General features: G+C 40.9%; 8 protein-coding genes across 9 annotated transcripts in view; 3 read left to right on the forward strand and 5 right to left on the reverse strand.

Annotated features, from left to right (window-relative positions):
• Positions 1-10,577: 10,577 nt before the first annotated feature.
• LOC306842239 (uncharacterized protein) lies at positions 10,578-43,757 on the forward strand (the record flags this gene model as incomplete). The annotated part of the gene is made up of 84 exons (XM_079372365.1): positions 10,578-10,765; positions 10,864-11,132; positions 11,228-11,373; positions 11,467-11,776; positions 12,180-12,342; positions 12,441-12,709; positions 12,805-12,950; positions 13,043-13,356; positions 13,708-13,914; positions 14,013-14,281; positions 14,377-14,522; positions 14,615-14,928; positions 15,280-15,486; positions 15,585-15,853; positions 15,949-16,094; positions 16,187-16,500; positions 16,853-17,059; positions 17,158-17,426; positions 17,522-17,667; positions 17,760-18,073; positions 18,426-18,632; positions 18,731-18,999; positions 19,095-19,240; positions 19,333-19,646; positions 19,999-20,205; positions 20,304-20,572; positions 20,668-20,813; positions 20,906-21,219; positions 21,572-21,778; positions 21,877-22,145; positions 22,241-22,386; positions 22,479-22,792; positions 23,144-23,350; positions 23,449-23,717; positions 23,813-23,958; positions 24,051-24,364; positions 24,717-24,923; positions 25,022-25,290; positions 25,386-25,531; positions 25,624-25,937; positions 26,291-26,497; positions 26,596-26,864; positions 26,960-27,105; positions 27,198-27,511; positions 27,865-28,071; positions 28,170-28,438; positions 28,534-28,679; positions 28,773-29,086; positions 29,438-29,644; positions 29,743-30,011; positions 30,107-30,252; positions 30,346-30,659; positions 31,012-31,218; positions 31,317-31,585; positions 31,681-31,826; positions 31,920-32,233; positions 32,586-32,792; positions 32,891-33,159; positions 33,255-33,400; positions 33,493-33,806; positions 34,159-34,365; positions 34,464-34,732; positions 34,828-34,973; positions 35,066-35,379; positions 35,732-35,938; positions 36,037-36,305; positions 36,401-36,546; positions 36,639-36,948; positions 37,348-37,510; positions 37,609-37,877; positions 37,973-38,118; positions 38,211-38,520; positions 38,921-39,083; positions 39,182-39,450; positions 39,546-39,691; positions 39,784-40,093; positions 40,493-40,655; positions 40,823-41,091; positions 41,187-41,332; positions 41,423-41,684; positions 41,830-41,995; positions 42,079-42,344; positions 42,514-42,611; positions 43,274-43,757. The coding sequence occupies 84 exons, from the start codon at positions 10,578-10,580 to the stop codon at positions 43,526-43,528; spliced, it is 19,242 nt and encodes a 6,413-aa protein (XP_079228491.1). The 3' UTR covers positions 43,529-43,757.
• A 1-nt stretch (position 43,758) lies between these two features.
• Positions 43,759-57,624, reverse strand: LOC306842069 (integrin alpha-M-like). Its single transcript, XM_079372103.1, has 30 exons — positions 57,482-57,624; positions 56,290-56,392; positions 55,966-56,063; positions 55,545-55,615; positions 55,278-55,392; positions 54,947-55,071; positions 54,655-54,797; positions 53,900-54,050; positions 53,574-53,724; positions 53,231-53,304; positions 53,006-53,114; positions 51,730-51,866; positions 51,463-51,609; positions 51,160-51,375; positions 50,347-50,480; positions 48,145-48,287; positions 47,892-48,046; positions 47,626-47,751; positions 47,210-47,283; positions 46,401-46,542; positions 46,201-46,299; positions 46,039-46,118; positions 45,871-45,957; positions 45,681-45,750; positions 45,481-45,579; positions 45,255-45,335; positions 44,897-45,007; positions 44,670-44,783; positions 44,480-44,590; positions 43,759-44,087 (listed from the first exon to the last, which is right to left on the reverse strand). The coding sequence occupies exons 1-30, from the start codon at positions 57,522-57,524 to the stop codon at positions 43,989-43,991; spliced, it is 3,408 nt and encodes a 1,135-aa protein (XP_079228229.1). The 5' UTR covers positions 57,525-57,624; the 3' UTR covers positions 43,759-43,988.
• Positions 57,625-64,133: 6,509 nt separating this feature from the next.
• Positions 64,134-85,789, forward strand: LOC306842240 (testisin-like; the record flags this gene model as incomplete). The annotated part of the gene is made up of 5 exons (XM_079372366.1): positions 64,134-64,210; positions 83,773-83,935; positions 84,034-84,239; positions 84,335-84,385; positions 85,746-85,789. Exons 2-5 carry the CDS (start codon positions 83,781-83,783, stop codon positions 85,787-85,789), a joined length of 456 nt encoding a protein of 151 aa, XP_079228492.1. The 5' UTR covers positions 64,134-64,210; positions 83,773-83,780.
• LOC306842070 (integrin alpha-M-like) lies at positions 65,559-82,109 on the reverse strand. The gene is made up of 30 exons (XM_079372104.1): positions 81,972-82,109; positions 80,771-80,873; positions 80,450-80,547; positions 80,256-80,326; positions 79,998-80,112; positions 79,608-79,732; positions 79,320-79,462; positions 78,516-78,666; positions 78,230-78,380; positions 77,905-77,978; positions 77,696-77,804; positions 76,991-77,127; positions 76,722-76,868; positions 76,420-76,635; positions 70,246-70,379; positions 69,863-70,005; positions 69,610-69,764; positions 69,350-69,475; positions 68,932-69,005; positions 68,128-68,269; positions 67,928-68,026; positions 67,766-67,845; positions 67,598-67,684; positions 67,411-67,480; positions 67,235-67,333; positions 67,010-67,090; positions 66,677-66,787; positions 66,450-66,563; positions 66,260-66,370; positions 65,559-65,836 (listed from the first exon to the last, which is right to left on the reverse strand). The coding sequence occupies exons 1-30, from the start codon at positions 82,012-82,014 to the stop codon at positions 65,738-65,740; spliced, it is 3,408 nt and encodes a 1,135-aa protein (XP_079228230.1). The 5' UTR covers positions 82,015-82,109; the 3' UTR covers positions 65,559-65,737.
• Positions 85,790-88,397: 2,608 nt separating the features above from the next.
• Positions 88,398-124,969, reverse strand: LOC306842071 (integrin alpha-M-like). Of its 2 annotated transcripts, none has more exons than XM_079372105.1 (30): positions 124,861-124,964; positions 123,982-124,084; positions 123,660-123,757; positions 123,478-123,548; positions 123,220-123,334; positions 122,822-122,946; positions 122,530-122,672; positions 121,653-121,803; positions 121,325-121,475; positions 120,991-121,064; positions 120,766-120,874; positions 119,380-119,516; positions 119,113-119,259; positions 118,811-119,026; positions 118,414-118,547; positions 117,030-117,172; positions 116,777-116,931; positions 116,511-116,636; positions 116,103-116,176; positions 114,996-115,137; positions 114,796-114,894; positions 114,634-114,713; positions 114,466-114,552; positions 114,276-114,345; positions 114,089-114,187; positions 89,883-89,963; positions 89,522-89,632; positions 89,286-89,399; positions 89,096-89,206; positions 88,398-88,972 (listed from the first exon to the last, which is right to left on the reverse strand). In XM_079372105.1, exons 1-30 carry the CDS (start codon positions 124,895-124,897, stop codon positions 88,874-88,876), a joined length of 3,402 nt encoding a protein of 1,133 aa, XP_079228231.1. In that variant the 5' UTR covers positions 124,898-124,964; the 3' UTR covers positions 88,398-88,873. The 2 variants fall into 2 exon arrangements, with proteins under 2 accessions (XP_079228231.1, XP_079228232.1); XM_079372106.1 differs by lacking the exons at positions 88,398-88,972; positions 89,096-89,206; positions 89,286-89,399; positions 89,522-89,632; positions 89,883-89,963 and adding exons at positions 111,789-112,083; positions 113,051-113,161; positions 113,241-113,354; positions 113,497-113,607; positions 113,858-113,938 and having other exon boundaries at positions 124,861-124,969.
• LOC306817289 (integrin alpha-X-like) lies at positions 92,583-101,593 on the reverse strand (the record flags this gene model as incomplete). The annotated part of the gene is made up of 11 exons (XM_079334041.1): positions 92,583-92,669; positions 92,801-92,955; positions 94,470-94,603; positions 94,868-95,083; positions 95,170-95,316; positions 95,437-95,573; positions 96,823-96,931; positions 97,048-97,121; positions 97,382-97,532; positions 97,718-97,868; positions 101,562-101,593. The coding sequence occupies 10 exons, from the start codon at positions 101,591-101,593 to the stop codon at positions 92,877-92,879; spliced, it is 1,230 nt and encodes a 409-aa protein (XP_079190167.1). The 3' UTR covers positions 92,583-92,669; positions 92,801-92,876.
• Positions 124,970-126,967: 1,998 nt separating the features above from the next.
• aldoab (aldolase a, fructose-bisphosphate, b) lies at positions 126,968-131,213 on the forward strand. The gene is made up of 7 exons (XM_079334532.1): positions 126,968-127,122; positions 128,629-128,745; positions 129,348-129,614; positions 129,724-129,884; positions 130,112-130,370; positions 130,484-130,683; positions 130,808-131,213. Exons 2-7 carry the CDS (start codon positions 128,634-128,636, stop codon positions 130,898-130,900), a joined length of 1,092 nt encoding a protein of 363 aa, XP_079190658.1. The 5' UTR covers positions 126,968-127,122; positions 128,629-128,633; the 3' UTR covers positions 130,901-131,213.
• Positions 131,214-131,858: 645 nt separating this feature from the next.
• Positions 131,859-142,011, reverse strand: part of LOC306842241 (transmembrane protease serine 9-like) — a gene marked incomplete at its 3' end in the record, with an annotated part of 19,462 nt that continues 9,309 nt past the window's right edge. The window contains exons 8-14 of the mRNA XM_079372367.1: positions 136,840-136,906; positions 135,468-135,482; positions 135,135-135,309; positions 133,175-133,443; positions 132,446-132,594; positions 132,068-132,280; positions 131,859-131,909 (exon numbers count right to left, since the gene is read on the reverse strand). Of these exons, the coding sequence (XP_079228493.1) occupies positions 131,859-131,909; positions 132,068-132,280; positions 132,446-132,594; positions 133,175-133,443; positions 135,135-135,309; positions 135,468-135,482; positions 136,840-136,906 (939 nt within the window). The remainder of the gene's footprint in view (positions 131,910-132,067; positions 132,281-132,445; positions 132,595-133,174; positions 133,444-135,134; positions 135,310-135,467; positions 135,483-136,839; positions 136,907-142,011) is intronic.

A 142,011-nucleotide genomic window follows, 5' to 3' on the forward strand; every position in this document is an offset into this window, starting at 1 on the left:
AACAAGACACACATTTTGAAAATGTTCCAACTTGTTACAAATAAAAAACTAACAACAAAGCTTAGACATAAGTCAACAACAACATTAAAAAACAAGTCACCCCGGTTTTTTTTTTAACCTTAATTATTGGAGTTTCAACATGCTTGTTGCGATAGCTCATCAACAAACATGTTTCTAGAAAATGACAGCAGCTAAAATTAGGCTTCCTAAGAACTCTCGTACAAAGTTTTCAGCAGTTATTGTCAGTTTGTGCAACTGATTGTCTTGCAGTGCGGACAGATGGGTCTCTGAAAGATGATCCACAAAGACAGAAGCACACTGACATTCTTGTCAAAGTTTGCTTCTGTTTTTTTTCCCCTCATGATCTCATACCCAATCCAATCCAAAGGCAACCGTTGGCAATAAAAAATGAAGACAATGGGGGAGCACCAAAAAAAATGCAGTTCCTTGAGTATCCACTTAACGCTGGCCCCAGATGAAGAGGTCACATACACTCGTTCTTAAATGACGACTTTTATATCAGAAAAAACTAAAACGATGGCCTGCTAAGGGAAAAAATTTACATTGTGCAAAGAGTTCATGTCCTTCTTGGCACACACACAGTCGCGATTCTAGAGTCTGTTGGGGCCCCAGGCAAAAAATTATTGGGGGCCCTACATCCTGCATTTATCACCGTAATGCCTGCCACTGTATCGACGATCAATAATTCCTCCTTTTTTCTTGATTGACTTTTATTGAAACATTTTGGTTTTCACGTTTGGGCTGCTGCTGTGGTTTTACCAGACCTGAGGGGCCTCCCTACTGGTCTGGGCCCCAAGCAGTTGCCTTCCTTGCCTGTTGACAAGCAGTGCCTCTGGGCACGCACTGTCCATTTTGTTCATAATATTGTTCATTTTGATGTCATGAAAGATAAGATGTATGTGTGTGACTGATAGTTATGCATACTTGTGAGACTGATATTACTGAAAGCAGGTGCATACAGCAGTTTGCTAGAAAGCTTTAGGGCAGTGGTTCTAAACTGTTGGGCCAGGACACAAACGTTTTCAGTGAATCACAAATGTGTGCCTTTCTATAAAGCACTTTTGAAATATTGTTCACTTTGATCTCTCACGTTTTGTGCTGTCTAAAGGTTCAAAGTGCACCCTTTTTCCAGAGCTAGACCAGCTGAGAACCAATGCCTTAGTTCCCGACTTGCCTGTTTCTTGGTTAGTGAAAGTTAGGTTGAGACAACTTTTCAATATAGCACATTTGGGTTTTAAAATTCCCGTTCAGTAACCAGTTGGTGAAGAGTCACGTCTTATACAGTCTATGGGTTAATCTTGTGAAACATGAATCACTCATCGTTTTGTTCTTTTTTTATCCTGCTGACTAGATCCTTACATCAGTTACCAAACCGTGACTTCACAGCCCACTGTGACAGTCAACAGAACATCTGATTATTAATCATACTGTCTGCTTGTCCATTGTCCAAAACACTTCTATCTGAGTTTACTAAGAGCTCAGTACATAGTCTAACAAGACACACATTTTGAAAATGTTCCAACTTGTTACAAATAAAAAACTAACAACAAAGCTTAGACATAAGTCAACAACAACATTAAAAAACAAGTCACCCCGGTTATTTTTTTAACCTTAATTATTGGAGTTTCAACATGCTTGTTGCGATAGCTCATCAACAAACATGTTTCTAGAAAATGACAGCAGCTAAAATTAGGCTTCCTAAGAACTCTCGTACAAAGTTTTCAGCAGTTATTGTCAGTTTGTGCAACTGATTGTCTTGCAGTGCGGACAGATGGGTCTCTGAAAGATGATCCACAAAGACAGAAGCACACTGACATTCTTGTCAAAGTTTGCTTCTGTTTTTTTTCCCCTCATGATCTCATACCCAATCCAATCCAAAGGCAACCGTTGGCAATAAAAAATGAAGACAATGGGGGAGCACCAAAAAAAATGCAGTTCCTTGAGTATCCACTTAACGCTGGCCCCAGATGAAGAGGTCACATACACTCGTTCTTAAATGACGACTTTTATATCAGAAAAAACTAAAACGATGGCCTGCTAAGGGAAAAAATTTACATTGTGCAAAGAGTTCATGTCCTTCTTGGCACACACACAGTCGCGATTCTAGAGTCTGTTGGGGCCCCAGGCAAAAAATTATTGGGGGCCCTACATCCTGCATTTATCACCGTAATGCCTGCCACTGTATCGACGATCAATAATTCCTCCTTTTTTCTTGATTGACTTTTATTGAAACATTTTGGTTTTCACGTTTGGGCTGCTGCTGTGGTTTTACCAGACCTGAGGGGCCTCCCTACTGGTCTGGGCCCCAAGCAGTTGCCTTCCTTGCCTGTTGACAAGCAGTGCCTCTGGGCACGCACTGTCCATTTTGTTCATAATATTGTTCATTTTGATGTCATGAAAGATAAGATGTATGTGTGTGACTGATAGTTATGCATACTTGTGAGACTGATATTACTGAAAGCAGGTGCATACAGCAGTTTGCTAGAAAGCTTTAGGGCAGTGGTTCTAAACTGTTGGGCCAGGACACAAACGTTTTCAGTGAATCACAAATGTGTGCCTTTCTATAAAGCACTTTTGAAATATTGTTCACTTTGATCTCTCACGTTTTGTGCTGTCTAAAGGTTCAAAGTGCACCCTTTTTCCAGAGCTAGACCAGCTGAGAACCAATGCCTTAGTTCCCGACTTGCCTGTTTCTTGGTTAGTGAAAGTTAGGTTGAGACAACTTTTCAATATAGCACATTTGGGTTTTAAAACCAGTTGGTGAAGAGTCACGTCTTATACAGTCTATGGGTTAATCTTGTGAAACACTCATCACTCATCGTTTTTTGTTCTTTTTTTATCCTGCTGACTAGATCCTTACATCAGTTACCAAACTGTGACATCACAGCCCACTGTGACAGTCAACAGAACATCTGATTATTAATCATACTGTCTGCTTGTCCATTGTCCAAAACACTTTTATCTGAGTTTACTAAGAGCTCAGTACAGAGTCTAACAAGACACACATTTTGAAAATGTCCCAACTTGTTACAAATAAAGAACTAACAACAAAGCTTAGACATAAGTCAACAACAACAATAAAAAACAAGTCACCCCTTTTAAATAGCAATGTTTTTTTATTTTTTATTACCTTAATTATTGGAGTTTCAACATGCTTGTTGTGATAGCTCATCTACTAAATAGCTCATCTACTAAACAAACATGTAAGTCATGGCTTCTACCAGACGTGTTTCCAGAAAATGACAGCAGCTAAAATTAGGCTTCCTAAGAACTCTCGTACAAAGTTTTCAGCAGTTATTGTCAGTTTGTGCAACTGATTGTCTTGCAGTGTGGACAGATGGGTCTCTGAAAGATGATCCACAAAGACAGAAGCACACTGACATTCTTGTCAAAGTTTGCCTCTTTTTTTCTCATGATCTCAAAGCCTTTCATAACATTTTTGTTGTCCCTGTCTTTTATCACTTTACATAACCCCTATACTGCATCGTAGGAGTAAAAATATGATATTTTATTTTGTAGTTGCAGTATCTGTCAAGTGTATTTAAAAGGGTCATCTAAAACAACTTGACAAAAGTGCAGCACCACAGAGAGAAACAATAACATCCCCACAAAGCCTCCAAAAAAAATCATACAGAAAATCTGTGCCCGTAGAATTTTTTTCCAGGTGGATTAAAAATTGTCTTTAAAGTGTCTTTAATGGCCATATAATGCTAAAAGGCATCATTCAGGGATTATGTGATCCACCGTATCATGTGGTCAGTTCAAACCTCACTTAAACAGCAGAATCAACAGAAAGGAGAAGGCCATCGTAAACTTACAGCAGAGCTGTTTTAGATCTTCCTGATTTTTTTTTAAAAATCAGTACATTCTTAGAAACAATTCATACATCAGCATGATACAAAGTTAAAAAGATATTTGTCAATGAACATGTTTAGCTCTCAGAACAACGCATCTCTGTATCATTATTTACCAAGGAAAGACACCATATCATGTTCTTTTTTTAAATGGTCAAAGTTTTCATGACAACTATGATACAAAATATACAAATCAACCTGTTTATATGGTTTATATTTAACCCTCTATGGCATGGTGTTGTCCTCAGGCAACAAACTACTATTTTGGCACACACACACTGCCCCCTTGGATTTAAAAAAAAATAAAAGATCACATTACAACTCTGATGACAAGTCTGTGACCAATGAAATTTGAGGTGGGCGTGGATTTGACCTTCCGTCTGGGGTCTGGATCGTCCTTTTTTTGGGACCATAGCCGGCTTGGACACACTGCTAGCAGAAGGTAAGATAAAGTTAACTTTTTAACATGTTTACATTTAAATAACTTTGTCTAAAACATATGTGATGTGCATTTGATTGAGTAGAGACACTTTTGTTCTTTATTTATATACAAAAATTGTTATTTTTTAAGTCAGTAGAGTAACATACTGTATGTAATGAACGTATGAGTGCATGTGCATCAGTGGGTGAAGAGAGATATGACATTGTTTAATTCTTCCTGGTTTCTTTTGAAAACAGCTGACCTGCCTGGTGAGAATGAGTCTGTGGATGAAGAGCAAAATGAAGATGATGAATCAGATGATGATGTTCCATGCTTACCACGGTGGAGAACACCACACAGTGCCAACACCACTGATTATCCAGTATGGCAGGACAACTTTCCAAAATCAGACTTGATCACACATTTCATAATTTATATATTATAAGGGACCCCCAAGCTCTGAAAAACTAGGGTGAAATATTGTTTTCCTCCTAAAATAAAAAGTAATGCCATAGTTAGATGGTTAAGATTCAACATTTGAGAATGTTGCCACAGGTAGGACAAGGTTCACACTGACACCTTTACGGTTTGTGCTTTTATTTATTGACAAACTCTGCCATAGCAATAGAGTCTTTACAATACTGCACAACAAAAACTTTGTAGATGTATGGGGATTCACAGTTTAATCTGTCCACATATCCTGATGTCCCTGTTCGGACACTAATTGTCATCCACATCACAATGGATGTTGTCACAGACAAAAATTCCCCCTCATTGATAAAAGTCAAGATTCACCTCAAAATAAATAAATAATGCAGGACATTAAAAAATATCTCACAGAAATGTAAAAAAAAAACAAAAAAACATTCTTGACAGATTGTGAAAACTGGTTAATTTAGCTGGTAATGTTATTTGGTTAATGCTTAGAGGTTTTATCTTGGATGAGGTGGGTTAAGACATTTCAACAGAGTTCCAGTATAATATATTTTTAATCAGTATTATAAAGAGTATATAAAATGTAGATGTATCATTTTGATTTCAGCCCACTCTGATTAAAACGCAGGACACCTGAAAGCTCGTCGTTTGTTTTTTAAAACAGTTTCCCTTTTCTTTTTACATTTGTATTTTTGATGGATAACTATGTTGGATCCAGAGTTACATATTACACGTCATGTTTATCATAAAAATATCGATAGTGTTTAAAATAAACTGGACCAGAAACCAAGTTTAAAGCGGTGGTAAAGAAATGTACTAGTAAACATAAGAATTTCCTTTTGTTTTTGTTTAATTGGAATAAAGCAATAAAAAGAAAACACACTTAGTGCCACTAAAGCCAGCAGCACAGCAAGGTGTGGTTGTCATAAAGAAAACGTATATTAAAATTAAGCCTTTTGTTCTATTTTCTGACAAGTTAATCTGTAGTGTTTGCTTTCATCACCTTATCCTTACATAATTACTCCAAGTTTCACTGAACAAGGTAGGCGTACAAAACATAACCAAACAAACAGCGTGCTACTTTGTTTTGTAACCTTATGTAACTGAATTTGAAAAGATTTTTGTCCTTTCTGACAAAATGCATATTTGCTGTTTATAAATACACAGAAATTGACAGACGTAGCAAAGGTTGCAGCCACAACACGGACATATACCTGTATGGTATTGTTACTTGTTAGGTGAGCCATTCCATCGACACGTCGACACAGCTATTCATCATTCTTGTGGGTTCCTCACCTTTGTGGAGATTTTTGTTTCGTAATAGCACTGAAAGACAAGTACAAGAGATAACTTAAATAATCATGAATGATGCCAATGGCTTATGTTGTAACTTCAGAATAATCTTTTTATTGCTCAGCAACCATGATGAAAACAAGCATGACTAATTCTGAAACTGACACAACACTTCAAATTTATCCCATTTAATCTGAGGCATGGCAAATATTCATATTTTTAAATATAAGTCATAAAGAAGTGCCACCTGTCACATCAAATGTAAGACAACTGGTTTGTGACGCTACAATGATGCGTTTTGGATCTAAAATAACATTGTATCTTTTTACATAGTTTCCAATGTGCTGAAATACACAATTGTTCAAGAAACAGTTACCAAAGATGCGTTTGTCACATTCATCATACAAAAATGTTCCATTGTTGGCTGTTTCTCAACCATGGTTGAGTGCGAGAGTTGTTTGCACTGTCTCACATGGGTTTTTCAAAGTCTGAAAAAGTGACTGGTTTGTCCTTGCTTAAAGATGGACACAGAACAAATGAATAAAAGCAAAAATAATTGAGACTGTTTAATATATGTAAAGTTGAACCTTTCAATGTAGATATTTCTTTTACATTTTTTCTTTTTTTTCTTTTAGTTTAACAAACTATCAACATCCCAACTTGTGTTTAGAAAATAATATGACTTACGATTATGATGAACGCTCTTTAGCTTTGTAGGTGTGACATGACATAACTAGGGAGCTTTAGTCTTTTTCAACAAGGAAATTACCATTAAGTTTTGTTGATCTTATGTGGGGTGCATAATGGGAAGGACACACCTCATGGCAGGTGACAGGTCAAAGCAGGCATATAAAGAGTCAGAAAAAAGAACTGTGAAGTAACACAATGGCTCTGAGGAAGTGGGTCTGCATCTTGACTCTTGCAAGTCTTTTACCTGCAGGTAAGTCACACTTTGACTTGATCAACATGTTTGTTAATATGCAAAGAAAAATAAAAAATACTACTGTAGCTCAACTTAGGAGTGAGCAAAAACAGTACATTGTTTTGTATTTTAAATGTACAACCACTTTTTTTTTTTTACATCAATGAATACTTTTATTCTTTACTGTATATTTATATTAAATACTTACACTTAAAATTTATTGAAAGACATTTCTTTTAATAATTCTTTGGGTTTGGACTGAATGACTAATCAAGAAATCTAAAGACATCAACTCTGCTCTATCAATTTATTTCGCCATACTTTCATTATTTTAACTTCACGTTTAATTTATTGTAACATAGCTATTTATACTCGTTAGAGATACAATGATTATTGAAGCATTAAGTCCAGATATATATCAGAATAATTTTTAAGACAGCACAACACAAGTGCAAGTATGTTATGAAAAAATTACTAATTTATTGTACTTCTGACTACAGCTAAGTGACCAGACATGGTGTTTGCATGACCATCGTACAATGACCATTTCCAACTTCTCATACAAAAGCTGAATTAATGTTGTGATTTAACTGACGCACATCATCTTCCTATTGTCTGTAAACAGTGACAGTAGCACCCTGGGCATAATTTACCTTTTAAACAAATAGAGATATTACACAACAATGTTGAATAAATCTGTTGGTTACTATATTAAGACTGTGATTAAACACATTTTTTTTAGTGTTAAGACTATTTAAATACTGATTAAGGTAGATTATAATTTAAAATATTTTATCATTTTGTTCATCGTATACAAATTTAAGGGTAAAATGAATCAAATTCATGTATACTTCTATCCTTTTTAATTGTGTATCTTTTTTTATCTGAAATATTTAGTTACAGTTTTTTTCTTATCACAGCTCATTTTCCATCTTTTTAAAGTTTTAAATAAAAAACTAGGCTTAAATTGTACTCAACTTTCACGAGGCAGGATTCAAGATCACCATGGCACTGCTAAATTCAAATCAAATTTAATTTAAATCAATAGAATGTAAGAAAAACAATACAATCAGGTAATAATTTAAAACATACTGTTGCTGTCGATAATCTTTGGAACCAAATTGTATTTTTTGAATTTTTAAATCAAACACCTCAGATGAAAGCAAAAAGATATACAAAGCAGATAATAAACCATAAAGGATATTAGAGTTTTGATTAGATTTGACTAACCATAATGTGTTTTCTAATTCCAGAGTCACATGCTCAGCTTGATGGTGAGTAGATCCTTGCACGACCATTGATGGCTTGTTAAAAGTTGGATCTAATCTGCATAACAAATGGAAGCTCGCTCACACACAAACACACACACACACACACACACACACACACGCATACACATAGATTGACTTGACTTGACTTGACGGCCAAACTAAAACATCTATCGGAGCTGATGAGGAAAAAACTAACCAAAACATCAATGAGAAGAACTAAAATCTATGATTTCAGTCAAGTTAAGAATGTATGGGTGAGCGTTCTTGAATTGTGTGTTCCAAATATCAAAACTCAGACGTGCCACAATGACTCATCAATGATACCTTAAAGGGATACTTCACCCATTTGCATGAAACTTTGTATCATTAGAAACATGGTAGCAGTGTTGAATGGTCGTGAATCCAACCCTCATTTTGCCCTGAGACGAAAAAATTTGTTTTTCTTTGCCTGGAAGTTTTCTTTATGTGATGCAATATGACGCTTTTTGCATTACATGAAGAAAACTTTCAAGCAAAGAAAAAGGGGACGTGTGCAGAGGGAAGGAGGAGAGATGGCTGCGGTGAGGGTGGGGGTGGGGGGGGCAGGGACTGGTCGAACCGGTTAAAGAAGTCATTCAGTTCGTTTGCCCTCTCCATTGTTCCCCCTGCGGCCCTGGTCTTTGTGTTGTGAACTGTGATGGTCCTCACACCTTCCCAGACCTCCCTTATGTTGCTTTCCATCAGGTTTTGTTCCCCGTTCCTCCTGTAGGTGTCCTTTGCTTCCCTCACACAGCGCTTGACCTCCTGCTGTGCTGCCTTCATGGCCTCCCTGTCTCTGCTCCTGAAGGCAGCCTTCTTCTTGTAAAGGACAGCCTTAACTTCCCGTGTTACCCATGGCATGTTATTAGGGAAACACCGGACAGTCTTGACAGGGGCGACCACGTTTACGCAGAAATTCAAGTAATCCTTCAGACAGTGTTTCATCCCCTCTATGTCCTCACCATGCGGATCCATCAGCACATCCCAGGCCGTGGTGTTATAACAGTCTCTGAGAGCACTTTCCATCTCTGGGGACCACCTCCTGATGGATCGAGTTGTAACCGGCAGCTTTTGGACCAGGGGGGTGTAAGATGGCTGTAGGTGAACCAAATTGTGATCAGACTTCCCGAATGGGGGGAGGGGAGTCGCTCTGTATGCATCCTTGACATTAACATACAGAAGATCTATTGTCCTGTTGTTTCGTGTAGGACAGTCCACAACTTGATTAAAAACAGCCAAACTTGAGTCCAGAGTTGCATGGTTAAAATCCCCAGAAATGATCATAAGTGCCTCAGGGTGCTGTGTCTGCAGCCTAGCAGTGACAGAGGGGATTTTCTCACATGCAGTGGCTACGTCTGCACTCGGAGGAATGTAAACACAAATGGCGATCACGTGACTGAACTCCCTCGGCAGATAGTGAGGCCGCAGGTTAACAGCTAGCAGCTCGAGGTCCCGGCAACATAAGACTGTCTTTATGGAGACATGTCCTGCCTTACACCAGTGGTTGTTAACATACATGATGAGTCCCCCACCTTTACTTTTCCCGCTCGCTTTCGCATCTCTGTTGGTTCTCACAGCAGTGAATCCCAACATATTCACGTTAGCATCCGGTACGAGGTGGTTTAGCCATGTCTCCATGAAGATAAACAAGCTGCTCTCACGGTAGGTCAGCTGGTTGTTCAGTGCGGACAGCTCGTCGATCTTGTTTGGCAGAGAGTTCACATTCCCCATAATGACGGAGGGAATCGATGGCTTGTAGCGCCTCCGTTTCTCCGCTGTCTCGGCTTTTAGCTTAGCTCCGGCCTTGCAGCCCCTGGGTCTCCTCCTCAACTCCTCTGGGATGGGGTGTCGTATCCTGGCTTGTCCCATTGTTCTTAGAGCCAGCATTTTCTCCCAAGAATATGTGAGAAAACTGGCCCCTGGTTGAGTGTTAAACTTAAGTGTATCCATTGGAAATATAAAGCACACGATCTCTTCGCAGGGAAGAGTAAACAAAAAGAGCTAAAAGGTTTAAAAAAGGTTAAGAAAGGCTAAAATTAGGGCTAAAGAGAGAGAGAGCTACTGGAGAGGCAGCCGTCTCTCACAGCGCCAGGACTAGACTAGTCATTGGAATATTTTCTTAAATGAGGAATAATAAGGCAAGTACACAACATATCTAGGTAGTTAAAAACCATCACAGGAAGGGCACGAATTGTCGTGAGAATGTACAATACATCTTCATCCTTAAGAAAGTAAAATACTTATACAATGTGATCAATATTGATTTAAAGTGAAATACTGTACATAGAGCCGATAAGTGAATGGTTGTTCCTTGACATTGACTTTGACTTCTGTTACCGCAAATGTTTACTTTAATATATTTTGCAGTATGCGGCATGACTCCCCTGAACACCAGGATAGTTGGAGGTGAAGACGCGCCACCTGGAAGTTGGCCCTGGCAGGTCAGTCTGCAGATATTTGGCGGCCATGTTTGTGGTGGTTCCCTCATCAACAGAGAGTGGGTAATGACTGCTGCTCACTGCTTCTTCAGGTGGGTAGTCGAAACAAATGTCTTTCAGTCAGTACTTTTGCCATGCTTTTGGCGCACTGTCTTCCTGAAACCAATGCCTTTCTGTCATCTTTAATCAGTGCAAGTCCCACCGATTGGCAGGTCTCTCTTGGCCGTCAGAACCTTCAAGGCGAGAACCCAAATGAAGTGACCAAGAGTGTGGACACAATCATTTTGCATCCAAATTATGACAGTGTCACCAGCGACAATGACATTGCTCTTATCAGGCTTTCCACACCAGTCCAATTCACAGACTACATCAGACCTGTGTGTCTGGCAGCGGGTGACAGTACATTCAACAACGGTACTGACAGCTGGGTCACTGGCTGGGGCGCAGTTCAGGAGGGAGGTGAGTCTGCTTGTTGCTGGCTAACAGTTTGGACAATGTGTCTTATACACAGCAGGTGGATGTGTAAATTGTCTGTCTTCTTGTTTCTGCCTCAGTGTCATTACCGTTCCCTGAAACTCTGCAAGAAGTGCAGGTGCCAGTTCTGGGAAATCGACAGTGTAACTGCCTCAATGGAGTGACTACAGTCACAGACAACATGATTTGTGCTGGAGTTCTGGAAGGAGGCAAAGACTCGTGTCAGGTAGGAATCTTTTTTTTCTTTTTTTGCTTCCTGACAGACAATCTGTCCCATTCCAAAAGCAGTGACCTTCATTTCTTTGCTTCCAACTCCCAGGGTGACTCAGGAGGTCCAATGGTGAATCAGCAGGGCTCCATCTGGGTCCAGTCTGGAGTTGTGAGTTTTGGTTTTGGCTGTGCTCGGCCCAATCTCCCGGGAGTCTACTCCAGGGTTTCCCGTTACCAGTCCTGGATCGAGTCCCTCATCAGCTCAGATAAGCCTGGCTTCGTCCAGTTCACCTCCAATGGGCTGGATGCTGACAGCGGCTACACCTGTCCTGGCCTGCCACCCCCTGTTATTACCCCTACTACTGTTGCACCAGATGAAACCACCCCAGATTCAGGATCAACAGCCTCAAGTGCTGAGTGTAAGTATCCCAGATGCCCAAGTGCTTCTTGTATGAATGTCACCTTCTTTTCAATTTGTAGAAAAAGAAATGACATAGTGGGGAATGCTTGTTTCCGGATGTACTGTACGTTGCTCACAGCCTAAGCGTGTTCTTGCACAGATGGGGACATGAGGACTGCTGTCAAACCCGTTGTCTGTTCTGTTGAATCCACAAGGCGTTGTCAGTTTAAGAGGTTTACAACCAAAACATTTAGAGGCTAACATCTAATTGCCAACTTGTTTAATTTTTTTTCCTGGAGATCTATTACCAAAGTTTTTGTCATGATTGTTTTCTCTTAAAGAATGTGTTAAAAAAAAAAGCCCTCTGTGAACCGACAGACATAATTTAGATCCACCTTCACTACATTGTGTGTTGTTTGCAGTGTGTGGCATGACTCCCCTGAACACCAGGATAGTTGGAGGTGAAGACGCGCCACCTGGAAGTTGGCCCTGGCAGGTCAGTCTGCAGATATTTGGCGGCCATGTTTGTGGTGGTTCCCTCATCAACAGAGAGTGGGTAATGACTGCTGCTCACTGCTTCTTCAGGTGGGTAGTCGAAACAAATGTCTTTCAGTCAGTACTTTTGCCATGCTTTTGGCGCACTGTCTTCCTGAAACCAATGCCTTTCTGTCATCTTTAATCAGTGCAAGTCCCACCGATTGGCAGGTCTCTCTTGGCCGTCAGAACCTTCAAGGCGAGAACCCAAATGAAGTGACCAAGAGTGTGGACACAATCATTTTGCATCCAAATTATGACAGTGTCACCAGCGACAATGACATTGCTCTTATCAGGCTTTCCACACCAGTCCAATTCACAGACTACATCAGACCTGTGTGTCTGGCAGCGGGTGACAGTGCATTCAACAACGGTACTGACAGCTGGGTCACTGGCTGGGGCGCAGTTCAGGAGGGAGGTGAGTCTGCTTGTTGCTGGCTAGCAGTTTGGACAATGTGTCTTATACACAGCAGGTGGATGTGTAAATTGTCTGTCTTCTTGTTTCCGCCTCAGTGTCATTACCGTTCCCTGAAACTCTGCAAGAAGTGCAGGTGCCAGTTCTGGGAAATCGACAGTGTAACTGCCTCAATGGAGTGGGTACAGTCACAGACAACATGATTTGTGCTGGAGTTCTGGAAGGAGGCAAAGACTCGTGTCAGGTAGGAATCTTTTTTTCTTTTTTTGCTTCCTGACAGACAATCTGTCCCATTCCAAAAGCAGTGACCTTCATTTCTTTGCTTCCAACTCCCAGGGTGACTCAGGAGGTCCAATGGTGAATCAGCAGGGCTCCATCTGGGTCCAGTCTGGAGTTGTGAGTTTTGGTTTTGGCTGTGCTCGGCCCAATCTCCCGGGAGTCTACTCCAGGGTTTCCCGTTACCAGTCCTGGATCGAGTCCCTCATCAGCTCAGATAAGCCTGGCTTCGTCCAGTTCACCTCCAATGGGCTGGATGCTGACAGCGGCTACACCTGTCCTGGCCTGCCACCCCCTGTTATTACCCCTACTACTGTTGCACCAGATGAAACCACCCCAGATTCAGGATCAACAGCCTCAAGTGCTGAGTGTAAGTATCCCAGATGCCCAAGTGCTTCTTATATGAATGTCACCTTCTTTTCAATTTGTAGAAAAAGAAATGACATTGTGGGGAATGCTTGTTTCCGGATGTACTGTACGTTGCTCACAGCCTAAGCGTGTTCTTGCACAGATGGGGACATGAGGACTGCTGTCAGTCCCGTTGTCTGTTCTGTTGAATCCACAAGGCGTTGTCAGTTTAAGAAGTTTACAACCAAAACATATAGAGGCTAACATCTAATTGCCAACTTGTTTAGTTTTTTTTCTGGAGATCTATTCCCAAAGTTTTTGTCATGATTGTTTTCTCTTAAAGAATGTGTTTAAAAAAGCCCTTTGTGAACCGACAGAGATACTTTAGATCCATCTTCAATACCTTGTGTGTTGTTTGCAGTATGCGGCATGACTCCCCTGAACACCAGGATAGTTGGAGGTGAAGACGCGCCACCTGGAAGTTGGCCCTGGCAGGTCAGTCTGCAGATATTTGGCGGCCATGTTTGTGGTGGTTCCCTCATCAACAGAGAGTGGGTAATGACTGCTGCTCACTGCTTCTTCAGGTGGGTAGTCGAAACAAATGTCTTTCAGTCAGTACTTTTGCCATGCTTTTGGCGCACTGTCTTCCTGAAACCAATGCCTTTCTGTCATCTTTAATCAGTGCAAGTCCCACCGATTGGCAGGTCTCTCTTGGCCGTCAGAACCTTCAAGGCGAGAACCCAAATGAAGTGACCAAGAGTGTGGACACAATCATTTTGCATCCAAATTATGACAGTGTCACCAGCGACAATGACATTGCTCTTATCAGGCTTTCCACACCAGTCCAATTCACAGACTACATCAGACCTGTGTGTCTGGCAGCGGGTGACAGTACATTCAACAACGGTACTGACAGCTGGGTCACTGGCTGGGGCGCAGTTCAGGAGGGAGGTGAGTCTGCTTGTTGCTGGCTAGCAGTTTGGACAATGTGTCTTATACACAGCAGGTGGATGTGTAAATTGTCTGTCTTCTTGTTTCCGCCTCAGTGTCATTACCGTTCCCTGAAACTCTGCAAGAAGTGCAGGTGCCAGTTCTGGGAAATCGACAGTGTAACTGCCTCAATGGAGTGGGTACAGTCACAGACAACATGATTTGTGCTGGAGTTCTGGAAGGAGGCAAAGACTCGTGTCAGGTAGGAATCTTTTTTTCTTTTTTTGCTTCCTGACAGACAATCTGTCCCATTCCAAAAGCAGTGACCTTCATTTCTTTGCTTCCAACTCCCAGGGTGACTCAGGAGGTCCAATGGTGAATCAGCAGGGCTCCATCTGGGTCCAGTCTGGAGTTGTGAGTTTTGGTTTTGGCTGTGCTCGGCCCAATCTCCCGGGAGTCTACTCCAGGGTTTCCCGTTACCAGTCCTGGATCGAGTCCCTCATCAGCTCAGATAAGCCTGGCTTCGTCCAGTTCACCTCCAATGGGCTGGATGCTGACAGCGGCTACACCTGTCCTGGCCTGCCACCCCCTGTTATTACCCCTACTACTGTTGCACCAGATGAAACCACCCCAGATTCAGGATCAACAGCCTCAAGTGCTGAGTGTAAGTATCCCAGATGCCCAAGTGCTTCTTATATGAATGTCACCTTCTTTTCAATTTGTAGAAAAAGAAATGACATTGTGGGGAATGCTTGTTTCCGGATGTACTGTACGTTGCTCACAGCCTAAGCGTGTTCTTGCACAGATGGGGACATGAGGACTGCTGTCAGTCCCGTTGTCTGTTCTGTTGAATCCACAAGGCGTTGTCAGTTTAAGAAGTTTACAACCAAAACATATAGAGGCTAACATCTAATTGCCAACTTGTTTAGTTTTTTTTCTGGAGATCTATTCCCAAAGTTTTTGTCATGATTGTTTTCTCTTAAAGAATGTGTTTAAAAAAGCCCTTTGTGAACCGACAGAGATACTTTAGATCCATCTTCAATACCTTGTGTGTTGTTTGCAGTATGCGGCATGACTCCCCTGAACACCAGGATAGTTGGAGGTGAAGACGCGCCACCTGGAAGTTGGCCCTGGCAGGTCAGTCTGCAGATATTTGGCGGCCATGTTTGTGGTGGTTCCCTCATCAACAGAGAGTGGGTAATGACTGCTGCTCACTGCTTCTTCAGGTGGGTAGTCGAAACAAATGTCTTTCAGTCAGTACTTTTGCCATGCTTTTGGCGCACTGTCTTCCTGAAACCAATGCCTTTCTGTCATCTTTAATCAGTGCAAGTCCCACCGATTGGCAGGTCTCTCTTGGCCGTCAGAACCTTCAAGGCGAGAACCCAAATGAAGTGACCAAGAGTGTGGACACAATCATTTTGCATCCAAATTATGACAGTGTCACCAGCGACAATGACATTGCTCTTATCAGGCTTTCCACACCAGTCCAATTCACAGACTACATCAGACCTGTGTGTCTGGCAGCGGGTGACAGTACATTCAACAACGGTACTGACAGCTGGGTCACTGGCTGGGGCGCAGTTCAGGAGGGAGGTGAGTCTGCTTGTTGCTGGCTAGCAGTTTGGACAATGTGTCTTATACACAGCAGGTGGATGTGTAAATTGTCTGTCTTCTTGTTTCCGCCTCAGTGTCATTACCGTTCCCTGAAACTCTGCAAGAAGTGCAGGTGCCAGTTCTGGGAAATCGACAGTGTAACTGCCTCAATGGAGTGGGTACAGTCACAGACAACATGATTTGTGCTGGAGTTCTGGAAGGAGGCAAAGACTCGTGTCAGGTAGGAATCTTTTTTTCTTTTTTTGCTTCCTGACAGACAATCTGTCCCATTCCAAAAGCAGTGACCTTCATTTCTTTGCTTCCAACTCCCAGGGTGACTCAGGAGGTCCAATGGTGAATCAGCAGGGCTCCATCTGGGTCCAGTCTGGAGTTGTGAGTTTTGGTTTTGGCTGTGCTCGGCCCAATCTCCCGGGAGTCTACTCCAGGGTTTCCCGTTACCAGTCCTGGATCGAGTCCCTCATCAGCTCAGATAAGCCTGGCTTCGTCCAGTTCACCTCCAATGGGCTGGATGCTGACAGCGGCTACACCTGTCCTGGCCTGCCACCCCCTGTTATTACCCCTACTACTGTTGCACCAGATGAAACCACCCCAGATTCAGGATCAACAGCCTCAAGTGCTGAGTGTAAGTATCCCAGATGCCCAAGTGCTTCTTATATGAATGTCACCTTCTTTTCAATTTGTAGAAAAAGAAATGACATTGTGGGGAATGCTTGTTTCCGGATGTACTGTACGTTGCTCACAGCCTAAGCGTGTTCTTGCACAGATGGGGACATGAGGACTGCTGTCAGTCCCGTTGTCTGTTCTGTTGAATCCACAAGGCGTTGTCAGTTTAAGAAGTTTACAACCAAAACATTTAGAGGCTAACATCTAATTGCCAACTTGTTTAGTTTTTTTTCTGGAGATCTATTCCCAAAGTTTTTGTCATGATTGTTTTCTCTTAAAGAATGTGTTTAAAAAAAGCCCTTTGTGAACCGACAGAGATACTTTAGATCCATCTTCAATACCTTGTGTGTTGTTTGCAGTATGCGGCATGACTCCCCTGAACACCAGGATAGTTGGAGGTGAAGACGCGCCACCTGGAAGTTGGCCCTGGCAGGTCAGTCTGCAGATATTTGGCGGCCATGTTTGTGGTGGTTCCCTCATCAACAGAGAGTGGGTAATGACTGCTGCTCACTGCTTCTTCAGGTGGGTAGTCGAAACAAATGTCTTTCAGTCAGTACTTTTGCCATGCTTTTGGCGCACTGTCTTCCTGAAACCAATGCCTTTCTGTCATCTTTAATCAGTGCAAGTCCCACCGATTGGCAGGTCTCTCTTGGCCGTCAGAACCTTCAAGGCGAGAACCCAAATGAAGTGACCAAGAGTGTGGACACAATCATTTTGCATCCAAATTATGACAGTGTCACCAGCGACAATGACATTGCTCTTATCAGGCTTTCCACACCAGTCCAATTCACAGACTACATCAGACCTGTGTGTCTGGCAGCGGGTGACAGTACATTCAACAACGGTACTGACAGCTGGGTCACTGGCTGGGGCGCAGTTCAGGAGGGAGGTGAGTCTGCTTGTTGCTGGCTAGCAGTTTGGACAATGTGTCTTATACACAGCAGGTGGATGTGTAAATTGTCTGTCTTCTTGTTTCCGCCTCAGTGTCATTACCGTTCCCTGAAACTCTGCAAGAAGTGCAGGTGCCAGTTCTGGGAAATCGACAGTGTAACTGCCTCAATGGAGTGGGTACAGTCACAGACAACATGATTTGTGCTGGAGTTCTGGAAGGAGGCAAAGACTCGTGTCAGGTAGGAATCTTTTTTTCTTTTTTTGCTTCATGACAGACAATCTGTCCCATTCCAAAAGCAGTGACCTTCATTTCTTTGCTTCCAACTCCCAGGGTGACTCAGGAGGTCCAATGGTGAATCAGCAGGGCTCCATCTGGGTCCAGTCTGGAGTTGTGAGTTTTGGTTTTGGCTGTGCTCGGCCCAATCTCCCGGGAGTCTACTCCAGGGTTTCCCGTTACCAGTCCTGGATCGAGTCCCTCATCAGCTCAGATAAGCCTGGCTTCGTCCAGTTCACCTCCAATGGGCTGGATGCTGACAGCGGCTACACCTGTCCTGGCCTGCCACCCCCTGTTATTACCCCTACTACTGTTGCACCAGATGAAACCACCCCAGATTCAGGATCAACAGCCTCAAGTGCTGAGTGTAAGTATCCCAGATGCCCAAGTGCTTCTTATATGAATGTCACCTTCTTTTCAATTTGTAGAAAAAGAAATGACATTGTGGGGAATGCTTGTTTCCGGATGTACTGTACGTTGCTCACAGCCTAAGCGTGTTCTTGCACAGATGGGGACATGAGGACTGCTGTCAGTCCCGTTGTCTGTTCTGTTGAATCCACAAGGCGTTGTCAGTTTAAGAAGTTTACAACCAAAACATTTAGAGGCTAACATCTAATTGCCAACTTGTTTAGTTTTTTTTCTGGAGATCTATTCCCAAAGTTTTTGTCATGATTGTTTTCTCTTAAAGAATGTGTTTAAAAAAAGCCCTTTGTGAACCGACAGAGATACTTTAGATCCATCTTCAATACCTTGTGTGTTGTTTGCAGTGTGTGGCATGACTCCCCTGAACACCAGGATAGTTGGAGGTGAAGACGCGCCACCTGGAAGTTGGCCCTGGCAGGTCAGTCTGCAGATATTTGGCGGCCATGTTTGTGGTGGTTCCCTCATCAACAGAGAGTGGGTAATGACTGCTGCTCACTGCTTCTTCAGGTGGGTAGTCGAAACAAATGTCTTTCAGTCAGTACTTTTGCCATGCTTTTGGCGCACTGTCTTCCTGAAACCAATGCCTTTCTGTCATCTTTAATCAGTGCAAGTCCCACCGATTGGCAGGTCTCTCTTGGCCGTCAGAACCTTCAAGGCGAGAACCCAAATGAAGTGACCAAGAGTGTGGACACAATCATTTTGCATCCAAATTATGACAGTGTCACCAGCGACAATGACATTGCTCTTATCAGGCTTTCCACACCAGTCCAATTCACAGACTACATCAGACCTGTGTGTCTGGCAGCGGGTGACAGTACATTCAACAACGGTACTGACAGCTGGGTCACTGGCTGGGGCGCAGTTCAGGAGGGAGGTGAGTCTGCTTGTTGCTGGCTAGCAGTTTGGACTATGTGTCTTATACACAGCAGGTGGATGTGTAAATTGTCTGTCTTCTTGTTTCCGCCTCAGTGTCATTACCGTTCCCTGAAACTCTGCAAGAAGTGCAGGTGCCAGTTCTGGGAAATCGACAGTGTAACTGCCTCAATGGAGTGGGTACAGTCACAGACAACATGATTTGTGCTGGAGTTCTGGAAGGAGGCAAAGACTCGTGTCAGGTAGGAATCTTTTTTTCTTTTTTTGCTTCCTGACAGACAATCTGTCCCATTCCAAAAGCAGTGACCTTCATTTCTTTGCTTCCAACTCCCAGGGTGACTCAGGAGGTCCAATGGTGAATCAGCAGGGCTCCATCTGGGTCCAGTCTGGAGTTGTGAGTTTTGGTTTTGGCTGTGCTCGGCCCAATCTCCCGGGAGTCTACTCCAGGGTTTCCCGTTACCAGTCCTGGATCGAGTCCCTCATCAGCTCAGATAAGCCTGGCTTCGTCCAGTTCACCTCCAATGGGCTGGATGCTGACAGCGGCTACACCTGTCCTGGCCTGCCACCCCCTGTTATTACCCCTACTACTGTTGCACCAGATGAAACCACCCCAGATTCAGGATCAACAGCCTCAAGTGCTGAGTGTAAGTATCCCAGATGCCCAAGTGCTTCTTATATGAATGTCACCTTCTTTTCAATTTGTAGAAAAAGAAATGACATTGTGGGGAATGCTTGTTTCCGGATGTACTGTACGTTGCTCACAGCCTAAGCGTGTTCTTGCACAGATGGGGACATGAGGACTGCTGTCAGTCCCGTTGTCTGTTCTGTTGAATCCACAAGGCGTTGTCAGTTTAAGAAGTTTACAACCAAAACATTTAGAGGCTAACATCTAATTGCCAACTTGTTTAGTTTTTTTTCTGGAGATCTATTCCCAAAGTTTTTGTCATGATTGTTTTCTCTTAAAGAATGTGTTTAAAAAAAGCCCTTTGTGAACCGACAGAGATACTTTAGATCCATCTTCAATACCTTGTGTGTTGTTTGCAGTGTGTGGCATGACTCCCCTGAACACCAGGATAGTTGGAGGTGAAGACGCGCCACCTGGAAGTTGGCCCTGGCAGGTCAGTCTGCAGATATTTGGCGGCCATGTTTGTGGTGGTTCCCTCATCAACAGAGAGTGGGTAATGACTGCTGCTCACTGCTTCTTCAGGTGGGTAGTCGAAACAAATGTCTTTCAGTCAGTACTTTTGCCATGCTTTTGGCGCACTGTCTTCCTGAAACCAATGCCTTTCTGTCATCTTTAATCAGTGCAAGTCCCACCGATTGGCAGGTCTCTCTTGGCCGTCAGAACCTTCAAGGCGAGAACCCAAATGAAGTGACCAAGAGTGTGGACACAATCATTTTGCATCCAAATTATGACAGTGTCACCAGCGACAATGACATTGCTCTTATCAGGCTTTCCACACCAGTCCAATTCACAGACTACATCAGACCTGTGTGTCTGGCAGCGGGTGACAGTACATTCAACAACGGTACTGACAGCTGGGTCACTGGCTGGGGCGCAGTTCAGGAGGGAGGTGAGTCTGCTTGTTGCTGGCTAGCAGTTTGGACTATGTGTCTTATACACAGCAGGTGGATGTGTAAATTGTCTGTCTTCTTGTTTCCGCCTCAGTGTCATTACCGTTCCCTGAAACTCTGCAAGAAGTGCAGGTGCCAGTTCTGGGAAATCGACAGTGTAACTGCCTCAATGGAGTGGGTACAGTCACAGACAACATGATTTGTGCTGGAGTTCTGGAAGGAGGCAAAGACTCGTGTCAGGTAGGAATCTTTTTTTCTTTTTTTGCTTCCTGACAGACAATCTGTCCCATTCCAAAAGCAGTGACCTTCATTTCTTTGCTTCCAACTCCCAGGGTGACTCAGGAGGTCCAATGGTGAATCAGCAGGGCTCCATCTGGGTCCAGTCTGGAGTTGTGAGTTTTGGTTTTGGCTGTGCTCGGCCCAATCTCCCGGGAGTCTACTCCAGGGTTTCCCGTTACCAGTCCTGGATCGAGTCCCTCATCAGCTCAGATAAGCCTGGCTTCGTCCAGTTCACCTCCAATGGGCTGGATGCTGACAGCGGCTACACCTGTCCTGGCCTGCCACCCCCTGTTATTACCCCTACTACTGTTGCACCAGATGAAACCACCCCAGATTCAGGATCAACAGCCTCAAGTGCTGAGTGTAAGTATCCCAGATGCCCAAGTGCTTCTTATATGAATGTCACCTTCTTTTCAATTTGTAGAAAAAGAAATGACATTGTGGGGAATGCTTGTTTCCGGATGTACTGTACGTTGCTCACAGCCTAAGCGTGTTCTTGCACAGATGGGGACATGAGGACTGCTGTCAGTCCCGTTGTCTGTTCTGTTGAATCCACAAGGCGTTGTCAGTTTAAGAAGTTTACAACCAAAACATTTAGAGGCTAACATCTAATTGCCAACTTGTTTAGTTTTTTTTCTGGAGATCTATTCCCAAAGTTTTTGTCATGATTGTTTTCTCTTAAAGAATGTGTTTAAAAAAAGCCCTTTGTGAACCGACAGAGATACTTTAGATCCATCTTCAATACCTTGTGTGTTGTTTGCAGTATGCGGCATGACTCCCCTGAACACCAGGATAGTTGGAGGTGAAGACGCGCCACCTGGAAGTTGGCCCTGGCAGGTCAGTCTGCAGATATTTGGCGGCCATGTTTGTGGTGGTTCCCTCATCAACAGAGAGTGGGTAATGACTGCTGCTCACTGCTTCTTCAGGTGGGTAGTCGAAACAAATGTCTTTCAGTCAGTACTTTTGCCATGCTTTTGGCGCACTGTCTTCCTGAAACCAATGCCTTTCTGTCATCTTTAATCAGTGCAAGTCCCACCGATTGGCAGGTCTCTCTTGGCCGTCAGAACCTTCAAGGCGAGAACCCAAATGAAGTGACCAAGAGTGTGGACACAATCATTTTGCATCCAAATTATGACAGTGTCACCAGCGACAATGACATTGCTCTTATCAGGCTTTCCACACCAGTCCAATTCACAGACTACATCAGACCTGTGTGTCTGGCAGCGGGTGACAGTACATTCAACAACGGTACTGACAGCTGGGTCACTGGCTGGGGCGCAGTTCAGGAGGGAGGTGAGTCTGCTTGTTGCTGGCTAGCAGTTTGGACTATGTGTCTTATACACAGCAGGTGGATGTGTAAATTGTCTGTCTTCTTGTTTCCGCCTCAGTGTCATTACCGTTCCCTGAAACTCTGCAAGAAGTGCAGGTGCCAGTTCTGGGAAATCGACAGTGTAACTGCCTCAATGGAGTGGGTACAGTCACAGACAACATGATTTGTGCTGGAGTTCTGGAAGGAGGCAAAGACTCGTGTCAGGTAGGAATCTTTTTTTCTTTTTTTGCTTCCTGACAGACAATCTGTCCCATTCCAAAAGCAGTGACCTTCATTTCTTTGCTTCCAACTCCCAGGGTGACTCAGGAGGTCCAATGGTGAATCAGCAGGGCTCCATCTGGGTCCAGTCTGGAGTTGTGAGTTTTGGTTTTGGCTGTGCTCGGCCCAATCTCCCGGGAGTCTACTCCAGGGTTTCCCGTTACCAGTCCTGGATCGAGTCCCTCATCAGCTCAGATAAGCCTGGCTTCGTCCAGTTCACCTCCAATGGGCTGGATGCTGACAGCGGCTACACCTGTCCTGGCCTGCCACCCCCTGTTATTACCCCTACTACTGTTGCACCAGATGAAACCACCCCAGATTCAGGATCAACAGCCTCAAGTGCTGAGTGTAAGTATCCCAGATGCCCAAGTGCTTCTTATATGAATGTCACCTTCTTTTCAATTTGTAGAAAAAGAAATGACATTGTGGGGAATGCTTGTTTCCGGATGTACTGTACGTTGCTCACAGCCTAAGCGTGTTCTTGCACAGATGGGGACATGAGGACTGCTGTCAGTCCCGTTGTCTGTTCTGTTGAATCCACAAGGCGTTGTCAGTTTAAGAAGTTTACAACCAAAACATATAGAGGCTAACATCTAATTGCCAACTTGTTTAGTTTTTTTTCTGGAGATCTATTCCCAAAGTTTTTGTCATGATTGTTTTCTCTTAAAGAATGTGTTTAAAAAAGCCCTTTGTGAACCGACAGAGATACTTTAGATCCATCTTCAATACCTTGTGTGTTGTTTGCAGTATGCGGCATGACTCCCCTGAACACCAGGATAGTTGGAGGTGAAGACGCGCCACCTGGAAGTTGGCCCTGGCAGGTCAGTCTGCAGATATTTGGCGGCCATGTTTGTGGTGGTTCCCTCATCAACAGAGAGTGGGTAATGACTGCTGCTCACTGCTTCTTCAGGTGGGTAGTCGAAACAAATGTCTTTCAGTCAGTACTTTTGCCATGCTTTTGGCGCACTGTCTTCCTGAAACCAATGCCTTTCTGTCATCTTTAATCAGTGCAAGTCCCACCGATTGGCAGGTCTCTCTTGGCCGTCAGAACCTTCAAGGCGAGAACCCAAATGAAGTGACCAAGAGTGTGGACACAATCATTTTGCATCCAAATTATGACAGTGTCACCAGCGACAATGACATTGCTCTTATCAGGCTTTCCACACCAGTCCAATTCACAGACTACATCAGACCTGTGTGTCTGGCAGCGGGTGACAGTGCATTCAACAACGGTACTGACAGCTGGGTCACTGGCTGGGGCGCAGTTCAGGAGGGAGGTGAGTCTGCTTGTTGCTGGCTAACTGTTTGGACAATGTGTCTTATGCACAGCAGGTGGATGTGTAAATTGTCTGTCTTCTTGTTTCCGCCTCAGTGTCATTACCGTTCCCTGAAACTCTGCAAGAAGTGCAGGTGCCAGTTCTGGGAAATCGACAGTGTAACTGCCTCAATGGAGTGGGTACAGTCACAGACAACATGATTTGTGCTGGAGTTCTGGAGGGAGGCAAAGACTCGTGTCAGGTAGGAATCTTTTTTTCTTTTTTTGCTTCCTGACAGACAATCTGTCCCATTCCAAAAGCAGTGACCTTCATTTCTTTGCTTCCAACTCCCAGGGTGACTCAGGAGGTCCAATGGTGAATCAGCAGGGCTCCATCTGGGTCCAGTCTGGAGTTGTGAGTTTTGGTTTTGGCTGTGCTCGGCCCAATCTCCCGGGAGTCTACTCCAGGGTTTCCCGTTACCAGTCCTGGATCGAGTCCCTCATCAGCTCAGATAAGCCTGGCTTCGTCCAGTTCACCTCCAATGGGCTGGATGCTGACAGCGGCTACACCTGTCCTGGCCTGCCACCCCCTGTTATTACCCCTACTACTGTTGCACCAGATGAAACCACCCCAGATTCAGGATCAACAGCCTCAAGTGCTGAGTGTAAGTATCCCAGATGCCCAAGTGCTTCTTATATGAATGTCACCTTCTTTTCAATTTGTAGAAAAAGAAATGACATCGTGGGGAATGCTTGTTTCCGGATGTACTGTACGTTGCTCACAGCCTAAGCGTGTTCTTGCACAGATGGGGACATGAGGACTGCTGTCAGTCCCGTTGTCTGTTCTGTTGAATCCACAAGGCGTTGTCAGTTTAAGAAGTTTACAACCAAAACATATAGAGGCTAACATCTAATTGCCAACTTGTTTAGTTTTTTTTCTGGAGATCTATTCCCAAAGTTTTTGTCATGATTGTTTTCTCTTAAAGAATGTGTTTAAAAAAAGCCCTTTGTGAACCGACAGAGATACTTTAGATCCATCTTCAATACCTTGTGTGTTGTTTGCAGTGTGTGGCATGACTCCCCTGAACACCAGGATAGTTGGAGGTGAAGACGCGCCACCTGGAAGTTGGCCCTGGCAGGTCAGTCTGCAGATATTTGGCGGCCATGTTTGTGGTGGTTCCCTCATCAACAGAGAGTGGGTAATGACTGCTGCTCACTGCTTCTTCAGGTGGGTAGTCGAAACAAATGTCTTTCAGTCAGTACTTTTGCCATGCTTTTGGCGCACTGTCTTCCTGAAACCAATGCCTTTCTGTCATCTTTAATCAGTGCAAGTCCCACCGATTGGCAGGTCTCTCTTGGCCGTCAGAACCTTCAAGGCGAGAACCCAAATGAAGTGACCAAGAGTGTGGACACAATCATTTTGCATCCAAATTATGACAGTGTCACCAGCGACAATGACATTGCTCTTATCAGGCTTTCCACACCAGTCCAATTCACAGACTACATCAGACCTGTGTGTCTGGCAGCGGGTGACAGTGCATTCAACAACGGTACTGACAGCTGGGTCACTGGCTGGGGCGCAGTTCAGGAGGGAGGTGAGTCTGCTTGTTGCTGGCTAACTGTTTGGACAATGTGTCTTATGCACAGCAGGTGGATGTGTAAATTGTCTGTCTTCTTGTTTCCGCCTCAGTGTCATTACCGTTCCCTGAAACTCTGCAAGAAGTGCAGGTGCCAGTTCTGGGAAATCGACAGTGTAACTGCCTCAATGGAGTGGGTACAGTCACAGACAACATGATTTGTGCTGGAGTTCTGGAGGGAGGCAAAGACTCGTGTCAGGTAGGAATCTTTTTTTCTTTTTTTGCTTTATGACAGACAATCTGTCCCATTCCAAAAGCAGTGACCTTCATTTCTTTGCTTCCAACTCCCAGGGTGACTCAGGAGGTCCAATGGTGAAACAGCAGGGCTCCATCTGGGTCCAGTCTGGAGTTGTGAGTTTTGGTTTTGGCTGTGCTCGGCCCAATCTCCCGGGAGTCTACTCCAGGGTTTCCCGTTACCAGTCCTGGATCGAGTCCCTCATCAGCTCAGATAAGCCTGGCTTCGTCCAGTTCACCTCCAATGGGCTGGATGCTGACAGCGGCTACACCTGTCCTGGCCTGCCACCCCCTGTTATTACCCCTACTACTGTTGCACCAGATGAAACCACCCCAGATTCAGGATCAACAGCCTCAAGTGCTGAGTGTAAGTATCCCAGATGCCCAAGTGCTTCTTATATGAATGTCACCTTCTTTTCAATTTGTAGAAAAAGAAATGACATCGTGGGGAATCTCTTGTTTCCGGATGTACTGTACGTTGCTCACAGCCTAAGCGTGTTCTTGCACAGATGGGGACATGAGGACTGCTGTCAGTCCCGTTGTCTGTTCTGTTGAATCCACAAGGCGTTGTCAGTTTAAGAAGTTTACAACCAAAACATATAGAGGGTAACATCTAATTGCCAACTTGTTTAGTTTTTTTTCTGGAGATCTATTCCCAAAGTTTTTGTCATGATTGTTTTCTCTTAAAGAATGTGTTTAAAAAAAGCCCTTTGTGAACCGACAGAGATACTTTAGATCCATCTTCAATACCTTGTGTGTTGTTTGCAGTGTGTGGCATGACTCCCCTGAACACCAGGATAGTTGGAGGTGAAGACGCGCCACCTGGAAGTTGGCCCTGGCAGGTCAGTCTGCAGATATTTGGCGGCCATGTTTGTGGTGGTTCCCTCATCAACAGAGAGTGGGTAATGACTGCTGCTCACTGCTTCTTCAGGTGGGTAGCCGAAACAAATGTCTTTCAGTCAGTACTTTTGCCATGCTTTTGGCGCACTGTCTTCCTGAAACCAATGCCTTTCTGTCATCTTTAATCAGTGCAAGTCCCACCGATTGGCAGGTCTCTCTTGGCCGTCAGAACCTTCAAGGCGAGAACCCAAATGAAGTGACCAAGAGTGTGGACACAATCATTTTGCATCCAAATTATGACAGTGTCACCAGCGACAATGACATTGCTCTTATCAGGCTTTCCACACCAGTCCAATTCACAGACTACATCAGACCTGTGTGTCTGGCAGCGGGTGACAGTGCATTCAACAACGGTACTGACAGCTGGGTCACTGGCTGGGGCGCAGTTCAGGAGGGAGGTGAGTCTGCTTGTTGCTGGCTAACTGTTTGGACAATGTGTCTTATGCACAGCAGGTGGATGTGTAAATTGTCTGTCTTCTTGTTTCCGCCTCAGTGTCATTACCGTTCCCTGAAACTCTGCAAGAAGTGCAGGTGCCAGTTCTGGGAAATCGACAGTGTAACTGCCTCAATGGAGTGGGTACAGTCACAGACAACATGATTTGTGCTGGAGTTCTGGAGGGAGGCAAAGACTCGTGTCAGGTAGGAATCTTTTTTTCTTTTTTTGCTTTATGACAGACAATCTGTCCCATTCCAAAAGCAGTGACCTTCATTTCTTTGCTTCCAACTCCCAGGGTGACTCAGGAGGTCCAATGGTGAAACAGCAGGGCTCCATCTGGGTCCAGTCTGGAGTTGTGAGTTTTGGTTTTGGCTGTGCTCGGCCCAATCTCCCGGGAGTCTACTCCAGGGTTTCCCGTTACCAGTCCTGGATCGAGTCCCTCATCAGCTCAGATAAGCCTGGCTTCGTCCAGTTCACCTCCAATGGGCTGGATGCTGACAGCGGCTACACCTGTCCTGGCCTGCCACCCCCTGTTATTACCCCTACTACTGTTGCACCAGATGAAACCACCCCAGATTCAGGATCAACAGCCTCAAGTGCTGAGTGTAAGTATCCCAGATGCCCAAGTGCTTCTTATATGAATGTCACCTTCTTTTCAATTTGTAGAAAAAGAAATGACATCGTGGGGAATCTCTTGTTTCCGGATGTACTGTACGTTGCTCACAGCCTAAGCGTGTTCTTGCACAGATGGGGACATGAGGACTGCTGTCAGTCCCGTTGTCTGTTCTGTTGAATCCACAAGGCGTTGTCAGTTTAAGAAGTTTACAACCAAAACATATAGAGGGTAACATCTAATTGCCAACTTGTTTAGTTTTTTTTCTGGAGATCTATTCCCAAAGTTTTTGTCATGATTGTTTTCTCTTAAAGAATGTGTTTAAAAAAAGCCCTTTGTGAACCGACAGAGATACTTTAGATCCATCTTCAATACCTTGTGTGTTGTTTGCAGTGTGTGGCATGACTCCCCTGAACACCAGGATAGTTGGAGGTGAAGACGCGCCACCTGGAAGTTGGCCCTGGCAGGTCAGTCTGCAGATATTTGGCGGCCATGTTTGTGGTGGTTCCCTCATCAACAGAGAGTGGGTAATGACTGCTGCTCACTGCTTCTTCAGGTGGGTAGTCGAAACAAATGTCTTTCAGTCAGTACTTTTGCCATGCTTTTGGCGCACTGTCTTCCTGAAACCAATGCCTTTCTGTCATCTTTAATCAGTGCAAGTCCCACCGATTGGCAGGTCTCTCTTGGCCGTCAGAACCTTCAAGGCGAGAACCCAAATGAAGTGACCAAGAGTGTGGACACAATCATTTTGCATCCAAATTATGACAGTGTCACCAGCGACAATGACATTGCTCTTATCAGGCTTTCCACACCAGTCCAATTCACAGACTACATCAGACCTGTGTGTCTGGCAGCGGGTGACAGTACATTCAACAACGGTACTGACAGCTGGGTCACTGGCTGGGGCGCAGTTCAGGAGGGAGGTGAGTCTGCTTGTTGCTGGCTAGCAGTTTGGACAATGTGTCTTATACACAGCAGGTGGATGTGTAAATTGTCTGTCTTCTTGTTTCCGCCTCAGTGTCATTACCGTTCCCTGAAACTCTGCAAGAAGTGCAGGTGCCAGTTCTGGGAAATCGACAGTGTAACTGCCTCAATGGAGTGGGTACAGTCACAGACAACATGATTTGTGCTGGAGTTCTGGAAGGAGGCAAAGACTCGTGTCAGGTAGGAATCTTTTTTTTCTTTTTTTGCTTCCTGACAGACAATCTGTCCCATTCCAAAAGCAGTGACCTTCATTTCTTTGCTTCCAACTCCCAGGGTGACTCAGGAGGTCCAATGGTGAATCAGCAGGGCTCCATCTGGGTCCAGTCTGGAGTTGTGAGTTTTGGTTTTGGCTGTGCTCGGCCCAATCTCCCGGGAGTCTACTCCAGGGTTTCCCGTTACCAGTCCTGGATCGAGTCCCTCATCAGCTCAGATAAGCCTGGCTTCGTCCAGTTCACCTCCAATGGGCTGGATGCTGACAGCGGCTACACCTGTCCTGGCCTGCCACCCCCTGTTATTACCCCTACTACTGTTGCACCAGATGAAACCACCCCAGATTCAGGATCAACAGCCTCAAGTGCTGAGTGTAAGTATCCCAGATGCCCAAGTGCTTCTTATATGAATGTCACCTTCTTTTCAATTTGTAGAAAAAGAAATGACATTGTGGGGAATGCTTGTTTCCGGATGTACTGTACGTTGCTCACAGCCTAAGCGTGTTCTTGCACAGATGGGGACATGAGGACTGCTGTCAGTCCCGTTGTCTGTTCTGTTGAATCCACAAGGCGTTGTCAGTTTAAGAAGTTTACAACCAAAACATATAGAGGCTAACATCTAATTGCCAACTTGTTTAGTTTTTTTTCTGGAGATCTATTCCCAAAGTTTTTGTCATGATTGTTTTCTCTTAAAGAATGTGTTTAAAAAAGCCCTTTGTGAACCGACAGAGATACTTTAGATCCATCTTCAATACCTTGTGTGTTGTTTGCAGTATGCGGCATGACTCCCCTGAACACCAGGATAGTTGGAGGTGAAGACGCGCCACCTGGAAGTTGGCCCTGGCAGGTCAGTCTGCAGATATTTGGCGGCCATGTTTGTGGTGGTTCCCTCATCAACAGAGAGTGGGTAATGACTGCTGCTCACTGCTTCTTCAGGTGGGTAGTCGAAACAAATGTCTTTCAGTCAGTACTTTTGCCATGCTTTTGGCGCACTGTCTTCCTGAAACCAATGCCTTTCTGTCATCTTTAATCAGTGCAAGTCCCACCGATTGGCAGGTCTCTCTTGGCCGTCAGAACCTTCAAGGCGAGAACCCAAATGAAGTGACCAAGAGTGTGGACACAATCATTTTGCATCCAAATTATGACAGTGTCACCAGCGACAATGACATTGCTCTTATCAGGCTTTCCACACCAGTCCAATTCACAGACTACATCAGACCTGTGTGTCTGGCAGCGGGTGACAGTACATTCAACAACGGTACTGACAGCTGGGTCACTGGCTGGGGCGCAGTTCAGGAGGGAGGTGAGTCTGCTTGTTGCTGGCTAGCAGTTTGGACAATGTGTCTTATACACAGCAGGTGGATGTGTAAATTGTCTGTCTTCTTGTTTCCGCCTCAGTGTCATTACCGTTCCCTGAAACTCTGCAAGAAGTGCAGGTGCCAGTTCTGGGAAATCGACAGTGTAACTGCCTCAATGGAGTGGGTACAGTCACAGACAACATGATTTGTGCTGGAGTTCTGGAAGGAGGCAAAGACTCGTGTCAGGTAGGAATCTTTTTTTTCTTTTTTTGCTTCATGACAGACAATCTGTCCCATTCCAAAAGCAGTGACCTTCATTTCTTTGCTTCCAACTCCCAGGGTGACTCAGGAGGTCCAATGGTGAATCAGCAGGGCTCCATCTGGGTCCAGTCTGGAGTTGTGAGTTTTGGTTTTGGCTGTGCTCGGCCCAATCTCCCGGGAGTCTACTCCAGGGTTTCCCGTTACCAGTCCTGGATCGAGTCCCTCATCAGCTCAGATAAGCCTGGCTTCGTCCAGTTCACCTCCAATGGGCTGGATGCTGACAGCGGCTACACCTGTCCTGGCCTGCCACCCCCTGTTATTACCCCTACTACTGTTGCACCAGATGAAACCACCCCAGATTCAGGATCAACAGCCTCAAGTGCTGAGTGTAAGTATCCCAGATGCCCAAGTGCTTCTTATATGAATGTCACCTTCTTTTCAATTTGTAGAAAAAGAAATGACATTGTGGGGAATGCTTGTTTCCGGATGTACTGTACGTTGCTCACAGCCTAAGCGTGTTCTTGCACAGATGGGGACATGAGGACTGCTGTCAGTCCCGTTGTCTGTTCTGTTGAATCCACAAGGCGTTGTCAGTTTAAGAAGTTTACAACCAAAACATTTAGAGGCTAACATCTAATTGCCAACTTGTTTAGTTTTTTTTCTGGAGATCTATTCCCAAAGTTTTTGTCATGATTGTTTTCTCTTAAAGAATGTGTTTAAAAAAAGCCCTTTGTGAACCGACAGAGATACTTTAGATCCATCTTCAATACCTTGTGTGTTGTTTGCAGTATGCGGCATGACTCCCCTGAACACCAGGATAGTTGGAGGTGAAGACGCGCCACCTGGAAGTTGGCCCTGGCAGGTCAGTCTGCAGATATTTGGCGGCCATGTTTGTGGTGGTTCCCTCATCAACAGAGAGTGGGTAATGACTGCTGCTCACTGCTTCTTCAGGTGGGTAGTCGAAACAAATGTCTTTCAGTCAGTACTTTTGCCATGCTTTTGGCGCACTGTCTTCCTGAAACCAATGCCTTTCTGTCATCTTTAATCAGTGCAAGTCCCACCGATTGGCAGGTCTCTCTTGGCCGTCAGAACCTTCAAGGCGAGAACCCAAATGAAGTGACCAAGAGTGTGGACACAATCATTTTGCATCCAAATTATGACAGTGTCACCAGCGACAATGACATTGCTCTTATCAGGCTTTCCACACCAGTCCAATTCACAGACTACATCAGACCTGTGTGTCTGGCAGCGGGTGACAGTGCATTCAACAACGGTACTGACAGCTGGGTCACTGGCTGGGGCGCAGTTCAGGAGGGAGGTGAGTCTGCTTGTTGCTGGCTAACTGTTTGGACAATGTGTCTTATGCACAGCAGGTGGATGTGTAAATTGTCTGTCTTCTTGTTTCCGCCTCAGTGTCATTACCGTTCCCTGAAACTCTGCAAGAAGTGCAGGTGCCAGTTCTGGGAAATCGACAGTGTAACTGCCTCAATGGAGTGGGTACAGTCACAGACAACATGATTTGTGCTGGAGTTCTGGAGGGAGGCAAAGACTCGTGTCAGGTAGGAATCTTTTTTTTCTTTTTTTGCTTTATGACAGACAATCTGTCCCATTCCAAAAGCAGTGACCTTCATTTCTTTGCTTCCAACTCCCAGGGTGACTCAGGAGGTCCAATGGTGAATCAGCAGGGCTCCATCTGGGTCCAGTCTGGAGTTGTGAGTTTTGGTTTTGGCTGTGCTCGGCCCAATCTCCCGGGAGTCTACTCCAGGGTTTCCCGTTACCAGTCCTGGATCGAGTCCCTCATCAGCTCAGATAAGCCTGGCTTCGTCCAGTTCACCTCCAATGGGCTGGATGCTGACAGCGGCTACACCTGTCCTGGCCTGCCACCCCCTGTTATTACCCCTACTACTGTTGCACCAGATGAAACCACCCCAGATTCAGGATCAACAGCCTCAAGTGCTGAGTGTAAGTATCCCAGATGCCCAAGTGCTTCTTATATGAATGTCACCTTCTTTTCAATTTGTAGAAAAAGAAATGACATTGTGGGGAATGCTTGTTTCCGGATGTACTGTACGTTGCTCACAGCCTAAGCGTGTTCTTGCACAGATGGGGACATGAGGACTGCTGTCAGTCCCGTTGTCTGTTCTGTTGAATCCACAAGGCGTTGTCAGTTTAAGAAGTTTACAACCAAAACATTTAGAGGCTAACATCTAATTGCCAACTTGTTTAGTTTTTTTTCTGGAGATCTATTCCCAAAGTTTTTGTCATGATTGTTTTCTCTTAAAGAATGTGTTTAAAAAAAGCCCTTTGTGAACCGACAGAGATACTTTAGATCCATCTTCAATACCTTGTGTGTTGTTTGCAGTATGCGGCATGACTCCCCTGAACACCAGGATAGTTGGAGGTGAAGACGCGCCACCTGGAAGTTGGCCCTGGCAGGTCAGTCTGCAGATATTTGGCGGCCATGTTTGTGGTGGTTCCCTCATCAACAGAGAGTGGGTAATGACTGCTGCTCACTGCTTCTTCAGGTGGGTAGTCGAAACAAATGTCTTTCAGTCAGTACTTTTGCCATGCTTTTGGCGCACTGTCTTCCTGAAACCAATGCCTTTCTGTCATCTTTAATCAGTGCAAGTCCCACCGATTGGCAGGTCTCTCTTGGCCGTCAGAACCTTCAAGGCGAGAACCCAAATGAAGTGACCAAGAGTGTGGACACAATCATTTTGCATCCAAATTATGACAGTGTCACCAGCGACAATGACATTGCTCTTATCAGGCTTTCCACACCAGTCCAATTCACAGACTACATCAGACCTGTGTGTCTGGCAGCGGGTGACAGTGCATTCAACAACGGTACTGACAGCTGGGTCACTGGCTGGGGCGCAGTTCAGGAGGGAGGTGAGTCTGCTTGTTGCTGGCTAGCAGTTTGGACAATGTGTCTTATACACAGCAGGTGGATGTGTAAATTGTCTGTCTTCTTGTTTCCGCCTCAGTGTCATTACCGTTCCCTGAAACTCTGCAAGAAGTGCAGGTGCCAGTTCTGGGAAATCGACAGTGTAACTGCCTCAATGGAGTGGGTACAGTCACAGACAACATGATTTGTGCTGGAGTTCTGGAAGGAGGCAAAGACTCGTGTCAGGTAGGAATCTTTTTTTCTTTTTTTGCTTCCTGACAGACAATCTGTCCCATTCCAAAAGCAGTGACCTTCATTTCTTTGCTTCCAACTCCCAGGGTGACTCAGGAGGTCCAATGGTGAATCAGCAGGGCTCCATCTGGGTCCAGTCTGGAGTTGTGAGTTTTGGTTTTGGCTGTGCTCGGCCCAATCTCCCGGGAGTCTACTCCAGGGTTTCCCGTTACCAGTCCTGGATCGAGTCCCTCATCAGCTCAGATAAGCCTGGCTTCGTCCAGTTCACCTCCAATGGACTGGATGCTGACAGCGGCTACACCTGTCCTGGCCTGCCACCCCCTGTTATTACCCCTACTACTGTTGCACCAGATGAAACCACCCCAGATTCAGGATCAACAGCCTCAAGTGCTGAGTGTAAGTATCCCAGATGCCCAAGTGCTTCTTATATGAATGTCACCTTCTTTTCAATTTGTAGAAAAAGAAATGACATTGTGGGGAATGCTTGTTTCCGGATGTACTGTACGTTGCTCACAGCCTAAGCGTGTTCTTGCACAGATGGGGACATGAGGACTGCTGTCAGTCCCGTTGTCTGTTCTGTTGAATCCACAAGGCGTTGTCAGTTTAAGAAGTTTACAACCAAAACATTTAGAGGCTAACATCTAATTGCCAACTTGTTTAGTTTTTTTTCTGGAGATCTATTCCCAAAGTTTTTGTCATGATTGTTTTCTCTTAAAGAATGTGTTTAAAAAAAGCCCTTTGTGAACCGACAGAGATACTTTAGATCCATCTTCAATACCTTGTGTGTTGTTTGCAGTATGCGGCATGACTCCCCTGAACACCAGGATAGTTGGAGGTGAAGACGCGCCACCTGGAAGTTGGCCCTGGCAGGTCAGTCTGCAGATATTTGGCGGCCATGTTTGTGGTGGTTCCCTCATCAACAGAGAGTGGGTAATGACTGCTGCTCACTGCTTCTTCAGGTGGGTAGTCGAAACAAATGTCTTTCAGTCAGTACTTTTGCCATGCTTTTGGCGCACTGTCTTCCTGAAACCAATGCCTTTCTGTCATCTTTAATCAGTGCAAGTCCCACCGATTGGCAGGTCTCTCTTGGCCGTCAGAACCTTCAAGGCGAGAACCCAAATGAAGTGACCAAGAGTGTGGACACAATCATTTTGCATCCAAATTATGACAGTGTCACCAGCGACAATGACATTGCTCTTATCAGGCTTTCCACACCAGTCCAATTCACAGACTACATCAGACCTGTGTGTCTGGCAGCGGGTGACAGTGCATTCAACAACGGTACTGACAGCTGGGTCACTGGCTGGGGCGCAGTTCAGGAGGGAGGTGAGTCTGCTTGTTGCTGGCTAGCAGTTTGGACAATGTGTCTTATACACAGCAGGTGGATGTGTAAATTGTCTGTCTTCTTGTTTCCGCCTCAGTGTCATTACCGTTCCCTGAAACTCTGCAAGAAGTGCAGGTGCCAGTTCTGGGAAATCGACAGTGTAACTGCCTCAATGGAGTGGGTACAGTCACAGACAACATGATTTGTGCTGGAGTTCTGGAAGGAGGCAAAGACTCGTGTCAGGTAGGAATCTTTTTTTCTTTTTTTGCTTCCTGACAGACAATCTGTCCCATTCCAAAAGCAGTGACCTTCATTTCTTTGCTTCCAACTCCCAGGGTGACTCAGGAGGTCCAATGGTGAATCAGCAGGGCTCCATCTGGGTCCAGTCTGGAGTTGTGAGTTTTGGTTTTGGCTGTGCTCGGCCCAATCTCCCGGGAGTCTACTCCAGGGTTTCCCGTTACCAGTCCTGGATCGAGTCCCTCATCAGCTCAGATAAGCCTGGCTTCGTCCAGTTCACCTCCAATGGACTGGATGCTGACAGCGGCTACACCTGTCCTGGCCTGCCACCCCCTGTTATTACCCCTACTACTGTTGCACCAGATGAAACCACCCCAGATTCAGGATCAACAGCCTCAAGTGCTGAGTGTAAGTATCCCAGATGCCCAAGTGCTTCTTATATGAATGTCACCTTCTTTTCAATTTGTAGAAAAAGAAATGACATTGTGGGGAATGCTTGTTTCCGGATGTACTGTACGTTGCTCACAGCCTAAGCGTGTTCTTGCACAGATGGGGACATGAGGACTGCTGTCAGTCCCGTTGTCTGTTCTGTTGAATCCACAAGGCGTTGTCAGTTTAAGAAGTTTACAACCAAAACATTTAGAGGCTAACATCTAATTGCCAACTTGTTTAGTTTTTTTTCTGGAGATCTATTCCCAAAGTTTTTGTCATGATTGTTTTCTCTTAAAGAATGTGTTTAAAAAAAGCCCTTTGTGAACCGACAGAGATACTTTAGATCCATCTTCAATACCTTGTGTGTTGTTTGCAGTATGCGGCATGACTCCCCTGAACACCAGGATAGTTGGAGGTGAAGACGCGCCACCTGGAAGTTGGCCCTGGCAGGTCAGTCTGCAGATATTTGGCGGCCATGTTTGTGGTGGTTCCCTCATCAACAGAGAGTGGGTAATGACTGCTGCTCACTGCTTCTTCAGGTGGGTAGTCGAAACAAATGTCTTTCAGTCAGTACTTTTGCCATGCTTTTGGCGCACTGTCTTCCTGAAACCAATGCCTTTCTGTCATCTTTAATCAGTGCAAGTCCCACCGATTGGCAGGTCTCTCTTGGCCGTCAGAACCTTCAAGGCGAGAACCCAAATGAAGTGACCAAGAGTGTGGACACAATCATTTTGCATCCAAATTATGACAGTGTCACCAGCGACAATGACATTGCTCTTATCAGGCTTTCCACACCAGTCCAATTCACAGACTACATCAGACCTGTGTGTCTGGCAGCGGGTGACAGTGCATTCAACAACGGTACTGACAGCTGGGTCACTGGCTGGGGCGCAGTTCAGGAGGGAGGTGAGTCTGCTTGTTGCTGGCTAGCAGTTTGGACAATGTGTCTTATACACAGCAGGTGGATGTGTAAATTGTCTGTCTTCTTGTTTCCGCCTCAGTGTCATTACCGTTCCCTGAAACTCTGCAAGAAGTGCAGGTGCCAGTTCTGGGAAATCGACAGTGTAACTGCCTCAATGGAGTGGGTACAGTCACAGACAACATGATTTGTGCTGGAGTTCTGGAAGGAGGCAAAGACTCGTGTCAGGTAGGAATCTTTTTTTCTTTTTTTGCTTCCTGACAGACAATCTGTCCCATTCCAAAAGCAGTGACCTTCATTTCTTTGCTTCCAACTCCCAGGGTGACTCAGGAGGTCCAATGGTGAATCAGCAGGGCTCCATCTGGGTCCAGTCTGGAGTTGTGAGTTTTGGTTTTGGCTGTGCTCGGCCCAATCTCCCGGGAGTCTACTCCAGGGTTTCCCGTTACCAGTCCTGGATCGAGTCCCTCATCAGCTCAGATAAGCCTGGCTTCGTCCAGTTCACCTCCAATGGACTGGATGCTGACAGCGGCTACACCTGTCCTGGCCTGCCACCCCCTGTTATTACCCCTACTACTGTTGCACCAGATGAAACCACCCCAGATTCAGGATCAACAGCCTCAAGTGCTGAGTGTAAGTATCCCAGATGCCCAAGTGCTTCTTATATGAATGTCACCTTCTTTTCAATTTGTAGAAAAAGAAATGACATTGTGGGGAATGCTTGTTTCCGGATGTACTGTACGTTGCTCACAGCCTAAGCGTGTTCTTGCAAAGATGGGGACATGAGGACTGCTGTCAGTCCCGTTGTCTGTTCTGTTGAATCCACAAGGCGTTGTCAGTTTAAGAAGTTTACAACCAAAACATATAGAGGCTAACATCTAATTGCCAACTTGTTTAGTTTTTTTTCTGGAGATCTATTCCCAAAGTTTTTGTCATGATTGTTTTCTCTTAAAGAATGTGTTTAAAAAAGCCCTTTGTGAACCGACAGAGATACTTTAGATCCATCTTCAATACCTTGTGTGTTGTTTGCAGTGTGTGGCATGACTCCCCTGAACACCAGGATAGTTGGAGGTGAAGACGCGCCACCTGGAAGTTGGCCCTGGCAGGTCAGTCTGCAGATATTTGGCGGCCATGTTTGTGGTGGTTCCCTCATCAACAGAGAGTGGGTAATGACTGCTGCTCACTGCTTCTTCAGGTGGGTAGTCGAAACAAATGTCTTTCAGTCAGTACTTTTGCCATGCTTTTGGCGCACTGTCTTCCTGAAACCAATGCCTTTCTGTCATCTTTAATCAGTGCAAGTCCCACCGATTGGCAGGTCTCTCTTGGCCGTCAGAACCTTCAAGGCGAGAACCCAAATGAAGTTACCAAGAGTGTGGACACAATCATTTTGCATCCAAATTATGACAGTGTCACCAGCGACAATGACATTGCTCTTATCAGGCTTTCCACACCAGTCCAATTCACAGACTACATCAGACCTGTGTGTCTGGCAGCGGGTGACAGTGCATTCAACAACGGTACTGACAGCTGGGTCACTGGCTGGGGCGCAGTTCAGGAGGGAGGTGAGTCTGCTTGTTGCTGGCTAACTGTTTGGACAATGTGTCTTATGCACAGCAGGTGGATGTGTAAATTGTCTGTCTTCTTGTTTCCGCCTCAGTGTCATTACCGTTCCCTGAAACTCTGCAAGAAGTGCAGGTGCCAGTTCTGGGAAATCGACAGTGTAACTGCCTCAATGGAGTGGGTACAGTCACAGACAACATGATTTGTGCTGGAGTTCTGGAGGGAGGCAAAGACTCGTGTCAGGTAGGAATCTTTTTTTCTTTTTTTGCTTCCTGACAGACAATCTGTCCCATTCCAAAAGCAGTGACCTTCATTTCTTTGCTTCCAACTCCCAGGGTGACTCAGGAGGTCCAATGGTGAATCAGCAGGGCTCCATCTGGGTCCAGTCTGGAGTTGTGAGTTTTGGTTTTGGCTGTGCTCGGCCCAATCTCCCGGGAGTCTACTCCAGGGTTTCCCGTTACCAGTCCTGGATCGAGTCCCTCATCAGCTCAGATAAGCCTGGCTTCGTCCAGTTCACCTCCAATGGGCTGGATGCTGACAGCGGCTACACCTGTCCTGGCCTGCCACCCCCTGTTATTACCCCTACTACTGTTGCACCAGATGAAACCACCCCAGATTCAGGATCAACAGCCTCAAGTGCTGAGTGTAAGTATCCCAGATGCCCAAGTGCTTCTTATATGAATGTCACCTTCTTTTCAATTTGTAGAAAAAGAAATGACATCGTGGGGAATGCTTGTTTCCGGATGTACTGTACGTTGCTCACAGCCTAAGCGTGTTCTTGCACAGATGGGGACATGAGGACTGCTGTCAGTCCCGTTGTCTGTTCTGTTGAATCCACAAGGCGTTGTCAGTTTAAGAAGTTTACAACCAAAACATTTAGAGGCTAACATCTAATTGCCAACTTGTTTAGTTTTTTTTCTGGAGATCTATTCCCAAAGTTTTTGTCATGATTGTTTTCTCTTAAAGAATGTGTTTAAAAAAAGCCCTTTGTGAACCGACAGAGATACTTTAGATCCATCTTCAATACCTTGTGTGTTGTTTGCAGTGTGTGGCATGACTCCCCTGAACACCAGGATAGTTGGAGGTGAAGACGCGCCACCTGGAAGTTGGCCCTGGCAGGTCAGTCTGCAGATATTTGGCGGCCATGTTTGTGGTGGTTCCCTCATCAACAGAGAGTGGGTAATGACTGCTGCTCACTGCTTCTTCAGGTGGGTAGTCGAAACAAATGTCTTTCAGTCAGTACTTTTGCCATGCTTTTGGCGCACTGTCTTCCTGAAACCAATGCCTTTCTGTCATCTTTAATCAGTGCAAGTCCCACCGATTGGCAGGTCTCTCTTGGCCGTCAGAACCTTCAAGGCGAGAACCCAAATGAAGTGACCAAGAGTGTGGACACAATCATTTTGCATCCAAATTATGACAGTGTCACCAGCGACAATGACATTGCTCTTATCAGGCTTTCCACACCAGTCCAATTCACAGACTACATCAGACCTGTGTGTCTGGCAGCGGGTGACAGTACATTCAACAACGGTACTGACAGCTGGGTCACTGGCTGGGGCGCAGTTCAGGAGGGAGGTGAGTCTGCTTGTTGCTGGCTAGCAGTTTGGACAATGTGTCTTATACACAGCAGGTGGATGTGTAAATTGTCTGTCTTCTTGTTTCCGCCTCAGTGTCATTACCGTTCCCTGAAACTCTGCAAGAAGTGCAGGTGCCAGTTCTGGGAAATCGACAGTGTAACTGCCTCAATGGAGTGGGTACAGTCACAGACAACATGATTTGTGCTGGAGTTCTGGAGGGAGGCAAAGACTCGTGTCAGGTAGGAATCTTTTTTTCTTTTTTTGCTTCCTGACAGACAATCTGTCCCATTCCAAAAGCAGTGACCTTCATTTCTTTGCTTCCAACTCCCAGGGTGACTCAGGAGGTCCAATGGTGAATCAGCAGGGCTCCATCTGGGTCCAGTCTGGAGTTGTGAGTTTTGGTTTTGGCTGTGCTCGGCCCAATCTCCCGGGAGTCTACTCCAGGGTTTCCCGTTACCAGTCCTGGATCGAGTCCCTCATCAGCTCAGATAAGCCTGGCTTCGTCCAGTTCACCTCCAATGGGCTGGATGCTGACAGCGGCTACACCTGTCCTGGCCTGCCACCCCCTGTTATTACCCCTACTACTGTTGCACCAGATGAAACCACCCCAGATTCAGGATCAACAGCCTCAAGTGCTGAGTGTAAGTATCCCAGATGCCCAAGTGCTTCTTATATGAATGTCACCTTCTTTTCAATTTGTAGAAAAAGAAATGACATCGTGGGGAATGCTTGTTTCCGGATGTACTGTACGTTGCTCACAGCCTAAGCGTGTTCTTGCACAGATGGGGACATGAGGACTGCTGTCAGTCCCGTTGTCTGTTCTGTTGAATCCACAAGGCGTTGTCAGTTTAAGAAGTTTACAACCAAAACATATAGAGGGTAACATCTAATTGCCAACTTGTTTAGTTTTTTTTCTGGAGATCTATTCCCAAAGTTTTTGTCATGATTGTTTTCTCTTAAAGAATGTGTTTAAAAAAGCCCTTTGTGAACCGACAGAGATACTTTAGATCCACCTTCAATACCTTGTGTGTTGTTTGCAGTGTGTGGCATGACTCCCCTGAACACCAGGATAGTTGGAGGTGAAGACGCGCCACCTGGAAGTTGGCCCTGGCAGGTCAGTCTGCAGATATTTGGCGGCCATGTTTGTGGTGGTTCCCTCATCAACAGAGAGTGGGTAATGACTGCTGCTCACTGCTTCTCCAGGTGAGTTGATAATCTCAAATTGTGTAATCATCCTCCGTCGGTCTCTATATCTTGGAGACTGTTTTTCTTCTATTTACTTTTTTTTTTAAATGTCTCAGTTGGCGAAATGAGTGAAGGATTATCTTGTCTTATCTCAAAGCGATGCATTTTAATACATTTTATTTCAGTGCAAGCACAAATAGATGGAGGGTCTCTCTTGGCCGTCAGAACCTTCAAGGCGAGAACTCAAATGAAGTGACCAGAAGGGTTTCCTCCATAATCTTACATCCAAACTATGACAGTGTCACCAGCGACAATGACATTGCTCTGCTCAGACTTTCCAGACCAGTCCAATTCACAGACTACATCAGACCTGTGTGTCTGGCATCGGGTGACAGTACATTCAACAACGGTACTGACAGCTGGGTCACTGGCTGGGGCGCAGTTCAGGAGGGAGGTGAGTCTGCTTGTTGCTGGCTAGCAGTTTGGACAATGTGTCTTATACACAGCAGGTGGATGTGTAAATTGTCTGTCTTCTTGTTTCCGCCTCAGTGTCATTGCCGTTCCCTGAAACTCTGCAAGAAGTGCAGGTGCCAGTTCTGGGAAATCGACAGTGTAACTGCCTCAATGGAGTGGGTACAGTCACAGGCAACATGATTTGTGCTGGAGTTCTGGAAGGAGGCAAAGACTCGTGTCAGGTAGGAATCTTTTTTTTTTTTTGCTTCCTGACAGACAATCTGTCCCATTCCAAAAGCAGTGACCTTCATTTCTTTGCTTCCAACTCCCAGGGTGACTCAGGAGGTCCAATGGTGAATCAGCAGGGCTCCATCTGGGTCCAGTCTGGAGTTGTGAGTTTTGGTTTTGGCTGTGCTCGGCCCAATCTCCCGGGAGTCTACTCCAGGGTTTCCCGTTACCAGTCCTGGATCGAGTCCCTCATCAGCTCAGATAAGCCTGGCTTCGTCCAGTTCACCTCCAATGGCCTGGATGCTGACAGCGGCTACACCTGTCCTGGCCTATCAACACCTCCAACACCTCCAACATCAAAACCAAGTACAATTATTACCAGTCCTGCAAGTGAGTGCTGTGAATATAATCCATTCTCTCCACCTAATTTATTCAGAATGATTTGTCAGTTTATTCGTTGTTGTTTATTTTAATTTCTTCAAATTATTTCAATAATTTTATTCAGGGTCAGTGTGTGGTGAAGCCCCCATGAATAGTCGTGCTGTTGGTGACACTGGTGTTGTACTTGGGGGAACATGGCCCTGGATGGTTAGCCTGCACAGGAATGGGGTATACACTTGCACGGGAACCCTTATCGCTGACAATTTTGTCCTCACGTCTGCCGAGTGCTTCTCTGTGTAAGTGCTTCAACATTTACCATAATTTTTACCGGATTTATGAGCTTGATAATTAAAAATGAGAACCTTTAACTTCTCAACAGCTCCAACCCAGAGGTCAGTGAGTGGACTTTGTTTCTTGGCCACCAACATGTGAACGGCTCTGAAGAGTTTGAGATGTCTCTTGGCGTTACGAACATTATAGTGAGCAAAATGACAAGTTCAAACATTGGATTGCTGCAGCTTGAAAAACCAGTAAACTACAAGGATTATATCCAGCCTGTGTGTGTGGACACTAACAACGCCAGAACCTTCCCCGTTGGAAGTCAATGTTGGGTGCCAGGTTGGGGGAAAGGGAACAAGAGCGGGGGTAAGCATGTTTTTGTTGAAAGTTATTTTTTGCTACTTACACATTTTATTTCTCTAAAGATTTTTTAAATTTAAAGTTATTTTTTGTATGTGATTGTCTACATAGAGATTGATGTTTCTCTAAGACTGTATTCGTGTCGGTAAATGAGCTTTTTTCTGTGCTGATAAAGCTGGCTCAGGTCTCCGAGATATTGAAACTCAAGTGGCAAGTTGTGGAAATGTTTCTGATTCTGAGAACATCTGCACTTATACCATGGATCTTCAGCAGGTAATAACAAATTTCACAATATGCAAATATTTCTTGAAACTTTTTCTATTTTCCTTTCATTTTTCCCCCATTTTTATTTTATTGATCTTCTTGTTCTTTCTTCACCTTATTACATGATAATCTCTCTCTCTTTCTCTGTCCATACATTTTGCACAAGTTATTATTCATATTCTCTTATTTCAATCTAAATTGAACACATAGTTTAGTTTATTTTTTCTTCTTCTTATTTGATTACCTTTGATGCTCTGATTTCATACTTAACACTTTGTCTCCAGGCTATGCCAAAAGGCACACAAAATGACAACTCCTCACAGGAGCTGTCATTCTCTAAGACTGTATTCATGTTGGTAAACAAGCTTTTCTCTGTGCTTTGAATTGCACATCTCATGTAATGCAGACAAATCTTTTTTTAAATACTGCAATGTTCTTTATTTTCTCTGTTAATTATCAGCTATTTCAGAAAAGCATGTACGTTTTTTCGGGTTATTTGATCTTATCCACTTTTGTAAGGCTTTTACCCCCTGAATAACAATTAAATAACCAATTGTGAAATGTGATTCTATCCAAACACCATACTCTGTAGTTATGACAGCCAGAAAACTGTGTTTCAGTTCAAAAGTCATTTAATCACTTATGAGGATTCTTCTGGTTTTCATCTGCAGGGGGATCAGGGTGCCCCTCTACTTTGCAAGTCAGACTCTTCTTGGTTCCAGGTGGCTGTCGTGTCAATGAGTGGCAGTAAATCAGTTCGTGCGGATGTTCAGGTCTTCGCAAAAACCTCTAGATTTGGATCCTTTTTGAAGGAGACGGTTGGTGACATGCCAACTCCGTTAGCAACAGGAAATGCAGGAAGTTTCACAATTTCCTTATTCCTTTCGTTCGCCGTCCCTATGGCCTCAATGTTCCTTTTATCATAATGTTAGCTCTTTTTTATGGCTCTTGTGAAATTCTGTTAATGCACTTCAGATACTCAAAGTGATAGAATTGTTACATCATGAGGCACTTCAAAAGTTTACATGTTACTGTTGTATAATGTTTTTAATATTCAAAATGTGTTGTTTTTTCAGTTAGATAAAGGAAAGCTTGAATGTAACTCATGTTATACCTTTGTCTTTCTTTCAACACATGAAGGTGAAAATCACTCAAGTTTTGTGACAAGTGAAATGTAATTTTTAATCACATATAGACTATAATAAATATTGACAAAGCATGAAAACATATTTTTTAGTAAAACATTGATCATAATTGAAAATGTGATAATTTAGTCCACATAAGCATAAGCTGAATTCAATACGTTGGAAGTGAGCATTGGAGAAAAACTATAAACAATTTACATAAAATGACATGTTTAGCTGGCAGAAATATCAAAGCAAAACATTATTCTGGTGTAGGTTCTTCTCCATCACCACCTGGACTCCCTCCTTCTCCTGTGTCCTCACTTATCATCTGCTTGTACTTACTCTTGAAAAAGCCAGCCTGACAGCAGAAAACATTCAAATGTGCACAATAAGTCAAGTCAAACTCTTAACAGTCAAAATATTTTCAAAGTGGCCATTTTATATCATTTTTCCACGTTTTAAATCAGTCCCCTGTGGTCTAATTGAAAAGTCTGTGCTGAGCTATTCAACATTTCACACGAATCCAGAGGTTTGTGATCGTGTATGTGTTTTGGTGTGTGTCTCTTTAAATGCAATTAACCCCCCTGAGTTTTCCCAGTAGATATCATTCCTAATAAAAATCCCAGACCTGCACAGGTTACCCAAATAAATGTTCAAATGCACTGTAAAAGTGGATTTTCCATAATATTTCCCCATTAATATCTTTGCATGCTGCATATAAACTGAAAGAGTTTGTCTGCAGTATCTCACCTTGTATAGGCCAGCGGTGAGCAAAGCCAGTAGAGCCAGTCCTCCCAGAGATCCTCCGACAATCTCTTTGGTGAAGTCAGGTTCAGGATACACCTCTACCTCCGTCTCAATCTGTCAGGAAAAAAGAGAGGATGTGGATTAGATAGAAACACATTTAAAAGTATTAATAGTTTTATCATTGTGCAATCACCTTGCGAACAGGGGGGGTGTTAGAAGATCCTGTTGAAAAGAAAATGTACTGGTTTTTGTCGTACTCCAGAGTGGCTGTGCTGGTCAAGAGGAATTTGGCAGATTGAAGTCCAATCTGTTTGAAGATGTTATTGGATAATTATATATAATATAATATAATGGTATTATTAGCCACATATTGGTAACTTTCAAATTCAATCAGGTAAATTACAGACACAAATCATTTACCTGTTCTATCCATCGAGAGCTAAGGTTGGCAGAGATTTGATACTTTTTACTCTCCAGTCTTCCCATGAATGTTTTGCACTTGAACACACCACATGTGGCTACAGAGCAGTCCTGTTGTGATTGAAAAAAAGGAAAAAGGCGGACAAAGATGTAGACTTTAAGTTTCTCCATTCCAACGGTTTAAAAAAACTCTACAAACGTACAATATATTTTCATATTTCATTTGCAAAAGAGTTTGCAGCTAAATGTGCAGTGGAATGCAATTTTAATCTTAATCTGTAATGAAATCTAAAACACATAGGGATTAATTTCAGGTTTTAATTCTGTTCAACAAACTGTGCAGCAGAGTCACACTTACCACAATCTTATTTTTCTGTATTTGTGCAATGAAATCTGAGACTTTAGGTTTCACATCTGTTTCTCTTTGACACTCTGGGATCTGAAAACAAAAAAAGCTGATTATTCAGTTTAACAGGCAAAAAAATCGTATCCTCATATAACCACGGTAATGCAAATGTATGTAAGGCTGAAGATGCAAACAACAAAAGCTCAAATTAAGAGTTTATATTGAATTCCCAACTTACCTGAAAACTGCTTGACTCCACCCAAATGTCTTTATCACCAAGTTTTACAGGCACCCTGATCACTACTGTGAAATTCAGAGCTCTGACTTCATTTGCAACCTTAGAGAGAGGAGAGAAATATAAGCTACCTGAATAAGAGTACCTGTGTTTCAATAGAGAATACAAAAATAATAATAATAATGATTGTGCTAGGATTTTACCGAAATTGTCTGTTGGATTGGTTTCTGCAAGTCATTTTTTCCATAGGTGAAATTGTTGTAGCTGAGGGAACTAAAGAGACAAGCTCAATATTAGCTGATGAAATTTCAACTTTGAATGAAAGGAAAAGAAGTTGTAAATTATGATAATTATTAACGTTATCAACGTTGTTCAACACAATGCAACACAAACCTTTCAATTGTTGCAAGAATGCTGTACTTCACATCGATCTTCTTCATTTTGTAGAGTTTACTTGAGGGGGAGTGCTCCTGATTCCCACTAAAGGAGAGGTCCAATCATTTTATAAATTGGGATTTGACTATTGCACATAAACAAATTGAATACCTAATATTTTGGTACCTTGTAGCATTTGCAGTAAAAAAAATATTGTTTCCAAGTTGACTGTTGGTTTGAATCCCATAGGAGACAATGACAAGAGCCTAAAATTGAGGAAGTGAGAGCCATTAGAGATATTTCTACAGCAGAGAGATGACTCCTTCTAAAATAAAATAACAAACAAACCGTAGTGCCACTCTTGAAAATGGGCTGGTCAATAGTGCAGTCTGTCTTTCCTCGTGATAAACCATCCTCACTGTCCAACGAATTGCACTCAATTCTTCCCTGTATTAAAAACCAATGAAAAAAAGTTTTCTCCATGAAAACTCATGAGAGAAAATCAGACCAGTGATGAACTTGATACAGACTTGATATTAACGCTGCACCTGCACAACCGTAAACTTCCTGAAGGAGAGTCCAGCGGGGTATGTTAGAATGGCACGAGTGTTGTAGGAGTCTTCTCCTGAGTTCTCCACTGAGACAGTGACGTCCAACAGTTCATCGATGCCAACTCTAACCTCTGAAGATCTGACGGATGACAAGGAAAAAGAAAGGTGTAGGTAAAGGAAAAAAGGCCTATTGCTCTTTCAGATGTCAGTTTAAAGCAGGATACTGACGCCACTATCTCCAGTATCATGGAAGCAGAATAGTGAGGTGAGTTGTTTTGCCTCATTTCCACCTTGCAAAAGTTGTAACAGAGGCGTATAGGACGGAAGATGTTGAGAATGTTTAATGTTGGAGCAGGCAGCGGGAAACAGCGCTGTGTGTGTGTGTTTTCATGTGTGTGCCTTTGTGTGTCATGATTGTGTGGGTGTATGTAGCTTTAGTTGCTGTGTGTCATGCCGGTCGCCCTTCCACAACATTGTAAAGCTTTTGAAATTACACATTATCATTATGGCGTAACCAAAACTAATGATAAGAGAATTCTGTTCAAGCATTGTTGTGCAATCACAACCTGTGGGGTGCTTTTGAATTGAGCTAGCTGCTCAAAAAGGCACAGCAATTCACTGAGCGAAAGGCTTGACCTTGGCTTGTACTGAGGGAATTTTATCAGATATTTGGCCAATCTTGTAAGGACTTTTTTCCCAGATTTTTGCAATATTCCTCTACTATTGGTAGAAATTCTTACATACTTTTGAATGTGAGCGTGCAAACTGTCTCTTGTCATCTGACTGGCTAGATTTTTGCAACTCACCTCGTGAAGTTGAAATCCACTTTCATGTCATCTACACATTTGCCGTCTTTGCCACAGTTGATCTCGAATCCGAGCTGTGGAAGAGAGAATGAAGTAAAACACATTTGGTTATGATAGCACGCAAAACATCAGTTATAGGTTTGTGTACCTACTTAAGAATTAAATGTAGTAGTGGGTGAACACTGCTTTGACGGAATCAAATTGCGTTACAGAGCCTCATTATGTTAAATTTCTTGAAATATACAATTGTATTGACAAGAAATCACAGATGTAAAATAATGCCGTAAAAGTTTTATTTTACATCAGAAATAGCAGCTTTGTTGTTCAATGATTTCAATACGGACAACATTGTAAAAGTGTTCACAAATTCAAGCCAATCAATAAAGAAGGAATCTATAAAGATAAAGATAACTTACAGGATAATACTTTGTCGTCTGAGCCTGCTGGGCAAGACTTGGGCTCAGACCTCTGTTAGAGAGCAAGCCTTCAAAGGTGAATCTGAGTTCATTGCGCAGTTCATTTAGAGCATCCACAGGACAAGCCTGCAAGAAGATTAAGAAATACTTTGAACACAACATTTTTCAGTGTGTAAGAAGCAAGTTAAAGTAACTTATTCTAATGCCATTCAAAAGCTGACTCTACAGGATGTACAAGACTTCGTTTTTGTTGTCTGATAGCTCACCTGAACAAAGAAGTCAATATCGTTGCATTTTTTTCGTAGTAAAACAAGAGTAATTGATCTGGTCTCCTCTCGTATCTTATCTCTGATAAAAGCTCGGTTGTTTGGTGCCTTGCGGGTGGCGTCCAGCGTAAGAGTGTAGTTGATCCTTGCTTGAGCTGAAATAGATTAAAGTTATTAAGACGTTTGTCACAGAAAGTCCTGGATTAGAGAGACAGTACCTACGTGATTTAGAGAAATAGAGAGATATAGGAACCTGTATCCACTGGAGTGTTTCTGGTCATGGAAAAGCAGATTGTAGCCTTGTTTGTCAATGGTGTTGAGCAGTCTGAGTTTTGAGTGGAGACTTGGTTTGGGTTGTATGTTACTGTAGCTTCAACCATCACTATTGGCTTTGATCTGGAAATGAACAAAGCAGGAAAACACAAACTTCAGTTTAGGTCCAACAGAAGACCAAACTAGTTTCAGAGGCCTGAATCAATCCCTTACAGGTTAATACTTGTGTTGAATCACTGTTATACCCCTTTGATGCACAACATGGGTCAAAAATGACCCGGCTGTGTTTTTTTTTCTCTATATCTTTGCCATATATTAATTTTATTATACAGTATTCCAGGTATTCCTCAATTAACTTGTTTTTGATCATCACAAAACTTTATTTTGTTTTTCACTTTTTTACTTTTTGAATAAAACATTTTTTTGTAGCACTACCCCTCTAATACACAACATGGGTCAAAAATGACCCGCATTCATTTCCTATAGAATTTCATGTAAAGCTGGCCTTTTCTTTGCTATACTTTTGAAATTATTGTATTTTAACATTTAATATACCATTAATTAATTTAATATATTGGATTTGATCCCCACAAATCATTATTTTTATCTTTGCTTTTTAGCAATAGCTTTTGTATTATATCATCAAGTTTACACACATGGGTCAAAAATGACCTCCTGTATGATGTCCTCCTGAGGCTACGTTAAGTTGTTTTAGCCCACATCTTCCATTGCCCTCTGGGATATGCTTTTGGAGTGGAGGCCTGCCCTCCATGAGTCTTTTTATATGTTGCATGACAAGCTTTACTCAGCTCCTTCATGAATAGCCGCTGTACATCGGTCTAAGTAGATCTCTTTCTAAATAACGAGGTTTCAACTTAAAATGTCGTGTTTCATTGGTAGCTGGGGGAAAGACACACTGCCCAACTCTGATGCAACACAGACTGTATATACCTTCACCAGAACAAGCCATACATACTGCCTGTCATGAAGCCATCATAGAGGAGGGAGAAACAAAGCTCAGAATTTGGATTCAAAGGCAGCATGACCATGGCGAGCGATGTGCCACAGAAGGGAAAGGCTGCTGTTGTCCTAAGTACCATGTATTATGACAAAGCAGTGGATGAAAACATTGTGAAGAAGAAATCAGACGTGATCCAGTACTACAACTACATAAAAGGAGGAGTAATCCCAATCAGATGGTTTACACATACTTGTGTAAGCAGAGAACACAGAGATGACCCATGGTGCTTGGGTTCAATGCCTACACCAACTTCATCGGAGAGGAGACCGATGCATGGCTGCTATTCATGAAGGAGCTGAGTAAAGCTTGTCATGAACATATCAAGAGACTCATGGAGGGCAGGCCCCCACTCCAAAAGCATATCCCAGAGAGCAATGGCAGATGTGAGCGAAAACAACTTAACGTAGCCTCAGGAGGACATCATACAGGAGGGCAAGTCAACAATAGTGATATGTGTATGTAATAAGTGACAAACTGAGAAATAAACATATTTAACATATTAAATGTGTTATTATATGGTCCAAATCACTTCTAAAATAATTAACTTAATAACATTATTAATATAATATGTCTTTAAATCACACCTGCCTACAAGGGTCATTTTTGACCCATGTGTGTAAACTTGATGATATAACACAAAAGCTATTATTGTTCATAAATAAAAAAAGCAAAGATAAAAATAATGATTTGTGGTGATCAAATCCAATATAAATGGTATATTAAATGTTCAAATACAATAATTTCAAAAGTATAGCAAAGAAAAGGCCAGCTTTACATGAAATTCCATAGGAAATCAATACGGGTCATTTTTGACCCATGTGTGTAAACTCATGTTTTCATACAAAACCTCTATTTCTTTAAAAAGTAAGAAAGCAAACATAAAAATAATGATTTATGGTAATCACAAACAAGATATCTAATGGTTACCTGGTATATTAAATGATCAAATACATTTATTTAAAAAGTACAGCAAAGAAAAGGTCAGCTGTACATGAAATTCCATAGGAAATGAATGCGGGTCATTTTTGACCCATGTTGTGTATTAGAGGGGGTAAGCATAGCTTGTGTATCAAAGGGATACAGTACAATGAAAATTTGAATAATTAATTTATGAATTAACACCGAAGGTAGAGACTTAATTGTATAATAAGAACCTCTTACCTTAGTAAAACAACTCTGCCCTTTGAGCCCACTGCTAAGTCTGGCAGGCTGTCCCCACTTTGGTCAAAAGACGACTGGCTGACCGACATACCAAAGAACATCAGTCCTGACATGACTTCAGAACCTGTGATTCTCTGTATAAGGAAAATGTATGGATTTTATTTCAGAGGCAATACGAAAGTGAAACAGCTGCAGCTCCTCAAGAGTCCACTTGAGGCCGGCTCCAAAAAACAATGAATCCTCATTAGAGCTGAAATGCACAATACAGACATAAATGTGTTTACACAATTATGGTCCCAATAGCTGATTTATTTTTTGGTAAGATATATTCAGGGAAAGGTTTTAGTGTCATGTAAATCATCTGCTTTGTATATGCTAAGGTGCAAAGGAGACATAATGAGGGGCAGTGAATGATTTGACTGATAAGAGATTTATAAGAGACCATCAGATAGAAGCTGATGGTCCAGCAGATAAGGCTTTACTTTTGACAACTTTAATTTCTGATTTTAAACTGTTGGCTTTTTTAAAAGAAACTGGAAAGATGAGGAAATAGCCTGTTTTTCAATTATCAGGTAGTTAGTTGGAATTTGCAATCCCAATAAAGCAGCTGCATAGTTGGTGTTCATAAAACCTGTTCAGAAACGAATGAATGTAGACAATGAGTCAACGTATGTTTTATATAGTTAAGTGCACACCAGCTATGTTTTACATGGTACAAGATCTTATATAAGCTTGAGGGGCAAGCTTGAAAGCAGAAACATTTAAAAATCGAAAATAAAATGGCAACTTTTCTACCTTTTCAATAATGCTAACCTGTGAGAAATCAGGATTAATTCCTCTTTGTCCTCCCTCGCCATGGAATAGGTAGATACTGCCTTTCATGTCATTTTCCAAAGGTGCACCAACAGCCAAATCATTGAAACCATCGCTGTTTAGATCAGGCAATACGGCAAGAGACGACCCAAACCTTCCTTTGTCAGATTCAGCCCCTCTCAGTACCAATGGAGAATCTAAGTGACAGTCCACTTTCTGGTGAAAACACAGGGATTGAGATTCAAGGTTCGCAGAGCAAGAAACACACAACTTCATGAATAAAACTAGATTAATGTAATTTACCAAACCAGTTAAGCTGCAAACATAAACTCTTCCCTCTCTGTCATCGTCTACGTACATCGGGGCCGATATGAGGATTAGATCAGTGTAGGTGTCAAGATCCAAATTCATTGCACAAACCTCAGCCCCAAAATATTCCCCAATCTGAAACTGAAATAAGTGGCATATCATCATCCATATTATCACATACAAGAAGAAGAGTAAAATAATCGTTCTTAATTTGCTTGACAATATTTTTCATAGCATCTCTTCGGAAGTGTAAACACAAACCTGATATTTGGTTGGATCGATCTTTTGTTCAGCATTGTTTTCTTTGACTGCCATCACAGTTCCTACGTGACCATGTCTTGGAGCACCAACAATTGTCAATGAGCCTTGCACTGTTTTGGCAACTGCTATGGAGTATCCTGGAATAAGAGAGTCATTGTTTTTGGATGGCACAGCTGAGGAGAGGGCCAGCAACCTGACCAGGGGCCTGAACTCTGATGCAAGATTTGGGTTTGCGAGGTAACTTCAGTGTTGATATCCTTCTTATGGCTTTAATTATATTTTTATGTTAATGTTTAGTGTCTCCATGTTGCTCTGTTTGTTATCATCAGAGCTGCAGCTGAGTTATTGTAGTCAGATAGATAGATGGACTGATGGAGACACTGGAGACACTAATGATGGAAAGAAGATATTAGAAAATATAGTTTGGACATTGCTGCTCTGCGATTTTTCTCTTATCAGCCAGTTTTCATTCCTGTATTTATACAACTTTAGTTTATGGGAACCTGCTGTTTTATTTTAAACCTCTTTATATCATTAATATAGTTTGTTGAGTAATATGATGATCTGCTGGTGTCAGACGCAGTGATGATTGTGATAGGTTGAATGAAACTAACTCTGCCCCTTCATGTGAACACACTCTTGAGACTCTGGGTCTATCTATCAGGTTGATGACCAGCTTTGTAGGACTGTTAATCACGGACTCTTATATTAGGCTTAGTGAAGCCAGATAACCCGGAGACACCCTGGGTATGTTGAACTCGCTTCGTAGTACAGGCCCCAGGTGTGCCCGTTGTAGACAAACTAAACTCCTCTGTCAACACTTCGGCCATAAACTAAATGGCTCAACAGCAGCTACATCCCCTCTGATGAGGGCCACCATTATAAGCATGTTTACACTCACACAGTTTGGAGACTGTGAAGCAGTCGAACAACAGCAGCTTTAAAGGGTGAGGTGAAGACTGCCAGCTCAATCAGTGGTGCCCCTCTTCCCCATCAGTGATTGGCTACCAAGGACCCTATCCACCCATCCCACAAACTGTTCTACATCCAGCCATCAGATAAGAGGTACCAGCAGAATCTAGTTTTTGTCATAAAGGAACTGTGCCACCCTGTCAAAAGAACAGTATAATGGACCTTTGCATTTCACACTTCAACAACAATATATGACTCTTGAATTTGATCTAAAATCACTTACACTGTATGGCTTCATAAGTTATTAAATTTGAGAACAGCATTTTGTCAGGCTGATACACACAGAAAACTTTTATATTCTTACCCAGGTAACTGTCAGACAACATTTCAGGTTCAAAGCTCCTGGGTGTGGCTGTGTATCGATCAAAGCCTCCCTTCCACTGGTTAGCACCAACGATACTCATCCGTATTCCCTTTATTTAATTTCAAGACATTTCAACAACGTGTTTTTACTTCAGAACTTTAGTTGAAGGTTAAACAAATCACACATTCAAAAGTTTATTACTGCCTATCTTGTAATTGTAATTACCTCAGGAGCATAAGCTGCACTGAATCCACTTTGAGACATTTCTCTTTTCAGTGTCTCTCCAGCCGATTGAGATCCTGTGAAAGCAACATAAATGAGGACATAAGTAACAAAAGGCTTTTGTCTGCATGTAGTTTGAATTATCCTACTTCCTATTTGTATCATTGGATTTACTGTGGTGTACTAAAGAAATCAACTCTATTACTGTTGACTTACATGCAATGAATGGATGATCAGCATGACATGAACATATTTATTTAATAATTGACAAAACAAACTCGTAATTTTTGTAACAAGAAAAATTCAAGTTATTTCAATTCAAATCATAATGATTTTACATTCGTACCTTCAATAGAGAATATTTTCTCCTGCAAAACGTCTCGTATTTTATCAAGCGCTTCAAAGCTTTCCACCCTGAACACATGGTCTGCTGAAGGAGAAGATGCAATCCTATGTAGTTCGTTTATCGCAGCCTGTGAACTAAATGCAGACCCAACCTAGAGATGTTTGAAAACAGTGTTCAACATGTTGTACTTTGTAGGTCAAATACAGGCTCTGCTTAAACTCTTACTGATCACATTTGATATAGGCTAAGCAAAAGACAGAGCTATAAACACACACACACACACACACACACACACACACATATACATGTATATAGATACAACTTACCCCGATGGCAAATCGAACTATCTTTTTATTTTCAGCAGATCGTACTGCTGTATTCATGTCATATCTGCCATTAGATTGTCCATCTGTAATTATGATTAAAACTCTCTTCACATCTTTTCTTGCACCTCTACTTTCGATAAAGATCTCGTCGCTGGAAAATAAGAGAAAAAAGATTTTAATTTTTGTTTTCGTGGTGTTAAAATATCATTCATATTTTAAGAAAGTAAAAAGGAAGTTCAAATAATTCATAAAAATGGGTATTTTTACTCTGCAACTAGAATTAAATTCACTATTCAGACACAATTTGAGATGTTTACCTCTTTGGTGGTTAAAAGTTTGAACAATAAAAGTAAAGATTCAGCACAGCAAATGAATTGTCATACAATGGCAGTAAGTGTATTGGACTGGAACGCATTAAAACAAAATCAAATTATGATAAATATAATGATGTCAGTTGTGTCAATTACAACTTTGCAGTATTAATGATAAACATGTCTTTTTGATAGGGGTAGTAGGGTTTGATAAAACCCATTAATTAAAGTTCTCCATTTTCGAATCAGTCCAGTGTCATCATTGCACATTAATAAAACCTGAGTTGCTCCACTATCGTTCTTTAACATTATTTAACCCAATACTTTTGAAAAGTACATTGCAGGCCTGAATAATGTGCAATTTCAAATACAAATCTTACAATCCACTTCCTGTCTGTAAATGATAAAAGCAGGAACTCTCATTGACATCTTGACTGCACTTACACAACACGACGGATGGCAGTTGCTGTAAAAGTACTTCCACTGAGCTGTTTTATTTGGTTAATTTGATCCTTCCATCTTGTAGCATCAAATGTATTAAAGTAATTATGGATCGTGAACAGATGGGAAAACTGAGCAATGGCAAACTGCAACAAGGAAGAAAATGATTAATTCAGTGATATGTTTATAGATTGGTAAAATGATACTAGAACACAGAATAATATCATATAAAGCTCAAGACATTATAAAAAGGGTAATTCTGCGGTTTGACTGGCCCGCATGAACTCCATCCTACCTTTGTGTCACCCTGGAACAAGCTGATCATCTCCTTTACAAAATTCTTCATTGTTGTAAATTGGTTGGGATTTACACTGCCTGAGCCGTCCAACAGGAATGCAATGTCTGCTTGGGATGGACACTCTGTCGAAAAGAGGAGTCGAGTAGTTTTAACACTTATCAAACATCTTTTTCTACATTAATGATGAGTGTAGTGTCTGCCTTGTTAGATGGTCAGATGTATCTGTATAGGCAATAAGAAAAGTACTCTGATGCTTTGATTCCTGCCACTGAGCATCTTCTGTTGTGCTTCCAAAGTAATTAAATGTTCAGTTATTTGCAAACCTTACCTTTCGGGGCAGAGGGCATTGAACGTAGGACCCCATTGTTGCTGCCTATTTCTATGCATACACCGTCATACATGGTGATACTTCGGCAGTCTTTTGGGATGGTTGGTCCACACACCTACAAAAACATTAGCAACAAGGTCATTAAGTCCCTGATCTCAAACAGGATAATGTCAAATATAAGGACAATTATTTAATTTTAGACAAAAAATTGTTCATTTATACATGTCCTATGCGTTGATATCAGAAATACTCAGTTTTTCTGCTTACCAATGTGTTTTGTGTTGCAGGATCATTTGCCATTGCCAGACCAAGGGACATGTTGACTGCAAATTCTGGTGCTGCATAGAAAAACCAAAAACTTCATTATATTCTCTCAGAATGCTTTAAAAGCAACACATCACAGTCTCAGTGACTACTACAACATACTTTCCTCAGTGTTCTATTGAGTCCTAGCAGCATTAGTGAAATGTTTAACAGCCTGATCTTGTCGAGTTACATGGTTTCAAAGTGTCATTGAAAAGGTAAATTTAGCATTGAACTTAAGAAATGATTGAGTATTTTATAGTGTTTTAAATATGCAAACAACTAACAAACTACAAGAAAGTCATCCCCTTATTTTTATGAGCAAATCTGTCTTGACCCCCCCCCCCCCCCCCCCAGCAGCATTTTGAAATGAGTAGGTGCTTACTTTGAAGTGGCAGTCTTTGACAGGAAGTGGTGGAACATCTATAGATTTCTCCTCTTCCTGTCTGAGAATATTGTTCAAGAGGAGCACTGACCAGCAGGCTGATGAAATAAAACCAGAGAGACGAGTGAAAGAGACTTTTTGTTGAGACAAGTGAAACAAAATAAATCCCAATGCTTTTGTTTTGTGTTAACATGCTAAACACTTAAGTGTTTCTGACATAACATCAATGACAGCAGAAATAAAAGAAATGAACAGAACCTAATTTGTAGACAATTGACAAATTATGAACCTGTATTCCCCTTTAAATCTATGAATTTGACTTACTCAGATTGTCTCTGCACAACTTGGTATCCAAATCCTTCAGCATTGTTTTGTAAGGTCTTCCAGGCCACAGGATCGATATTAAAACACAGTGCAGCTTTTAACACTGAGAAAAAGAAAAAAAAAACCTTCATGTTTCAGTGTAGATGGATAAGTTCAAGTGTCGCAGCGAGGAGTGCATCGAGATAATGTTTGAAAATTGATCAAGTTTATGTATGTGGATAATGTCTGCCGTTGTGTTGCTCTATAATGCCACTAGAGAGAGCCAGAGTCCGAAAAGGTTCTTGTTCTGAACCTACATAATTTTTCATGTGAAACATATTCCAGAAGACTTTCTTTTGGTTTATCTCTTTCTGATCATTTATGATTGTAGTTTTAGGAGCTACAAATGTTTATTCTGGCATTTATAGAGACACAGTTGTGACATGGCAACATGTAGGAGGCCTAATTTCTATTTTTGTTATCACACAGTATTTCCTGACATCAAGAAAGCTTTATTGTCATCCTTTTTATCCTTATTTGGTCACAACATGAGAGTTTCTAAAAATGGACATGATTTCAACACAACTAAAGACTTCCTTGTGTCTATAATGTATTTCATGATTAGATGGTGCGTTTTAAGGAAATAATGTAGCTTCCTCTTATCTAGTAAACTCAGACTGACATTAAATGAAAATCCATAAATGTTGGTAACAAATTTTTGGTCCCAAATCCACATTTTTTTCCTCTTCTCTATGAGTTTGGGTTCTTCTATTTCTTGTCATCATTAGAAATATTTGTTTGGCTTGAAGTTTACACAGTCAACATATTTTTTGTCATTGATCTTCTGAACACTCCTGTTACGTATCAGTCCAGTTCTGTGTGCTTTATTGCTGTCATGGAATTACATTAAATCACATAATATAATGTATATACATAGTCAGCAATAGCAGATGGAGGAAACCTTTCATTATGCTCCTATTTCTGCTTCATTTAATACTTGACTGGTTAAATTGAAAATGCAAATGTGGAACTGATCATCTTAACAGTTTTTCTATAAAGTGTTGAGCAGTTATTAAAGGTAAAGCATAAGGAACAAATCTTACAGATGATGAAGATTGAATCAAAATAATTAAATTACATCATTATTCATTAATTTTTAGTTGGGGCTCAAGTCGAGATGATGGAAGCCATAGGAGCAATGAACTCATCTTACCTGTCAGGAATCCTGCCGTAGTAATCATCCATGCCATTGTCATACTCCCATGAAAGAAACCTTGTAATTCTGTATTTCATGAGCGCAAACACTTTTTTTCCCGATTTAGTTAAGGGCGACCTAGTATCTATTCCTGTCGGCAGGAGATGTCGAAAGAATAAATGCACAAATCACAAGCTGGCTTAAAGCTGAGGAAGTCAGATAGAGGAACTCTTAAGTAGGAGTGGTTTCACTTTGACTTCCAGTTTACTTTTTTTGAGCACACTCCATGTGGTACTTGATGGCATGAAGGACAGATTATCTTTAATGTTTGATCTAACCTTTTAAGCAGTAGTTTTTTCTAAAGACTCATAACCCCAAGCACAATAAAACATCCATTTACAAGTTTCCAGGTTTCCTTTAGAGAAATCAACTGCATCATCAATGACGCAGCTTTACCTAATTTGCAACATCCAAGGCTTGACACTTCCTCTGGGGCTATAAAAAACTACACTCTGATAAAGGTGGAGTATTTCCGTCTTAACTTCTGCTGGTTGTTCATGTTACATGTTACTGGCCAAGAAGTCCCAGTAGCGCCTCTACTTCCTCCGTAAGCTGAAGAGAGCACGAGCACCCCCACCCATCATGTGCTCCTTCTACAGAGGCACCATCGAGAGCATTCTGACCAGCTGCATCACTGTGTGGCTGGGGAGCTGCACTGCTGCCAACCACAAGACCCTGCAGCGCACAGTGAAGGCGGCTGAACGGATCATCGGTGTCCCGCTCCCCTCTCTTCTGGACCTCTACGGCACCCGCCTCACCCGCAAAGCAACCCGCATTGTGAGTGACCCCACCCACCCCTCACACAGCCTCTTCAGCCTCCTGCCATCGGGGAGACGGTACCGCAGCCTGCGGGCCGGCTCTACCAGACTGAGAAACAGCTTCTTCCACCAAGCTGTCAGGAAGCTGAACTCTCTTCCCTCTCGTCCCTCCCTTCCCTCCCCTCTGCCCCCATGAACACTGAACATTGGAACCTCCTCCTGTTTGAACATTGAAACAGAACCCTGGTCACTTATTGCACATTGCACGCATGCACAAGTTTCACTTTTCTTATAATCTTGTTTTATACTACATTTTATTTAACTTTGCACTTTTTGCACATTAAGGTTTATTAATGCAAATATTATTTATCTTTTCTTACCTTGTTTTATTTTATTTACCGTACCTTTTTTATCTACATTGCACCGTGGGGAGGGGGGAAACGTAATTTCGATTTCACTGTATGTCTGACATATTTTGGAATTGACGATAAAGAACCTTGAACCTTGAACTTGAACCTTGAACATTTTCATGGTGTATGTTTTGCGTGCATGTATTATTATTATTTTTTACCTCTATAAGTGGTTAGGAAAAGTAAGAGGGTTCAAGGGTTCACCTTTCTTTGCTAAATCTCCCTTTTCTACTTGGATTTTTACTTTTCGCTTGGGCGAAAGGTAAAAATCCATCATCATCACCATCTAATACTCTAGCTAATTTCTGCTCATTTCTGGTAATATCTAACAATTACTACATTCCCAACTCGCAAATTTCTTTTGGGCACATGCTACTGTTGTCATAGGCTTATTTATGTCAGTCAAATATTATTGGTGCCATCTGCTCCAATTGGTGTGTCAGATATTGCACGCTCCGCCATCTTTTTCTGGCGTACAAATCTTCTCTGACAAAATTGCCAGGAGGCGGCGGGTGAAGAGATGTCTTCACCTCTAGCAAGTGATTATGCATCAAAGGCATAACACTTTTGGGGTCACTGATAGATCTGGGATTCCCAAACACTGCCGCTGTGGCTCGCTTCAGGAACATTCATGAAGAAGTCACATTGGTTTTGAGAAAGATAGTGTTAGAAAATCGAGAACCATATTATTAATTGTTCAATGCTTTTTGCTGACACATATTTCGGGAGATTTCCAGTATGCTTTTCATAATATCTTACTATAAGTAGTAGTAGAAACCTCCACTAGGGTAAGTTGCCAGTTTCGTAGATTTACTTTTAGCTTGTAACAAAATTCGTCAAATCAGCATGTTTAACCAGTCTAGACCTGTTGATTACACAACGCATATTATCTACTTGTCAATCACTCAGTAGCAGACTTTTCTGTACGATTGTATTAACTAACGGTTTATGATCACGCCTACTAACACTTATGTAAACGCCCATTTATTCTCAATAAAGAGCGAAGCAAAGTGGAAGAAAAGCGGAACAGAGTCGGCGAGAGGTTGAGATCTCTGAGGCTGCTTTTCCCCTTCTGCAGAAGCGTACAAAGATTATCCTTGTCCGTGTCCGTTATTTCATTATCTGGTAAATTGTATGTCTGGAGGTTAAGGTTAGAGTCCTTGAACCTGACATACTGTATGTCTGAAGGTTAAGGTGAGAGTCCTTGAACCTGACATATTACTTGGTCCCATGACCCGGATCCCAACATACCCATTCGCTGACAGGAGGAGGAAGACACATCAAAACCCGTCGACGGTCGATTCTACTAGGACAGTCCGAAGAAAAGCCCTGGGGGGTAAATTCTCCGCCAGGTCGGTGATATAGACATCCCCTCCGCCTGTGGATTGAGACTACGGGATCCTTTGAGACCACTGTGATAAGCGCTAAAAGAGAAATAGTGAAACTGCAGTAATAGGAAGTTTTTTGTTTTTCTGTGTGTGTTGTGAGAGTTGAGACACGAAAGCTGTAACTGAAGAAGCAGTACCAGCGGAAACCTTAACAGTGTCGACGTAAACTGGTGGTCTGTTGAAGTAGGTTGCAAACCTCTGGATAAAGAAGAAACCACATTGACATAATGGACAACTGTTGCAGTTGTTTTAAGTCCTCAAATGACGGGGCACTAGAAGGTGATGTTCCAGAGACATTCAGATATTGTTAAATATCTGAATGTATATAGAATATATAGAAAGCACAAGGTTACAGGCAAGTTGAAAATAAACAAATAGAGGAAAAAGATTCTCTAGACCTCAAAGTGGAGTGTACCTTTGGAGTTTGTGTTTGAAAATGTAGTCTGCAGGTGTCATGGTTTGGTTCTGTGTTTTGTCTTATTTTAGTTTTCATTCTTTCCTGAGTGTTCTGTTTGTTTCCTGGTGTTGATTGTTTCCCTTATGTGTTTTAGTGTTTCATAGTCTTGTTTACTTAAGTCTTTACTGTGTTTCCCTGTGTCCTCCTATGTTGCCTGTAAGTTTACTTCCTGTTCCTTCCTTTTAAGCCTAGTCTTTAGTGTTTCCTGTTTTATTTTGTATATCTGGTTTTGGTGGTGTTGTCAGTGTTGGGTTTTACTTTGTACTTGTCCTCAGTGTTCTGGTCTTGTGTTCTTTGTTCCTTGTGTTTCCCGCCTGTGTGATAACTCTAATTGTCCTCACCTGTCTTATTAGTCTCACCTGCGTCTGATTACGCGTCTATTTAGTCTCTGTGTTTTCCTCAGTCTCTTGTCGGATCACTGTCGTTTGTCTCATGTGCATGTACCCTGGATTTGTATTTGGATGTTCTCTGTTCCCCGTGTTTGGATTTAGTTTTTGGATACCCTCTGTTCCTCATTTTTGGATTTAGTGTTGAGTGTTTGTAGTCTTTCGTGAGTGTCCGCCTTTGCCTGTCGTTTGCTCCTTTGGATTAATTTGTTTTGCTCCTCATGGATTTTGGTACATTTTGGATTTATTTTGAATGAGTTTTTGTTTTTGCCTTTTGTTTAATAAATTCTGATTTGGTTTTCCTGCAATTGTGTCCCCTCCCGTTTTCTGCCCGTAACTCATGACAGAAGGACAGTCTTTTTGTTGTTCATCTGTGTGTAGAGGTCTGTGTTATGTCTATGTTAAAATATAATTTATAAAATGCAATAGATCTATTATTACAAATGGCATAAATAGTAGAAGATTGATTAAAGGAAATCTAGTAACTCATGAGAAGAGACATTCTTGTTTCTCAGTGTTAAAATACCTATGAGCCCCTTATATGACTGTTTAATTTGATAAAACATGAGCTCTAAAATGGGAACATTTTTACATTTTATAAAATATATGAGCTTTTGTTTCAGGGGACCGATAATGGGGACATATTGGGAGGATATAAAACTCAATTAGATTCCCTTTTTGGAAGGGTTAGAAAATCTTTCAAGAAAACAGCCAACTATGCCCATCTCTCAGGGATCAAACAGAAATTGCACGAAGGACCTGATGATTTCAGAGCCAGATTAGAAAAGGGTTCCGGGTTCACAGCGGCATCCCATACACTGAGAATGGTACAGGCCCATATAAACAGCAGTTTAAAAATGTTTTGTTAAATGGGCTTCTACCAGGGGTGTCAGCTTGGGAGAGAAAGTATTTATGTCGAAGTCCACACCGCTAGCCCTGATCAAGTGATGCAGTGGGTTAGACACGCACATTGAGTTGTTGAGAAGCAGGATATGAAATCTACAGACACATTTTGGGCAGATGACATAGGATGCAATGACGTTTTCTTCCTGCAAGGTGGTCCACCTCATGGTCACAACCGCAGCCGAGGTGGATTCCAAGCAGGTATAGGACGAGTGAATCAAAGTAGAGGAGACAAATGAAGCAGTCTAGACCAGAGCACTCTTAGTGCCAGATCCATACACATTGTTAAATTTGTTGAAACCCAACAGCAAATATTTTACAGTCATTGATTTAAGTAATTCCTTTTTCTCAGTTTAGGTTCGCGTTTTTATTTTGGGGAAAAACATACACCTACAAACGACTTCCCCAAGGGTTTGTGGACAGTCCAACTGTTTTTACACAGTTGCTTGTCAACTTTTGACCCTCCAGAGGGAGGTCAAATTCATATGAGTCTGCGTAGATGACGTTTTGAACAGTGCAGAATTGACTCTTTGGCCTTGTTGAGACATCTTGAGAAAACGGGAAATAAAGTGAAAAAGCAGAAACTGCAAACTATTTTGAGCCATGGGCCTTGCCATGTCTCAACAGGAAGGATGGTATCTCTGCTAAACCAACATTTTACAATTTATGGATTTAACTCTTCACATATTTTTTGTAAAGCCTGTGTGACATGTGTACGCCATAATCCACAATGAGACCAAAAGGAGGACAATGCAAAGTCCTCGGATTGTGGGAAGGTCTTCTGGATTGGCTGGAGAAGACCTCTGAACATAAAACTAGTTTTGAGCTCAACTTGTGGTACAGTGTGGCCCTAGTATCTTTAGGATCTACCAACAGGATGGATTGGGAGATGCGCTGCTGTGATACCATCGGCGAGAACCCAAATGAAGTGACCAAGAGTGTGGACACAATCATTTTGCATCCAAATTATGACAGTGTCACCAGCGACAATGACATTGCTCTCATCAGGCTTTCCACACCAGTCCAATTCACAGACTACATCAGACCTGTGTGTCTGGCAGCGGGTGACTGGCTGGGGCGCAGTTCAGGAGGGAGGTGAGTCTGCTTGTTGCTGGCTAACAGTTTGAACAATGTTTCTTATACACAGCAGGTGGATGTGTAAATTGTCTGTCTTCTTGTTGCCCCCTCAGTGTCATTACCATTCCCTGAAGGTCTGCAGTGTAACTGCCTCAATGGAGTGGGTACAGTCCCAGACAACATGATTTGTGCTGGTGTTCTGGCAGGATGAGGCAAAGACTCATGTTAGGTAGGAATACTTTTTTTTTTTTTTTACTTCTTAAAAAGACAATCCGTCATGCTGTAGGTGAATGGGGGGACATAGCCTTGGGTGGTTAGCCTCCACCAGAAAAAGGTAACCTGTGCAGGATCCCACGTCGCTGAGAATTTTGTCCTCTCATCTGCCGAGTGCTTCTCTACCTAAGTGCTTCAACATTTAACATGATTTTTATCGGATTTATGAGCTTGATAATAAAAAAAGGGAACTTTAACTTCTCAATAGCTCCAACCCAGAGGTCAGTGAGTGGACTGTTTATTGGCCACCAACATGTGAACGGCTCTGAATGTCAATGTCAGCTTTATTTATACAGCACAAACTGAAGAGTTTGAGTCTCTTGGCATCACGAACAGTAGAGTGAGCAACATGACTAGTTCAAACATTGCATTGCTGCAGCTTGAAAAAAACAGTACTATCTAGCCTGTGTGTGGACACTAACAACAGCAGAACCTGTTACGTCTCAGAATAGGGTTTGACCCAGACGTACGACTCAGAGACGAACCAGTAACAATCAACAACAAATTTAATAAATACAAGCTAGTGACAGAAGGTGAATAAATGTGCGACAACGACATCAATGCGACTCTAAACGTGATCCCCGATTCCAACACGCGTGAAGAGAAGCCAGATTCACACGGACAAACGACGAGTGACGGAGTTGCAGGTGACGCTGGTTTTGGGAGCTGACGAGAGGAAAAACACGAGAGGGTCAATATCACAAGGGAAAACCACGAACATCCAAAAATCCAAAATCTTCTAGAGAGAGCTGACACAAGGCGTACAACCCAATGGGAGATGAACAGAAATCTGGCACCAACTGCAGGGAGAGAGCAGACTTAAATGCAGCGCTGATTAGATCCCGAACACCTGTGGACACACTTGACTCCCATAATGATTAAGGGGGGGAAGGGAAACACAGGAGGAGCAGACAGACAGGGAAGACAGACAATACACATCCGTGGGAAGCACAATAACCCCAAAACATGACAGAACCTTTCCCATTGGAAGGCAATGTTGGGTGCCAGGCTGGGGGAAAGGGAGAAAGAGCAGGGGTAAGCATGTTTTTGTTGAAAGTTATTTTTTGAATTTCTCTGAAGATTGTAAATTTATGTATTAATGTATTCATGTTGTTACGTGAGCTTTTCTCTGTGCTGATAAAACTGCCTCAGATGTGGGCATGATAGAGTTGCATGATAGAGACGTGCAATTTGTCCCATAAATTGTCATTGCAACACACTTAAAGAGCATATTGCAGGTTAAAGACAAAACTTAACTAATCATAGGAAAATACGTTAACAATACTGTTTTTAAAGAAATTCTGAAATTAATAACCCCCAGGGTCTCCTGGAGACGTTTTAGTACGTTTTCGCACGTCTTTGCTCTTTACTTCCGCATTCGGCTGTGACGTAACATAAGGGAGTCCCACTGAATCCCCGTCTGTTTAACATAGAAAATCATGGATCCGAGTGTCACTCCCGTCAATAAAGAGGAAGAAAATATGTATTCCTTTACATATAATGGTGTGCTGGCTTATTATTATGAACCTGTTAGATGTGATAGAGAGCAGAAACAGGCAGGATTAGAGGAATAACGGCCTCAGGAGAGAAGTTGTGGTGTGAGGAGAGATCCAGGCATCCTGCTGAGTGACAGGTGTCAGCTCGCCATATATGGGCGAGTGCTGTGTTCACATCAGCTTATGTAAAGTTTGTAATCACATTCAATCAATTAAAAAACTATTTGTAGAAGGTGCAAGTGCCAATCATTCACCTTTACATTGTATGGGAGCTGCTCGTAAAAACGGCAAATCTGTACAACGTATTACGGTGCCGCGCTGTGCGCGCGCGCGCGAGAGAGAGAGACAGACAGCTGTCATCAACGTTACACCCTTTTCCTTTTGCTCATCCTTTCTTCTTTCTTCCCCTTCTTGTATTATTTTTTGAGAGAACAAACTTAATATGATGTAGCTCTTTGTGACCTGTACTCAAAGTGTTGGTTGCCTCCTTTGTCGTGACACTGACTTTTTTTTATTTTTCTTCTTTTTTTTAAAATAATTTATCACAACAAAGACTCATCACTAAGCGTGCTGTGCAATTCATCTTTTTGGTACAAGCTGGTCAAAAATGTAGCTAGGGGCGAGGTTGTGTAGCTGTTTTGTATGGAAATAACAGGATTTTATAGTGGATTCTGAATTGACTCAAAGTGAATTGTTACAATCATGAGGTACTTCAGAAGTTTACATTTTACTGTTGTATAATGTTTTTAATGTGTCAAACGGTTTTTTTCAGGAAGATGAAGGAAAACTTGAATGTAACTTATGTTATACCTTTGACTTTCTTTCAACACAAGAAGATGAAAATGACTCAAGTTTTGTGACAAGTGAAAATTAATTTTGACAACATTGACAAAGCATAAACACATATTTTCTAATAACAAAAATATTGATCATTTTTGATGTGATAATTTAGTCCAGGAAAATTCAACAGTAAAGGTTTTTGAAGTGAGGGTTAAAAAATAAACTATTAAAAAATAAAATGACATGTTTAGATGGCAGAAATTTCAAAGCAGATAAATATATAACATTATTCTGGTGTAGGTTCTTCTCCATCACCACCTGGACTCCCTCCTTCTCCTGCGTCCTCACTTATCATCTGCTTGTACTTACTCTTGAAAAAGCCAGCCTGAAAGCAGAAAACATTCAAATGTGCACAATAAGTCAAGCTCAATATTAAAAAACTCGAACAGTCAAAATGATTTCAAAGTGGACCGATTATCCGCCTTTTCCACATTTAAATCAGTCCCTGTGGTCTGAACGAAAAACCTGTGCAGTGCTTTGGTCAAAGTAAAACAATCAAGCACCAGAGAAGGTTTATGGTCCTGTATGCTCTCTTACAAAGTTTTGTTTTGGTGTGTGTCTCTTTAAATGCAATTAACCCCCCTGAGTTTTCCCAGTAGATATCATTCCTAATAAAAATCCCAGACCTGCACAGGTTACCCAAATAAATGTTCAAATGCACTGTAAAAGTGGATTTTCCATAATATTTCCCCATTAATATCTTTGCATGCTGCATATAAACTGAAAGAGTTTGTCTGCAGTATCTCACCTTGTATAGGCCAGCGGTGAGCAAAGCCAGTAGAGCCAGTCCTCCCAGAGATCCTCCAACAATCTCTTTGGTGAAGTCAGGTTCAGGATACACCTCTACCTCCGTCTCAATCTGTCAGGAAAAAAGAGAGGATGTGGATTAGATAGAAACTCATTTAAAAGTATTAATAGTTGTATCATTGTGCAATCACCTTGCGAACAGGGGGGGTGTTAGAAGATCCTGTTGAAAAGAAAATGTACTGTTTTTTGTCGTACTCCAGAGTGGCTGTGCTGGTCAAGAGGAAATTGGCAGATTGAAGTCCAATCTGTTTGAAAATGTTATTGGATAATTATATATAATATAATCTAATGGTATTATTAGCCACATATTGGCAACTTTCAAATTCAATCAGGTAAATTACAAACACAAATCATTTACCTGTTCTATCCATCGAGAGCTAAGGTTGGCAGAGATTTGATACTTTTTACTCTCCAGTCTTCCCATGAATGTTTTGCACTTGAACACACCACATGTGGCTACAGAGCAGTCCTGTTGTGATTGAAAAAAGGAAAATAGCAGAGAAAGACAAAGACCTTTAAGTGACTGCATTCCAACAGTTTAAGAAACTCTGCATATATAGAAAAATCAAATATTTGCCATATTTTAGAGAGACTTTGCAGTGGAATGTTTTAAAGGAATCTAAGAAACAAAGGGGTTAACCATTTAAGCTTTAAGTCTTTGCAACAAACTGTGCAGCAGAGGCACACTTACCACAATCTTATTTTTCTGTATTTGTGCAATGAAATCTGTGACTTTTGGTTTCACATCTATTTCTCTTTGACACTCCGGGATCTGAAAACCAAAAAATCTGATTATTCAGTTTAACAGACATCTTATCCTCATATAACCACGATAATGCAAATGTATGTAAGGCTGAAGATGCAAACAAAAAAAGCTCAAATTAAGAGTTTTTATCGGAGGGAATTCTCAACTTACCTGAAAACTGCTTGACTCCACCCAAATGTCTTTATCACCAAGTTTTACAGGCACCCTGATCACTACTGTGAAATTCAGAGCTCTGACTTCATTTGTGACCTTAGAGAGAGGAAAGTTGTGTTTAAATAGAGAATACATATAAAAATAATCGCTGTTATAATGATTATAGATTTTACCGAAATTGTATGTTGGATTGGTTTCTGCAAGTCATTTTTTCCATAGGTGAAATTGTTGTAGCTGAGGGAACTAAAGAGACAAGCTCAATATTAGCTAATAAAATGTCAACTTTGAATGAAAGGAACAAAGTTTCTATAATTATTAGTTTTAAGTTATCAATTGTGCTCAACACAATGCAACACAAACCTTTCAATTGTTGCAAAAATGCTGTACTTCACATCGATCTTCTTCATTTTGTAGAGTTTACTTGAGGGGGAGTGCTCCTGATTCCCACTAAAGGAGAGGTCCAATCATTTTACAAATTGGGATTTGACTATTGCACATAAACAAACTGAATACCTAATATTTTTGTACCTGGTAGCATTTTCAGTAAAAAAAATATTGTTGCCAAGTTGACTGTTGGTTTGAATCCCATAGGAGACAATGACAAGAGCCTAAAATTGAGGAAGTGAGAGCCATTAGAGATATTTCTACAGCAGAGAGATGACTCCTTCTAAAATAAAATAACAAACAAACCGTAGTGCCACTCTTGAAAATAGGCTGGTCAATAGTGCAGTCTGTCTTTCCTCGTGATAAACCATCCTCACTGTCCAACGAATTGCACTCAATTCTTCCCTGTATTAAAAACAAATAAAAAAAAGTTTTCTCCATGAAAACTCATGAAAGAAAATCAGACCAGTGATGAACTTGATACAGACTTGATCTTAACGCTTCACCTGCACAACCGTAAACTTCCTGAAGGAGAGTCCAGCGGGGTATGTTAGAATGGCATGAGTGTTGTAGGAGTCTTCTCCTGAGTTCTCCACTGAGACAGTGACATTCAACAGTTCATCGATGCCAACTCTAACCTCTGAAGATCTGACAGATGACAAGGAAAAAGAAAGGTGTAGGTAAAGGAAAAAAGGTCTATTGCTCTTTCAGATGTCAGTTTAAAGCAGGATACTGACGCCACTATCTCCAGTATCATGGAGGCAGAATAGTGAGGTGAGTTGTTTTGCCTCATTTCCACCTTGCAAAAGTTGTAACAGAGGCGTAAAGGAGGGAAGATGTTTTAATTTAATGTTGGAGCAGGCAGCGGGAAACAGCGCTGTGTGTGTGTGTTTTCGTGTGTGTGCCTTTGTGTGTCATGATTGTGTGGGTGTATGTAGCTTTAGTTGCTGTGTGTCATGCCGGTCGCCCTTCCACAACATTGTAAAGCTTTGAAATTACACATTATCATTATGGCGTAACCAAAACTAATAAGAGAATTCTGTTCAAGCATTGTTGTGCAATCACAACCTGTGGGGTGCTTTTGAATTGAGCTAGCTGCTCAAAAAGGCACAGCAATTCACTGAGCGAAAGGCTTGACCTTGGCTTGTACTGAGGGAATTTTATCAGATATTTTGCCAATCTGGTAAGGAATTTATTCCCAGATTTTTGCAATTTTCCCTTATAATTCCCTAATAATTCTTGGCATACTTTTGAATGTGAGCGTGTAAACTGTCTCTTGTCATCTGACTGGCTAGATGTTTGCAACTCACCTCGTGAAGTTGAAATCCACTTTCATGTCATCTACACATTTGCCGTCTTTGCCACAGTTGATCTCGAATCCGAGCTGTGGAAGAGAGAATGAGGTAAAACACATTTGGTTATGATAGCACGCAAAACATCAGTTATAGGTTTGTGTACCTACTTAAGAATTAAATGTAGTTATGAATGAACATTGCTTAGAAAGAATCATATTGCATTACAGAGCCTCATTATGTTAAATATCTTGATATGTATGATTTTATTGACAAGAAATCACAGATGTAAAATAATGCCTTAAAAGTTTTATTTTACATCAGAAATAGCATTTTGTTGAAATTTTGTTGTTCAATGTTTTCAATACAGACATCTTAAAAGTGTTTGCAATTTCAAACCAATCAATGAATTAAGGAATCTACAAAGATAACTTACAGGATAATACTTTGTCGTCTGAGCCTGCTGGGCAAGACTTGGGCTCAGACCTCTGTTAGAGAGCAAGCCTTCAAAGGTGAATCTGAGTTCATTGCGCAGTTCATTTAGAGCATCCACAGGACAAGCCTGCAAGAAGATTAAGAAATACTTTGACATATTTCAGTGTGTAAGAAGCAAGTTAAAGTAACTTATTCTAATGCCATTCAAAAGCTGACTCTACAGGATGTACAAGACTTCGTTTTTGTTGTCTGATAGCTCACCTGAACAAAGAAGTCAATATCATTGCATTGTTTTTGTAGTAAAACAAGAGTAATTGATCTGGTCTCCTCTCGTATCTTATCTCTGATAAAAGCTCGGTTGTTTGGTGCCTTGCGGGTGGCGTCCAGCGTAAGAGTGTAGTTGATCCTTGCTTGAGCTGAAATAGATTAAAGTTATTAAGACGTTTGTCACAGAAAGTCCTGGATTAGAGAGACAGTACCTACGTGGTTTAGAGAAATAGAGAGATATAGGAACCTGTATCCACTGGAGTGTTTCTGGTCATGGAAAAGCAGATTGTAGCCTTGTTTGTCAATGGTGTTGAGCAGTCTGAGTTTTGAGTGGAGACTTGGTTTGGATTGTATGTTACTGTAGCTTCAACCATCACTATTGGCTTTGATCTGGAAATGAACAAAGCAGGAAAACACAAACTTCAGTTTAGGTCCAACAGAAGACCAAACTAGTTTAAGAGGCCTGAATCAATCCCTTACAGGTTAATACTTGTGTTAAATCAGAGCAAAGAAACTATCAATTTGGTTTATTAACCTCTGACTGGTATACATTACAATGAAAATTTTAACATTTCATTGATAAATTAGCACCAAAGGTAGAGACTTATTTGCATAATAAGAACCTCTTACCTTAGTAAAACAACACTGCCCTTTGAGCCCACTGCTAAGTCTGGCAGGCTGTCTCCACTTTGGTCAAAAGACGACTGGCTGACCGACATGCCAAAGAACATCAGTCCTGACATGACTTCAGAACCAGTGATTCTCTGTAGAGGGAAAATGTATGGATTATATTTCAGAGGCAATCCTGTTTGTTGAAAAATGAAGCCAATATGAAAGTGCAACTGCTGCAGCTCCTCAAGTTTCCACTTGTGCTGGTTCCAAAAAATAATCCTCATTTGAACTGATATAGAAATGCACAATATTAAAGCAGACATAATCATATTTACACAATTTTGGTTGATTAAACATGATTTTTTTTTTTAAAGATATATTTAGAGAAAGATTTTTTTATTTGTCATGTAAATCTTCTACTTTGTATATTTTATGGTGAAAAGGAGACATAATAAGGGGCAGTGAATGATTTGACTGATATAAGGACACATTGTTGCTGATGGTTCAGGAGACAACTCAAATAGTTCACAGCACAGCAGGCAACTCCCACTGTAGCTGTGTTGCTCCTTTTACAGAATCATGAAATACGGGACATGATGGAAAACTGTCCATTGTGCCAATGGGTGGTAATACACATGAGATTTGCCTTGATGTTGAGAGTGGCGTGAGAGCTGTATCTCAGACATGGGAAAGATGTAAATCTTGGGAATCTAAGCAAAAGTCAAGTCAAATCAAGTTTATATAGCACATTTAGAACAGCTTCAGCTGACCAAAGTGTTTTACATGCACACAAACCAATACTTTCCTGGACTATAAATAGTCAGGGACTGAAATTATGAAAAGTATAAGAAACAACCATTCTAATAGATACAAGTCATCAAAAGGGTACGAAACAACCATTCATATAAATAGATAGAGTAGGTTATGGACATGGATCCATAAGAACGAGTTAGGGACTCACAAGGAACGGGTCAGGGACCCATACAAGATAGTCAGGGAATCATGAACCATGGGACACATCATCAGTAGTGTACCTTTGAGTCACAGTGTACAGGCCTTTTAACACTAGACACCCTTATCAAAGGTGGCCAGCTCCAGGATGATCAAATCTAAGCTTTTGTCCCCTGCCCAATCATGAGAATTGCCCAGTTGTTTAACTGGTGACGCCCTGTTCCCAAAATCAAGCATAGAGCTGATCGTAGACCCTGTTTGTGACCTCTATGTGATAGTATCCAGGATCCAGGAAGTGAGCGAGAGAGTTGGGCACCCTCCTTCAGCGACCGACTGGATAGTCGGTGTCACTTCCTTGTTGTTTGTGGCGGATACTGCTGGCTTGGAAAAGCCCGCTCGGCAGTTCAGATTGACATCTTGAGGATTGGAGAAGCTGTCTCTGGTCGGTGAGGTGTAACTTCCATGTTATTCATTGTTTGCTGAAGCTGCTGGCTTGGAAAAGTCTGTTTAGCAGTTCAGCTAGAGGGGGGATTAGTGAGCAGGTTATGTTGTTGCTCTTTGAGCCCAGCAAGGGTCCTTCCGCTTGATCCAGATCCATTGGCTGCTTCTTTCGGCCGCCTCAGAGACTGACCTCACTGTCTGTCGCAGAGCTTGTCCATGGATGCCAAGGTCTTTCAGCAGCCTGATGGTGGAAGAAGCCACAAAACCTCTGCATCCTACTTCAACTGGAGAGTCTTTTCCTTTCCATCCTCGTTGTTGAACGTCTGCTGCCAGTTCTGAGTAGCCCAGTTTCTTGTGCTCATAGGCCTCTTCAGTTAAATTCTCCCATGGGACTGTGAGCTCTGTGGTGTAGACGGACCTCAGTGATGGGGACCTGAGTACCAAGTCTGGCCGAGTTGTCTAACTTCTGGTTTAGTAGGGGGATGGTTGGGCTTTTTCTGTCTCTCTTGGGTGAAGGTTGGGGCCGTGAGGTTGTAATCCTCTTGTTTTCAAGAGCTGCTGCCAGATCCTTGAGGACCTGGTTGTGCCTCCAGGTGTAACGGCCTTGAGTGAGACTGGTCTAACAACCGGTCAGGATGTGCTTGAGAGTTGCTGGATTTGGGTAGAGGGCACAGGTTGGGTCCTCGCCATACCATTGGTGGAGATTTTTTGGAAATGGGAGAACGTCATAGGTGGCTCTGATGATGAAGTTGATGTTGCTTGCCTCCATTTCCCAGCGCTCCCTCCAGCTGAACTTTCTAATTTCCAGGCCTTCCCACCTCATCCATTGCCCCTGCTTGACAAGAGAGACAGCCTTTGCTCTTCTTTCTGCCACTTCCTGACAGCGCACCTCGTCGACTACCATTTTCCTCCTCTCTGATGTTAAGGGCCTTATGACAAGTTGTCTTACTTGCTGAAAGGTCAAAGCCTCCTCTTCCCAATTGGACATGCCCTACAACAGGGGTGCCCAACCTTTTTTGACCCAAGATTTACTTTTCAAGTAGCCAACTTCCCGTGATCTACCAGTCCAATGTCAAACCCACACACGTTGTTTCCAGTCTGCAGTAACTAACTTCGCAACGCTCTTTCTTGTTGTCACACAACCACAAGGCATCAATCAATCATCTTTATTTATATAGCAATTTATATGTAAAGTGCTGAACATTAAAATCAATTACATCACATCCCCTCCCTCCATCCTTTACATCACAACCCCTCCCTCCCTCCTTACGCACGCACGCACACACACACACGTTAAGTTTGGGAGTGTGTAAACGCTCTGACTAGCTGCTAGCTACTGTTGACAGCTGTCAACTTCCTATCATACATATCTTGCAATACATATCTCGCTCTGTCGCCAATCATAGCAACGCGGTCGGTGCGAAGACGTCCGCAGCCCCTCCTCGTGATGTCATGCTGGCTGTGATTGTGCAATATTTACGTTGACTCGCAGTGGACTGGGAATCAGTCCGCGGTCAACCAGTAGACCGCGATTGACTGGTTGGGCAATGGGCACTCCTGCCCTACAATGTCACTGTGCCTGAGGGCTGACGTAGCATGATGCTCCGCTTCGGATGGTGTCTCTGGAGTCCTTTAAAGTCATCTGAAGTGTTACTTTAGAGCACTTGTACTCTTCGGTGAGGCTTGTGATTGGCAGTTCAAGGACCCCTTTGCCGAAGAGGCTGATGTTAGTTATGTAGCGTGGGACGCCGAGCCATTTCTGCCTGGAACTGACTGATCTTTGTGCACCGAACCCTGCCTGCCGTTTTTTGTACTTCTGCCTGGAACTGACTGATTACCCGTGTACCGAACCCTGCCTGTAATAAACAGGATTGTTTTTTGCTCTTACCCTGAGTCGTACGCTTGAGTCTCTGTTCTGGTCGTGACAAGACTAGTGATGGATGATGGAACGTGGAAGAAGTTGAAAGATTCCCAGAAGAGGTTATGGGGAACTGATCCGAAGGCATTGGCCAGGTCAAGGAAGATGACATGGATGTCTCTTTTGTCTTTCTTCACTGCTTGGATTTTGTGCCAGATCATAGTGGTGTGCTCCAAGCAACCAGAGAACCCAGGAATGCCAGCCTTCTGTATGGATGTATCAATGTACTTGTTCTTCTCCAGGTAGGTGGACAACCTCTGTGCTATCACGCTGAAGAAGATTTTCCCCTCAACATTGAGAAGGCAGATTGGCCGGAAATGACTTATGTCTGTCGCATCCTTTCTCCTTGGGAATTAGCAGCCCTCCAGCCCTTCGCCCCGCCTTAAGTATTATTCCCTTCTGCCACACTATTCTTGTGAGCCTCCAAAGATAGCGTAGCACATCTGGTGCATTCTTGTAGAGCTGAGACGGGGCTCCTTTCGGCCCAGTGGTTGATGCAGATCTTACACGCCATACTGTATGCTCTGCTTCCTTCCATTTTGGAGGGCCAGTCTCCAGGTCGAATTCAGGAGGTTTAATAGTCGGGATGTCATGTGGGATAACTATCTGTTCGTGCCTTTTTGTGTCATAGTGGACCTTTTCAAAATGTCCTTCCAGCTCCTGCTTCGTAATGATCAGGGAACTTGAAGGGGTTTTTATAGAATCTTGTTTTTGTGTGTTCCTTCTTCTTATGACGTTTCCTCAAGTTCTCTTTCATGTTTCATGTCCCCCTGGAGTAGCATTCTCGGTTCTTATTAGCTTTCTCCATAAAGCTTGTTAGCTTAGCAATATGGTGGACATTAAGTTTCAATTCTGGGAGTGAGGACCCGCCCACTGATCTGTAATAGGTCTGTCGTATCAGTGGTCAAAAAGCAGCCTCCAATAACGCAAAAATCGTGAATTTGTGTCATACTTCCCTGTGTGTTCTAATAAGACTAATTATCAGACCTTGATTATATAGGCCTACAGAGCTTTTCCATCTCAGGGGAAAATGAGGGTGGGATGCATGATCATTCAAAAATGTTACTTGTGTGAATGATTCTTGGTGTTTACTTGTTTAGTCGTTAGTGTTTCCAGTTTTATTCGGTATTGTCTTCTCCCTGTGATTCTGTTTTCATACATCCTTTAGTTCCTTGTGTTCCATGTTTTACCTTGTAGTTTTCAGTGTTGTCTAGTTTCCTGCCTCTCTGTGTTTCCCTCCTGTCTTGATTACCCTGATTGTCCTCACCTGTCTGTTTAGTCTCACCTGTGTCTGATTACCCCTGTCTATATAGTCTCTGTGTTTGCTTTCCCTCTTGTCGGATCATTGTCTTATGTCTTTTGTTGGTGCAGTTTGTCGGTGTCTTTTGTCATGGTTTGTCTCCTTGCTCCTTGTGGTTTTTGGATTTTGTTTTTTGGATATGCTCTGTTCCTCATTTTGGATTTATTAAGTAAGTTTGTGTTTTGCCTTTTTAGTTAAAATAAATCTTATTTATCCGCACTTGGGTCCTCCTCCCTGTTTCCTACCAGCGAACGTGACACTACCAGGTTTCTAATAATACAAAACTGCAAGCAAATGGGTGAAGGATCCCTTTAAACCAGGGTTTCTTAACCATAGGGCCCTTCGAAGGGCCGCGAGCGCCACCTGCAGGGCCGCAAGGGGATAATATGTTTGCATCTGTGGGCCCTAAGGGCCGTGATCGTTGGCCTGCAGTATACTCTCCGACCACCAGAGGCAGTATCATCAGTTAGAAGTAGTGGAACTTTACAACGCGACACGCGCGACACTCAGCAGTATAACCACTTCCTCCACAACATCCTGTTTAGCGGCTAGTTCTCCCAGGTTTTATCTAAATGCTGCATATGGTCGCCCTGTGCTTGGGTAAATGTTGAACTATTTGCCGCAAGTATTCGTTGCTCTTTTGGCGGCGACATACACGATGTATCATATCAAGGTTCTGTTTTAAAAGACGATACAACGCGAATAGCTGCTGAAGCACATAGCCGCCGCCATTGTTGTTTGTTGTCGACTACTGCGCATGTCCAAATGTTTCGTCTTGCTGTCACAGCGTCTCCGTGTAAACGGGGCCTGAATCTGAATGGAAACGTCATGGAGAGGTTCTTAAAACGAAAAAATAATGACAGCAACGGGGGCAGCGCTACACAAAACAGAATGCTCATTTTAATTTCAACAAATTTACCTAAATTCATTGAGCACCTAATTTTATTGCTTTTGTTGCTAAGTTTATATTGTGTTACTTATTTGACAAACATGCACTTAAACATGGTTTTATATGAGCAAAATTAATTAAATGATCTTAACTTGTGCAAGGTTTTATGCATAATTAGCCTATGTATAGGTTATATATTGATTAAAAAACATACAAATGAAGAACAGGATTCATTATTACAACATAGTGACACAAATAGCTATTAAATAAAAATGACCGCAAAAGTTAAATCAGAACCATTCACTCGATTGGGCCCCAGACTACCTTGCCCTGAAAATGTTGGGCCCCAAGGTCAAAAAGTTAAGAAACCCTGCTTTAAACTGTTAGGTGGAAAGATGAGATGATAACTTAGAATAGGTTTTACAGGAAGCCTACTTATTAGTTAGCAGGTTATTAATTGGAGTTAGCATTCCCAATGAAGCAACTGTATAGTTGGTGTTCATAAAACCTCTTCAGAAACCAATGAATGTAGACAATGAGTCAAAGTATGTTTTTTTGTATAGTTAAGTGTACACCAGCTATGTTTTACATGGTACAAGATCTTATATAGGCTTGAGGGGAAAACTTGAAAGCAGAAACATTTAAAAATCTAAAATAAAATTGCAGCTTTTCTGCCTTCTCAATAATGCTAACCTGTGAGAAATCAGGATTAATTCCTCTTTGTCCTCCCTCGCCATGGAATAGGTAGATACTGCCTTTCATGTCATTTTCCAAAGGTGCACCAACAGCCAAATCATTGAAACCATCGCTGTTTAGATCAGGCAATACGGCAAGAGACGACCCAAACCTTCCTTTGTCAGATTCAGCCCCTCTCAGTACCAATGGAGAATCTAAGTGACAGTCCACTTTCTGGTGAAAACACAAGGATGAGATTCAATGGTCGCAGAGCAAGAAATATGCAACTTCATAAATAAAACTAGATTAATGTAATTTACCAAACCAGTTAAGCTGCAAACATAAACTCTTCCCTCTCTGTCATCGTCTACGTACATCGGGGCTGATATGAGGATTAGATCAGTGAAGTTGTCAAGATCCAAATTCATTGCACGAACCTCAGCCCCAAAATATTCCCCAATCTGAAACTGAAATAAGTGGCATATCATCAACCATATAATCACATACAAGAAGAAGAGTAAAATAAGCTTGTATTCTTAATTTGCTTGACATCTTTTTATAGCCTCTTTTCGGAAGTGTAAACACAAACCTGATATTTGGTTGGATCGATCATTTGTGCAGCGTTGTTTTCTTGGACTGCCATCACAGTTCCTACGTGACCATGTCTTGGAGCACCAACAATTGTTAATGAGCCTTGCACTGTTTTGGCAACTGCTATGGAGTATCCTGGAATAAGAGAGTCATTGTTTCTGGATGGCACAGCGGAGGAGAGGGCCAGCAACCTGACCAGGGGCCTGAACTCCGATGCAAGATTTGGGTTAGCGAGGTAACTTCAGTGTTGATATCCTTCTTATGGCTTTGAATTATATTTTTATGTTAATGTTTAGTGTCTCCATGTCCCTCTGTTTGTGATCACCAGAGCTGCAGCTGAAATATAACTTCTCAAACTGTTATACTCGCCACATGAAAGAGTCAGAGTCAGATTTTTCTTTTACCTGCCAGTTGTCATACCTGCATTTATACAACTTTAGTCTATGGCAGCCTGCAGTTTTTTTTTACCATCTTTATATTATTAATATAGTTTGTTCAGTGTTTGTTAGATTTGATGATCTGCTGGCGTCAGACGCAGTGATGATTGTGAAAGGTTGAATGAGGCTCACTCCACCCCTTTATTTGAACGCACTCTTGGAAACTGGGTTTACCTATCAGGTTGATAACCAGCTTTGTAGGACTGTTAATCATTGTCTCATAAGGTTAGTGATACAAATGCACAAGAAAAATTGCATGTTCTTACCCAGGTAACTGTCAGACAACATTTCAGGTTCAAAGCTCCTGGGTGTGGCTGTGTATCGATCAAAGCCTCCCTTCCACTGGTTAGCACCAACGATACTCATCCATAATCCCTTTAATTAATTTTGAGACATTTCAACAACGTGTTTTTCAAAAAATTCACACATTCAAAAGTTTATTACTGCCTAGTGGATATCTTGTAATTGTAATTACCTCAGGAGCATAAGCTGCACTGAATCCACTTTGAGACATTTCTCTTTTCAGTGTCTCTCCAGCCGATTGAGATCCTGTGAAAGCAACATAAATGACAAATACTTTGCTCTGCATGTAGTTTGAATTATCCTACTTCTTATTTGTATCATTGGATTTACTGTGGTGTACTAAAGAAAACAACTCTATTACTGTTGACTTACATTCAATGAATGGATGGTCAGCATGAAAAAAGTCTTTTAATAACTGACAAAACAAACTCGTAATTTTTATAACAAGACAAATGTTATTCATTTTAATTAGATCTATAATGAGTTTACATTCGTACCTTCAATAGAGAATATTTTCTTCTGCAAAACGTCTCGTATTTTATCAAGCGCTTCAAAGCTTTCCACCCTGAACACATGGTCTGCTGAAGGAGAAGATGCAATCCTATGTAGTTCGTTTTTCGCAGCCAGTGAACTAAATGCAGACCCAACCTAGAGATGTTTGAAAACAGTGTTCAACATGTTGTACTTTGTAGGTCAAATACAGGCTCTGCTTAAACTCTTACTGATCACATTTGATGCAGGTGGAAAAAAAAAGACAAAGCTATAAACACAGATACAACTTACCCCGATAGCAAATCGAACTATCTTGTTGCTTTCAGCAGATCGTACTGCTGTATCCATGTCATATCTGCCATTAGATTTTCCATCTGTAATTATGATCAAAACTCTCTTCACATCTGTCCTTGCACCTCTATCTTTGAAAAAGATCTGGTCGCTGGAAAAAAAGAGAAAAAAGACACCTGCTTTTGATACAGATTGTGATTCTTGTTTGTGAGGTGTTAAAACAGGAAGTTCAATAATATTATAAAAGTGGGTATTTTTGCTCCTTCTTCAACTAGAATTTAATCAAAGTATATCACTGTTGGTTAATATTTGTTTTAAATAAAAGTAAATATTAAAAAATGATTTTTAAACTCTTTGAGCACTACGAGAATTTTTCATACAATAGAAGTCAGTGTACAAAAACACAAAAACAAAATCAAATTATAAGTATAATGATGTCAGTTGTGTCAATTAGAACTTTGCAGTATTAATGATAAACATGTCTTATTGATAGGGGCAGTAGGGTTTGACAAAAACAACATTCATTAAAGTTCTCCTGATTCGTATCAGTCCAGTGTCATCATTGCACATTAATAAAACCTGAGTTGCTCCACTATCTTTTTGTAACATGAAGGTCTTAACCCTAAACTTTGGAAAAGCACAGTGCAGTCCTGAATAATGTGCAATTTCAAATCTTTAAAACATCACATACCATGAAAATTGTTAGTGAATTTTAAACTGTTAAATATTAGAAATCTTACAATCCACTTCCTGTCTGTAAATGATCAAAGCAGGAACTGTCATCGACATTTTGAATGCACTTACACAACACGACGGATGGCTCTTGCTGTATAAGTTTCTCCACCGAGCTGTTGTATTTGGTTAATTTGATCCTTCCATCTTGTAGCATCAAATGTATTAAAGTAATTATGGATCTTGAACTGATCGGAAAACTGAGCAATGGCAAACTGCAACAAGGAAGAAAATGATTAGTTCAGTGATATGTTTATAGATTGGTAAAATGATACTAGAACACAAAATAATATCATATAAAGCTAAAGATATTAAAAAAAAATGTTATGGTTTGACTGGCCCGCATGAACTCAATCCTACCTTTGTGTCACCCTGGAACAAGCTGATCATCTCCTTTACAAAATTCTTCATTGTTGTAAATTGGTTGGGATATACACTGCCTGAGCCGTCCAACAGGAATGCAATGTCTGCTTGGGGTGGACACGCTGTCGAAAAGAGGAGTCGAGTACTTTAACACTTATCAAACATCTTTTTCTACATTGATGATGAGTGTAGTGTCTGCCTGGTCAGATGTATCTGTATTGGCAATAAGAAAAGTACTCTGATGCTTTGATTCCTGCCACTGAGCATCTTCTGTTGTGCTTCCAAAGTAATTAAATGTTCAGTTATGTGCAAATATTATTGAACCTTTTACGACACTTCTATGATTAAATGTTTCTTACTCTTATAAAAAAAAAAACAAATATTTACCTTTAGGGGCAGAGGGCATTGAACGTAGGACCCCATTGTTACTGCCTATTTCTATGCATACACCGTCATACATGGTGATACTTCGGCAGTCTTTTGGGATGGTTGGTCCACACACCTACAAAAATATTAGCAAAAAGTTATTAAGATGATCTTAAACGGGATAATGTCAAATATAAGGACCATTGTTTGTACAGTACATGTCCATTTGCAGATCAATGCGTTGATATTAGAAAGATGCTCTGCAGTTTTTCTGCTTACCAATGTGTTTTGTGTTGCAGGATCATTTGCCATTGCCAGACCAAGGGACATGTTGACTGCAAATTCTGGTGCTGCGTAAAAAACCACCCCCCCAAAAAAACATGAAAATATTCTCTCAGGGTGCCGCTTTCTTAATATATAAACTAAAGCTTTATATTTAATAAAGCAGCATAGGGAAATGAGTAGCTGCTTACTTTGAAGTGACAGTCTTTGACAGGAAGTGGTGGAACATCTATAGATTACTCCTCTTCCTGTCTGAGAATATTGTTCAAGAGGAGCACTGACCAGTATGCTGATGAAATAAAACCAGAGAAAAGTGAAAGAGACTTTTTTATTGAGACAAGTGAAACAAAATCAATCATAATCCTTTTTTCTATGTTAAAATGCTCAACACTTGAGTGTTTCTGACATAACATCAATGACAGCAGAAATAAAAGAAATGAACAGAACTAATTTGTAGACAATTGACAAATTATAAACCTGTATTTCCCTTTAAATCTATGAATTTGACTTACTCAGATTGTCTCTGCACAACTTGGTATCCAAATCCTTCAGCGTTGTTTTGTAAGGTCTTCCAGGCCACAGCATCGATATTAAAACACAGTGCAACTTTTAACACTGAGAAGAAAAAAAAAAACCTTCATGTTTCAGTTTTAATCAACGGATAAGTTCAAGTGACAGCAGGCAGTGCATCGAGATAATGTTTGAAAATTGATCAAGTTTATGTATGTAGAAAATGTCTGCTGTTGTGTTGCTCTATAATGCCACTAGAGAGAGCCAGAGTCAGAAAAGGTTCTGAACCTACATAATCTTTCATTTGAAACATATTCCAGAAGACTTTTTGGAGACGTTTATCTCTTTCTGATCATTTATGATTGTAGTTCGATATCATAATTATCCTATTTTTAGGAGCTTCAAATGTTTATTCTGGCATTTAATGAGACACAGTTGTGACATGGCAACATGTAGGAGGCCTTATTTCTATTTTTGTTATCTCACAGTATTTCCTGACATCAAGAAAGCTGTATTGTCATCCCTTGTATCCTTATTTGGTCACAACATGAGAGTTTCTAAAAATGGACATGATTTCAACACGACTAAAGACTTCCTTGTGTCTATAATGTATTTCATGATTAGATGGTGCGTTTTAAGGAAATACTGTACTGGCTTCCTCTTATCTAGTCAACTCAGACTGACATTAATTGAAAATCCATAAATGTTGGTAACTAATTTTTAGTCCCAAATTCACATTTTTTCCTCTTCTCTATGATTTTAGGTTCTTCTATTTCTTGTCATCATTAGAAACATTTGTTTGGCTTGAAGTTTACACAGTCAACATATTTTTTGTCATTGATCTTCTGAACACTCCTGTTATGTATCAGTCCAGTTCTGTGTGCTTTATTGCTGTCATGGAATTACATTAAATCACATAATATAATGTATATACATATTCAGCAATAGCAGATGGAGGAAACCTTTCATTATGCTCCTATTTCTGCTTCATTTAATACTTGACTGGTTAAATTGAAAATGCAAATGTGGAACTGATCATCTTAACAGTTTTTCTATAAAGTGTTGAGCAGTTATTAAAGGTAAAGCATAAGGAACAAATCTTACAGATGATGAATCAAAATAATTAAATTACATTATTATTCATTAATTTTTAGTTGGGGCATCGAGATGATGGAAGCCATAGGAGCAATGAACTCATCTTACCCGTCAGGAATCCTGCCGTAGTAATCATCCATGCCATTGTCATACTCCCATGAAAGAAACCTTGTGATTCTGTATTTTATGAGCTCTTTTTGTTTTGTTTTGAAGCTATTGTGATTACGGACCACCGAGTGTCTTTTCCTACTGTCAAGGCAGGAGATGAAATTGGACAGCCAGTTTGAGACACTCTAATGTAGGAGGGGTTTCAATTTGACAGTTAACTTTTTTTGAGCACACTCCATGTGGTACTTGATGGCATGAAGGACAGCTAACCTTTAAGGCTTGATCTAACCACTTAAGCAGTAGTATTTTTTAGACTCATAACCCCGAGCACAAAAAAACACCCATTTACAAGTTTCCAAGTTTTCTTTAGAGGAATCAACTCAAGCTACCAACAATGATGCAGTTTTATTTAATTAGTTACATCCAAGTTTTTACACTTTCTCTCAGGCCATAAACCACTACACTCTGATAATGGTTCAGTATTTTCCAGTTAACTTCTGTTATTTTATTGTCTTTTACTTTTATAGTGTATTTTTGTACGTATGTAGTGTTTTTTTCGCTTTCTGCTTTTTGACCTCTAACTGCTCTAAAGTTTGTTCTTCCAGTACATATAAGCCACAGTCCAAGTGATGTTTGACCAAAATGTGTTTCCTTTTTCTCAGCAAACACTGTGAACAACTAAAAATTAAGTAAATAAAGACACAAACATTTATCAGTGCAAATAACTATACAAAAGCTTAATAAAATGTCCATTACAAATTAAACTAACTTTCATGTTCTTCAATCATGCTTCTCCTTCTGTGTCCTACAATGGGCAATAGCTCCTGCAGCACACATTGCTTCAATGTTAATGCCGCATGCTGAACACTTTGGCAACACACAATTAAACCAGTAGATGTCAGTAACTGGAACACATTTTTACAACAGCTCCACCAAATTTACAAAGATTTATATTCACGACATGTTAACCAACCAAATACTTTTGGAATTCTTTCGTAAAAAGAATTATCAATCAATTTTTAAGTCATATATTGCTACAATAACAACGATATTATCCAGTTTAACCAACAAACTATACCCTTTCTTTGGTTTATTTTGTCTAATTTTTTCTAATTGACTCCAATTTTTCTATGGATTTAAACATTTCACTTAAATCAGTTTTTGAGCCTTCTTTCTTAATTTTAGGCCTTGTCAGTTTAACCTCATACCTTGACATAAACTTTTCTTTCCTTGTTAATCACTGTTATACTGAAGCATTTTTTCTTTTGGGTCTCTCTGATCGTCTAACCTATTTCAACTTGAGAAGGTGATTGCAACAACCCAATCTTGAGTTTTTCAAAATCTCCACACCGTTCTCTGACATTTTTCAATGTCTTGTCTTTCTGAGTCCACAAGTTCAATGTCTAATTGCTCTTCCGACTGTGCTTTCTCATCTTCTAGAGCTGCAAGTACTTACTTTGATGCACAAGTGTCTGATGTACTCTGCTCAATTTTCAAATGTACTTTGAACTAACACTTCTTAAATTGAACACACAGTGAAGGGATACTTAAGAAACACCAGAAGAATACATTGTCTATATGCACAAATAACTATACAAGAGCTAAACAAAATGTCCTTTACAAATTAAAATACAACCATATACTGTAACAACTTATTGTCTAGTTATTTAGCTGTTGTTTTTTCCAAGTTCTATTACAAACATTTTTGTCCTGATTGTTTTCTCTAAAATAATGTGAACCCCTTTGTGAACCGACAGAGATACTTTAGATCCATCTTCAATACCTTGTGTGTTGTTTGCAGTGTGTGGCATGACTCCCCTGAACACCAGGATAGTTGGAGGTGAAGACGCGCCACCTGGAAGTTGGCCCTGGCAGGTCAGTCTGCAGATATTTGGCGGCCATGTTTGTGGTGGTTCCCTCATCAACAGAGAGTGGGTAATGACTGCTGCTCACTGCTTCTTCAGGTGGGTAGTCGAAACAAATGTCTTTCAGTCAGTACTTTTGCCATGCTTTTGGTCCACTGTCTTCCTGAAACCAATGCCTTTCTGTCATCTTTAATCAGTGCAAGTCCCACCGATTGGCAGGTCTCTCTTGGCCGTCAGAACCTTCGAGGCGAGAACCCAAATGAAGTGACCAAGAGTGTGGACACAATCATTTTGCATCCAAATCCAGACTACATCAGACCTGTGTGTCTGGCAACGATTGACAACACATTCAACAACGGTACTGACAGTTGGGTCACTGGCTGGGGCGCAGTTCAGGAGGGAGGTGAGTCTGTTTGTAGTTGGCTAACAGTTTGGACAATGTGTCTTATACACAGCAGGTGGATGTGTAAATTGTCTGTCTTCTTGTTTCCGCCTCAGTGTCATTACTGTTCTCTGAAACTCTGCAGTGTAACTGCCTCAATGGAGTGGGTACAGTCCCAGATAACATGATGTGCTGGGGTTCTGGCAGGATGAGGCAAAGACTCATGTTAGATCGGAATATTTATATAATATCGATTTTCCAGCGAAAGTCCCCGATTAGGCTGCCCTGTCCGCGGTTAAAAGCTGTCCCCGGAAATTGAATGAGAGAGAAAAAAAAAGTGGCATTCAAGTCGTCAAATTTGATGCTTGGTTGCAAGTATTTTTCTCTACTTCCATCTCGGACTGTCTGCGTTTAAACCAATACGAGAGCGGAGCTTCAACTTTGAAAAAAAAAAACGAACAAGAGGGCAGCATTATTATTGATGTTCAACCCAGGAAAATTGTTTACTTGGTGTCCTGATGCTGAATCCAAGACAGTGCAGTTCAGAGACAGCTCTCAGGTAAGCGCCAAACCATCACTGGTGTTGTTGGTGAACATGTTGTACAAGATGTGTTGTAGCAGTCAGGGTGCAGAGGCAACCTGCTGCACAGCAGAGGAAAAAAGGGGCGTGTCATTGAAGGGAAGAAAATTAGGAGTGATTGCACCTGGGAAAGGTGTGAGAGTGGAAAGAGGAAAAAAGGGGCGTGTCGTGAAGGGAAGAAGATTAGGAGTGATTGCACCTGGGGAAGAAGGTGAGAGAAACAAGAGGAAAAAAGGAGACAGTGGAGAAGAAAGGAGAAAGGTGGAAAGGAGGTAAAGCCCTTTAATGTTTTTGTGGAGGTGCTGAACTTTTGGAGTTTTTTGCCTTGGTTCTCTGGATCTTTCAACCACTGTGGGTTCTACTGGGATTGTTGAGGGCAGGGATCTGCATGATCCAGTCGGCATGGATCAGTTCATGTTTGAATGACTGGGAGAAGACGACTGTCAACTCAACCTCTACTCCAAAAAACCCTGGACAGGTGATATCCCCCCCCCTCTCTCTCCTACCTCATCTCCAGACTTCCCCTGTTTTCCCAAACCAGGCTCCCCTTCCTTTTTCCCCACTATAAGATACCCACACACACACACTCCCCCACACACACCCTCTCAGCTCTCAAGCCCCTTTTGCTTCATTAATGTATTTTTTCCTTTTTTGAACGGACATAAACTTTGGACTGTTTTTTGAGGGTTATAAAACCCCAAAGTGTTGGGACATTTTTGGTTATGTTGTGTTTCAAAAGTTACCCAAAGAATGAAATGTTTGTTTGTCCTGAATTTGTGTTAAATATATGGATTTCAACTTGATTTAATTTTGCTTCGTAGTGTGCTTTAATTTACTTTCATATAATGTATTGACGGACTTAGTGGTCTGTCTGGCGCCCAATTTAATACACCCTTAAGTTACGCTACAGTGTGCTTAAAATAATAATGATATGAATGGGGGTGCAGGTGGCGCCGGTGACGCAGTGGCACTGCACCCGTCCCTGTATTGAGGCTACAGTGCTCACGTGGATGGCCGGGTTCGCGTCCGGCCTGTGGCGTTTCTCCCACATGTCTCTCCCCACTCTCTGTCCCTCCTTCCAAATCCATCCACTGTCCCCTCTACACTAAAGGTTATAAAAAGATAACAGTAAGATGACAATAATATCACTTTATGTTGCCCTGTTGTAGAATATCAGAGTGTACAGAGAGTGATGAGTAAGAAGAGAGAAGGCTTGGACAAGAGCAGAAGAGGAGGGTAATGCTGTAATGTTTAATGGTGCAGACATAAACTATACTGCCTTAACAGAGTTGCTTTGAATACTCATTTAATTTATTTCTTTAATTAATTACTACTACCAAACTACTAATAACTAGCAGTATTACTGAATCCTTTTTGGGTACTCTTACTTTACTACACACCAAATATGTACATTTGGTACAAAAACACGGAATTGACCAAGTTAATATATTCATAATTATGAAATTGGAATTTTGACCACCATGCTAAACATGTCCCTGATTTTCGCTTTAGAAATCTGGTCACACTATAATCACCAGTCCTGCAAGTGACTGCTGTGAATATAATCCATTTTCTCCACTTAATCAATTTAGAATGATTTGTCAGTTTGTTCGTTGTTGTTCATTTTCATGTCTTTAAATCAACACAATTATTTTGTTTGATGGTGGTTAGCCTGCCTCAATGGAGTGGGTACAGTCCCAGACAACATGATTTGTGCTGGTGTTCTGGCAGGATGAGGCAAAGACTCATGTTAGGTAGGAATACTTTTTTTTTTACTTCTTTAAAAGACAATCTGTCATGCTGTAGGTGAATGGGGGAGCGTAGCCTTGGATGGTTAGCCTCCACCGGAAAAGGGTAACCTGTGCGGGAACCCACATCGCTGACAATTTTGTCCTCTCATCTGCCGAGTGCTTCTCTACGTAAGTGCTTCAACATTATTTTTAAAGGATTTATGAGCATTATCAAAAAAAAAAAAAAAAAGAGAACCTTTAACTTCTCAACAGCTCCAACCCAGAGGTCAGTGAGTGGACTGTGTTATGTGAACGGCTCTGTGAGCAAAATGACTAGTTGACTAATAACTAGTGCTGCATTGTTGCAGCTTGGAAAACCAGTAAACTACAAGGATTATATCCAGCCTGTATGTGTGGACACTAACAACGCCAGAACCTTCCCCATTGGAAGTCAATGTTGGGTGCCAGGTTGAGGGAAAGGGAACAAGAGCAGGGGTAAGCATGTTTTTGTTAAAAGTTATTTTTTGCTACTTATACATTTTATTTCTCTCAAGATTTTTTAAATTTAAAGTTTTTTGTTTTTTTTAAGTGATAGTCTATGTAGAGATTGATGATTCTCTGAGACTGTATCCATTTTGGTAAATGAGCTTTTCTCTGTGCTAATAAAGCTGGCTTAGATCTCTGAGACCTTGAAACTCAAGTGGCAAGTTGTGGAAATGTTTCTGATTCTGAGAAAATCTGTACTCATACTATGGATCTTCATCAGGTATTAACAAAAATGCACAAGTATTTCTTTAATCTAAATTATGTCCTGAGCTGTGCCTTGATCTACCTGATGCACCTGACACCATATGGATGACCCCATTGCGTTTTATTGTTCATTATTATCATAATTTTTCGTTATTGTTCAAGCATTGTTTTGTTTGTTTGTCACTGTTTGCTGTTTTAGTTTTGGTTATTTGTCATCATCTCCCTGAATTATCTTGGCATGTAGTCACGTTTTGTTTACCCCAAAAAAAATCAAGTCTAAATTAAGACCTGGTTTAATCCGGAAAAGAATGATCCATATTTGGAATTTAGTCATCTTCTTCTTCTTTGATTACAAAATCCATATTATCAATGCTCTTAACTGGATTTCATACTGTACAGTTTGTTTCCAGCAGTTATTCTCAAAATGGGGTCCGCGAACCATAGCTTGGGGGTCAGCGGAATAATTTACAACAAAATTGTAAAAGTGTGCTGTATCATTGAAAAGGCATATCTTCAAACTTGGACCTCTAGCAACAATAAAATCAGCTATTTTGTCCCGTACTCCCACCACTTTAGTTTTGTGCCAATTGATCAACTCTGATATGAGCATCACATGTCTGTCACTTCAGAGTTGTCAAATGATTTAAAAAAACAAAAAACCCTTAAAATAAAAAACACCTCTGCGCCAAAATTGTTTTTAAACACAAAGTTTATAAATTAATTTACTTTTAAGAATAAATGTATCCAAATTGTTGTAGAGTACTCCTTATTACTTTGCAATACATTGCATTAATATATGATGATCAACGTTACAATAATGAGGGGGTCCTTGGACTCTTTCTCCCCTGAAAGGGGTCCATGGTCTAAAAAAGTTTGGGAACCTCTTGTCTAAAGAAAGAAAATAGGTTCTGTGCAGGTTTTTAGGTCTTCACAAAAACATCTAGATTTTGATTCTTTTTGTTGGAGACATGCCATCTTTCATCTTTCTGCATCTTGTTAGTGAGGATGGATAAAGTTGTTTATTAGTGCACTTAAAAGTAATATTGAGGAACAGGTTGTTTTTTAGGCTGTCATTACATTTTCTTAATGCACTTTAGATACAGAAAGACACTTCAAAAGTTTAAATTTTATTGTTGTTTTTAATATATCAAACACTTTTTCAAAAATTATTTGATTCAGTTAGGTGAAGGACAAATATTGAAGCATAAAATCATATTTTTTAAATAAAAAAAACATTGATCAGCAGTTTACTTTGTCAGCAAAGTCTGAATTTAATGCAATTCTTTGAGTGCTAAAGCTATAAAACCAGTTCAGTCAGGAATACTCCTGTTATAGATTTAATTACAGTACTGATTGCTCTTATATGGTTTGTGAATGTGATGCAACAGGGGTGAGAAGCAGAATGGTTTAAATAAACAGCCTTGTGGGCAGACTGTGATAATGATTGGTTGGCATTGGGGCAGTTTTCACATCAGCTGATGGCCACTTGCGGGCAGACTACAGTATTCCACCTGAACTAACGCAGGGCTCAATTAACATAAAACGACATATTTACTGTAGCTGGCAGAACTATCAAAGCAGGTAAAAATATAACATTATTCTGGTGTAGGTTCTTCTCCATCACCACCTGGACTCCCTCCTTCTCCTGCGTCCTCACTTATCAACTGCTTGTACTTACTCTTGAAAAAGCCAGCCTGACAGCAGAAAACAAGAGATATTACATTCAAACGTTCACATTAAGTAAATCTCAATATGAGAAAACTCGAACAATCAAAATATTTTTAAAATCGATTCAAGCTGCGTCGACAGTGTCTCACCTTGTATAGGCCAGCGGTGAGCAAAGCCAGTAGAGCCAGTCCTCCCAGAGATCCTCCAACAATCTCTTTGGTGAAGTCAGGTTCAGGATACACCTCTACCTCCGTCTCAATCTGTCAGGAAAAAAGAGAGGATGTGGATTAGATAGAAACACATTTAAAAGCATTACTAGTTGTATCATTGTGCAATCACCTTGTGAACAGGGGGGGTGTTAGAAGATCCTGTTGAAAAGAAAATGTACTGGTTTTTGTCGTACTCCAGAGTGGCTGTGCTGGTCAAGAGGAATTTGGCAGATTCAAGTCCAATCTGTTTGAGAAATAATGAAAATGTTATTAAATATATATATATATATAATCTGATGTTATTATTAGCCACATTTTAGCAACTTTCAAATTCAATCAGGTAAATTACAGAAACAAATCATTTACCTGTTCTATCCATCGAGAGCTAAGGTTGGCAGAGATTTGATACTTTTTACTCTCCAGTCTTCCCATGAATGTTTTGCACTTGAACACACCACATGTGGCTACAGAGCAGTCCTGTTGTGATTGAAAAAAGGAAAATGGCGGACAAAGATGTAGACTTTAAGTGTCTCCTTTCCAACAGTTTAAAAAAAGTCTACAAACATACAATATATTTTCATATTTCATTTGCAAAAGAGTTTGCAGCTAAATGTACAGTGGAATGCAATTTAAACCTTTTTCTCGAATGGAATCTAACACACACATAGGGATTAACAATTTAAGGTTTAAGTCTTTGCAACAAACTGTGCAGCAGAGGCACACTTACCACAATCTTATTTTTCTGTATTTGTGCAATGAAATCTGTGACTTTAGGTTTCACATCTGTTTCTCTTTGACACTCCGGGATCTAAAAACAAAAAAAGTTGATAATTCAGTTTAATAGGCAAAAAAATCGTATCCTCATATAACCACGATGATGCAAATGTATGTAAGGCTGAAGATGCAAACAAAAAAAGCTCAAATTAAGAGTTTATATTGAATTCCCAACTTACCTGAAAACTGCTTGAATTCACCCAAATGTCTTTATCACCAAGTTTTACAGGCACCCTGATCACTACTGTGAAATTCAGAGCTCTGACTTCATTTGCAACCTTAGAGAGAGGAGAGAAATATAAGCTACCTGAGTAAGAGTACCTGTGTTTCAATAGAGAATACAAAAATAATAATAATAATGATTGTGCTGGGATTTTACCGAAATTGTCTGTTGGATTGGTTTCTGCAAGTCATTTTTTCCATAGGTGAAATTGTTGTAGCTGAGGGAACTAAAGAGACAAGCTCAATATTAGCTGATAAAGTGTCAACTTTGAATGAAAGGAAAAGAAGTTGTAAATTATGATAATTATTAACGTTATCAACGTTGTTCAACACAATGCAACACAAACCTTTCAATTGTTGCAAGAATGCTGTACTTCACATCAATCTTCTTCATTTTGAAGAGTTTATTTGAGGGGGAGTGCTCCTGATTCCCACTAAAGGAGAGGTCCAATCATTTTACAAATTGGGAATTGGCTATTGCACATAAACAAACTGAATACCTAATATTTTTGTACCTGGTAGCATTTGCAGTAAAAACAATATTGTTTCCAAGTTGACTGTTGGTTTGAATCCCATAGGAGACAATGACAAGAGCCTAAAATTGAGGAAGTGAGAGCCATTAGAGATATTTCTACAGCAGAGAGATGACTCCTTCTAAAATAAAATAACAAACAAACCGTAGTGCCACTCTTGAAAATGGGCTGGTCAATAGTGCAGTCTGTCTTTCCTCGTGATAAACCATCCTCACTGTCCAACGAATTGCACTCAATTCTTCCCTGTATTAAAAACAAATAAAAAAAAGTTGTCTCCATGAAAACTCATGAAAGAAAATCAGACCAGTGATGAACTTGATACAGACTTGATCTTAACGCTTCACCTGCACAACCGTAAACTTCCTGAAGGAGAGTCCAGCCGGGTATGTTAGAATGGCATGAGTGTTGTAGGAGTCTTCTCCTGAGTTCTCCACTGAGACAGTGACGTCCAACAGTTCATCGATGCCAACTCTAACCTCTGAAGATCTGACGGATGACAAGGAAAAAGAAAGGTGTAGGTAAAGGAAAAAAGGCCTATTGCTCTTTCAGATGTCAGTTTAAAGCAGGATACTGACGCCACTATCTCCAGTATCATGGAGGCAGAATAGTGAGGTGAGTTATTTTGCCTCATATCCACCTTGCAAGGTTGAAACAGAGACAGACAGACAGACAGACAGACAGATAGATAGATAGATAGATAGATAGATAGATAGATACTTTATTGATCCCGAGGGAAATTCAGGTATATATTATATATACATAAAAGAGGGAAGATGTTGACCATATGTAATGTTGGAGCAGGCAGCGGAGAACAGCGCTGTGTATATATGTGTGTGTGTGTGTGCGTGTGCATGCGTCGGTCCTCAAATTAGAGTTTAGGTGCACTATTGATTTGACAGACATACAGCAGTGTTTCACCAACCAAGACTTCATTTAGTCTGCCCTAACGCCACCTCTTTGCCTGTTCTTTGTTTAGACAGAAGAAAGTTTGAGTCATCATTGCCAATATGGCAACGATCATCACTGGGCTTCGTAACGCCTCTTCAAAAATCAATGGGGGACGTAACTGACAGAGGTCCACGTCTTTGTTCACAATCTCAGTTTCGGTTCTTATCATTTGGCCTACTAATTAATCAACATGTAAAAATGCAGCTAAGGTTGGTAAGCAGTGTTCTGATATGATCTTAGGAAAAATGCCAAGTGGGTGCTAAAAGGAATGTCTTGATATGCCACACCTGAAGTAATTACTAAAAAACATGGAAAGGAATTAGAGGTTTTCTTAAATAACACTCAGGCTTACATGTTTACTATTAGTATGCTTGTATGCAAAGCTGAAACATGTGTCTTCAAAGTTTTTATATGTAACAACGCAACTGGGCAAGGGCATGCTTTTAAAGGTGAGTGGGCAAATTTACTTCAAACATCAATTTGGCTTGATTTTTGCAACTCACCTCGTGAAGTTGAAATCCACTTTCATGTCATCTACACATTTGCCATCATTGCCACAGTTGATCTCAAATCTGAGCTGTAGAAGAGAGAATGAGGAAAACCACATTTGGTTGATACAGTATATGATAGCACACAAAACATCAGTATCTGTTTCTACTTTAGTATAACGTGTAGTTATGAGTGAACATTCCTTAGATAGAATCATATTGCATTACAGAGCCTCATTATGTTAAATATATTGAAATGTACAAATTTATTGACATCACATACGTACAAAAGGCCTTAAAACTTTTATTTTACATCAGAAATATCAGCTGTGTTGTTCAATGATTTAGATAAAGACAACATCTTAAAAGTGTTTGCAATTTTAAACCAACCAAAGAATAAAGGAATCTACAAAGATAACTTACAGGATAATACTTTGTCGTCTGAGCTTGCTGGGCAAGACTTGGGCTCAGACCTCTGTTAGAGAGCAAGCCTTCAAAGGTGAATCTGAGTTCATTGCGCAGTTCATTTAGAGCATCCACAGGACAAGCCTGCAAGAAGATTAAGAAATACTTTGACATTTTTCAGTGTGTAAGAAGCAAGTTAAAGTAACTTATTCTAATGCCATTCAAAAGCTGACTCTACAGGATGTACAAGACTTCGTTTTTGTCTGATAGCTCACCTGAACAAAGAAGTCAATATCATTGCATTGTTTTCGTAGTAAAACAAGAGTAATTGATCTGGTCTCCTCTCGTATCTTATCTCTGATAAAAGCTCGGTTGTTTGGTGCCTTGCGGGTGGCGTCCAGCGTAAGAGTGTAGTTGATCCTTGCTTGAGCTGAAATAGATTAAAGTTATTAAGACGTTTGTCACAGAAAGTCCTGGATTAGAGAGACAGTACCTACGTGATTTAGAGAAATAGAGAGATATAGGAACCTGTATCCACTGGAGTGTTTCTGGTCATGAAAAAGCAGATTGTAGCCTTGTTTGTCAATGGTGTTGAGCAGTTTGAGTTTTGAGTGGAGACTTGGTTTGGGTTGTATGTTACTGTAGCTTCAACCATCACTATTGGCTTTGATCTGGAAATGAACAGAGCAGGAAAACACAAACTTCAGTTTAGGTCCAACAGAAGACCAAACTAGTTTCAGAGGCCTGAAGCAATCTCTTACACAGGCCCGCCCCTCCCTAAACGCAGAACAGGCGCTGTGCGTAGGGCCCCGCGATCCATGGGGGGGCCCCATTTTGCGCAAGTGAATTGAATTTCCCTCAGGATCAATAAAGTATCATTTTCTGCAAATGCGCAAAGGATGCGCGTGAATTTTGCAAAGAGGCGCGCGTAGAGCACCGCCACCAAGTCAGCCCGAGGCGAGAGAGAGAGAGAGAAAAGAGAGGCAATGATTAAAAGCCCATCTGACCAATCAGCGGTCAGATGGGCCGGCAGGCAGTTTTTTGCAGGTAGAGAGTAAAGAGAGAGAGAGAGATGGCTTCCAAACGTCAATACGATTCGGGAGCTAGCAAAAGACAGAAAAAGTCCAAACAAGAAGAGGCTCGTGCTTCACCTGAAGGTGGGTATGTTGTTGAAATAAAAAAGAAAAAAACTTTGTGGCATATAAACATACACTGCTGGCATGTCTGCTCGTGCTAATCATGAGACAGAAGAGATGATAATTGTGTCTAGATGTGGACTGGAGATTACATTTTCAAGCGGCCCTGATGACCATTTATTAAATGTTGGGTTAACTCAATATATTCAGCTTTATTGAAAAAAAAGAGTTTTTAATTGATCAGTTGGTGGTTTTATGTTGGTTCAGGTTTATAGCCTATCAATCTATGTTTTTAATAGAAGTATAAACGTGTAGAAATGTAGAACCTAAATACAACATGTGAAAACAAGTACATACAATATTTAAATGTAGAAATATCATCAAATTCAATCATAATGAATATTATTAGTTGTAATCATATTTGCATTGATTGCAATTTAATTTTGTGAGGCTAGTATTTAAAATAATTTCAGTGTTTAGTTTACCATTAAAACCAAAACAAATCTATAAAGTTCTTGTTCCACTGTGGATAGAGGCTTTTCATTTGATTCGTTAGTAATTGTAATTTATTATTATTATTATTATGTTATTGGAAGGGGGGCCCAAAATGAAATCCTGCTTAGGGCCCCCACTTGGCCAGGGGCGGCCCTGCCCTTACAGGTTAATACTTGTTTTGAATAAGAGCAGAGAAACTATGAGTTTGGTTTATTAACCTCTGACTGGTATACAATACAATGAAAATTTGAATATTTAATTCATGAATTAACACCGAAGGTAGAGACTTAATTGTATAATAAGAACCTCTTACCTTAGTAAAACAACTCTGCCCTTTGAGCCCACTGCTAAGTCTGGCAGGCTGTCCCCACTTAGGTCAAAAGACGACTGGCTGATCGACATACCAAAGAACATCAGTCCTGACATGACTTCAGAACCTGTGATTCTCTGTATAAGGAAAATGTATGGATTTTATTTCAGAGGCAATACGAAAGTGCAACAGCTGCAGCTCCTCAAGAGTCCACTTGAGGCCGGCTCCAAAAAACAATGAATCCTCATTAGAGCCGAAATGCACAATACAGACATAAATACACCAGCTATGTTCTACATGGTACAAGATCTTATATAAGCTTGAGGGGAAAACTTGAAAGCAGAAACATTTAAAAATCTAAAATAAAATTGCAGCTTTTCTGCCTTCTCAATAATGCTAACCTGTGAGAAATCAGGATTAATTCCTCTTTGTCCTCCCTCGCCATGGAATAGGTAGATACTGCCTTTCATGTCATTTTCCAAAGGTGCACCAACAGCCAAATCATTGAAACCATCACTGTTTAGATCAGGCAAGACGGCAAGAGACGACCCAAACCTTCCTTTGTCAGATTCAGCCCCTCTCAGTACCAATGGAGAAGCTAAGTGACAGTCCACTTTCTGGTGAAAACACAAGGATGAGATTCAACGTTCGCAGAGCAAGAAACACACAACTTCATGAATAAAACTAGATTAATGTAATTTACCAAACCAGTTAAGCTGCAAACATAAACTCTTCCCTCTCTGTCATCGTCTACGTACATCGGGGCCGATATGAGGATTAGATCAGTGTAGGTGTCAAGATCCAAATTCATTGCACAAACCTCAGCCCCAAAATATTCCCCAATCTGAAACTGAAATAAGTGGCATATCATCAACCATATTATCACATACAAGAAGAAGAGTCAAATAATCGTTCTTAATTTGCTTGACATTATTTTTCATAGCATCTCTTCGGAAGTGTAAACACAAACCTGATATTTGGTTGGATCGATCATTTGTGCAGCGTTGTTTTCTTGAACTGCCATCACAGCTCCTACGTGACCATGTCTTGGAGCACCAGCAATTGTCAATGAGCCTTGCACTGTTTTGGCAACTGCTATGGAGTATCCTGGAATAAGAGAGTCATTGTTTTTTGATGGCACAGCTGAGGAGAGGGCCAGCAACCTGACCAGGGGCCTGAACTCCGATGCAAGATTTGGGTTAGCGAGGTAACTTCAGTGTAGATATCCTTCTTATGGCTTTGAATTATATTTTTATGTTAATGTTTAGTGTCTCCATGTTGCTCTGTTTGTTATCATCAGAGCTGCAGCTGAGTTATTGTAGTCAGATAGATAGATGGACTAATGGAGACACTGGAGACACTAATGATGGAAAGAAGATATTAGAAAATATAGTTTGGACATTGCTGCTCTGCAATTTTTCTTTTATCTGCCAGTTTTCATTCCTGTATTTATACAACTTTAGTTTATGGGAACCTGCTGTTTTATTTTAAACCTCTTTATATCATTAATATAGTTTGTTGAGTAATATGATGATCTGCTGGTGTCAGACGCAGTGATGATTGTGATAGGTTGAATGAAACTAACTCTGCCCCTTCATGTGAACGCACTCTTGAGACTCTGGGTCTATCTATCAGATTGATAACCAGCTTTGTAGGACTGTTAATCACGGACTCTTATATTAGGCTTAGTGAAGCCAGATAACCCGGAGATACCCTGGGTATGTTGAACTCGCATCGTAGTACAGGCCCCAGGTATGCCCGTTGTAGACAAACTAAACTCCTCTGTCAACACTTCGGCCATAGACTAAATGGCTCAACAGCAGCTACATCCCCTCTGATGAGGGCCACAATTGTAAGCATGTTTACACTCACACAGTTTGGAGACTGTGAAGCAGTCGAACAACAGCAGCTTTAAAGGGTGAGGTGAAGACTGCCAGCTCAATCAGTGGTGCCCCTCTTCCCCATCAGTGATTAGCTTCCAAGGACCCTATCCACCCATCCCACAAACTGTTCCCTGTCCTTCATTCAGACAAGGTACCAGAGCAATGCTACTAAATCCAGCAGAATCCAATATTTATTCTTAGACCTCAAGAATCATAAAGAAACCGCGCCACTCTTTCAAGCCAACTGTATTTAAGCACTTTTGCACAACACTGTATGATTATTTTTTTTTACTGCTTAGGTTACTTCTTTAAAAGATCTTTCGTTTCTTGTAGGGTTTCTATGATGGGAGTTGAAAAAATTGTGGGATGTATTTATACTTATGTTCTTTTCTATTACATTGAGTTGGCTATGAGAACAGCATTTTGTGTTTCATTTTTATGCAGGCAGATAAGGAAAACTTTTATATTCTTACCCAGGTAACTGTCAGGCAACAGTGCAGGTTCAAAGCTCCTGGGTGTGGCTTTGTATCGATCAAAGCCTCCCTTCCACTGGTTAGCACCAACGATACTCATCCGTATTCCCTTTATTTAATTTCAAGACATTTCAACAATGTGTTTTTGCTTCAGAACTTTAGTTGAATGTTTAACAAATCACACATTAAAAAGTTTATAACTGCCTATCTTGTAATTGTAAATACCTCAGGAGCATAAGCTGCACTGAATCCACTTTGAGACATTTCTCGTTTCAGTGTCTCTCCAGCCGATTGAGATCCTGTGAAAGCAACATAAATGAGGACATAAGTAACAAAAGACTTTTGTCTGCATGTAGTTTGAATTATCCTCCTTCCTGTTTTTTATTATTGGATTTACTGTGGTGTACTAAAGAAAACAACTCTATTACTGATTTACATTCAATCAATGGATGGTCAGCATGAAAAGAGTCTTTTAATTACTGACAAGAAACTCATCATTTTTGAAACAAGAAAAATCAAATTCATTTCAACGAGAATTGTTATGATTTTACATTCGTACCTTCAATAGAGAATATTTTCTCCTGCAAAACGTCTCTTATTTTATTAAGCGCTTCAAAGCCTTCCACCCTGAACACATGGTCTGCTGAAGGAGAAGATGCAATCCTATGTAGTTCGTTTATCGCATCCTGTGAACTAAATGCAGACCCAACCTAGAGATGTTTGAAAACAGTGTTCAACATGTTGTACTTTGTAGGTCAAATACAGGCTCTGCTTAAACTCCTAATGATCAGATTTTATACAGGCTAAGCAAAAGACTGAGCTGTAAACACACACACTCACACAGACACACACACACACATATATATAAACATACATATATATAGATACAACTTACCCCGATGGCAAATCGAATGATCGTTTTATTTTCAGCAGATTGTACTGCTGTATTCATGTCATCTCCGCCATTAGATTGTCCATCTGTAATTATGATTAAAACTCTCTTCACATCTTTCCTTGCACCTGTATCTTCGATGAAGATCTCGTCGCTGGAAAAAAAGAGATCTTCTTTTAACAAAGATTTTCATTCTTGTTTTTGTGGTGTTGAAAAATCATTTATACTTTGAGAAACTAAACATAAAGTTCAATTATATTATAAAAGTGGGTATTTTTTCTCCTTCAACTAGAATTTAATCAATGCACATCACTGTTCAGACACAATTTAAAATGTGTATCTCTGTGGTGGTTAAAAGTTTTAAAATTAAAAGTAAAGATTCAACATTGATTTTTTTTAAAACTCTTTCAGCACGAGAAACGATTTGTCATTTAATGGAGGTCAGTGGATTGAGATGGAGATAACGTATGTTAAATATATTGATATCAGTTGTGTCAATTAGAACTTTGCTGTGTTAATGATAAACATATCTTATTGATAGGGGTAGTAGGATTTGATAAAAGCATTCATTAAAGTTCTCCTGTTTCGTATCAGTCCGGTGTCATCATTGCACATTACTAAAACCTAAGCTGTTCCGTTATCTTTTTTATAACATAAACTTTTTTAACATGAACCCATCTGGTTAATATATTCATATTTTCCACCTAAAACTTTTGAAAAGCACAGTGTAAGCCTGAATAATGTGCAATTTCAAATCTTTAAAACATCAAAAACTTTTAAATATTAGAAATCTTACAATCCACTTCCTGTCTGTAAATGATAAAAGCAGGAACTGTCATCGACATCTTGAATGCACTTACACAACACGACGGATGGCAGTTGCTGTATAAGTTCCTCCATCGAGCTGTTTTATTCGGTTAATTTGATCCTTCCATCTTGTAGCATCAGATGTATTAAAGTAATTATGGATCTTGAACTGATCAGAAAACTGAGCAATGGCAAACTGCAACAAGGAAGAAAACGATTAATTCAGTGATATGTTTATAGATTGGTAAAATGATACTAGAACACAGAATAATATCATATAAAGCTCAAGACATTATAAAAAGGGTAATTCTGCGGTTTGACTGGCCCGCATGAACTCAATCCTACCTTTGTGTCACCCTGGAACAAGCTGATCATCTCCTTTACAAAATTCTTCATTGTTGTAAATTGGCTGGAATTTACACTGCCTGAGCCGTCCAACAGGAATGCAATGTCTGCTTGGGATGGACACTCTGTCAAAAACAGTAGAGTAGTTTTAACACTTATTTATTTTTCTACATTGATGAGTGTAGTGTCTGCCTAGTCAGATGTATCTGTATTGGCAATAAGAAAAGTACTCTGATGCTTTGATTCCTGCCACTGAACATCTTCTGTTGTGCTTCCAAAGTAATTAAATGTTCAGTTATATGCAAATATTATCGATCCTTTTACTACACTTCTATGATTAAATGTTTCTTACTCTTATAAAAAACAAATATTTACCTTTAGGGGCAGGGGGCATCACACTATTGTTCCTGCCTATTTCTATGCATACACCGTCATACATGGTGATACTTCGGCAGTCTTTTGGGATGGTTGGTCCACACACCTACAAAATTTTTAGCAACAAGGTCATTAAGTCCCTGATCTCAAACAGGATAATGTCAAACATAAGGACAATTATTTAATTTTAGACAAGAAATTGTTCATTTATACATATCCTATGCGTTGATATCAGAAATACTCAGTTTTTCTGCTTACCAATGTGTTTTGTGTTGCAGGATCATTTGCCATTGCCAGACCAAGGGACATGTTGACTGCAAATTCTGGTGCTGCATAAAAAAACCAAACACTTCATTATATTCTCTCAGAATGCTTTAAAAGCAACACATCACAGTCTCAGTGACTACTACAACATACTTTCCTCAGTGTTCTGTTGAGTCCTAGCAGCATTAGTGAAATGTTTAACAGCCTGATCTTGTCGAGTTACATGGTTTCAAAGTGTCATGGAAAAGGTAAATTTAGCATTGAACTTAAGAAATGATTGAGTATTTTATAGTGTTTTAAATATGCAAACAACTAACAAACTACAAGAAAGTCATCCCCTTATTTTTATGAGCAAATCTGTCTTGACCCCCCCCCCCCCCCCCCAGCAGCATTTTGAAATGAGTAGGTGCTTACTTTCAAGTGGCAGTCTTTGACAGGAAGTGGTGGAACATCTATAGATTACTCCTCTTCCTGTCTGAGAATATTGTTCAAGAGGAGCACTGACCAGCAGGCTGATGAAATAAAACCAGAGAGACGAGTGAAAGACACTTTTTGTTGAGACAAGTGAAACAAAATAAATCCCAATGCTTTTGTTTTGTGTTAACATGCTAAACACTTAAGTGTTTCTGACATAACATCAATGACAGCAGAAATAAAAGAAATGAACAGAACCTACATTTGTAGACAATTGACAAATTATGAACCTGTATTCCCCTTTAAATCTATGAATTTGACTTACTCAGATTGTCTCTGCACAACTTGGTATCCAAATCCTTCAGCATTGTTTTGTAAGGTCTTCCAGGCCACAGGATCGATATTAAAACACAGTGCAGCTTTTAACACTGAGAAAAAAAAAAAAAAAACCTTCATGTTTCAGTGTAGATGGATAAGTTCAAGTGTCGCAGCGAGGAGTGCATCGAGATAATGTTTGAAAATTGATCAAGTTTATGTATGTGGATAATGTCTGCCATTGTGTTGCTCTATAATGACACTAGAGAGAGCCAGAGTCAGAAAAGGTTCTTGTTCTGAACCTACATAATCTTTAATTTGAAACATATTCCAGAAGACTTTTTGGAGACGTTTATCTCTTTCTGATCATTTATGATTGTTGTTTTAGGAGCTAGAGATGTTTCTTCTGGCATTTATAGAGACACAGTTGTGACATGGCAACATGTAGGAGGCCTAATTTCTATTTTTTTTATCACACAGTATTTCCTGACATCAAGAAAGCTTTATTGTCATCCTTTTTATCCTTATTTGTGTACAACATGAGAGTTTCTAAAAATGGACATGATTTCAACACAACTAAAGACTTCCTTGTGTCTATAATGTATTTCATGATTAGATGGTGCATTTTAAGAAAATACTGTACTAGCTTCCTCTTATCTTAAGAGTATTATTGTAAATAGGTTATTTGGTTCCGCATTACCTGTTGTGTGTGTGTGTGTGTGTGGGGGGGGGGGGGGGGGCGAGGTGGCCGGGGTGGATTCCAAGCAGGTATAGGACGAGCCTGCTACACTAAGACTGACATTAAATGAACATCCATAAATGTTGGTAACTAATTTTTGGTCCCAAATTCACATTTTTTCCTCTTCTCTATGAGTTTGGGTTCTTCTATTTCTTGTCATCATTAGAAACATTTGTTTGGCTTGAAGTTTACACAGTCAACATATTTTTTCAAATTGATCTTCCGAACAATCCTGTTACATATCAGTCCAGTTCTGTGTGCTTTATTGCTGTCATGGAATTACATTAAATCACATGATATAATGTATATACATATTCAGCAATAGCAGATGGAGGAAGCCTTTCATTATGCTCCTATTTCTGCTTCATTTAATACTTGACTGGTTAAATTGAAAATGCAAATGTGGAACTGATCATCTTAACAGTTTTTCTAAGTGTTGAGCAGTTATTAAAGGTAAAGCATAAGGAACAAATCTTACAGATGATGAAGATTGAATCAAAATAATTAAATTACATTATTATTCATTAAGTTTTAGTTGGGGCTCAAGTAGAGATGATGGAAGTCATCGGAGGAATGACCTCATCTTACCTGTCAGGAGTCCTGCCGTAGTAATCATCCATGCCATTGTCATACTCCCATGAAAGAAACCGTGTGATTCTGTATTTTATGAGCTCAAACACTTTATTTTTTTCCGATTTAGTTAAGGGCGACCTAGTATCTATTCCTGTCGGCAGGAGATGTCGAAAGGATAAATGCACAAATCACAAGCTGGCTTAAAGCTGAGGAAGTCAGATCGAGGAACTCTTAAGTAGGAGTGGTTTCACATTGACTTCCAGTTTACTTTTTTTGAGCACACTCCATGTGGTTCTTGATGGCATGAAGGACAGATTATCTTTAATGTTTGATCTAACCACTTAAGCAGTAGTTTTTTCTAAAGACTCAACCCCTCACAAATTTCTTTTGGGCACATGCTACTGTTGTCTTAGGCTTATCTATGTCGGTCAAGTATTTTTGGCGCCCCCTGCTCCAATTGGTCTGTCAGAAATTGCACGCTCCGCCATCTTTTTCTGGCGTACAAATCTTCTCTGACAAAATTGCCAGGAGGCGGCGGGTGAAGAAATGTCTTCACCTCTAGCAAGTGATTATGCGTCAAAGGCTTAACACCTTTGGGGTCACTGATTGATCTGGGATTCCCAAACACTGCCGCTGTGGCTCGCTTCAGGAACATTCATTAAGAAGTCACATTGGTTTTGAGAAAGATAGTGTTAGAAAATCGAGAACCATATTATTAGTTGTTCAGTGCTTTTTGCTGACACATATTTTGGGAGATTTCCAGTATGCTTATCATAATATCTTACTATAACAGTAGTGGAAACCTCCACTGGTTGATTACACGACGAATATGTGACGGAGCGCTAAATTGCTCCATCTCCCTCTCTCGCTGCGCGCACCTCTGTCCTCGGCCAGGAGAGAAGCGGCAGTGGGAGCGTGCTCACGGCGCTCTCATTGTTTCCCCGGTAGGTCCGCACTCACGCGGTTCTGCTCAAACATTTCCCTGAATACAAACTGTGTTCCCCAGTCAAAGACTCTGATCCCGTAAGTGCGTCAGGGGTGCACACTTGACGCACACTTGCAGAGATGGACTCCTTAGGCCTGATGCCAGACCCCATGGGGACCCCAAAATTCCTCCGTATGCAGCAGCTGAGGACATCGAGAACTATCTCCTGCGCTTTGAGCGCATCGCCAAGACGTGGGGGTGGCCGCAGGCTGAGTGGGCCTGCCGCCTGGTGCCATTACTCAGTGGGAAGGCACTGGAGGCCTACACAGCAATGGCGCTGCTGGCCAAGTTCGATATCTCGCCGGAGACATATCGAGAGCAGTTTCGGTCTGGCTGGGTTCCCCCTGGAGAGAACCTGACGGAGACATAGCATCGCTTGAAGGGGCTCTATCGCCGCTGGATTCGGCCAGAGCAGCACACCAAGGAGCAGATCGAGCACATCATCTTGGAGCAGCTTCTGCATGTCCTGCCAGCCGACATCTGCACCTGGGTGAAGGAGCACGAGACTGCAGATGGGCTAGCCGAATCCAAGCTAGCGCTGCAGTATGTTAACGCCCGAAGAGGAGTCCCAGCAGCACCCCAAGGAGGTCCCAGTCGCCAGCTTCAATCGCAGCCCCGACCAGCAGTCCGTGGCAGCTACCAGCCAACTAGAGACCCAAGCTCAGCGCCCAGTCAGCGGGGTACCGGTGATGACCTTATCTGTTACTACTTTCAGCAGCCAGGGCACAAAGCATCCCTTTGCCCAATCAGAAAAGCGAAACTTACTGGTGCTTGTTACACCCCGCGAGCTGAGGGGGTGCAGAAGATGTTCCTATAAATGGACAGCTGGTGACTGCGCTGGTTGACTCTGGCAGTTTTATAACCCTGGTTCGGAGGGAGCTAGTGCCCTCCGGGGTCATTGATTTCAGCGCACAAGAGGACATTGTGTGTGTGCATGGGGACAGGCATGCTTACCCTACAGCTGAACTGACAATTGTGGTGGGGGAACAACCCTATTTAATGACTGTGGGGGTGGTGGAGAAGCTGCCTGTGGCTGCCATCTTGGGGTGAGACCTGCCGGTGCTATTGGATGTACTACGGGGAGAGGGGGACAAGGACATTGTTTGTGAAGAGGCCGTGTCAGGACCTGTAATCACCCAGGCCCAGGCTAGAGCTGGGGTGACGGCCGAGCAAACCAGGGAGCCTTGTGCTGAACTTTTTGCCAGTTTGGACAGTAGTTTGTTTGAGGGAGGGGCCACGGAAGTCTCGCCGCCAGCGGCGCATTGAAAAGGGACTGAACTCCAGGGGCCCGGATTGTAAGGAGGGGCTTTTAAAAGACATGGGGGAGGTGCCAGAGGACATTGGGGCCTTGCAAAGGGAGGATGGGTCTCTCAAACCGTTGTTCGAAAAGGTGGTTGGGGGCCCAGACTCTGTCCAGGGAAACAAACAATATTTTATTGTGGACAAGGATATCTTGTATGCAGTGGCTGATGGTGTCAAGCAGAAGTTTGTGGCCGACACTGGGCGAGACTGGGACCGTTGGTTACCGTTCCTGCTGTTCGCACACCGCGAAGTTCCGCAAGCCTCCACCGGTTTCTCCCCATTCGAGCTGCTGTACAGCTGGGACGTCCAGGGGCCATTGGACCTGCTGCGGAAGAGCTGGGAGGCTCCTGCGACCGCATCCAGTGATCGGAGTGTGGTCCGGTTCGTGCTCGAGATGCGGGAGCGGTTGGCAGAGTACCGAGAGGAAGCAGAAATCAACCTGCGTGAGGCCCAGCGGTCCCAGAAGGCTTGGTACGACCGCCAGGCCCATCACCGAGAGTTTCACCTGGCCATCAGGTGACACGGAACAAACCATTTGGGGTTGAGGGTTAAACTGTTAAGTGTTTTCATGAGTGTTGTAACCATTAAGAGGCCAAATGTGGGGTAGTTTGGGTCTGTTGGATTTATATAATTATGTTTTATTAATTTTTGTGGTTATATGGAGTGAACCTGTGCTTTAGGAAAGACCCCCCATTCAATTAATGTTGGTCTGCACGAAGGAGGGGCCATGGGGTATAAAAGCAGAGCACTTCTGCACTGCCAGTGTGGGAGTAGGAGTTGAAAGTGGAGGTTGATGCTGAAGTTGTTGTTTTCCTGGTTTTCTGTTCAGTCTTGTAAATACTATGTTTTTCCTTTGGTTTGTTCACTGACCGGGATTTGGGCACAATTTTTACATGGTTGTATATATTTTTGTTTGGTGAATAAAAACCCACCAACGGAAGTTTTCCTGACTGAGCCATCATCTTTTCATTTTTAAAACACGAACCCGTGACAGCATATAATCTACTTGTCAATCACTCAGTAGCAGACTTTTCTATACAGTTTATGATCACGCCTACTAACACTTATGTAAACGCCCATTTATTCTCAAGAAAGAGCTAAGCAAAGGGGAAGAAAAGCGGAATAGAGTCGGCGAGAGGTTGAGATCTCTGAGGCTGCTTTTCCCCTTCTGCAGAAGCGTACAAAGATTATCCTTGTCCGTGTCCGTTATTTCATTATTTGGTCAATTGTATGTCTGGAGGTTAAGGTGAGAGTCCTTGAACCTGACATACTGTATGTCTGAAGGCTACGGTTAGAGTCCTTGAACCTGACATATTACTTGGTCCCGTGACCCGGATCCCAACATACCCATTCGCTGACAGGAGGAGGAAGACACATCAAAACCCGTCGACGGTCGATTCTACTAGGACAGTCCGAAGAAAAGCCCTGGGGGGTAAATTCTCCGCCAGACCGGTGATATAGACGTCCCCTCCGCCTGCCAACAGTGGATTGATGGGATCCGGACGAATTCAGAAGACGAACCGGACAGGATAACAGTGAGTACTGTTTTTGAACAGTTGAATAGTTGAAGTATTAGTCGGCCGTTGAGAATAGTGGTGCTGAGAGACCACTGTGATAAGCACTAAAAGAGAATTAGTGAAACTGCAGTAATAGGAAGCTTTTTGTTTTTCTGTGTGTGTTGTGAGAGTTGAGACACGAAAGCTGTAACTGAAGAAGCAGTACCAGCGGAAACGTAAACTGGTGGTCTGTTGAAGTAGGTTGCAAACCTCTGGATAAAGAAGAAACCACATTGACATAATGGACAACTGTTGCAGTTGTTGTAAGTCCTCGAATGACGGGGCACTAGAAGGTGATGTAAAGTATATGTTCCAGAGACATTCAGATATTGTTAAATATCTGAATGTATATAGAATATATAGAAAGCACAAGGTTACAGGCAAGTTGAAAATAAACAAATAGAGGAAAAAGATTCTCTAGACCTCAAAGTGGAGTGTACCTTTGGAGTTTGTGTTTGAAAATGTAGTCTGCAGGTGTCATGGTTTGGTTCTGTGTTTTGTCTTATTTTAGTTTTCATTCTTTCCTGAGTGTTCTGTTTGTTTCCTGGTGTTGATTGTTTCCCTTATGTGTTTTAATGTTTCATAGTCTTGTTTACCGTAAATTCCGTACTATTGAGCGCACCTGGATATAAGCCGCACCGGCTAAAAATAAGTAAATAAATGTATTTGTACACATATAAGCCGCACTTGATTATAAGCCGCAGGTGTCCACGCTATAACAAGAGCTAATTACACAGACGTAGGCTACCGGTAACATCCGCAAATACTGTAGCGTCCGTACGGACGTTAAAGGACGACGAGAGCGTTCAAATAATAACTTTTAAACTTTTAATAACCCGATCACTGTCGGCCGTGACCACGCCGTTTACAGCAGAGAACAACACATAACTTCCCGTAACAATCCAACTCTCTCCCCCAGCGTTCTCTCATACAGCCACTCAACACGTTCTCGCTGGTGCATTCACTGACTCTCCACATAATCGGAATTATGAACACATTATCAACTACTGACTTTACAACATGAACCGTTACAATACGAAGCCTAGCCGACGGTGTCTGTAACACGGCTGATGAAAAAGATGACCGTAATATATTTCACAAGAAAAAGTCCATCCATTCACTGCCTCAGAATGACTTCATTACTCACTTCCTCAGTCTCTGTTGTCGCTGTCAGTGTCATCTTAACGTGCAGCAGCTCTGTTAGCTTCTTTGACAGCCAGGTCGATCGCCTTTAACTTGAAAGCTACATCATATGTATTTCTCCGTGTGTTTTCCATCATGAGGGTGCGTGCATGAAGCGCAAAATGACTGATATTAAGATCCGACGTGACGAAGTCAAATGTTTTTGCGGCAGAAGCTCATTGTCCCCCATAAAAAATCCATGCATTAGCCGCACCGGAGTAGAAGCCGCAGTGCTCGAAGTGTGAGAAAAAAGTAGCGGCTTATAGTCCGGAATTTACGGTACTTAAGTCTTTACTGTGTTTCCCTGTGTCCTCCTATGTTGCCTGTAAGTTTACTTCCTGTTCCTTCCTTTTAAGCCTAGTCTTTAGTGTTTCCTGTTTTATTTTGTATATCTGGTTTTGGTGGTGTTGTCAGTGTTGGGTTTTACTTTGTACTTGTCCTCAGTGTTCTGGTCTTGTGTTCTTTGTTCCTTGTGTTTCCCGCCTGTGTGATAACTCTAATTGTCCTCACCTGTCTTATTAGTCTCACCTGCGTCAGATTACGCGTCTATTTAGGCTCTGTGTTTTCCTCAGTCTCTTGTCGTATCACTGTCGTTTGTCTCACGTGCATGTACCCTGGATTTGTATTTGGATGTTCTCTGTTCCCCGTGTTTGGATTTAGTTTTTGGATACTCTGTTCCTCATTTTTGGATTTAGTGTTGAGTGTTTGTAGTCTTTCGTGAGTGTCCGCCTTTGCCTGTCGTTTGCTCCTTTGGATTAATTTGTTTTGCTCCTCATGGATTTTGGTACATTTTGGATTTATTTTTAATGAGTTTTTGTTTTTGCCTTTTGTTTAATAAATTCTGATTTGGTTTTCCTGCAATTGTGTCCCCTCCCGTTTTCTGCCCGTAACTCATGACAGAAGGACAGTCTTTTTGTTGTTCATCTGTGTGTAGAGGTCTGTGTTATGTCTATGTTAAAATATATTTTATAAAATGCAATAGATCTATTATTACAAAAGGCATACATAGTATAAGGTTGATTAAAGGAAATCTAGTAACTCATAAGAAGAGACATTCTTGTTTCTCAGTGTTAAAATATCTATGAGCCCCTTATATGACTGTTTCATTCGATAAAACATGAGCATAACATAAAATATATAAATATATATATGAGCTTTTGTTTCAGGGGGTTAATGATATAGTGTTCACCCCCCCTGATAATGGGGACATATTGGGAGGATATAAAACTCAATTAGATTCCCTTTTTGGAAGGGTTAGAAAATCTTTCAAGAAAACAGCCAACTATGCCCATCTCTCAGGGATCAAACAGAAATTGCACGAAGGACCTGATGATTTCAGAGCCAGATTAGAAAAGGGTTCCGGGTTCACAGCGGCATCCCATACACTGAGAATGGTACAGGCCCATATTAACAGCAGTTTAAAAATGTTTTGTAAATGGGCTTCTACCAGAGGTGTCAGCTTGGGAGAGAAAGTATTTATGTCGAAGTCCACACCGCTAGCCCTGATCAAGTGATGCAGTGGGTTAGACACACCCATTGAGTTGTTGAGAAGCAGGATATCAAGTAAAACTCTACAGACACATTTTAGGCAGATGACATAGGATGCAATGACGTTTTCTTCCTGCAAGGTGGTCCACCTCATGGTCACAACCGTGGCCGAGGTGGATTCCAAGCAGGTATAGGACGAGTGAATCAAAGTAGAGGAGACAAATGAAGCAGTCTAGACCAGAGCACTCTTAGCGTCAGATCCACACACATTGTTAAATTTGTTGAAACCCAACAGCAAATATTTTACAGCCATTGATTTAAGTATTTCCTTTTTCTCAGTTCCCGTTCACTCAGACTCGCAGTTTAGGTTCGCGTTTTTATCTGGGGGGAAAACATACACCTACAAACAACTTCCCCAAGGGTTTGCGGACAGTCCAACTGTTTTTACACAGGCCATAACCAGTTGCTTGTCAACTTTTGACCCTCCAGAGGGAGGTCAAATTCTTAGTCTACGTAGATGATGTTTTGATAGCTGCTGAAACCGCAGAACAGTGCAGAATTGACTCTTTGGCCTTGTTGAGACATCTTGAAATAAAGTGAAAAAGCAGAAACTGCAGTGGGTAAAAGTACAGTACTTATAACATTTTGGTACATCTGACATTTATGCAGCATCTGCAGATGAAGCCATCATTGATCATGAAGTGTTAAGAAACATGCAAGAGGCAGCACCCATGACAGAGAAAGATGTGGCCTGCAAAAGGCGCACAGCTAAATGACTCACAACTCTATCAGGTAGAACATAAACCCATCCTCCCAAGAAGCCTTTTTAAAGCAGCGGCTATTTTGAGCCATGGGCCTTGCCATGTCTCAACAGGAAGGATGGTATCTCTGATAAACCAACATTTTACAATTTATGGATTTAACTCTTCACATATTTTTTGTAAAGCCTGTGTGACATGTGTACGCCATAATCCACAAGGGAATATGAGACCAAAAGGAGGACAATTTCCAAAACCAACATATTCAATTAAAACAATGCATATGGATTTCATATAACTGAACCAAAGTGGACCTTATAAGAACTGCTTAATACTTATTGGTGCTTTTTCAAAATGAGTTGAGATGTTGAAACAGCTGAGGAAGAACACACTAGCAGATTACATGAGAAAGATTTTACAAGCTAAAGAATTGTGAAATGCAAATTTACAGCCATCTGATTCTCTGTCCCCACAGGAATCGTCGCCAGTCGCCATGGTGAGCTTAGTGTTCATATTCGGAGTCGTGATATGTGCCAAAATCTTTCTAGCACGCCACACACAGACAACGAGAGTGGTTACGATCGGGAAACGCAAAGTCCTCGGATTGTGGGAAGGTCTTCTGGATTGGCTGGAGAAGACCTCTGAACATAAAACTAGTTTTGAGCTCAACTTGTGGTACAGTGTGGCCCTAGTATCTTTAGGATCTACCAACAGGATGGATTGGGAGATGCGCTGCTGTGATACCATCGGCGAGAACCCAAATGAAGTGACCAAGAGTGTGGACACAATCATTTTGCATCCAAATTATGACAGTGTCACCAGCGACAATGACATTGCTCTCATCAGGCTTTCCACACCAGTCCAATTCACAGACTACATCAGACCTGTGTGTCTGGCAGCGGGTGACTGGCTGGGGCGCAGTTCAGGAGGGAGGTGAGTCTTCTTGTTGCTGGCTAACAGTTTGAACAATGTTTCTTATACACAGCAGGTGGATGTGTAAATTGTCTGTCTTCTTGTTGCCCCCTCAGTGTCATTACCATTCCCTGAAGGTCTGCAGTGTAACTGCCTCAATGGAGTGGGTACAGTCCCAGACAACATGATTTGTGCTGGTGTTCTGGCAGGATGAGGCAAAGACTCATGTTAGGTAGGAATACTTTTTTTTTTTTTACTTCCTTAAAAGACAATCCGTCATGCTGTAGGTGAATGGGGGGACATAGCCTTGGGTGGTTAGCCTCCACCAGAAAAAGGTAACCTGTGCAGGAACCCACGTCGCTGAGAATTTTGTCCTCTCATCTGCCGAGTGCTTCTCTACCTAAGTGCTTCAACATTTAACATGATTTTTATCGGATTTATGAGCTTGATAATAAAAAAAGGGAACTTTAACTTCTCAATAGCTCCAACCCAGAGGTCAGTGAGTGGACTGTTTATTGGCCACCAACATGTGAACCGCTCTGAATGTCAATGTCAGCTTTATTTATCCAGCACAAACTGAAGAGTTTGAGATGTCTCTTGGCATTACGAACATTAGAGTGAGCAACATGACTAGTTCAAACATTGCATTGCTGCAGCTTGAAAAAAACAGTACTATCTAGCCTGTGTGTGGACACTAACAACAGCAGAACCTGTTACGTCTCAGAATAGGGTTTGACCCAGACGTACGACTCAGAGACGAACCAGTAACAATCAACAACAAATTTAATAAATACAAGCTAGTGACAGAAGGTGAATAAATGTGCGACAACGACATCAATGCGACTCTAAATGTGATCCCCGATTCCAACACGCGTGAAGAGAAGCCAGATTCACACGGACAAACGACGAGTGACGGAGTTGCAGGTGAGGCTGGTTTTGGGGGCTGACGAGAGGAAAAACACAAGAGGGTCAATATCACAAGGGAAAAACACGAACATCCAAAAATCCAAAATCTTCTAGAGAGAGCTGACACAAGGCGTACAACCCAATGGGAGATGAACAGAAATCTGGTGCCAACTGCAGGGAGAGAGCAGACTTAAATGCAGCGCTTATTAGATCCCGAACACCTGTGGACACACCTGACTCCCATAATGATTAAGGGGGGGAAGGGAAACACAGGAGGAGCAGACAGACAGGGAAGACAGACAATACACACCCGTGGGAAGCACAATAACCCTAAAACATGACAGAACCTTTCCCATTGGAAGCCAATGTTGGGTGCCAGGCTGGGGGAAAGGGAGAAAGAGCAGGGGTAAGCATGTTTTTGTTGAAAGTTATTTTTTGCATTTCTCTGAAGATTGTAAATTTATGTATTAATGTATTCATGTTGTTACATGAGCTTTTCTCTGTGCTGATAAAACTGCCTCAGATGATCTCAGTGTGCATGATAAAGTTGCATGATAGAGACGTGCAATTTGTCCCATAAATTATCATTGCAACACACTTAAAGCTGTCATCAACTTTACACCCTTTTCCTTTTACTCATCCTTTCTTCTTTCTTCCCCTTCCTGTATTATAATCTTTCTTTCTCTCTCTCAAATTTTTTCCCTTATTTTGAGAGAACAAACTTAATATGATGTAGCTCTTTGTGACCTGTACTCAAAGTGTTGGTTGCCTCCCTTGTCGTGACAGACTTTTTTAATTGATTTATTTTTCTTTTCTATTTTTTAATAATCTATCACAACAAAGACTCTCATCACCAAGCGAACACTTTTTGCTGTGCAATTCATCTTTTTGGTACAAGCTGGTCAAAAATGTAGCTAGGGGCGAGGTTGTGTAGCTGTTTTGTATGGAAATAACAGGATATTATAGTGGATTCTGAATTGACTCAAAGTGAATTGTTACAATCATGAGGCACTTCAGAAGTTTACATTTTACTCTTGTATAATGTTTTTAATGTGTCAAACGGGTTTTGTTCTCAGTAAGATGAAGGAAAACTTGAATGTAACTTATGTTATACCTTTGACTTTCTTTCAACACATGATGAAAATGACTCAAGTTTTGTGACAAGTGAAAATTAATTTTTATTTACATAATAATAAACATTGACAAAGCATAAACACATATTTAATAACAAATATTGATCATTTTTGATGTGATAATATAGTCCAGGAGAATTCAACAGTAAAGGTTTTTGAAGTGAGGGTTAAAAATGTTTAGATGGCAGAAATATCAAAGCAGATGAATATATAACATTATTCTGGTGTAGGTTCTTCTCCATCACCATATAGATTCCCTCCTTCTCCTGCGTCCTCACTTATCATCTGCTTGTACTTACTCTTGAAAAAGCCAGCCTGACGACAGAAAACATTCAAATGTGCACAATAAGTCAAGCTCAATATTAAAAAACTCGAACAGTCAAAATGATTTCAAAGTTTCCACATTTAAATCAGTCCCCTGTGGTCTGAACGAAAAATCTGTGCAGTGTCACATTCCCTGGTTAAGGGTTAGTTTATTTCTGTTTCTTCTATGATGTCCTGTATTTGTGTTTTACTTTGTTCTTGTCCTCAGTTTCTGGTCTTGTGCTTTTTGTTCCTTGTTTCCTACCTGTCTGATTACCTGATGTGTGTCACCTGTGCCTTGTTAATTCCACCTCCATTTTCTGTCAGTTCTGTTGGCTGCATGTCTTTCTCCCCAGTGTTTTTCCACTCTGCTGATTACCTGATGTGTCTCACCTGTGTCTTGTTAAACCCCACCCTCTTTCAGTATATAAGTGTCTGTGTTTCTCCTCACTCCTTGCCAGTTCGTATTGTCTTTTGTAGCAGCGATACCAGCACTTTTGTATTTGTATTCTGATCCTGATTGTTTTCTGACCCTGATTTCTGCCTGCCGTTTTTGTATTCTGCCTGGAACCGACTGACAACCTGTGTACAGAACACTGTTTGCAATAAATGGACATTGATTCTGCTTCTATCCCAGAGTCGTGCTTTTGGGTCTCCTCCTCTGTTGTAACGCTGCACCCGTGACATGCAGTGCTTTCGTCAAAGTAAAACAATCAAGCACCAGAGAAGGTTTATGGTCCTGTATGCTCTCTTACAAAGCTTTGTTTTGGTGTGTGTCTCTTTTTAAATGCAACTAACCCCCCTGAGTTTTCCCAGTAGATATCATTCCTATGTTAGCAACAATAAAAATCCCAGACCTGCACAGGTTACCCAAATAAATGTTCAAATGCACTGTAAAAGTGGATTTTCCATGATATTTCCCCATTAGTATCTTTTCATGCTGCATATAAACTGAAAGAGTTTGTCTGCAGTATCTCACCTTGTATAGGCCAGCGGTGAGCAAAGCCAGTAGAGCCAGTCCTCCCAGAGATCCTCCAACAATCTCTTTGGTGAAGTCAGGTTCAGGATACACCTCAACCTCCGTCTCAATCTGTCAGGAAAAAAGAGAGGATGTGGATTAGATAGAAACTCATTTAAAAGCATTAATTGTTGTATCATTCTGCAATCACCTTGCGAACAGGGGGGGTGTTAGAAGATCCTGTTGAAAAGAAAATGTACTGGTTTTTGTCGTACTCCAGAGTGGCTGTGCTGGTCAAGAGGAATTTGGCAGATTCAAGTCCAATCTGTTTGAGAAATAATGAAAATGTTATTAAATATATATATATATATATATATATATATATATATATAATCTGATGTTATTATTAGCCACATTTTAGCAACTTTCAAATTCAATTAGGTAAATTACAGAAACAAATCATTTACCTGTTCTATCCATCGAGAGCTAAGGTTGGCAGAGATTTGATACTTTTTACTCTCCAGTCTTCCCATGAATGTTTTGCACTTGAACACACCACATGTGGCTACAGAGCAGTCCTGGTGTGATTGAAAAAAGGAAAATGGCGGAGAAAGATGTAGACTTTAAGTTTCTCCATTCCAACGGTTTAAAAAAACTCTACAAACGTACAATATATTTTCATATTTCATTTGCAAAAGAGTTTGCAGCTAAATGTGCAGTGGAATGCAATTTAAACCTTTTTCTCGAATGGAATCTAACACACACATAGGGATTAACAATTGAAGGTTTAAGTCTTTGCAACAAACTGTGCAGTAGAGGCACACTTACCACAATCTTATTATTCTGTATTTGTGCAATGAAATCTGTGACTTTAGGTTTCACATCTGTTTCTCTTTGACACTCTGGGATCTGAAAACAAAAAAAGCTGATTATTCAGTTTAACAGGCAAAAAAATCGTATCCTCATATAACCACGGTAATGCAAATGTATGTAAGGCTGAAGATGCAAACAAAAAAAGCTCAAATTAAGAGTTTTGATCGGAGGGAATTCTCAACTTACCTGAAAACTGCTTGACTCCACCCAAATGTCTTTATCACCAAGTTTTACAGGCACCCTGATCACTACTGTGAAATTCAGAGCTCTGACTTCATTTGCAACCTTAGAGAGAGGAGAGAAATAAAAGCTACCTGAGTAAGAAAGTTGTTTAAATAGAGAATACATTTAAATAATTACTAAGAGATTTTACCGAAATTGTCTGTTGGATTGGTTTCTGCAAGTCATTTTTTCCATAGGTGAAATTGTTGTAGCTGAGGGAACTAAAGAGACAAGCTCAATATTAGCTGATGAAATTTCAACTTTGAATGAAAGGAAAAGAAGTTGTAAATTATGATAATTATTAACGTTATCAACGTTGTTCAACACAATGCAACACAAACCTTTCAATTGTTGCAAGAATGCTGTACTTCACATCGATCTTCTTCATTTTGAAGAGTTTATTTGAGGGGGAGTGCTCCTGATTCCCACTAAAGGAGAGGTCCAATCATTTTATAAATTGGGAATTGGCTATTGCACATAAACAAACTGAATACCTAATATTTCGGTACCTGGTAGCATTTGCAGTAAAAACAATATTGTTTCCAAGTTGACTGTTGGTTTGAATCCCATAGGAGACAATGACAAGAGCCTAAAATTGAGGAAGTGAGAGCCATTAGAGATATTTCTACAGCAGAGAGATGACTCCTTCTAAAATAAAATAACAAACAAACCGTAGTGCCACTCTTGAAAATGGGCTGGTCAATAGTGCAGTCTGTCTTTCCTCGTGATAAACCATCCTCACTGTCCAACGAATTGCACTCAATTCTTCCCTGTATTAAAAACCAATGAAAAAAAGTTTTCTCCATGAAAACTCATGAAAGAAAATCAGACCAGTGATGAACTTGATACAGACTTGATCTTAACGCTTCACCTGCACAACCGTAAACTTCCTGAAGGAGAGTCCAGCCGGGTATGTTAGAATGGCATGAGTGTTGTAGGAGTCTTCTCCTGAGTTCTCCACTGAGACAGTGACATTCAACAGTTCATCAATGCCAACTCTAACCTCTGAAGATCTGACGGATGACAAGGAAAAAGAAAGGTGTAGGTAAAGGAAAAAAGGCCTATTGCTCATTCAGATGTCAGTTTAAAGCAGGATACTGACGCCACTATCTCCAGTATCATGGAGGCAGAATAGTGAGGTGAGTTATTTTGCCTCATATCCACCTTGCAAGGTTGAAACAGAGACAGACAGACAGACAGACAGACAGATAGATAGATAGATAGATAGATAGATAGATAGATACTTTATTGATCCCGAGGGAAATTCAGGTATATATTATATATACATAAAAGAGGGAAGATGTTGACCATATGTAATGTTGGAGCAGGCAGCGGAGAACAGCGCTGTGTATATATGTGTGTGTGTGTGTGCGTGTGCATGCGTCGGTCCTCAAATTAGAGTTTAGGTGCACTATTGATTTGACAGACATACAGCAGTGTTTCACCAACCAAGACTTCATTTAGTCTGCCCTAACGCCACCTCTTTGCCTGTTCTTTGTTTAGACAGAAGAAAGTTTGAGTCATCATTGCCAATATGGCAACGATCATCACTGGGCTTCGTAACGCCTCTTCAAAAATCAATGGGGGACGTAATTGACGGAGGTCCACGTCTTTGTTCACAATCTCAGTTTCGGTTCTTATCATTTGGCCTACTAATTAATCAACATGTAAAAATGCAGCTAAGGTTGGTAAGCAGTGTTCTGATATGATCTTAGGAAAAATGCCAAGTGGGTGCTAAAAGGAATGTCTTGATATGCCACACCTGAAGTAATTATTAAAAAACATGGAAAGGAATTAGAGGTTTTCTTAAATAACACTCAGGCTTACATGTTTACTATTAGTATGCTTGTATACAAAGCTGAAACATGTGTCTTCAAAGTTTTTATATGTAACAACGCAACTGGGCAAGGGCATGCTTTTACAGGTGAGTGGGCAAATTTACTTCAAACATCAATTTGGCTTGATTTTTGCAACTCACCGAGTGAAGTTGAAATCCACTTTCATGTCATCTACACATTTGCCATCATTGCCACAGTTGATCTCAAATCTGAGCTGTAGAAGAGAGAATGAGGAAAACCACATTTGGTTGATACAGTATATGATAGCACACAAAACATCAGTATGTGTTTGTACTTTAGTATAACGTGTAGTTATGAGTGAACATTCCTTAGATAGAATCATATTGCATTACAGAGCCTCATTATGTTAAATATATTGAAATGTACGATTTTATTGACATCACATACGTACAAAAGGCCTTAAAACTTTTATTTTACATCAGAAATATCAGCTGTGTTGTTCAATGATTTAGATATAGACAACATCTTAAAAGTGTTTGCAATTTTAAACCAACCAAAGAATAAAGGAATCTACAAAGATAACTTACAGGATAATACTTTGTCGTCTGAGCCTGCTGGGCAAGACTTGGGCTCAGACCTCTGATAGAGAGCAAGCCTTCAAAGGTGAATCTGAGTTCATTGCGCAGTTCATTTAGAGCATCCACAGGACAAGCCTGCAAGAAGATTAAGAAATACTTAGAACACAACATTTTTCAGTGTGTAAGAAGCAAGTTAAAGTAACTTATTCTAATGCCATTCAAAAGCTGACTCTACAGGATGTACAAGACTTCGTTTTTGTTGTCTGATAGCTCACCTGAACAAAGAAGTCAATATCATTGCATTTTTTTCGTAGTAAAACAAGAGTAATTGATCTGGTCTCCTCTCGTATCTTATCTCTGATAAAAGCTCGGTTGTTTGGTGCCTTGCGGGTGGCGTCCAGCGTAAGAGTGTAGTTGATCCTTGCTTGAGCTGAAATAGATTAAAGTTATTAAGACGTTTGTCACAGAAAGTCCTGGATTAGAGAGACAGTACCTACGTGGTTTAGAGAAATAGAGAGATATAGGAACCTGTATCCACTGGAGTGTTTCTGGTCATGGAAAAGCAGATTGTAGCCTTGTTTGTCAATGGTGTTGAGCAGTCTGAGTTTTGAGTGGAGACTTGGTTTGGATTGTATGTTACTGTAGCTTCAACCATCACTATTGGCTTTGATCTGGAAATGAACAGAGCAGGAAAACACAAACTTCAGTTTAGGTCCAACAGAAGACCAAACTAGTTTCAGAGGCCTGAAGCAATCTCTTACACAGGCCCGCCCCTCCCTAAACGCAGAACAGGCGCTGTGCGTAGGGCCCCGCGATCCATGGGGGGGCCCCATTTTGCGCAAGTGAATTGAATTTCCCTCAGGATCAATAAAGTATCATTCTCTGCAAATGCGCAAAGGATGCGTGTGAATTTAGCAAAGGGGCGCGCGTAGAGCACCGCCACCAAGTCAGCCCGAGGCAAGAGAGAGAGAGAGAGAGAGAGAGAGAGAGAGAAAAGAGAGGCAATGATTAAAAGCCCATCTGACCAATCAGCGGTCAGATGGGCCGGCAGGCAGTTTTTGAGAGAGAGAGAGAGAGAGAGAGAGCTTCCAAACGTCAATACGATTTGGGAGCTAGCAAAAGAAAGAAAAAGTCCAAACAAGAAGAGGCTCGTGCTTCACCTGAAGGTGGGTATGTTGTTGAAATAAAAATGAAAAAAAACTTAGTGGCATATGAACATACACTGCTGGCATGTCTGCTCGTGCTAATCATGAGACAGAAGAGATGATAATTGTGTCTAGATGTGGACTGGAGATTACATTTTCAAGCGGCCCTGATGACCATTTATTAAATGTTGGGTTAACTCAATATATTCAGCTTTATTGAAAAAAAAGAGTTTTTAATTGATCAGTTGGTGGTTTTATGTTGGTTCAGGTTTATAGCCTATCAATCTATGTTTTTAATAGAAGTATAAACGTGTAGAAATGTAGAACCTAAATACAACATGTGAAAATAAGTACATACAATATTTAAATATATCCTCAGATCATATTTGCATTGATTGCAATTTAATTTTGTGAGGCTAGTATTTAAAATAATTTCAGTGTTTAGTTTACCATTAAAACCAAAACAAATCTATAAAGTTCTTGTTCCACTGTGGATAGAGGCTCTTCATTTGATTCGTTAGTAATTGTAATTTTTTATTATTATGTTATTGGAAGGGGGGCCCAAAATGAAATCCTGCTTAGGGCCCCCACTTGGCCAGGGGCGGCCCTGCCCTTACAGGTTAATACTTGTTTTGAATAAGAGCAGAGAAACTATGAGTTTGGTTTTTTAACATCTGACTGGTATACAATACAATGAAAATTTGAATATTTAATTCATGAATTAACACCGAAGGTAGAGACTTAATTGTATAATAAGAACCTCTTACCTTAGTAAAACAACTCTGCCCTTTGAGCCCACTGCTAAGTCTGGCAGGCTGTCCCCACTTAGGTCAAAAGACGACTGGCTGACCGACATACCAAAGAACATCAGTCCTGACATGACTTCAGAACCTGTGATTCTCTGTAGAGGGAAAATGTATGGATTTTATTTCAGAGGCAATACGAAAGTGAAACAGCTGCAGCTCCTCAAGAGTCCACTTGAGGCCAGCTCCAAAAAACAATGAATCCTCATTAGAGCCGAAATGCACAATACAGACATAAATACAATGCTATGTTTTACATGGTACATGATCTTATATAGGCTTGAGGGGAAAACTTGAAAGCAGAAACATTTAAAAATCTAAAATAAAATTGCTGCTTTTCTATCTTTTCAATAATGCTAACCTGTGAGAAATCAGGATTAATTCCTCTTTGTCCTCCCTCGCCATGGAATAGGTAGATACTGCCTTTCATGTCATTTTCCAAAGGTGCACCAACAGCCAAATCATTGAAACCATCGCTGTTTAGATCAGGCAATACGGCAAGAGACGACCCAAACCTTCCTTTGTCAGATTCAGCCCCTCTCAGTACCAATGGAGAAGCTAAGTGACAGTCCACTTTCTGGTGAAAACACAAGGATGAGATTCAATGGTCGCAGAGCAAGAAACACACAACTTCATGAATAAAACTAGATTAATGTAATTTACCAAACCAGTTAAGCTGCAAACATAAACTCTTCCCTCTCTGTCATCGTCTACGTACATCGGGGCCGATATGAGGATTAGATCAGTGTAGGTGTCAAGATCCAAATTCATTGCACAAACCTCAGCCCCAAAATATTCCCCAATCTGAAACTGAAATAAGTGGCATATCATCATCCATATTATCACATACAAGAAGAAGAGTAAAATAATCGTTCTTAATTTGCTTGACATTATTTTTCATAGCATCTCTTCGGAAGTGTAAACACAAACCTGATATTTGGTTGGATCGATCATTTGTGCAGCGTTGTTTTCTTGGACTGCCATCACAGTTCCTACGTGACCATGTCTTGGAGCACCAGCAATTGTCAATGAGCCTTGCACTGTTTTAGCAACTGCTATGGAGTATCCTGGAATAAGAGAGTCATTGTTTTTGGATGGCACAGCTGAGGAGAGGGCCAGCAACCTGACCAGGGGCCTGAACTCTGATGCAAGATTTGGGTTTGCGAGGTAACTTCAGTGTAGATATCCTTCTTATGGCTTTAATTATATTTTTATGTTAATGTTTAGTGTCTCCATGTTGCTCTGTTTGCTATCATCAGAGCTGCAGCTGAGTTATTGTAGTCAGATAGATAGATAGACTAATGGAGACACTGGAGACACTAATGATGGAAAGAAGATATTAGAAAATATAGTTTGGACATTGCTGCTCTGCAATTTTTCTCTTATCTGCCAGTTTTCATTCCTGTATTTATACAACTTTAGTTTATGGGAACCTGCTGTTTTATTTTAAACCTCTTTATATGAGTAATATAGTTTGTTCAGTAATATGATGATCTGCTGGTGTCAGACGCAGTGATGATTGTGATAGGTTGAATGAAACTAACTCTGCCCCTTCATGTGAACACACTCTTGAGACTCTGGGTCTATCTATCAGATTGATAACCAGCTTTGTAGGACTGTTAATCACGGACTCTTATATTAGGCTTAGTGAAGCCAGATAACCCAGAGATACCCTGGGTATGTTGAACTCGCTTCGTAGTACAGGCCCCAGGTGTGCCCGTTGTAGACAAACTAAACTCCTCTGTCAACACTTCGGCCATAGACTAAATGGCTCAACAGCAGCTACATCCCCTCTGATGAGGGCCACCATTATAAGCATGTTTACACTCACACAGTTTGGAGACTGTGAAGCAATCGAACAACAGCAGCTTTAGAGGATGAGGTGAAGACTGCCAGCTCAATCAGTGGTGCCCCTCTTCCCCATCAGTGATTGGCTACCAAGGACCCTATCCACCCATCCCACAAATTGTTCCCTGTCCTTCATTCAGACAAGGTACCAGAGCAATGCTACTAAATCCAGCAGAATCCAATATTTATTCTTAGACCTCAAGAATCATAAAGAAACCGCGCCACTCTTTCAAGCCAACTGTATTTAAGCACTTTTGCACAACACTGTATGATTTTTTTTTTTTTACTGCTTAGGTTACTGCTTTAAAAGATCTTTCGTTTCTTGTAGGGTTTCTATGATGGGAGTTGAAAAAATTGTGGGATGTATTTATACTTATGTTCTTGTCTATTACATTGGGCGGGCTATGAGAACAGCATTTTGTGTTTCATTTTTATGCAGGCAGATAAGGAAAGCTTTTATATTCTTACCCAGGTAACTGTCATTCAACAGTGCAGGTTCAAAGCTCCTGGGTGTGGCTGTGTATCGATCAAAGCCTCCCTTCCACTGGTTAGCACCAACGATACTCATCCGTATTCCCTTTATTTAATTTCAAGACATTTCAACAATGTGTTTTTGCTTCAGAACTTTAGTTGAATGTTTAACAAATCACACATTAAAAAGTTTATAACTGCCTATCTTGTAATTGTAATTACCTCAGGAGCATAAGCTGCACTGAATCCACTTTGAGACATTTCTCGTTTCAGTGTCTCTCCAGCCGATTGAGATCCTGTGAAAGCAACATAAATGAGGACATAAGTAACAAAAGACTTTTGTCTGCATGTAGTTTGAATTATCCTCCTTCCTGTTTTTTATTATTGGATTTACTGTGGTGTACTAAAGAAAACAACTCTATTACTGATTTACATTCAATGAATGGATGGTCAGCATGAAAAGAGTCTTTTAATTACTGACAAGAAACTCATCATTTTTGAAACAAGAAAAATCAAATTCATTTCAACGAGAATTGTTATGATTTTACATTTGTACCTTCAATAGAGAATATTTTCTTCTGCAAAACGTCTCTTATTTTATCAAGCGCTTCAAAGCCTTCCACCCTGAACACATGGTCTGCTGAAGGAGAAGATGCAATCCCATGTAGTTCGTTTATCGCATCCTGTGAACTAAATGCAGACCCAACCTAGAGATGTTTGAAAACAGTGTTCAACATGTTGTACTTTGTAGGTCAAATACAGGCTCTGCTTAAACTCTTACTGATCACATTTTATATAGGCTAAGCAAAAGACTGAGCTGTAAACACACACAGACACACACACACACAGACACATAAACATACACATATATAGATACAACTTACCCCGATGGCAAATCGAACAATCTTTTTATTTTCAGCAGATCGTACTGCTATTTTCATGTCAATTTCACGATTAGATTTTCCATCTGTAATTATGATTAAAACTCTCTTCACATCTTTCCTTGCACCTGTATCTTCGATGAAGATCTCGTCGCTGGAAAAAAAGAGATCTTCTTTTAACAAAGATTTTCGTTCTTGTTTTTGTGGTGTTGAAAAATCATTTATACTTTGAGAAACCAAACATAAAGTTCAATTATATTATAAAAGTCTGTATTTTTTCTCCTTCAACTAGAATTTAATCAATGCATATCACTGTTCAGACACAATTTAAAATATGTATCTCTGTGGTGGTTAAAAGTTTTAAAATTAAAAGTAAAGATTCAACATTGATTTTTTTAAAACTCTTTCAGCACTAGAAACGATTTGTCATTTAATGGAGGTCAGTGGATTGAGATGGAGATAAAGTATGTTAAATATATTGATATCAGTTGTGTCCATCAGAACTTTGCTATGTTAATGATGAATGTATCTTATTGATAGGGGTAGTAGGATTTGATAAAAGCATTCATTAAAGTTCTCCTGTTTCGTATCAGTCATCATTGCACATTACTAAAACCTATCTGTTCCGTTTTCTTTTTATAACATAAACTTTTTTTAACATGAACCCATCCGGTTAATATATTCATATTTTCCACCCAAAGCTTTTAAAAAGCACAGTGTAAGCCTGAATAATGTGCAATTTAAAATCTTTAAAACATCACATACCATGAAACTTGTTACAGTAAACTTTAAACTTTTTAATATTAGAAATCTTACGATCCACTTCCTGTCTGTAAATGATAAAAGCAGGAACTGTCATCGACATCTTGAATGCACTTACACAACACGACGGATGGCAGTTGCTGTATAAGTTTCTCCACGGAGCTGTTTTATTCGTCTAATTTGATCCTTCCATCTTGTAGCATCAAATGTATTAAAGTAATTATGGATCTTGAACTGATTGGAAAACTGAGCAATGGCAAACTGCAACAAGGAAGAAAACGATTAATTCAATGATATGTTTATAGATTGGTAAAATGATACTAGAACACAGAATAATATCATATAAAGCTCAAGACATTATAAAAAGGGTAATTCTGCGGTTTGACTGGCCCGCATGAACTCAATCCTACCTTTGTGTCACCCTGGAACAAGCTGATCATGTCCTTTACAAAATTCTTCATCTTTGTGAAGTCTTCGGCAGAGACACTGCCTGAGCCGTCCAACAGGAATGCAATGTCTGCTTGGGATGAACACTCTGTCAAAAAGAGGAGTCGAGTACTTTAACACTTATCAAACATCTTTTTCTACATTGATGATGAGTGTAGTGTCTGCCTGGTCAGATGTATCTGTATTGGCAATAAGAAAAGTACTCTGATGCTTTGATTCCTGCCACTGAACATCTTCTGTTGTGCTTCCAAAGTAATTAAATGTTCAGTTATATGCAAATATTATCGATCCTTTTACTACACTTCTATGATTACATGTTTCTTACTCTTATAAAAATATATATACCGGTATATATATTTACCTTTAGGGGCAGAGGGCATTGAACGTAGGACCCCATTGTTCCTGCCTATTTCTATGCATACACCGTCATACATGGTGATACTTCGGCAGTCTTTTGGGATGGTTGGTCCACACACCTACAAAAATATTAGCAAAAAGTTATTAAGATGATCTTAAACGGGATAATGTCAAATATAAGGACCTTTGTTTGTACAGTACATGTCCATTTGCAGATCAATGCGTTGATATCAGAAAGATGCTCTGCAGTTTTTCTGCTTACCAATGTGTTTTGTGTTGCAGGATCCTTCGCCATTGCCAGACCAAGGGACATGTTGACTGCAAATTCTGGTGCTGCATAAAAAAAAACACTTGAAAATAGTCTCAAAGAATGCCGCCTTCTTAAAATATAAACTAAAGCTTTACGTTTAATATAGCAGTATTTCAAAAAGACTAGCTGCTTACTTTGAAGTGGCAGTCTTTGACAGGAAGTGGTGGAACATCTATAGATTTCTCCTCTTTCTGTCTGAGAATATTGTTCAAGAGGAGCACTGACCAGCAGGCTGATGAAATAAAACCAGAGAGACAAGTGAAAGAGACTTTTTGTTGAGACAAGTGAAACAAAATCATTCATAATACTTTTGTTTTGTGTTATAATGCTTAATACTTGTGTTTCTGACATAACATCAATGACAGTAGAAATAAAAGAAATGAACAGAACCTAAGTTGTAGACAATTGACAAATTATGAACCTGTATTCCCCTTTAAATCTATGAATTTGACTTACTCAGATTGTCTCTGCACAACTTGGTATCCAAATCCTTCAGCATTGTTTTGTAAGGTCTTCCAGGCCACAGGATCGATATTAAAACACAGTGCAGCTTTTAACACTGAGAAAAAGAAGAAGAACTTCATGTTTCAGATTAAGATCCCTGTGTATTATACATTTTTTATGCAACTTTTAAACAACTCTAACATGTTTTTTGTTAAGTTTTGTTTTAAAATTGATCAACGACAGTATATTCATGTCGATGACGTCTGCCGTTGTCATGCTCAATAATGCCACTAGAGAGAGCCAAAGCAAGCAAGGATCTTGTTCTGAACCTATTGAACCTACAAATCTTTCATATTTCAAACATTCCAGAAGACATTTTGGATCATTTTTTTTACTTAGCTTTTCTTTCAAGGAATTTTGTTTTATTTGTAATAGAATTTATTCAGAACACATCCAAGGGAATTTACAGATGATTTAATTTAATTAAGAATTAATTTCTGACAAAGCTTTACACTAAAATGAGGTGATTTTCTTGATTTGAATCATTAAGCTAAGAGGATGGACTCTGTGAAGGGAAAGTTTGTTATCTGAGCGCCATCTCGCAACCTATCTTTAAAGGTAAAGACACAGTTGTGACATGACAACATGTAGGAGGCCTTTTTTTAATTTGTGTAGTCACACAGCATTTCCTGACATTAAGAACGTTGTATTGTCATCCTTTTTATCCTTATTTGGTCATCACGAGGGAAAGCATAAGGAACAAAATCTTTCAGATGATGACGATTTTAATTGAATCAAAATCATTAAATGAAATAATTGTTCATTAGTTTTTACTTGGGGCACAAGTAGAGAAGATAGAAGAATTAATCAGGAGGAACAAACTCATCTTACCTGTCAGGATTACTGCTGTAGTAATCATCCATGCCATTGTGATATTCCCATGAGAGAAACCTTGTGATTCTGTATTTTATGAGCTCACACACTTTTATTTTGAAGCTGTTGTACTTATAGGTGACCTAGTGTCTATACTTTCAAGACAGGAGATACGCTTAGGCAGCCAGATAGAGACACCCTTAAAGTAGGAGGGGTTTCAATTTTCAAGTTTACTTTTTTTGAGTACACTCTTCTTCCTGCATGTTATTTGACTAAAACATCCTTGCATTTCCTGATAACACTTTGTGGATTCACAGGGTTTTAATCTTGTTTTATGTAAAATATGTTTTTTTGCTTTTAAATGAATCTATATTCTGATGTTATAAATATTTTATGATTTTACCTTGCTGCAAAACAAATTTACCCAAAGTTGAAGTTGAATTTTAAACATGTTTCTGTAACCCTTTATAGGGCACTCATTGAAATACTTCTTAATAATGCCACAATAGCAGGATCAGTGATGTATGGTGATCTCTTCTGATTGGCTGAGTGAGGATCACATGCTTCTTGACCTTACTGAGGTGCAGAAGGGTGGCCATATGTCATGTATACGAAAATCACCAAAAATAGTCACATGCCTGATAAAGGGTTAAGATTTAAGCTATAAAAATGTTTCCTTTTTGCCATGAGAAAAAGGAACCTCTTTTACTGGTAGTTTTTCATGGTCTTTTATTTTCTATCAACAAATTTTTTTGTTGATAGAAAACAGGATAGAGGCAGTTATATTTCACAAAATATGCGAAACTGATTTGTCCTAACTTCACCACAGGTACATGAACACAGGCTACTTCCACCGCATTGTTCAAACTCTCCTCGCCGTCACTAAAATACACCAAAAAGTGAAAGGGAACATTTCTCCTTTTTGACGTCTCCACTGTCTCATCTCAAATGAGCATTTTCCAGCAGGTCCGTTTTATAAGACTCACATGCTATGAAAGTGTTTTGTGCTGATTTCTGGTAACCTTGTGTGCTTTGCTTGCTGCACAGAAGAATTTTTGAAATAGAAAAGTTAGTTTAGCTTTCTTTTGTTGAAAGTTTAACTGTCAGCTTCATTAAAGGACATAAATGATGATCACAAGCGTTCAATGTCTGAAGAAACAATTCAGCTGTTGGGGTTTTTAAATGTATATAATTTATGTATTTATTATAGGGTTTATATTATTAACCTTTTAATATCAACAGATATAGTTGTAACTGCACTTTGGTTGCATGACAAAATATAAATGCAGTATTAACAATGAATTTAATCAAGATTGTGAACCCTGAGTGCTCAACAGACAATAAACAGAGTGACTTATTTTTTTCTTTGTTTCCTTGCGACAAATGCATGCCGATAAACTTCAGCCTACTGCCTCAATTCAGGAAGTGAACCTCTTTTGCTGCTCATCAGTGTTAAAGTAACAAAAAACCTCAGCTTAACCAAAACCTCAGACCAGAAAGAAAAAAACGATTTAAAAAAAAGTGTTTCATTTCGCTTTTTGCATGTGTAGCCTGCAACCTTTGCCAACCTCACCAGTTGACCCTTTCCTTCCAAGCAAAGACGATAGAGAAAGGTCACCAAAAAGGTTGATGATCATGGATTGGATTTCTAAGGGCAGGTTAGACATGTTGTCACATGCTCTGTGTTAGTATGTGTGTGTGTTGTGCATGTGTGCTTTTAGTACGTACTCTGAATACCCCAAAAGTTATATTCCAACATGTACCCTTTAAATGACTTCTGTGTGCTGTGATGCTCTTCTCATTTTAATATGACAATTTTATTCATTAAAACATTTAAAAAACGGTTCAGAGATGTGATTTGAAGATGTATATGTTTGTTAAACACAGAGGAAGGTTTCTGTCCTTCTGGTTGTTTTTTTTTAACGGTAGTATTTTGTACATCTCTAACTACCTTTTTGTCCTAAACTCATATCACATTCCTACTTGTCTTACCCACTCTAACTGTCCCTTACTATGTCACTCTCTGTGCCATTCACTGAAACACTCTTTGCCCTTTCACTGGCTGCTCACCACTATGCTGCTGCAGCCCCTAGTCTCTCTGAATGTCACGAGCGGTCTCTGGTTGCGTCCTGTTCTTTTTATAGTAGACCAGCTGAAATGTGAGGGGTCACAATGGGAGGATAAATACAAGGGCCAGAGGGCTGCAGGGTTGTCGCAGACGAAGGCCAGATCTTCTCCCTCTACCTCTCTCTTCTCTCAGCTCTCCTCCTAAACTCAAAGGTAAAAGAATATCATATGTGACCATGAGATAATTATACGACTTGGTAATATTGGTAATACGTTTTTTTGCCACCTGTTGCACATATTCGTGCTTCTAATGCATGAGAGAACTGTGTTGTTAAACCTACTCTTATACGCCACCAAAAGTGTATGCTTGGTGTGGTTATTTGGTTTGTTTTAGCGAGAGCTGCCTGACTGCAACATTTAAACCACAGCATCACACACTCCTCTTACTAACCTCTGATACACTAAAGCATATATTCTAAATGTTTCAGAGTTTATATATATATATATATATATGTATATATATATATATATATATATATATATATATATATATATATATAAATGCTTCAATTGCACATTGACCACGATCCATGTTTATGTATTGTCACATATACACTGCAAAAGACACGTTTCTAACAGAGAGTATTTGCCTTTTTAAAGTAAATGACTCATTACACTTAAAAAAGCCACTTTCACGTATCATGTCCTTATTTCAAGATATTACAAGCAAGAAATGCAACCTAAATTGTACAATAAGTAAAATAGATACAAATGTAGTAAATGAAAATAAGTTGCTTTTCCATAACATTTGGGCTCAGCTGACTTCTTTACATCACCAGTGGTTGCTACATCCTCCTTCTGGTTCAAAGTTTCCGTTGCATTGTTTCTGAGCAGGCCACAGTGACTCGGTGGTTTATGTAAGCTTTTCTCAAACCTGTTTAAATGTGTCCTTGCTGTCTGGTTTTTAAACTTCCTGCAGAGTGGGAAACTACTGAGCAGCAGGCTGTGGAGCTACATACTTCTCTTTTATGCAATCCTTTTTTCCCCCTGGGCCATAGCTCTTAAACTGCAATGTGTCGCAAAGTATGCTGTTTATATTTAGTCCAGCCTATTGATAGTGGAGGCACAGGTGGAGAGGGGGAGGGCTGGGGAAAAGAGGTTTAGGACTGAAGAGCGGTGAGGAGGACGGGAAAGGTCAGGGATAAGAGGCTAGAAAATGGAATAGGTCAGCCACATGCTTGTCATGACTTTTCAATGGTGGGCAGATACGTGCATGGTGGGAGAGGGTGGAGGGTTCTCTGATATTGGATCCCATGTTCTGCCACATATTGTGCCTGGGGGATACTGTGAAACCACATCAAATAAAGTTCCTTATTGTGCTGGAGTAGTTATAACTGCAACAACTGCAGCCAGACAATCCCCAACACTTGCTACACTTTAGAGACACAGCAGACAGACAGAAAAATGTAGAAGTAATGTATGTTCTCAGGGTGTTTTACCACTTCCTTCACAGTTAACCAATCATTCTTTCCTTTTCATCTACAAGTTTCCCACGCTTTTCACTGCGAAAACCATAACCACACGTTTTAAGCTCTGCAGATAGGTTTGTAGTGAACTATTGCCCTTGTATCTGCAAAAATGTTGCATTCGTCTTCAGTTAGGCAACCAAATATGACCTTGTTATCTCGTCTTTTGTCGTCTTCCTTCTCCTTACTATAGTCAGGATGCCTCACGCATACCCCTTCCTTACTCCTGAGCAGAAGAAGGAGCTCAGTGATATTGCTCAAAGGATCGTCGCTACAGGCAAGGGAATCCTCGCCGCAGATGAGTCCACTGGTAAATCATTTCTATAAAGTCTATTTTGTTTTTATCAATCAGTCATGTAGGAAGACCAACTGTGAATTAAATCACTTGAAAGTGCTGGCAAGTGTATAAAAAATGATTCTGTTTGAAATACCTATTTAGATATTTTTAAACAAGGGACATCTTAAAGCTACTGTGACAAGTTTTTAGCAGATTTTGAAACAGACTGAAAATAATATGAATACCTTGTTGTGGTCTACAAAAGCAAGGGAGAACATCAGCAATCAGGTTGATTATTTATTTATAGTGGTTATTATTGTATGAACTTCTTCCATGGTCAGGTGTGTGTTATGATAGCAGGCTTCAGAAGTCATTTCCTCCTTGTTTAATGATAAAGATGCTCAATGAATGGATATTGTTGACTGTTAAAAGAAAGCCGGATTACTTGTTTAAAAAACACATGTACAGGGCAATTTAGCATCACAATATGAGCCATGGTTTTTGTACAGAACGGCTGACCAAAATTAACGCAAGGTTCCTCACAGGAGCTTTAAATGTACCTTCTTCAAAAATAAATTGGTGATTTTATGCATAGGATCTACTTTTCATCTATCCTATCTCTTTGTAACCTCTAGGCAGCGTTGCCAAGCGCTTCCAGAGCATCAACGCTGAGAACACTGAGGAGAACAGGAGGCTGTACCGCCAGCTTCTCTTCACCGCTGACGACCGCATCAACCCATGCATCGGTGGCGTCATCCTCTTCCATGAGACCATGTACCAGAAGACCGATGATGGTAAGGTCTTTCCCCAGTACCTCAAAGAAAGAGGCATGGTGGTGGGCATCAAGGTCGACAAAGGTGTCGTTCCCCTGGCTGGAACCAATGGCGAGACAACCACTCAAGGTAAGTGGGAAAAAAAAAAAAGAAATACCGAGCTTTCTTCTCAGAGAGAATTAATATCTTTTATATCTTTCTTTGACTTCTTTCTTTGTGTCTTTGTCCTTTTTCATAGGTCTTGATGGTCTGTATGAGCGCTGCGCCCAGTACAAGAAGGATGGTGCTGACTTTGCCAAGTGGCGCTGTGTGCTGAAGATCACCCCGACCACTCCCTCAAAGCTTGCCATCCTTGAGAATGCTAACGTCCTGGCCCGCTATGCCAGCATCTGCCAGATGGTAAATACAAACAACAAGAATGAAAAAATCGTTGTGTAGGCAAAACAATTTCTCTATATTACAATCAATACTGTCAATTTCTGATGACGTTGATTGGGCCTTTTTTAACAATAGAGAAAACTGATTTGTATTATTTCTTCAAGATAGCCTTTTAGAAATTACTTAGCTAATAAATTGTGGAATAAAAGTCATGCTCATTAATTTCTTGTGTGTTTTGTCTTCTGCAGCACGGCATCGTCCCCATTGTTGAGCCTGAGATCCTCCCTGATGGTGACCACGACCTGAAGCGCTGCCAGTACGTCACAGAGAAGGTCCTTGCTGCCGTCTACAAGGCCTTGTCAGACCATCACGTCTACCTGGAGGGCACTCTGCTCAAGCCCAACATGGTGACCGCCGGACACTCCTGCTCACACAAGTACAGCAACCAAGAGATTGCCATGGCAACTGTGACCGCCCTGCGACGCACTGTGCCTCCTGCAGTTCCTGGTGAGTTTGATCGCAAAAAAGCCTACTTTTTACTGCAATCGTTGACTATCGATCAAACAGTTTGCATAACATTCACTCACATGTATAATGCTCAACTATCATGCTCTGCACAGGCATTACCTTTCTGTCTGGTGGCCAGAGTGAGGAGGAGGCCTCCATCAATCTGAACGCCATGAACCAGTGCCCTCTGTTAAGGCCTTGGGCCCTGACCTTCTCTTACGGCCGTGCACTGCAGGCCTCTGCCCTCAAAGCCTGGGCTGGCAAGAAGGAGAATGGAAAGGCATGCCAGGATGAGTTTATCAAGAGAGCTCTGGTAGGCCTGAACATAAATTGCAACAACATTGTTTCTTAGAGGGAATTTAATGGATTGTTAGCCCTAATCTCCAGTTCTGCATTAAAGATCTAAATATAATATTATTGTTTTTTTCCCTTTGCAGGCCAACAACCAGGCCTGCCAGGGAAAATATGTTTCATCTGCAACCAGCACCGCCGGTGGAGAGTCACTGTTCGTGGCTAACCACGCTTATTAATCATGGACACTCAATTTCCTTTCCATTTTATTCCCACCATCACGTCACCATGGAAAGATTGTATTGTCACAGGCACTGCAATACAGCATCTTGGTAGAAAGTGAAGGAGAAGATGGAAGAAAACTTTCCTTTGGGGTTGTTTCTGCAGCGAGAAGATCCTAAAAATGTTCTGCCTCCATTCCCTTGCTTTTTTTTTTCAGGTGAAGATTCCCACACTGTTTTTACACAACTTGTACTGTCCTCCTCGGTCTGATTACATCAAAACAGTATATGATTTATACTGGTACCAGGAATAAAGTACTAATACCTACAACGTTATTGTTGATTTGATTATTTCTGCTGCTGATTGTAAAATTACTCTGAGTTTATATCTAAAGCGTATGAAGATGCTGGAGCGACGTAAGACTTAAACATCTTTGACTGAGATGATGTTACAATGATAGCACAAGCACAAAGTCATTAAATGACAGATTAGTACATATTTAAAGACTAAATACAAATATATGTGCTGCCCATCAAAAAAAGGAAGAAAGACATTTTTTACTTTATGTGAAAACTCAGTAGCCCATCATGGCTTGCGAAAGGTGTGCCACTCATTCATCACCGAGTTATCATTGCAAGGGACGATGCCATCTAATGGGCTAACAATGCCAATGCTAAAGGTCACTCCTTTATATTCCAAACAAATTTTATTGGATTTTAACATGGCTGTTTTTACAAAGACACCTGCAATAATTAGACGCATCCCATTGTATTCACTTTCTCTGGAGCATCCTGAAGAAACTAATTACAGTATGTGATTCCATTTACGAAATCTAGAGAAGCAGTTTACATCTTGCAGCATGTGTTACAGATGACCTCTTGTGGTGTACAGAGGAGAGACATTAACACCTGCACTTATGGTTGTGTATAACAAAAGAGGATACTGTATCTCCTATAGCCTGCTGGTTTCTTTGTCTTAAGGTGTGTCCAATTCATTAATCTTATATCCTGTAAACTCACTGAAATACTACACAGAAGGACAGGAAGTACATCACAATGCTATGGAAATAAATTGTAAAGCTGGAAGAATGCTGCAATGATAACCAACATAATTTCCCTTTCACTTGTTGATGCTCTTGATGGTGCTGCTGTCGTTGCATTTACAGAGTCTGAGCTGCGACATACAAAGCTGCTGTCTGGATCAGTGCCATTGGAAGTGAAGGTCACGTAGCTAACATTTGCCCCAGCCACTTGGTCCATGATCCACATCTGAAATTCAGAAACTCGGGCATAAACCTCTGGCAAATTAGCCAGAGCACAAGGCACTCCAAAACTACTTATGCCCGCCTGGATCCACACTGAACCTTGTTTGCACTGCAAAGGTCCACCAGAGTCTCCCTTAAAACAGATGGAACAAGATAGAGTTAATGATACTTCAGATTAAAAATAAATTCTAGCCTGGATTACACATTTTTGCTGGGATTAACATCTTAACAGGAAATAGATCAAGACATAAGACATTTTGAGGAAGTCTGTCCTGATATAATAAGATGTTATTCAAACCTGACATATTCCTCTGTTCTCCTGTCCAGCACAAATCATTTGGTCAGTGATGTTTAGGTCAGGTGCTGGCTTGTAGATGCAGTTGCACTGCTTTTTTCCAATGACAGGAATTTGGACCTCTTTTAGTGCATTAAAGGCCTGGAGGGGCTCTGTGAAAGGGAAGAATGAAATCACAAGTTTAATATTCGTAACCTATCTTTTTACACAGTTTTAAGTGGATTTGATGTTATGGTAGGGGACTATAATGGAAACAATATAATTAAAAAATGAGATTGTGTCTTTGGTCTAGTTAAACTTTAACATTAATCGTTCTGTTTTGTTTTTCTTCTAGAATCATTTCTGCAATACTTTATGTGACAGTGCACTCCAACGTGACAGAAACACCATGGGGTATGTAGATGACAGAGATCACACCTTTGTGCTGCTGCCTGAGAACATCCATGCAATAAGGACAGGCCTGTGTGAGTATGCTAATATGATGAAAATAACAGTATATTAAGAGTGTATTTAGTGAATGGCTAATAGAAATATGTTATAAGTTCTATTGGCAACCCATTCAGTATGCTGTTCAGTCAAATATTTGAGTCTGGACCAAAGTGGTTGCCTTATTGATAGACATTGTCACAGCTAGAATCCCCTTAGTTTAGCTCAACGTCCAATGACAGTCTTTAATAGTCTTAATGCTAACTCTGTTTTAGCTTGATGTATGTACACCAGTCTAATACTCACCATCCTTTCCAATTCTGCCCCAGCCAGTGGCCCAGCAGAGGGTGGAGTTGTGGAATTGGCTGGAGTTACTTGCAAGGCAGATAGGTCTGATGTAGTTAGTGAAATTGACAGGGCTGTCTAGCTTCATGAGGGCGATGTCGTTGTTAAACATGGTGTTGTTGTAATTCGGATGAACAATGACCTGGGACACAGAGCGGCTCATCTCATTGACATTAGGGCCACTCTGAGTTTCTCTTCCCAAGTAAAGAGTCCATACATTCAGTGAGGTGCTGCAATAAGGAAGAAATAAAGATTAATGTTCAATAAATTAGTCACTGAATGCCCTTGAAAGTCTTGTGTTGCATGAGTGGACACCTGTCTTTCTCCTTCTCAGTCATTCTGTCTGCTAAATAGTTTAAGGGAGGTTTAATATATCTAATGTTTGATACTTGTCAGATGTTTGATACTCTTGAGAAGAGATTCTGCAAAGAATATTGTTTTACTTTGTATTCATTTATTGAACTTTTCTTCCATCTTCATGGGGTGCCTGTTTGAGTTTTCTGCATGCTGAGCAACTGCACTGCTATTCCATATTTGCAGCTTTCAGGGGAAATCTGTTGATTTTATTTGAGAAAAACAACTGTGACACTTAAAAGCAGATACAATTTTGATAGCACGCTAAATAGCACAGCTAGCTTACTGTTCAGTTGGGTAGACAAAAGGGTGCAACATTTTAATATGTTACATTTTTAATTACCGTTTGTTCAACCAACTGCGATATAGTTTATTTTTTTATTTCACACCTATACAAGTTTATATTTATTTAATAGGTGTAAAACTTGCCAGACTAACATTACTTACATTTCAAGATGTCAAATTGACCAGAATATTTTTTCACAATCCTTATTTAGTTTTTAGGATTTTTTGATTTGCCAGGGCTCTGAAATTATAATTTGTGCATTAGTAGATTTGAGTCTTTTCCATAAAACTCAGTCCTACTTAAAGCTAAAAACTGTTAAATTAAAACCTGATGTAAATATCGACCCACAACGATCTAAAATATTGCAAGCATGTGAAATTCCTCTTCTGTTTCGTATTGCTTGTGGTTATAGGTGCGAAACCTTATTCTTGACTGTTGATCCACTTTGGAAGCTATTCCTTTTTACTTACTTCCTAATTTATTACATGATTTATGCTGATTTACTTAGCTTTACACATCAGATTTAGTGTGTTTGTACAAAATAAATATCTCAATGATCTTAATCTGGTAGATAAAAGGGCCAATTAGATGGTCTTACTTTCAGTCTGAATTTGACTGACAATATAACCAATCTAATGACACAGTAATCTATAGGCTACTTTTGTGAAGCGGTTTCTTTTTCTGTAATTACTCTGATTTAACATTTGTGAAAATGTCCTATCACAATGACTTTCACAAAGAGAAACTCTTGTGTTCAGTCTTGCGTGGATGTGTGTTTCATTTGCTGAATGGTTGTGCTAACAGTCAAAGTAGAGCAAAAGACTGACCTAAATGTCAAGGATGGTAATTGTAGAAAATGAAAGTAGGGAAGTGAAGACCACTATGAAATTAAAAAATAAATGTTGCTCTTCATGATATTTTAACATTTGTTTATGTTAAACAAGCCATGTTTTTTTAAATGCTCTTGTGTGAAAGAAAAGTCACACATAAGAAAATGTTATTGTTATGTAACACCTTACAAGAGCCCCAACGTCACTTTACATCATAACAAACAAACAAACAAGACAACACAATAAAATCGGACAAAACTAAACTAGTATCTTCTGACTGTGGTAAAGTTAGAGTTAAAACATATTTTTCTTTTCAATAATTTAGACATCTGTTTATCTGGAAGCATAGTTACTGTATTTTTATGTATGGTTACTAATGCTTAAACCTGTGAAGACTTTTAAAGTTTTGGGAGTGCAAATTGTAAGCATGAAAAGTAAGAAAACATCTTACGTTAAGATGCAGTGAGCTGCTGTGACAACCCACTGGTCGTTGATGAGGGACCCTCCACAGATGTGTGATTGATTTGCACCTGATCCAAAGTGCACACTGACCATCCAGGGCCATGATCCAGCTGTGGCATTGTCCCCACCCACTATCCTTGTCCCCAGAGGTGCCACTCCACAGTCTGATAGAGCAAATAGTGTTTCAGGCGACAGAGTGCATTCATTTGCAGCTGAATGTGTTCTGCATACATCTGTCTGTTATGGAAGTGCATGTCCTGACTATATTACACCATGAAGAGCATTGACATGGTTAACTGGGAATAATTGTGAAAATACTTACCCTGTGCCTTTGACCCTGCAGAAAAGAGAAGTACACAAGTTACTTGCATCTTGTTACCTCAATGTCTTAGTCTCTTAACACATTAACTTTTACAGAGACGTCGGTAATGTAGATAACAAATACAGACACAAGGTGGTGGTAGAGTTCAAGCTACTTATTTGAACTCCATCTTACACATGAGCATGGATGAACTGTGCATTTACATTTCTGTGCAAAATCCTGTTATTTAGCTTTTATTTTATGTTTCAACATTGACATGGTCAGTAAAATGTATAGGCATTCTTCATATACTTTTTGAAGTACAGCAAATATGTATTGGATTGGTAAACAACTTGTTAACATTACAGCACAACTCAAAGAAGTCAGAGTCAAATTGGCTCTCTTTCATGCAAATAAAATGCTGGCATATGGAAGAACAAGGTGTATTATGTATGATATGTAACCGTTATGCATTACTTTGCAGAATTATATTTTACACAAGCAGATGATTATACCAACAATTTTGTTCAAAAAGTTTGTAAAACTGTCTACAGGGTCATTTAGTGAAGTACAGTTTGTGGAGGTTTGTTCAGTTGTATTTAAATTTAAAATCTCACATCAATCGGGTTTACAATATTTACAAGAGTTGTTTTACAGCAATAGAGATTTTAGTTTTTACTTTGACATCCAATTTTTAAAGTGTGTTACATCCTTGGAGCAGGAGTATTGACAGGTGAAGCTGTAGAAAATGTCACACAGTTTATTAAAAAAAGATAAAGGAAATGAAAAAATACAAAGGCTGTGTGATGAATGTAAATAAGCACAAATAACATATACTGAGCAGTTTTTTGTTTTTTTAAGTAAAACTTGTGAATGAATATTGCCATTAAAATCCCATTGGGAGTTTGATGGTTTGGCTTTTAATGTTTCTACTTTTAGACCTGTGCCGATTTGTTGAATGCTGCACAAAAAAAACTTGTTAGAACAAAATGAAAATAGCAAAATAAGAAGAGTGTTCGCCAGCTGGTTTAATGTGTCCAGAATTTGTAATGCAATGTTTTTATGCTACTGCTGATTAGTTTTAAAGTGAAAGCTGAAAAGTATACATATTTTCATGCAATGTGTAACAATTATATATGTAATCTGTCATTCTGGATGTTTTATTGATCATTATCCTATTATTACATGAAATGAGCGACTAATGCCAAAAAATGCTGTATCCTTTACATTTGCAAATACTCATAGACAAACATCAATATCTTTAAAAATGTAAAATAAGACATCTCTAAATAGTTAGTAGCCTTCTTTATTCATAATTTATACACATCCAGTAAAACCCTTTGAAGTGTAACATTGTAAACAATAATATATATAATATAAAGTGGAAACTCACCTTGCCCTGTCAAGACTATACACATGGAGAGTATCCATCCAGTCCAGGCTGCCATACTGTCCTTACTCTGACGAGACACAGAGCGTATGGCTTCTTGTTTTGTCCTCAGCCATACTTATGCACTCTTTAAAGCATCGACTTCTACTCAAACTGGTCTTTCTAGACACATCAGTTTATCAAGAAAGATTATCTAATCTCCTCAAAGTAATTACTCAAAACTGCTGTACACATTTAAATATTTCTTAAAGTGGTAATGGAAGTACAGGGCATATATTGTCATGACTTAACCATGTATCACTTTATAACATAAAATGAATAATAATAAAGCTCTCAATCATCCAGGTCACAGAGGGTCTGGCTGCAGACCACCACTCTCAGACCCTGCCTCGGAGTGGAGGTCTGCAGCCAGACTGTCTTGTGCCTGGTCATGGCAATTCAAAGCTTAATGAAATGAAATAAATAGGAACCTGGTCTTGGCTCAATGTCCATTTGCTTTTTTGGATCAGTCCTTGAAAAAAGCTAAAATATTTAACTCCATCAGTCGTGCTTAACGTTTATGTAAAAAAGAAATGTCTGTTCACTTGTCAGGAAGTTGTCTTCCAGATCATCTTGAGTTTCTCTCAAGTGGATGCATCAGGTATAGTAAAGCACAGAGGCACTGGTTGAACTCTGAGGTAATCATCTATGGTGACGTTTGGGTTATTAAGATCAATCCGTTCTAAATCCTTTGCCAGAGATTCAATGAGCCTTGTGCAAATTTTTTGATCTCTTGGTGGACAGGAACCATCCGAGTCATCTGATGTGTCATGACTTCTCAGCTCTGAACCATGCGGTGGGAAACTACAGGTAGCAGGAGAGGGCCGAATGTAATCTCTGCCTGTGGGGGCTGAGAATTCCCCCCCCCCCCCCCCCCTTCCCATGGGGTGATTCAAACCTGTGAAGATGTGAAAAGGTTTCATAGCTTTAAGGGGACTGGGGCGTTTCCCTCACGGGAGGGGCTCCACAGTCAAAGTCTTTGTTTTCAGGAATGGCGGGGAAAACAAGACTTTCGTCAGTCCATGGATTCTCCGGACTGCTCGGTTTTCTACATACATTTTTCAGCAGGGTTGTTTGATTGTTCAGCACTTTCTGCTTGGCAGTTTTGTAGTGCTGATGAATAAATGTGTTTTTCTGCCTGCAGGGATTGAACCTCATCCTGCAGGGTTTGAATCTGGTTCTGCAGGCTTTGGTTATTTTACTGCAGAGTTTCTTTTTCTACTTGCAATTTGATTTACTGCAGGAAGGACTTGCAATGGAAAAAACGAAGAAGTTGCCCAAGAACATCCAGGATTAAGATTTGACATGATGGACTAGCTCCTTTAACTTATTATGACCACATTTAAATCCCTTTTAGCCTCCATTCACTTGTTGCCTGTACAATTTAGGATCCATTTTAAATTTATTTTATTTGCTTTTAAATCTCCAAATGGTCTTTCCCCGCCCTACCTCTCTGAGTTTCTACATCCATACAAGCCCACCTGCTATCTCAGGTCAGCTGATCAGCTGACCTTTGGCAGGGTGCCAAAAACTAAACAGAAGCTCAGAGGGGACCATGCATTTGCTGTTGCGGCTCTAAAGCTGTGGAACAATCTGCCTCAGCACCTTAAACAGGCCTCTTCTCTGTCTGTTTTTAAGTCCCTTCTTAAAAACCATCTCTTCTCCTTGACCTTTAAAACTTTGTAAGACGGCGATTTTATGTATTTTATTTAATTTACAACGTACCTTGACTCATGTTTTATGCCTTGGAGGTTTTTTTTAATCTCACGTGAGCTGTTGTGTATTTTATTTTACTGTGCAGCACTTAGGTCAACTGTGGTTGTTGTAAAGTGCTAAAGAAAAAAAGTAGGATCAGATTGGATTAATATCACAAATGCTCATTGAATAGCTATTTAAGTTGGCAATATCCTCTAAGGAGAGGTGCGTCAAACCAGTACTAGTTCCTTGCAGATCTGTGTGGTTTGATCCAAAAGGATTCTCAGCTCCTGGCCCTCAAGAGATCTTGGTACACATTTTACATGATAAATGGAAACCTTCATGGATTGCTGTCAGCAATGCTACTAAGCTAAACCAACAAGAGGCAAGTCTGATCTAAATTTCCAAACAGGATTAATGCAGCCTGTCCTGGAAGCTAGGCATGAGCATTCACACCTCAAGCCTTTTTAGGATTGGGGGAGGTCACAGCTCTCAGGCAGCTGTCTAAACAACAGCTGAGATTTTACTCTAAACTGGACAAGTGGCTAAATTGTTGTCCCAAACAACAATAAGCACATAAAAAAAAATTAAACTACTCACTCATAAATACGCAACAACACAACTTTTGTTCAAACAACAAAAATGTAATTTCCCAAAGAAAGAAAAAAAAATATTCATATGAATCCCTTTAAGGATTAAAAATTCGGATTACTGGGAGTAAAAAATGCAACAAAACTGGTTTATTAAGGACCTCACACGGGCTGCAGCATAATGTTGGTATAAAAGGCCTCACGCGATCAACAATTATGTTGGGTTTTTATAGAGTAAAATTTTGTTATAAGATTAACATTAATAATTATCTTTATTTAATTATTAATATAAATGAATTGTTATTAAACCACACTGATGTCAGAGAACAACCAAATATTTGAATATCAGTCTCAAAATTAATTATTAAGTATTAATATTATTAATCATTAACAATTTGTATTTCATTTAAGGCGTGAAATCTGAACACAAAACCCTTTTACCCAGCCTATGTCACAATGCAAATACACCAGTAATCACAAACTGCTCTGTACATTATAACAGAATTTATTTAACAAAGAAACATCAAGTTAATCAATGACACCCAATCAAACAAATAACTATTATGAACTAAACTACAGAACACAAAGCATAACTAAACACACATGTTTGAGTGTGTGTGTGTGTGTGTGTGTGTGTGTGTGTGTGTGTGTGTGAGAAAGAGAGAGAGAGAGAGAGAAGAGAAGATGGCGGACAGGGACAATGCACCATATAGTCACATCCATAGATACCTAAAAACTATATATCTATCTATGGTCACGTCACACACAGACTAGATGGTGGACAAAAAGGGTAGCCATGTGGCCGCCCGATGAAATACCTGAAGCTCTCTGAGCTGAATTCAGTAACTATTACTTAAACACCAGAAAGCCTGTGGCCAGACTTTGATTCAACTGTACACTGGTCTTTCTGATGGTGGAAGCAGTTCACTGAAAGTAAACTAGCATAGCATTGAATGAAAACACACAGCGGTGAGCATAGCGGTTCAGTACAATAAAACAAATGCAGCAGCTTACAACAGATAATAAACACAATGTGATCTCTCATCAACAATAGTGCACAATTATCAGTGGTTACAAATGACACAATTATTTCTAAAAGCTATTTTTGCCCAAACCAAAATCTCTTACTGTGAATCACTCCTGGTGATTTTTGCAAGGTTTTACAGTGTGTGGTCTCCACTTTGTTGAATGTTGAAGGGGATATATACCCTTTTTTTACCCTTTAAACAGTCCCCTGTGCTCTAAATAAAACATCTGTGCTGCGCTTTGGTCCAAATGTTGAGCACCAGAGGAGGTTTGGGACCCTGTATAAACCAGACCACAAACAAAAGACTGGATGGATTTACACTCAACAAAAATATAAACGCAACACTTTTGTTTTTGCTCCCATTTGTCATGAGATGGACTCAAAGATCTAAAATTCATTCCAGATACACAATATTACCATTTCTCTCAAACATTGTTCATAAATCTGTCTAAATGTGTGATAGTGAGCACTTTTGCTTTGCTGAGACAATCCATCCCACCTCACAGGTGTGCCACATCAAGATGCTCATCAGACACCATGATTAGTGCACAGGTGTACCTTATACTGCCCACAATAAAAGGCCACTCTGAAATGTGCAGTTTTGTCTCACAGCAAAATGCCACAGATGGCGCAAGCATTGAGGGAGCGTGCAATTGGCATGCTGACAGCAGGAATGTCAACCAGATCTGTTGCTCGGGCATTGAATGTTCATTTCTCCACCATAAGCCGTCTCCAAAGGCGTTTCAGAGAATATGGCAGTACATCCAACCGGCCTCACAACCGCAGACCACGTGTAACCACACCAGCCCAGGACCTCCACATCCAGCAGGTTCACCTCCAAGATCGTCTGAGACCAGCTACTCAGACAGCTGCTGAAACAATTGGTTTGCATAACCAAAGAATTTCTGCACAAACTGTCAGAAACCGTCTCAGGGAAGCTCAACTGCATGCTCGTCGTCCTCATCGGGGTCTTAACCTGACTCCAGATCGTCGCCGTAACAGACTTGAGTGGGCAAATGCTCACATTCGATGGCGTCTGGCACGTTGGAGAGGTGTTCTCTTCACGGATGAATCTCGGTTTACATTGTTCAGGGCAGATGGCAGACAGCGTGTGTGGCGTCGTGTGGGTGAGCGCTTTGCTGATGTCAATGTTGTGGATCGAGTGGCCCATGGTGGTGGTGGGGTTATGGTATGGGCAGGCATCTGTTATGGACGAAGAACACAGGTGCATTTTATTGATGGCATTTTGAATGCACAGAGATACCGTGATGAGATCCTGAGGCCCATTGTTGTGCCATACATCCATGAACATCACCTCATGTTTCAGCAAGATAATGCACGGCCCCATGTTGCAAGGATCTGTACACAATTCTTGGAAGCTGAAAATGTCCCAGTTCTTGCATGGCCAGCATACTCACCGGACATGTCACCCATTGAGCATGTTTGGGATGTGCTTGACCGGCGTATACGACAGCGCGTACCAGTTCCCACTAATATCCAGCAACTTCGCACAGCCATTGAAGAGGAGTGGACCAACATTCCACAGGCCACAATTGACAATCTGATAAACTCTATGCGAAGAAGATGTGTTGCACTGCATGAGGCAAATGGTGGTCACACCAGATACTGACTGGTTCTGAGTCCCCAGACCCTCAATAAAGCAAAAACTGCACATTTCAGGGTGGCCTTTTATTGTGGACAGTCTAAGGTACACCTATGCACTAATCATGGTGTCTGATGAGCATCTTGATGTGGCACACCTGTGAGGTGGGATGGATTGTCTCAGCAAAGCAAAAGTGCTCACTATCACACATTTAGACAGAT

The sequence above is a fragment of the Symphodus melops genome (genome assembly GCF_947650265.1).
Source record: "Symphodus melops genome assembly, chromosome: 21".
In the NCBI taxonomy this organism is placed as follows: domain Eukaryota; kingdom Metazoa; phylum Chordata; class Actinopteri; order Labriformes; family Labridae; genus Symphodus; species Symphodus melops.

What these genes read in the sequence shown, in the direction of transcription:
- LOC306842069 (XM_079372103.1), bottom strand. Translation starts at nt 57,524, where the DNA reads ATGACAATGGCATGGATGATTACTACGGCAGGATTCCTGACAG. An exon ending in ATTCTTGCAACAATTGAAAG is followed by an intron (nt 45,751 to 45,870) that starts GTTTGTGTTGCA and finishes TTGTCTCTTTAG; the next exon opens with TTCCCTCAGCTACAACAATT. An exon ending in TCACCGCTGGCCTATACAAG is followed by an intron (nt 44,088 to 44,479) that starts GTGAGATACTGC and finishes TTCTGCTGTCAG; the next exon opens with GCTGGCTTTTTCAAGAGTAA.
- LOC306842070 (XM_079372104.1), bottom strand. Translation starts at nt 82,014, where the DNA reads ATGACAATGGCATGGATGATTACTACGGCAGGATTCCTGACGG. An exon ending in TTTACTGAAAATGCTACCAG is followed by an intron (nt 67,685 to 67,765) that starts GTACAAAAATAT and finishes CCTCTCCTTTAG; the next exon opens with TGGGAATCAGGAGCACTCCC. An exon ending in ATTTTTGCAACAATTGAAAG is followed by an intron (nt 67,481 to 67,597) that starts GTTTGTGTTGCA and finishes TTGTCTCTTTAG; the next exon opens with TTCCCTCAGCTACAACAATT.
- LOC306842071 (XM_079372105.1), bottom strand. Translation starts at nt 124,897, where the DNA reads ATGGCATGGATGATTACTACAGCAGTAATCCTGACAG. An exon ending in TGTTCCAGGGTGACACAAAG is followed by an intron (nt 122,673 to 122,821) that starts GTAGGATTGAGT and finishes TCCTTGTTGCAG; the next exon opens with TTTGCCATTGCTCAGTTTTC. An exon ending in TTTGCAGCTTAACTGGTTTG is followed by an intron (nt 119,027 to 119,112) that starts GTAAATTACATT and finishes TGTTTTCACCAG; the next exon opens with AAAGTGGACTGTCACTTAGC.
- aldoab (XM_079334532.1), top strand. Translation starts at nt 128,634, where the DNA reads ATGCCTCACGCATACCCCTTCCTTACTCCTGAGCAGAAGAAGGAGCTC. An exon ending in CGCCGCAGATGAGTCCACTG is followed by an intron (nt 128,746 to 129,347) that starts GTAAATCATTTC and finishes TGTAACCTCTAG; the next exon opens with GCAGCGTTGCCAAGCGCTTC. An exon ending in TGGCGAGACAACCACTCAAG is followed by an intron (nt 129,615 to 129,723) that starts GTAAGTGGGAAA and finishes CCTTTTTCATAG; the next exon opens with GTCTTGATGGTCTGTATGAG.